Source organism: Cyanistes caeruleus, chromosome 4, assembly GCF_971803275.1.
Source record: "Cyanistes caeruleus chromosome 4, bCyaCae1.hap1.1, whole genome shotgun sequence".
NCBI lineage: Eukaryota > Metazoa > Chordata > Aves > Passeriformes > Paridae > Cyanistes > Cyanistes caeruleus.
This window is the reverse complement of record NC_141704.1, coordinates 56970359-57114537: the sequence shown is the minus strand read 5'-3', so window position 1 is coordinate 57114537 and position 144179 is coordinate 56970359. Positions and strand designations below refer to the sequence as shown.

Below are 144179 nucleotides of genomic sequence, written 5' to 3'. Positions count from 1 at the left end.
TCTTCACTGCAAGGAAGGATTGCACAGCTTAGCACCACACTGTGGGATGAGAAGAGGAAAAATGAGTGGATAGATACCATGTGCGGGGAAAGTTAATATCAGTGCATTCCTGGTGCCAAAAGAGGATTTCTCAGCTTCTCCTTGACTCAGAATTTCAAGGAAAAAAAGTATTTTTTCTAAATAAAAAAAAACCCCAAAACCCAAATTATTTTCCCAGCAAATTGTTGTCAGGTGATTTATAACACTAGTATGTGTGAGCCTAAATAAGCTTGATTAACAATAGAGATTGAACTGTTTTTCTGCATGCATCAGATTATTTGAATAGAGAAACAATCTCAAGGACTGTAGCTATTCCATTTCTGTGGATTAACTGTTTAATTAATTAGTGCAAGGAGGGCTGATTATGCCATTGCTCTGTCCATGCAAGTGCAGAGTGGACATTGATGGACCCAGGAAAACATCTGGTATTGGGTCACCAGAGGAGCAGACAGTCCTTCTCAGTGGTCCTGCAGGGTCACAGGCTAACATGTAGTGTGAGGAAAACTGATTTTTCAGGTCATAAGGGTTGTTAAAGGATGCATGGGAGGCTCTTGGTAAAGTCATCTAAATGTGTCTTCTGATGGACTTTGGCACTGAAGAAGCTTGTTCTAGTCAGGATCAACATGTTCTTTGAAAAATAAAAAATCCTGGTCACTCACCAAGTTCTCATTCAGGCTTGAGGGACCTGGTTTTTAAAATTTAATACCTTTTTTCAGGAGAAAAAAGTATGAGTTTGAGAAAGCATGTATGAGTTTTTTTCTGGAGGCATGTAAGTTTGCAGTTCTATCAAAAGGAACTCTTGTGGCTCTCAAATATTCCTTTTCCTTGCCATGACCAAACTGCAACAAAGACATGATGTGACTCTGCCCACTGAAGCTTTCTTGTCCTTAGGGAAAAATGTATGAAAGGTAGGGTCAAACGAAATGGAGATATCTTCTAGTCTATTGCAATCCCCTGTGCTAAGTGAAAATAGCCTGCTTGATACCTTTTCTAGAGGAGAAAAGAAGAATGAATCAGGAAAACTCCAAGAAATGCTCAGGAAATCAGGAAATGCTCTAAGAAAACATCAAGCTGTGCACAGCACAAGAGGTTGTTTGTTTTCTTTTTCATCTGAGGGCAGACTGAGTCTGGTCCCTGAAAATTTACATTTTCTCCAGTAGGACCTCATCAGCTGTCACTCACCTGCGTTCTCCTGGTAGTGAAAAACTGATTCCTTACTTGTATGTAGAAACCTACGCCTAAAATAGTAGATGCTGTAAAGTTTTGTTTTCAGTTTATATTTCTGAAGTACCAAAAGGTACATTGTGCATTGGGGAGGATCAATAAAATTGATATAGGCAAATGAAAATGGCAAATACTGTCCACTCTGCTGGTTCTCATCCACATTTTATTAGCCAGTTTAGTGTTTTGCTGTCACTAATTCTTTTTGAGCACATCTTTTTCTGTCTGCATTTTGCACTCATCCTGAGTACATGTGCTGCAACAAGCAAGAACTCTTCAGCAGATGTTTCTGCTTTGGGGACTCTGGCATTCCATACTTGGATGTTTGTTGAGAACTAGAAATCCTGACTGGGATGTTTCATTTTTCTCACATGAGCTATGGGAGTGCCGCAGAATTACATCTAATCACTACTTATTCCTGTAGCTTGTATTAACATTTATTTCTCAACTTTGGGGACAGAACATACCCTTAGCAAATTTGCAGATGATGCTAAGCTGGGGGAATGCTTAACATGCTGAACAGCAAAGTTCCAATCCAAATAAACTTGCCTGAGACAAACTCTTCTCAAGGGTGGCAAGTGGTATAAACAGGGAGAAAAGTCACGTGTTACAGCTTGGCAGGTTCAGGTTGAACACTGGGAAAAACTCCTTCACTGTGGGGCTGGTGCAGCACTGGAACAGGCTACCCAGAGTGGTCAGGGACTCTCTGTCCTTGGAAGTTCCTGGGACTCAGCCAGGCAAAGCAACAGGTGATCTGATCTAGTGCTGGCAGCAGCCCTGCATCCTGTGTGGGACAGGACCAGAGGCATCCAGAGATCTCCTCCAGCCAGAACTCCAATGCTTGTATGACTTTGAGGGATGCAGTGAGCCAATCTAAAAGAATCCTCTTGCAGTCAAGCTTTAATTGAACAGCCTACAGTTATGAAGTGTTACTGAGAAGTGAGCCGTGTCTTCATGTACAATGGGAAATCTATTTTCCCAACTCGTGCTACACGTGCTACAAAGCTTCACCAGAGCAAGTGAGTCCCTAGTGAGGGCAACTTTTCTTATTTGGCTTTTTCCCCAGTTCTGGAAGACTTGCAGAACATGCCAACATGTAAGTATAGGTTTTGTTTTAAACCACTGGATCTATTTGTTGCTTGGTTAAACTCCAGAAGTATGTGCATAATTCTATAATGAATCAGAGGATTTGCAAGTCCTTAGCTGGCTCCTGGTGTGGTGGTTGTTCTGCTCCTGAGGTACCTCAGCTGTGGCTGACTCTGAAGAATTAGGTCAGACAAACTGAATGTACGTTTTACATTGAGCACATCTGTGTCCCTTATTCAGGTTACCGCTTCACAAAATAGCATATCTGCATTCCAAATGAAACTTCCATGAAAATACAAGCTGCTCCTACCTTATGAGTCCAGTTCCTCCCAGAAGGAAAATCCCCCAACATCTGCACAAGTGAAAACTATTTCAGCTGGGAGTGTTTGCTGTTCCTTGCAAAAAACACCCAAAACAGCTGAGGAGCGTTTTAAAAAGTAAAGAGAGCTTGCAAGTAGTCCATGAAATGCTTTAACTCTTCACCAGATTCCTGTCTTGTTCCTCTAAAGCCAAGAATGTTATCACTCTGGTTGATGCATTATTCATAGGACTCATTAATTTGCTGTCACACGGCCAAAGTTATTTTTTCACGGTATCTTGTTTCAGTATGAGTGAGAAGTGTAGAACCTAAATTCAAAGCATGTCCCAGGCCTGTGGAAACCTTTCCTAAGGATCTTTTTTGAGTAACCCTGTACAAAACTTGAGGGAGCGGCATTATATATTGAGATATTCTCATTTGACTGCAGTATTTGGATCATATGCGTATTTGTAAGAATGCGTGCTATGAGAGTTTAAACATCCTGAAACACAGATGCCCAGTTCAATGTGCTTTTCCAGAATTGTTCCATGTTTCTCTACTTGTTCTCATAATTTTTATTTTCATGTAGTTTTATGATACTCTAATTCCCCAGAGAGAATGATTATACCCAATGTAGAACAAGCCCTTGCTATATTCAAACCTTGTTATCTGACCACTACTTTCTGATAAGTTGGTTGCAGGGTGTCATTTGCAACTAAGAGCAGGTAGGTTAGTGAATCTTCTACTTGGCATAGGCTTCTTATCAGCAGAGAGATAAGAGTTATAGTGAATATTACAATGCATGTAATCAAAAGGGAACTTAGGGGGTGCTGCTAATAGCTTGCATATTTGCTTCTTTTCAAAAATATCATTACTTTGAGGCTTTCTGATTTGAACTTTGTCTTTTAAATATGGATATTTAGAAGAATATCAATGTCTTATTAACAGAAAAATGTCTGGCAAATCCTTTAGCCAGCATCTTGTCCAATATTGTGTCTTTAGTTTTCACTAGTGACATTTGTTTAGGGTAACTGAGTTGGCATTATTTAATACAAATTACTTCATCCAGGAAAATAACAGCATTCAAGTACTGTGACTTTTTGTTTGATCTTCACTCATGCTTTAATTTCCATATCATTTATATATTATAGGAAGTCAGAGACAGAATTAGTGTCAAGAAAAGCCAGAAAGAAAAAATTGCTCCAACATGCAAGATTCTCCTTGAGTCAGCTCATTCAGCTCATTATACTAAATACATTTGTACAAGGTTCTTTTGGTCACATCATTTTATCCTGAAGCTGTGATTTAGTCAAATGAAAGAATGGAAAATACGATGTTCTCTGATGGACTTGTGCACCAAACACTTACCGGTGTCTTTTCTGAAGCTGTTATATTGTCCTATTTTCAGCCCCCTGGACAATGTAGAGGGTCTCACAGGCTGCTCTATACCTCTGCCAGCTGTCCTCTGTGTGGTGATAGCACTCATTCATGCCTCCTCTGCTCCCAAAACACGAGGGGCCCATTGGCACACACAGGAGTGGTGGGTGTGTTTCATCAGCTCCCCCTCTGAATGACTCCTGGCTGGACCCTTCAGAAAGGCTGAGGTCAACATTTGTAGTGGATGCAGTTACCCACTTCTTTATGGTAACCCACTTCTTTATGAACAGCCCATGGGCTCTGAAAAGAAATTGTGCTTTAAACAGCAGGTAAGGATTTTTTTTTAAAAAAAAAAGTTTGGGCAGGGGTTTCCATTGAGTATTGCTGTTAATCTCTCTGCTCCTGGTCTTTTTACACAGGTATCATTGAATTAGTATAAAGCCATGTTCATATAAAATTAGGAGACTACTGTGTGGAATACATTTTCTCTTTAAACAATGACTTATTATTGCCAGGAATACTTGATGCTGGAGACACCATTTGGTGTGTGTGGCCAAGGATAAAGACCCATAAGGATTATGCATGGTTTAAAAAGAGAGGCTAGAAGTGAGGATGGTATTCAGCTCCAGATTGCAGACACTTGCACCAGGAACGTGAAAGAGAGATTTTTGTGTGAGCTGGGCGCATGAGTACCCATCCTAATCAGGGCAGAATCAGTGTTTCATTTAACTTTTTTATAAATATCTAACCAGCAGAAATGCTCATCAGGCACCTAAAGTCTTTGCACTGGCAGGTATGACACAAGACACAAAGGAGCCCTGCGCTCTCTAGCACATAAATGAAAGTCGGGAAGGATACCATAGGATAACGGAAGCAGCGGTGTGTGGACAAATGATTAATGATTAGATAAATTAATGAATAACCTAAGTGACTGAAGAATAGTCTTCACTGTAGCTGAGGAGGGTACAAAGCCACCATTTTATCTATATGCCTAATGAGCCATTAAAAAAATGGCTCCAAATTGTTGGACTTGTTATAGGTGAGGCTTTAATTGATAGTTACAGTGATCCAAAATCTGAGCTCATTAGCTAACAGCTGTGTAAGAGTAACCCTTCTGGGCAATGGCAGAGCTCAGAGGGTCCCTTCATAAAAGTCCTTAGCTTTTGTTCAGTGATGCCTTGATGGACATCTTGACTTGCTAGGCTGTTCTGGCTTGTGTAGGAATAAGCCTATGTAGTTGTAAGGTTTCTTTGGGCTCAGTAAGCTACAGAGTTGTCTTTGGTGCCTTTTGTAAATGCCCTGGGTGTAGACTTCCTTCAGAGAAGCAAGCTCCAGGGATGTAATTACATCCTCCATGTCCATGGACACACAAGAGACCCTTCCCAGAGCACAATACCTGAAGGCACTCTGTTGCAAAGTTGGTTTTCTCCGAAACTCTGAGTACTAGAGGAATCTTTTGTACTGGCAAGGTTTTCATTTCCAGCTGTGCAAGAAACTCATGGATCTAGGTAAAACAGCAAAACATCTGAATTTTAACCCTTGCGCTGTGTTCTTTGGACTTAGGCCAGATGCTTCAAGATGTCTGTAATTCCTTTTACACATCTTCTATACATCCCATTTTCCTCTTCCCTGAGTATTGCCCTGTATATAAAATTAAATTCCTTGTCAGCTGAAACTGGTGAATTGGCTTCTGTGAGATTTTGTTCAGACACCTCTAACTTTTTAAAGAGGCATCTGAAAGGCTTCTTACCTGTTGGATCCCAAAGTATATTACTACCTAATTTTTCAGAGGTCTAAGCCTCCGTGCCATTATCTCCTGAACTGCTCATTGCCTATCTTGCTTAGTGTGACAGTGACATTCTGGTATTTGCATTGCTTAGTCCCAGGTTCAGAGAGTAAATGAAAAAGCCAGCAGACTCACAAGGAGAAGGCACAGAGAAGGCACCAGGTACAATTCAGCCTTTTCCCTGGTCCTAATCTATATATGCCCTTTGAAGAATACTCTGTTTTATCTCCAGTTTAAAGAAGCTTCCAGTATTACACTCATTTCATCAAAGCAATAGTGATTTGCAGTAGATGACTGGCCTAGTTATGTTCAGATTTTTAGAAACAGCCCAGCAGACAAGTGCAGTGAATATAAAGGATTATCAAATAAGCCCTGTATTTGGTTTATTCTATTACATATCTCACTGGTGTCAAAAATGCTTGTGTGGTTCTCTTTGAGGGAATAATTCTTCCATTTCAATTTTGGTTTCTTCATCCTACCTGCTGGGTTATTAATTTATTTTTTTTTTTTCCCATAGAATTACCTTGCAGTGAAAGACCATAACCTCTTGGGTGAATGGGTAGAAACTGCAATCTGGCCATTTTCAAGGGGAGATCAAATTACACAGTTTGCTGTATAAAGCACAAACAAATTTTAGTCTGGTTGGCGCTTATCTATTTTTGCAAGTACATCACTTTGGAAAGAGACTTGCTCAGCTAATCTATGGCTGTCATGGAAATGTAATTTTTCCTTCCTCTGAACCAATAACAGGCACCTGGCAAGCTTGCTTGTGCACCCATGCATTCAAGTCTAGCAGTTTCCATGGAAACCCATCAAACTGTCGCACCAGTTTTCTAACATGCTGCCACTTCGCAAACACGGGACAAGTTGTTTTGCACAAAATTCCTCTATAATGCTCTTCTGTTTTCTCTCTGGAGACAATTCAGCAAGGCTAAATGTTTATATGTTTAGATGGCAAGAATTGCTTTTTATTTTATTGCAATTTTGTTCATAAATAATAAATAAATAAATAATAAATATAATTTATATATAATTTATATATATATTATTTATATATTATTTATATGCATAAATAATTGCTATTGTATTGCAGGTAAACCAGCTCATTTATGTGAGAACACTCAGGCTAAGGCTTTCAGAAACTCACTTAAAAATATATTTTAGGCTATTTTAGGTGAGAAAAAGGAAAAGTTTCTTTTAAAATGTAAGTATATTTTTACTTATATTTCATTAATATGCCACCTATGTCTCTGGTGCCCTTCTGGGAAGATATTTGAATTCCTAACTCAATAAACCAGACACAGCTGCTTCTTTTGTGAGACTTTCACATGTTAGCCATGCTAACTTTCAAGTTAGTTTGATAAATTTGTTGAAGGAGTTTAAGAACACGAACTCTGTGACAACAGGAGATGGGAGGCAGAGTTATGAGAGGTCTTGTTCACTCTATGACTTAAGGCCCATCTAGTGACTAAAAAAATCCACAGCTTCTTTGGCTATGAATAATTCAGATTTCAAGCTGTATCCTAACATAGCCAACAAACAAGTTTTCCGAGGAGCTTCAGAATCTCAGAGGTACTGACTTGTCTGGTACTCTCTCATCTCTTTCCAAACATGTAGGTTTCAGATATGGTCCAACACACATATTCCTCACAGGTTTTCTGTTTGAGTAAAACTTGTGGCATGTGCCCTCCCACCATGCAACTCAACATCTATTTATTATTCAGCCGGTAAAAAGCAAATAAATATTCTGGCATGGCCATTTTTTGACTCATGAACTACTCATTTAAAAAAATTATTCCTGAATCTTAGAAGTTACCAGCGCCTATAACGAGGAATATGTTCTGAGAATTTTTTAAAATATCAAATATTTTTCTGCATTTGTTTCTTCCCTATGCAGTCCTGTTTCACTCACATCAGCAGTTGGCCCTCTGTCTAAACTGGAGAAGCATCAAACATGATGATTTCATCCTGTGGTACAGCAAAAAATAGTTAATGGTACGTGTGAGCTGAAGCTCAAAGAAGGAGTTCAAAACCAGGACAATTAGTGGCAGGAACCATAGAACTAATGCACAGCAAAATTTGCAAGAAGGCCTTATCCACTGAAATTTTATGATAGAGATCAGATGAAGTTGGTTGCTGAAAGGGCATAAACTGGATAAATGCCTATTTATCAAGAAATATCTTTCATCTGAGGAAATGGAATAGTGGATACCGTAAAAGATTGAATACACTTAATATTGGCTTGCTTAATGGAAAACTGCCTACACTATTAGCTTTAATTTAATGCTAATTTGCCCATTTAATAACAATTGATATTAAACAGTTTCCTATTTAATGTTAATTGAAAATCACTGGTCTCTTGTTCCAGACAATATTTAATGTCGCTTTTTTCCACTAGTGAAAAAAAATGCATTTTTATTGTGGCCTGAAAACTTTCCAGGAAATATAAAGTACAGAAGAAGCATAGATCAGTCAGTAGAACTGTACACTTTAATTTAATTGTACTATTATTTTTAAAATGACCATCAAAGCCCTAGAAACATAATTAAATGTCGCAAACAATGAAGGATACACTGAGATGAAACTGCAATTGCTGCAAACTGAGTCATATTGTGTTTACTTCCTTTACTTTTTCCCTCATTTTTTCTTTCTGGTTGAGCATGGGCATAAAATGGTTGTGGTAAGGAAAGGAATTCTGGTTTGACTGACACCTTTTCTGGATTAAATCATGTACTCACCTTCTGACTTTCCAGGGCAGCTGCCACTGGCCTGCCAACAAAAACTGGTGGAATAACACCTCAAATTCACATTCACTATTTTGCTATCTCTATGAATATACACTGAAAAGATGCATTATGGATTCCAGACTGTCTGTGAACTCTAAAAAGATTCTCAGCAGCCTACAGCCTATCCCTATAGGTATCTACGAGCTTTTTTTTAGATGGAGAATGTAACTCTTTTTGAAAATTATATTCTATTTCTGCTGCAGGTGTGTTTGTGTCACATGGACCACATGTGTAGACTGTTTATAAAATATCTGTGTCGATTCCCTCATGCATGCACATGCCCAGAGTAAAAGGAATATGTAACACCTGAGGCTGGGATCAAAAGATGAAGTATTTTCACATGCTATGTTAAGTACATTTGCATTATAATTTATAAGTGGTCTGTCAGTCTAGCTGTCTAATCTGCTACTGATGTCAGGGTCTTTGTACCTACCTCAGTCCTGCTGTATTTCTTTGCTATCATTTTCTTTTCCAGGATCTGACTCTAGTTTGACACAAGTAATCAGAGTTATGTTTTCTGTGCGTTATCTTACTGGTTTATTTCAGAAAGTACAATGAGCCAATTATAGTATTGCCTGTTTCCTACATGCTGGGGAAAAGCTCTAATTGCTTTCTGTCAGTTGACCCAGGCATGGCTATTTCCTATGTAATTTCTTTTCTCCAGCAGAATAATCTCCCACTGAGAATTCTCCCTCCTTACTTTAGAAATATGTATTTTGGTGGGTTATAATTAATAACAGTGATGTTATTAATCTCCACAGCATTTTCTAACCTTACAAACAAACAAACAAACAAAAAATAAAAAGGGAAAAAACCCCTGTAATTTAACATGTTAACGAATGAAATTATGGCCCACTCTTTCCCTGAGGGGAAATAGGTTTCCTGTATGATTCTCAATTCTTTCCCACAAGGAATAGAGCCTGTAAGAGCCTTTTAAAAGCAAAGCTTATTGCAGAGGAGTGGGAAGCAATACAGATTACTTTACTGTGTGCCTCATTGCTCTTGCATGTAGAAAGTGAAGAATGAATTCAGAGAAATGCTAATAGTAATAGGTCCATTTTGGACAGAAGCTGGCAGCATCACTGGCAGATCCCCCTGTTTTCTGATTCTGATTTGGGCTGACGTGCAAACATCCCTTCATCTGGATCAGCGCGAGGCATTGAGCACATCGAGCTGTTGCTCTCCCACTGCTTGCATTGATGATTCATCTTCTGCAGTAAAATTTGACAAGCAGAAAATTTTGAAAAGGTCAAGTCTGGGGTCTCCTGAGATTATTTTTGACCTTAGTTTTGACAGCAAATGAAGGAAATCAGTAGCTGTGTGCATTTTGCAAGTCCATTAAGCAAGTGAGGCCTGGCAAGTTGCTGTTATTAGTAGGATTAGTGATAGCAACCTTTCCATAGCTAATGGAAGCCAGAGCTGACATTAGAGTCTGGCAAATACAGAAGGGCTTGTGCCACTGCAGGGACAAAAGAAACACACACAGCAATTGATTGTGGACACAAAGGGGCTTTCCAAACTTTAAATGCCACTGCTTTGAAACCATGAGACCATATCCTGGTAGGATCTTTGATCTCTGAGATATCAGCATTTCAGAAGGAGGCACTAAGGCTTTAAAGAGGTTTGTTGTATGTTCCTCTTCATGGTGACCTGAAATGTCTGAATTGTTGGTCTGACAACTGTGGTGTCTTATCCTGCTGGAAGAGGAAAGTAATCCTTACTTCAAACATGACTTTGCAGGGTCAGATTGGAAGGTTTAAGGGAATATCCCATACCAATCTTTGCCATCTCCAAAGGCAACAGTAGAGAAACAAATACTCCTCCAGGGAGTAAATCTGTGGGCTCACTCACTTGTACCAGCAATAAATTACAGCTGTGGTATTCCTACTAACACTAACAAGTGTGGTCTAAGAGGAGTCAGTCTCAGTGATGAAGTTACTTGTACAGTAAATATGTCAGAATCCATTTTCCACGTGCACCAGGAGAAGAGAGTCCAGTTAATTGAAGCTTAGGTAAAATGTAAAAACTGTGTGTTAGGGAATGATCATGCCTGGGAGACTAACCATAGCTTAATTAAATTTATAGATGTGTCTCCTTTAGCCTTTACAGGATAGTTACAGAAAGAAAAGGAGGGATGAATGTAGCAGGAATACTGTGAACTTGATGAAGGAGCCCTCCTTCTGAGGGCAAGGGGGAAGTTCAACAGAGAATTTATGAAGTGGCTTTTGACAACTTAGAAACACTAATGTAGACTTTGGCCAGATTAATATAAACAATATTTATTCATGTAACCATACAGATTTTTAATAGGGGCTTGATTTGCTTTTATAACTTTTTTTTGGTTTTACTAAATCTTGCTTTCAGGAAATAGAGGAGGGTCCACTTTAAGATCATTCCTCGCTTTCAGGGTTTGATTTAGCCCATTTAGAAAGGAAGATAGATCCTTTGCAATGAAAAAGAGAATGATGCAGGAAAAAACAGAGCTGGATCAAGAGCTTATACAGGCCCATAAGCTGGTCCACTTTTTTTTGCCAGAGACCTTCTAGCCACATTCCCTTGCTGTCAGCTGTTCTGCCTGTGTGTCCCAGCTCTACCCACTCACCTGATCAGTCAGCAGCTCTGGTTCCTCCTGTCTGCAAACCTGGCTCCAGCACAGCTCTCCCAGGACAGGGAAATACCTCATCTACCTCTTGGCTCTTCAGCCCAGTTCTGTGGCTATCTAGCATCAATGCATTTCCTTGCTGCTGCAATAGTAGCAAAAAGTAGTGAGGGAAGACAAGAAACTTCAGCCAAAGAGAACAGATTTCACTTCCAAAAGGAAAAAAAAAAAAGGTGTTTGAAAAAAGTAATCTCAAGGCAATTCAGAAAGTGTTGGAATTGCAGGCAATATGGTGCCATTTTGTTCCCTCCTCAATTTCTGTTTTGGCTGTACAGTATGTCAGTTTATTTTTTATTTATAATTATTTTAAAACTCACATCCAGCCAAGCTAAATGAGTTCATGCTTAGAAACAGGCTATCATTTATTATGAATTGTCTTTTGTGCAATGTAAGCTGCCCCAGCCTCAGGCATTTGTGCTTTTTAGCACCTTGTGGCCCACAGAGCATAGTGCTAAACCTTTTATATCTTCAAAGTCTTATCTTTGTTCTACACTACCATAAAATCCTCCAGACTGAGTCAATATCAAATGTGGCCATGATAGGAGGGAGGGAGGGAGGGAGGCAGGAAGGCAGGAAGGAAGGCAGGAAGGAAGGCAGGGAGGCAGGAAGGAAGGCAGGAAGGCAGGCAGGAAGGCAGGAAGGAAGGCAGGAAGGAAGGAAGGCAGGAAGGAAGGCAGGAAGGAAGGAAGGCAGGAAGGAAGGCAGGCAGGAAGGAAGGCAGGCAGGAAGGCAGGAAGGCAGGAAGGCAGGAAGGAAGGCAGGCAGGAAGGCAGGCAGGAAGGCAGGAAGGAAGGAAGGCAGGCAGGAAGGAAGGAAGGCAGGCAGGAAGGCAGGAAGGAAGGCAGGAAGGAAGGCAGGAAGGCAGGAAGGCAGGAAGGCAGGAAGGCAGGAAGGCAGGAAGGAAGGCAGGAAGGAAGGCAGGAAGGCAGGAAGGCAGGAAGGCAGGAAGGCAGGAAGGAAGGAAGGAAGGAAGGAAGGAAGGAAGGAAGGAAGGAAGGAAGGAAGGAAGGAAGGAAGGAAGGAAGGAAGGAAGGAAGGAAGGAAGGAAGGAAGGCAGGAAGGAAGGAAGGAAGGAACTTACTTTCATGGTAGCAAGAGATCTGATGGAAAGAAAAGAACTAATTTAGGGAAGAAAAATAAAAAAGAAAACAATAAAAGAATCAGTCTCTTAGGAAGTGAAGTAAAACTTGAGTCTTGATTTCTAGAGTGTCTGTTTTATCCTTTGGAGGATTTCTTTCTCTAAGGGTGATCTGCCTGTACAAGGAACTCTGACAGAATACCTAAGGACTATGGGAGTGTTTAAGAGGATGACTCAGAAAACAGGACATGATTTGAGCAGTGCTGGGTTTCAACACAGGTTGCATCTTGAGATGCTAATTAAGTCCACTTGGAAATATTGTCAAGAATATACAGTAATTTCTGTTAGAACCATGCCTTTAATGTGATCTTTGGTGAATCCTTCTAGTGCACAAATTTTGGAGTTAACTGGGGCTATTTGTAGTCACCTGTAGCCACCACTCTTCCATTTACTGGCATTTTCACTTGCTTTACATAAAGGACAGCAGTGGCCAAATAAACCTGTGAGATTTCTGTCTGACTTGTGGGCATGTGGATATGCACTGTGCCATGAAGAGCTATGAAAATTATGTCAGTGATGCTAAAATGTTGTAAGCACACGGCGTAGCATTGTAGCTCTAAGGGTTTAAAGCAATACAGCATCTGCTGGATGATTTCATTGTCACTAACAACTGTCAATGACAGTGGGAGGTGACAGAGGAAAACCATCAGTCTGATTTACACTGAATTCTACTTGCAAATGTTCCTATCTGTAAGGTTTCCAAACAATTATTAGTTATTTTCATTAGAGATAACGATATTTTCTCTTCTGTGAATAACAGCACAGCGACTGCATCTTGTCTGCAGCCCTTGCTCTGACAAAGTTTTAGAGAAGCCTCAGATGTCATTTTGCTTAAATTAATTGAATTGCTCTGGATTTTAAATGATGTTAGCTACCTGGTCTCCCCAGGCGAAAAAATTGCAGCACTCAGTTACTCTTGAGCTGGAGATACTTTCCCACAAGATTCTTTACTGAACCAAAGCTCAGCAACCATCAGCTCTATCTGTTTGAAATAATATGTTGTCAATACCCTTGGGTTGGAATCACTGTTATGGGTCAATTTTCTAATATAAGAAGCTATTGGGAGAGCTAAGCCTGTTTAGTGCAACTCTTTTGCAAAAGCTATTTAGTGCTGCCACAGAGGAGCTGTATTTTATTTATGTTAAATTTTTGCAAAAACTTCATTTTTCACACCTGTTTTTATGACATGCCTCCTTTAAAGAGGCTTTAGAAGACATAAGCATTAAATAGGAAGAAAAATAACTTGCAGTGGAAAAAAAATGGTTTTTTTTCCCTTGGTATGGAAAATAAGAGAAAAAAATTGTCTTTTGTAAAATCTGAAATAGATAAGTGCATGCAGTAGTTGCTGACTGCCATTTTCAGTCTACAAAATTATTGATATTGACTGCATTTAATGTACTTGTCCAGAGTATGTGGCAGGAGATATACAAATATGCTTATGAAATAGATGGCTAGGGCTGCTATTGTGTTGTTTCATTGACTTATCATAGACATAAGGAGTCCACAAATGTGTGTCTGACAGACAGCAGGATCAAGAGCCACACTGGAAATTGAAATCTTAGCTCTTTTTTAATCATAAGTCATAAACCAATTTATCTCATATTGACCTTATGGATATTACAATTAATTTGGATCTTTCCTTCTCTGAAGCCATCCTCTCTTTTGACTGCATCTGAGCTTCTAGTGAAGAAAAATTGCACTGAGCCTGTGTAATTGAGCATCCTTAGCAAGATGTTATCTTGACATCAAATGCAGTGTCAAACAAGTATAGGTGCCTTATTGCAAGAAGAAGAAGAAGAAGAAGACGACGAAGACGAAGACGAAGACGAAGACGAAGAAGAAGAAGAAGAAGAAGAAGAAGAAGAAGAAGAAACAAAAGAAAAGAATCAGAAGCAGAAGAAAAATAAGCAGAACAAGAAAATTAAGAAGCAGAAGAAACAGAAACAGAAGAAGCAGAAGCAGAAGAAGCAGAAGGAGAAGAAGGAGAAGGAGAAGAAGCAGAAGCAGAAGCAGAAGGAGAAGAGGAAGAAGTAGGAGAAGAAGAAGCAGAAGAAGCAGAAGAAGCAGAAGCAGAAGAAGAAGGAGAAGAAGAAGAAGGAGAACAAGAACAAGAACGAGAACGAGAACGAGAACGAGAACGAGAACGAGAACAAGAACAAGAACAAGAACAAGAACAAACCAAGAACAAGAACAAGAACAAGAACAAGGAGCGACTTTTACACAGGAAGCCTGTCTGGTGAGGTAAACATTCCCATCACTCCAGGTTCCTTCAGGGGAGTGCTAGCCAGCACACAATGTGTTAATATCAGTTCCAAGTGGTGCAAAGACGAAAGGAAAAGCAAAAGCCCTATGGGCCTCTATAATACACCTCAAACACACTGAAGGTCAGACAGATCTGCCAGTTTGAGAGTTGTATTATTGGAATATTGAAAAACACAAAATAGTAAAAAAATAAAGATTATTCCAGGGAAGCAATGTGTTCGATTCTGCAAAAAGAATATTTTTTTTTTCCTGAGCTTGAAGCCATCTAGAAACCTGAACCTTTCAAATGGCATTTCTGAAAGACAATTCCTAAAATGTGAAGCACATTTTAAACCATTAATGTAGTTAGGCATGGAAGAATTTCTACTGAATTGTGATGGATTCTCCATCCTTGAAAACTATGGCATTAAAAATTATCATTCTTCCACAGAGGACATGCTTGCCCAAACTGAGATAATTCAGTGCTGAAAATGCTGTGATCTGTGTTGTACAATTGGCCAGACTTGACTGTCGCTGTGGCATTCTGGGATTATTTTTGGAGGCATCTGTAAGGCACTGCCTACAGAAGAATCAGCTGCTCATTTTTGTTGAAAAATTTTTATTGATAACTGGCTTTAACTGTTTTTTTCTCAGTGTGCAGCAAACCCAAGTTATAATTACTATAATTGTGGGGGGGAAGCGTAGAAATGTTGGTCTTCATTCCTTCCTGCAGATGTTGAGATGCAAGTCAGAGGAGTGGATGAGAGAGACAGAAATGTGTAGGCAAGGGCTATCCCAGTCCGTTAGGTGTGATGTTGTGTGATGATGCTCTCTGTGCTGGAAGCCTTGGCAGCTCCATCTGTCAGTCACAGCCACAAACAACAGCAGCACACACATCTTGTTTTAAGAGAGATGAGAGAATACTTTTTGCTGCTGTTCCAACTTTTCAGGGTGTTTGTTTCTCTGTTGTCCAGATAAAGCAACTGTTGTAGGAAGCAGAACAAGGACAAGGAAAGGAAGTTCAGTGTTTAGCAGGTTGAATTTCTGTTCCTGATGTTGGCAACAAACTGAAATAGTGCAAAATCCTTGTTGTTGGTCCTGCTCCTCACAAGCTACAGTTTGGGGAGAAGAGTTATTATCCTGCAACCTTTTCTCTGCCCTGTCTGTGAGCAAAGACACACACAGCCCTTTTCATAGAATCAGTCTGAGTTGGAAGGGTCCCACAAGGACCATTGAGTCCAACCCTTGGCTCTTCACTGGGCAACCCCAGCTCCACACTTTTGCTGATATATGAATGTTTATGTAGACTGTAGAGAATTTTCTGCTTTTAAGTTACTGCAAAGTGTACCCAGGATGGTCTAAAACTTGGATTTTCATATTGGAGATGAAATAGGTCCATGAAGTTCCTTTGTCCTTCCCTGTGAAAGAACATCAATACCTCAAAATTTTCTATACCTCAAAATTTTGCCTGGGCTTCTTCTCTTGAATGCTTGTAGTATTTTTGTTAGAGGAACGTTTGCAATGAAGGCATAGCTTCTTTGTTAATGTTGATTTATTGTCTCTTACGACCAGAGCAATTAAACTGTTGCTGTTTAAGGTGAATATATATCTGGCAGGAATTTATTTATGCATATTCAGCAAGAGCTTGAGGATGAACCCAGTGGAAAAGTAAATACTGTTATGTTCTCAGTGTTCTCAAATCTCAAAGTGAAAAATGCTATGACTAAACTCATTGTTATGCTGGTTTATATAATGTCTCCTTTAGTGGAAAGAAAGCATGACTTATTCACATTCATTATTTTGCCCCCCTGCCCAGATATCCTTTCTTGGGAAATGGAAAATTTGCTTTTTCAATAAATAATTGCAGAATTTCTGTTTTGTTTGTTTTTCAAATTTTCAGTGTTGTGGATAAAAGCAAAAATTCCCCACCAGTATTTCCATCTCTGAGGTGCTGCACTGATAAATTAATGGCTACATATATTTATATGCAAAAAAAGCATAGATATAGATATGCTTTTTTTCCTCACACACCTACAACTCCTTTCTCCCCAACAATGGTGAATAATTTGAATTGCCAAGGAATTCAAAATAATATTTTTTAGAGTCTGTTGAACAAACATCTTTTTCAACTATTTGAACTAGACTTTATCTAAAGAACTGAAGAAATAATGCAAGAAACTGTGAGAGAGAGAAAAAAATCCAGCTATCCATCATCTATATCAGTCTAGCTTTTGTTGAAACTCTTCTAATTTGGATTAATCTCTGCAATGACTTCAAATTTCTGATTTCACAAATTCTCTTAATTACTGTGCTCCCTGATTGTGATCTCTTACAAGGTGTCAGGGCGTGTCATTTCACTGGGAGAGCACGTGACAGAGTTAGGGGGATATGTCACAACATCCTAAATGCTGTCTGTTCCTCTGTCTTTAGAAATCCCCTCCTGAAACAACTACACAGCAGCACTGGTGAGGAAAGGCTGTGACAAGTCAAAGATGCTCCTGAAATGTCATCCTTGTTGTATTCTGATGGAGTGGTACCCACTGATCCTTAGATTCTGCACTGAGAAAAAAATCTTATCTAAATTGATGGGAAATTGAGTTAATTTAGAGGTCATGCAAAGAGACCCTGAAGGTAAAGATGGATTTCAGCCACACTGTATCTTTTTACCTGATAATATTTAAATAATTAGACCTTGTTATTTCCTGCATATCTCAAAGAAGTTGAGCACAGCTCTAGTGCAAGGCAGGAGTGAACACAGTCCATTTGTCAAAGTGTCACTGACCTATTTTATAATGACCTGTATAGTAGCCACAAGTTCCAGATTTATTTCTCTGGTGGGACAGTGAAAACAGTTTTATTGCAGATAAATTAACACTGGAAACAAGCTCTGCCTTTCTCTTTGCAGCATTCCTATGGGCAGCAACCCAGACAGGGCCGTGGGAGTCTTTGAAGGGAAGTTTTAATGCACAATAAATAAACATTCATAAATTATCAGATGCCACCAGACAGCCTGCTGGAAATGTAAGCCACAAAAAAGAGACCCACACTCAAACCCTCACCCAGGGATCAGCCTGTGTCCACATATAGGCACACACACACACAGAATATATGCACGTGTGCTCCCACATTATGTAAGAGCAAGGAAAGGTTTTGCTTTTTCACTGTAACCATGAATGTATAAAATCTTATTATTTTCTCACCTTCAGAATTTAATATCCACACAGGGAGGAGCAATTAGGCAAGTGCTAGACTTTATCATGTCAGTGTTATTCAGGGCAACCTGTTAACATTTAGAGAGGATTTAAAAGGGGGTTGTAGCTTTGTATGGACTTGGAAATATCCTAAGGAGAGAGGGAAAGTCAGGAAGAGCTTAGAGAGCCCTTTCCCAGTAGGTTAGTGTAATTTATGATCCCCAGAAATACAGAAGAAAGGTGTGAATGAGCTGGGACGTTTGCAAGCCTTTCATTTCCCCTGTGGTATGTGCCATCCCCAAGACAAGTGTACCTGTAATTATCTCACTTGCTTTAGCATCAGGGTTGTTCATCAGGAAAACTCTGTTTCCCATCCTTCCTGCGTGTAGTGGAAATAAGATACTCCTACTGGCTTTGTGACATTTAGCACACTCAATTTAAAAGAGATGTTTTATTTTCTTTTCAAGTGCCTACTCTGTTAGCTTCATGCTTTTGAGACTATCCACAGAGTAACAGCATGATGATTGTTTTCTAAAATCCTCTTGAAGTTTCATTAGATTTTGTTGGATCTTGTAATAAGCTAGGAGAAGTCTTTGAGACCCATGAGTATAAGTGCATTTATTTTGCTGAACTTTATTTTCCTTTCCTCTGTTGCCTAGGGCTAATATTTATTTTGTGTGACACTTTGTAAATGCATTAAAAGCCTTTGGACATACATAGAGGGAGGTGACTGCATTTAATCAGTGACTGACTGCATGCAAAGAACAGTATTTGATTTCTCCCTCATACCACCAGTAAAGGAAAAAAAGAAAGGTAGGGAAGAAGGTGGTGGTGGTTTCAATCTTCCTCATTAAAACCTGGAAAGGAATTATTGTCTGCATCAAGCCTCAGTGTTGACACAGTGGATGTGCTGTAGCATGAGCAGCCCAGGCCCAGTCGAGCCTTTCTGTCAGTCTCTGTCTTGTTCTGGGGCAGAAAATGGAGAGGTCTGGATGGAGGGATTGTGCAGGGCAGCCTGAGCAGCTCACTGGTGTTTGGCCTCAGAAAGCCACCTGCTCACAGTGTTTTCCTATGACATACCTGTGTTTCCCACGGAAAGCTGTTCACATTTATAATCTCAGTTTATCAGTTTCCCTCTCGCAGGTGTGGAGAGAAAATGCAAGGCAGGGCAGAATCAGACACCATGACTGAGACCAACAACATAAAATTAAACCATTGAATCCAAGTTTGAATGCCTCTATATTCCATTGCAGCTAGTAAGCTTGAAAAAATATAGAAAAAATATAAATTTATTACAGTAGCTTCTATGTTTCTGTTTGGGTTTCATGATCAAAACAGAGTTGAGAACGTAGGGACAGAATCAAAGACCTTTTCTGCTTCTCACACTGCTGCCAATGAGGAGGCACAAGAAGGTGGGAAGGATCACACCTGATCATATTCCATGCCATATGATGTTGTGTTCAGAAATTAAAGCCAGGGAAAGAAATGGGGACGAGGTATTCAGGGTGCTTGTCTTCCCTAAGTACTTAGGTGTGAAGGAGCCCTGCTTCCCTAGACATGGTTAAACACCTGCCTGCACATGGGAATTAGTGGATAAAATCCTTAATTTGCTTTGCTTAGGTGTGGAACTTTTGCTTTACCAAGTGAACTGTCTTTACCTCAGCCAACATTTTTACTTCTCTAATTTTTTCCCTATCCCACTTGGGGTGTGGAGCTGAACTATGCACGAGGGTTAGCAGGCAGGAGTCCTTCATGGTGCCCTAGTGTAGGGCAGGACCCACAGTCCATGTACCCCTGCCAGGAAAATGTGTCTTTTTGGGCTTAATGTTTCTGTCTTGAAGCAGAATTTGTGTACAGCAGTTCAAAAAGGACAGAAAAAGTCCCTTTTAATACGTGGCATAATTACATTAGATAATATAGGCTTAGGTGCAAGTTCAGTCTAAAACAGAGCTAAGAAACTTCTGTTTTTCCAGAGAATGAGTCCTTGTTCAGTGTGCTGGAGGAAACTGAAAGCAGAAACCTTCTCTGCCCTTACACTGAATTAACTGGGGATCTCAGCCACGACAATGTAAATGCATGTTCTTTTCAGGGAGGTAACATGTGTGCCTTGGTGATTCACTATCAGTTCATTAATCAAGAAAGAGCTGACTTCTTGTGCAAAACTGAGCTGCTAAAATTTTCATGATTGCTCAATGGAAGGGACCAGAGAAAAGCCAGCCAAGGCCTGTGGGCTATTTGGAATTTGAATATGACTAATTTTTCATTCACAATTAATGCAGCGATGCACTCTGCATGAAGAGCAAAATCACATGTTGTCCCTGAAATAGTTTTTAGATGACTTGGGGGCACACAGTTTTGTTCTTTGATTGTGTAAACTTAGGACAATAAAAGCTCCAAGGGATCCTAGAGGGAATATGGCTTGGATACTTTGTGCTAACTAATTCCAAGTAAAATGTCATAGCTGCTGATTAGAAGCATTCACTAAGTTAGCAAGTTGTTTTAAAAAGTTTGTGCTATTTCTTTCTGTGTTTTTCTTTTGCTTAAAAATTCAAAGCCTCACTAAAGCAGATTAGAGAACATTATTTTAATGATTTGTAAATACATAGGAATAAGTCTCATTTGAGATAGATCTTCCAGAACAGAGTAATTTTCTTTTATGGGTTGTTTGTGTTTGTTTGGCTTTTTTCCTTGCAGGATACTGAAGATTTGCCAAGATGGTACATCAGACTGAATGGACTTCTGGTCAAAGAGAATGTTTTCATTAGTAAAGCTATCCATCAATACTAAGCCCTCTTGCAGGTCCAAGTGTAAGACCTTCTATAGGACAATGTAGGAAATAATATGTGGAAATCATTATGGATGGAAGATAAAAATGGTGATAGTAATTTTGCATGAATGGGAAAAAATAGTGGCCACTTATGCCAGAATAACTTACTATATTAGGAAGCTTGATAACTGGGACACTTTATGGACAAAGGTCAGAAGAGTTTAATCTGTTCAAAAAGCAGCTGATCAAAATTTTATATCTTGCTTCAATTAAGACAAAAAAGTACTCTGATATTTTGCCACCTTAAGTAAGGTGTTTATTGATCTAAGTTTATGCAAATAATAAAAATAAAATAAAGACCACCATGGAGAAGATGCTGCCCTTCTATTAATCCCATGCTTGTTCAGCAGAGGAACAGATTCTTCTCTTTTGATACCTAAAATATACCTCTGTGACTAGCTCAAAAATTTAAATTCCTTGGGTAAGGTTTCTGCCTTAGTAAATTTAATTCTTTAGAAATAATTCTTTAGAAATAATCTTTACATTTTCCTTGTTTAATCTTTCATATCACATGCACTTTTCAATGTAATTGTTGGCTGCATACCCTTTATATCTCTGTGAGACAGGATATGTATGAGATATTATTTACTTATTTAGTCATTGCATTGCAGTTTCAAATGAAAAAAATTCTTTTTATCTCTTACAGTTTCTTGGGGTGGGTTACTTGAACTCTCTCAGTTCTCAGCTAGTGTCAACATGGGGGAGAAACAGAACCTGTCTGGTTCATGTTCTTTTTTACTCAAAACTTAATTGCTGTGTGTGCAAGGAATGTGCAGCACTGCCAAATGGATAACCCCATGGAGACTGACATTATAGCCTGCTGTGGGGTGCTTGTGCCTGGGATAAAGCAAATTCCAGAGCAGCAGGGACCTGAACATCTTTGAGCACAATCTGTCTGATTTTACCAAGTATCTCACAGAGTTCTGGCCTTTAATCCAATGTAGAATGAGACAAAGGTATTTTCTAAAAATGTAATTCCTGTTTGATATTAATCTAGTCCCACATATTCTACGGATCAGGAGAGCATTGCTGGAGGAAATGAACTACCTCAAGGCTGGATTCCACCCCCTCCTTAGCTCAGTCTGCCCGATAATTTATGTAGTGCTTAGAAAGAGCAGCCAGGCATTACTTTAAATGGAGGGAGATCTGTACTTGTATTCCTACTTTAAATCCATCACATTTCTCCCTAAGCCACCTCCTGTTTTCTGTGAAAGCTTGGAACAAGCTGTCTGAAGTAAACAGGGGCTCAGTGCTTCAGCTCAGCTGCTCTCCACAGAAACCATAACCACTGCAGGCTGCTGAGCCAGAAGGTGCATGTGAGTGTTTCCCCTGCTCCACTGCCACCTCACCTTTCAAAATGTGGCCCCTATTTTACCCATGGTTTGTATTCAGCCTGACTCATGCACTGCTCACTTTCTGCAGCACCCCCAATACTAGTTGTGGGGCTTGTTTGTAAAGGAGTCTAAAAGCAGTACCTCAGTAAAAAAAATGGGAAAAAAATACTTCTCATTTTACATTTCTATCTGTTTAAGGAGTTGAAAAATGAGGAAAGAAAGGGATGTTAAACTTGAGTGGTACACAGTTTGCTTTTCCCCAGAACAGTCTTGATGCTGGCCTTTGAAGATTTGCTTCCTTTGGGGATTGTCTCTTCCCCCTTCCTCAATCAGAGCTGTTTGCCCTTGAAGGCTGCTTCTGGTTAAGAGGAGTTGTCCTCCCACGCTCTCCAGAACTGCTCCTGGTGAGGATGAGAGAATTAAAAAACCAAAAACACTGTGAAAGCCAGAAATACTATTTTCCTTGTGATATTTTAATGAGGTTACAGCTTATGGTAATCAAGAATTTCCCCACTCTGGGAAAGAAAAGGGGTTTATGCTAATCTGCTGTGACGCTGATTGTTTTCCAGAAATGATGTTGTGTTTGTGTAGCTGCAGCCTCAGCCTGTGGGGTACAGGGCTGGGGTTGTGAAATGGGTGATAGAGAGCCACTTCTGTTTGATGCAAGCTGTCTAGGTGTCTTTTACAGGCATATTATCAAAGTCCTTCCCTTTGACCACCACCCCAGGCAAGGTTCAGATCTCTGTGTTTTCTTTTTGAGTTTTTGCAGTGGGTGGTGAGACCAAGAACATATTACCCCTTTTAAAATAAGTGATTACATCTAATGAGAACCTTCCTGTTGGAATATAATGGTATGAGTATATTAGCTCTTCCCTTAAATATTGCTTTCATGAAAGCTGTCTGTTTTCCCTGGGAATTCTATTTGCATGTATTAAGAAACTTGTAAAACCAAGAGATTTGGGCTGTTACTTCAGTTAAAGGGTAAGAGTGTTGAGCAGGTTTGGATAGAAATATGTCAATTGTGTGATTTAAAGAAAAAAAATCCCAAACATCATCACTTTAAATTTTGAACTTTAACCAGGAACATATTTAAGTGAAAAGTATAAAAATTTTACCAGGAGAGATTGGGATAGCCTGGATTAACCTGTAATCACAACCCTTGTGTATATTGAAAACAGTGTCTTGTTTACTCACAGTATGCTTTTCCATGCAGGGATAACTCCTGCTCCTTCTGGCTGGGCTCTGTTGGCCCTGAAAGTCTATTGGCTTAGGGGAGGTGAACAAAAGGCAGAGGAGAAACCACAGCTTATTACTAGCTGGCAAAAATGAATTTGCAGAAGGCTGCATTTCCAAGAAAAACTTTTTGGGTGCCTACAAGCAAAAAAAAAAAAAAAACAAACAAAGAAAACCCCAAAACCCAACACTGAAAGTTATTGTTTTCTGAAATGGAGGGATAATTCAGGAGTCAGCAGCACAGTAAATGGCTCTGGGATTGCTTTCTTGAACGATGGAATTTTCCTCTTTGGAAAAAATGCGGTGTGAATAATTCCTTTGTGCATCCAGGGATAAATAGGAAAAGGAGACACTGATTAGAGGAGTCCTCCAAGATGACAAATTACAAGTGTTCTGCTGTACCACAGAGTCGCAGAATATTCTGTGTTGAAAGGGACCCACAAAGTTCAAGTCCAGCTCTGCAGGGAATGGCCCATCCAGGGATCAAACCCACAAACCTTGGTGTTGTTAGCACCATGCTTTGATCAACAGAGCCAGTAGGATTCTACATCAAAAAGCAAAACTCCACAGAAGCTTGCATGCATAAGGAGCAATCCTACAAGACTACTCATGCACATCCTTGAAAAGCTGCACTGTATAGAGAGGAAATTGTGAATAGAATTTCATAAAGTACATGCCAAACAGAAGAGATTCCTTTGCACACCCATGTTACCTGGGCTAGAGTCACTTCACTGCTTCCTAACATTCTTCTGGGGAAGTTGTTCTGTATTAGCAGGCTGGAACAAGTACTGAAATAAACAGCACAATTTGGATAGTCATTGAAAAAAATCCACACCAAACCTTAAATGCTACCCTGTGCTTGAGACAAATAAGAACCTGGCTCTCATGTGATTTGGGGCATGCAACAGCTGAAAATTGCCCTTACTTAGAGGAATTGTACAGGACCTAGTTAAGCTGTGCTGTGTGCCTATAGGCACACATTCTTTCTCTGACCCTCTCTCACTTTGCCTGAGGCACAGTAACTATATCTGTATTATGGGAAAACATAGGCAGACCCTCCTTCCAGTCATATAAAATCTGCTGTCTGGACTGCTTTTTTGCTTCTTGTCACAGAGAGAGGGAGAAGGCTGTGACTGCTTTCAAAACTGACTGCCTGTGTGAGGAATTGAAGCTGCAGGAGGGATGGATGGTGCTAATGCCAAGTTCCAGAGCAAGAGAGGACTTTAGATGATGTGGGATGCTCCACATTTCTCAGAGGCCTGGTTTTCCTGGATGGAAAAGATAGCTGGTAGGTAATTAAGAACTAGAAATCTTTTCATGGCAATTTTTGGATTGTAAGTAAGTAAGGGCAAATCTCCCTGGGTTTCCTGTTGGCATGCTCTTTGCCTGGATCCCTTTCCCTTTGCACAGTTCCCTCAGCCACATCAGCTGTGGAAACCTTGTCTCCAGCTGGAAGGATGAGGTGTGTGGGAACTCTCCAAAGCTGCATGTTGGTGACAGCATGGGGGGCTCAGCTGAACAATTACCACCTTTTATTTTTAATACAGCTAAATGTAAGGTTGTTCAACTAGGAATGAAAATTTTAGGCCTTACTTATATAAGATGAAGGCTGTGTTTAGAAATCATGATTGAGATAAAGGACTGAAGGATCAGGGTGAATAATCTTTGTAACATGAACCCTAAGGAGGGTGTATTAGCAAGACAAGAGCCTAAGCAGTCCTTGATTGTGTGAATAAAGGTCAGCCACAAGCAGGGCCACTGTTGCCACCACATGTAGCAAGACTGTATACAGCTTTTGTAAGTAAACCAAATCTGAAAAGTAGGAATTGTGCTTTTCGGGATGTTTCAAGACACATTGTTTTTAGCCCTGCAAACCAAAGTTGTTCGATACTGCTGTGTGAAAGCTGAAGAACTCCAAGGCACTCGAAGCAGCCTGTAGCAAGCAGTGCTTTCACTCCCCTGGGACATAAATTCAGTGGCTGGATTGAGTGTCCCAGACCCCAGGGGTGCCTTGGAGCTGGGGTACATCTTGGGACCTGGTGCATCTGAGCCTCCTGATGGTCCCCAGCCACTGCCACCTCTTTTCCCAGCCATGGCAGAGGTCCTGTCCTGTGGGAATGCTGCCACAGGGCCTGGACATTCTTGTCCTTTTGGAGAGTCCATCAGGACACCGAGATGGTGGCCATCCCACCAGGCCATGGGTCAAGGTTTGAGGGTGTCTATGTGAGGGTTTGGGTCAGGAGTTTGAACTCAAGACTTCCATGCCAGGAGCAGTGCCAGGAGAGCTCTTGAGCAGTGCATGGTGAACTACAATGAGCTCAGTTTAGGTCCACTGGGCTTCAGTGAGTTACAAAAGGTGCAATAACTCCAGCTGGAGACAATCAATGTAGAGCACAGCTGGTTTAATGACTAGGTCAATCCCTTGGATTACCAGAATTAAAGATTTGAGATCCCTGCTTTGAATCTGGATGATTTGTACACGTATCAGCCACATTCCTAGACAATATTTGCATTGTTGGTCTAATTCTGAGACAGTTTGACAACCTCCTGTAAACCCACAGGCTTCCATGGAAAGCTTTGTTTTACATTGAGAAAGGTGTTTCAAATAAAACAGTATTCACAATCAGCTCTGTTTCATATTTTTAAAAGCATATTGACAAACTGAGAAGTCTAGAAAAGAGCTACAAGGAATACTGGAGTCCTGGAAAATCTTTTTTTGCTGTAAAATGTCTTTTTCGTTTATCTTTAAAGGTAAATGGTGCCTGTTCACTGTAGATAAGTGCCTATGAGAGGAGCAGATTTACTAGAAGACAACATTTTAACCTTCTGAAAATATAAAAATCTGCAAATGGCTCTCATGGCTGGGAGCTGAAGCTACTCAAATTCAGAGCAGAAATCAATGGCAAATGTTTAAGATAAGAATAATCAATCATTGAAGCATCTTTAAGAGAAATGGATTAGACCTGCCAGCAAACACTGTCACTAAACCAGGATTATTTTTAAAATGTCTCAAGATTCAGCAAAAAGTTTTTCTATAAAATAAGTTTTAATTCAAGTGGAATTTCTGAACTTGCAGTAGGAGTCACTTGATGGTAACTCATGGTATCTCTTCTGCAGAAGGTCAGAATAGATGACTATTGAAGTTAAGGTTTTGCAACTATTTTCTCCTCATAAATTAATATAAAATTAATGATAATAAAAAATACTAGGTCAAACAAGTTTTCTCACTAGACATTCTGTTAAAATCTACTTAAATGGAACAAGGTTTGTTTTTCTATTCCTTTCCTTAATTTTTCCACTTACTAAACTATAATATAGGCAATTTTTCAGATATTTCTTTCTGTTTTCCTGAAAATATTTCAATTATTCATTTAAATTTTTGACTTTTGTTTTTCCCCATGTACACTTTTTGAGAAACATTTGACAAATAGCTCTGCTTGACTCAAATATGTATTTTATTTTTCCCACCACTAAAAGAATCTATGACTTATGATCTGAGCTCAAATCTTAGGATTTTGAGAAATGAATCTGACCTCACACTCTGGTACATTTCCCCATACTGAAGCCTGGCTGACATGTCACTTTTTCCCTTGAGGACTTGTTAAGTAGCAGTCTTAGTTCTAGAGAGGTGACAGAAAAATAATTTGTAGATTCTTGTTTATATGGATGTTCAGTAGTTATGCTTAATAAAGAGTAGCAAATTGCCATGGTAAAGGCAGATAAGTAGCTGATGAAGGCTAATTAGTATCAGACCACCTCATTGCTAAATAGGGTTATAACTGGCGAAAAGAGAACACAAATGATGAATTTCACTGGTATTAGGGATGATTTCAGCATGGGAAATAGATTGTCCTGCCCTGTTTCACTCTTTTTCTAGTGAGAAATGTATAATATTATTTTAAGGGACAGTTCCCTGTACCCATGAATGTTTCACAGAGATGAATGGCAAAGGCTATGAGAAGTTTTTAACCATAAATATTTGATGATTTGTTTTCAAAATATATTCTTTGTTTCCTACTGAGCATGCCAGAGATGAGGAAAGCTCCCAGGGACACGTAGAAGTTGTGCACCTAAAAACCCAGAGATATCATTCTGGAGTGGCATCCCTCGTGCTTTCTTGCTGTGTGGTGAATCCAACACACTGTTAAAAATACAGTACTCCTTCATTTCCTGTAAAATGAGAAGCTTGCAAAAGGGTTAAGCTTCAAAGAAGGTTCAGTATGTGCTTTTGATTGTGTGAATGTCAGTCTGGATCACTTTATTTCTAAAAGAAATAGTAACATCTTAAAAATATCTCAGCTGGATGACTGTAGTAATCACCTCATCTTATTACTTTCAAAAATTTGCATGTTGTGACTTTAGAAGAGGAAAAGGGTTCAGAATCCACCTTCATTTGTGTTGGCATCCCATTTCAGATAGTCCCAAAAATGAACAGAGTTCAAATAGCCCCTGAAGCTTAGTTTCCAGGAAGATTCCTGCCTATGTGGGCATGAGCTCATGTTCAAATGCAGCCTCTTTCACAGTGAGAGCATCACCACTGGGATCTCCAGGATTTTAGAAGCTTGTGGCCCTGAGCACAAGACAGTGTTGCCAATAGGTCTTTCCTGAAGGTGGAAGCTCAGAGGTTGAAGGAGAGGAAGGAGGAAGGGCAGGGCTGGGGAGGGTTGGGTGTGAGCAAGAGCTCAGTTTTTATTCAAGAAATACTGCTGAATGATGAAACCTGAGCTGATTCATCATCTCAGCTCCCAGGCCTATTTCTGCGTAATTCTGATTAGTCTACTTGGTGGTTTTGGTCAGCTGTTGGATCAGGTTATACAGAACTGCATGTGTGTCCTGGTTTCAGCCAGGGCAGAATTGATTTCTTCTCATTACAGTGCTGTGTTTTGGAATCTGAATGGCAATGGTGTTGATAACACACTGATGTTTTGAGGTTTTTGCTAAGTCATGTTTATCCTAAATCAAGGACTTTATTTTCCCTCATCTCATGCTCTGCCCTTGAGGACCTGCACAAAAGAAACTGGCAGGGAGCACAGCTGGGATGGGTGACCTGAAGTGACCAGAGGGATGTTCCATACCATGGAATGTCATGCCCAGTATATAAACTGGGGGGAGTTACCCAGAAGGGTGGCTCATCCAGGCTGGGGAAAGGGGGTCTTGCATCAGTCATCAAGTGGTGAGCTACTGCACTGAGCAATTCCAGAGCTGGAGAGAAAAAACCTGTTTGGATCCTGATTTGAAGAGCCTGGAGCACTGGACAAGTGGCAGAGCATCGTGGGTGACAGCCTGGGCTCCCCAGCTGCAAGAGCTGCCAGTGAAGAAGCTCCTCCATGGGAATGATTTATCTCTGCAGTGCATTTCCCTCTGACTAAGCAGCAGGCAACCATCATCTTCAGCAAATGCATTTGTAAGGATGAGTGTGCCATGGGGAATATGCTGTCTTCTCAAACACTGAAGGAAAGGGAAATTTTCTTCTCTAGCCTATAGCTGTAATTATTCTGTTATGTTTGAATTACTCCCAATATACGTCATGAATTGGAATGGACCTTATAGGATGTCTCCAGATGCAGAGCTTCCAAACATCCATCTAGCTCATGAATAAACTGAGTCACATAAGGAGCTGGGGACTCAATGCCAGACCTTTTGGTACACTTCCCTTTAATGACAGGGCACTGAAAAGCTCCCTTTGTAAGGAGCTGGGTGCCTTGAAGAGGAAGACCTGAGATCTAGCTGCTTGCTGAGAAGGAGCTGTTTTTTTGATTAACTGGAGGCAGTGGGGAATAAAAGAGGTCTTGAGAAGGCTGAACACTTTCTTCTAGTTTGTATTTCTAGGTAAAATTTTTTCCCATCTTGCTGCCAATTTGTCAGTCTTGAAGCAATACTTAGTGGCCCAGGAATGCTTACCTACCACTAGAAATCCTTGGTTCATATGTCTGTCTGTCATGTCATGAAGGCTGAAACATCCATTTCCATTTAAATCCATAAGAGCAACAGACTTATCTTTTTTATTATTATTTTATTTTTTCCTTTTTTTCAGTGCTCAGCAGAGTGACTACCCAACCTTCTGTCTAGTGCAGTGGAAATAAAAGGAAATAAACCCAAGAAAAGCTCAGTACAAGTGTTCCCTCCTGATGCCCAGCCTGTCCCTGGCCAGTTTCCCCCTAGTTTCTATACTGAGCATGATGTTCTATGGTATGGAATATCCCTTTGGTTATTTCGGGTCAGCTGTCCTGGGTATGCTCCCCCCCATCCTCTTGTGCACCTGCTTTCTGAAAAGTCCTTGAGTTTGGGTAAACACTACTTAGCAACAACTTAAACATCAGTGTGTTAGTAACAACCTTATTCCCATACTAAATCCAAAACACAGCCCTGTAACAGCTACTGAGAAGAATATTAACTCTCCTGGTTGAAACCAGAGCAGACAGGCAGAAAACTCATTTGTTTATGAGTTTTTGAATCCCAGCAGGTCTTGTGGATGAACAGAGACCCTCTATAGTCAGCACTCCACAGGCAGAGGCAGCTCTAGCAATGCAGCTGCAAGTTTTTAGGCACTGAGGATGTTTTACCAGTTCTCTACTTACTCCTCTACCTCTGCTCCTGTCACTGCACAAGGAGTCTTGAAAACTCAGAGTCCTTGCTCAGCTCCCATGTAAGTTGTTCTTAGCTCATTCAAGTGTTTTTCTCTGACATTTTGTATGGCTGTTTCTGTGTCCTTATGGCTAAGATCTCGGGCATGTGAGGAATGGTGTGTTGTCTTCCTGTGTTATAAATTTTGCTGAAGCTTTTGGACTATTTGTTTGTTATGTCAGAAGTGTAGGCACAGGAGAAATGAGACCTGTTAGGTATTGCTGACTTCTGCTGAAGATGTTACATCACTTTTTCTCCTTTCTGTGGTCTAGTGACCTGAAGTCAATCACCTTTCCCTTCTGCTTTGTTCACTGCAATCTCAGTATGAGAAATGTCCTGAAGTCGGGATGAAAGTTTCTTTTCACTACAGAACATAGCTAAGACTATGTAAAATAACTTGTATATTATTAGGAAAAACAACCAGGAAAAGAAATCTTGTCTTGCTTTTTTTCTGAACATAAATGTTATATCTGTCTAACTCTTCTATTTTTTTCCATACTTGCCTTAAAATCAGGTTTATTTGCTTCGTGTTTGCTACAGTTGCCTTTTTCACATATACCAACAGCAAGCTGTTAAATTAACAGAAGAAATGGGATACCTCACTCAAGTTTCCTCATATTTCCCTTGGAAAGCACCCAACATTTTGGGGCTTTTTGACCAGCAAACAGGATTTTCTCCTTCATGGGAGCCAGCCACAGATACTTTTTTCTGTGCTTTGTTCTCTGTGCTCCTTTAGCTGTTCTAATTTCCTCTCTTTCTCCTGAGGACTGCAGAGTAGTTAATCCAGGTAGCTGAACACAAAGGCTCCTGGGAAGCTGAGGGCTCTGTGCAGCACTGCCACTCTGCACCAGGCAGTGCCCACGAGGGGCCCCAACCCCACTGAAAACTCCTGATTAAGACACAGCAGCATCTGACACCTGATTGCTTTGTGTTGGAGTTCTCAGTGAAACATCCTGAGAGTGTAATGACTTCTGCAATTGATGGCACCTCTTGGAGCCCTTCTGGTTATTTAATTGATTGCAGGCTGGAGCTAAGGAAAACGCAGCTTGTGGGTGCTTGGGCTGTTTATTAGCCATGAATAACCACGTGGGTGGACAGCTGTGTTGTGCTGATCAATACACAGAGCTCTGAGACAGGGGCACGGGGAATTTGGCACCCAGGCTGTGCAGGGAGAGAAGAGTTTCCTTCTTGCCTACAAAGATATTTTTTGCCCTTGCTCAGCTGGCCTAAACTCTTACAAGGGTCGACCACTCCCAGGTGTCTGGAGGGACATGTTTGTACCAGGCATGAAAGACAGGCTGTGTGCTGATGCTTGAACCACCTCCTCCCAGCTGAGGAACTGAACAGGATTTTGAAAAAGTACTGCCCAGATTTTTTTGAAAAAGTACTGCTTTTCACTGTTTTCCTGAGGTTTAAAATAGCAGATTTCTCTTTTGCTCTGCTCAAACCTCACTCACTGCACAATTATAGTTGAATACAAATTTTAAATATTGAAAAATGTGTTTGTACTGATGAGACAGTAGTTATTTATACTTCAGCTTCTGTGCCTGCTTTTGTGATATCTAGTATGTCAACATCCTGGCCTTCAGGTTTTTTAGTTGTACATCTGTGTATATGCTCATGGAGCAGACACACAAATAGCAGGGACATTGAAATACAGTATTCCAAATCATGGAAAACTGGGAAATTATTATTTTGTTTGTTTAGGCTTGGAACAAAAGCTTGTTTCCACAACTTTCCATGAAATGAGAGATCCTGAAAACAGCTTTCAATATTTTATGTTATATGGTGCATGAATTTCATTGATTTATTTACAGCATCCTTTAGAAATGCATGCAATAATCAAAGAATAAGTGATGAAGTTGTGTTAAATGAAATTTTCATTTTGCTGAATTTTTCATTTCTAGTTTTGAATTGCTTTTCTGATGCTTACTTCACTTCAGGTGAGCATAAGCATAACACCCCTTCCTCCCCTTGCCACTTTCACTCTAGAATAATTTACTGGCAAATTTATGGGGGAGATGAATCCACAAATGGTCACTGAGCTTGTGTTTGCTCTGAGTTGAAGGTAAATTTTAAATTTCTTTTCAGATAAGCTACTGACCTGATGAAAACCAGCAGAAATTAAGGATAAAACTCATAACACTCCTTCCCTAAATTCAACATTTCATCTGTTTTTCCTTTAAGTTCTTTGCTTTGGGGCAGCAGTACCCACCACCATTAACATATTTTGTTATCAACAGATTGGGATCACTCCTAGCCTTGGAGAAACTAGAGGTGGTTTCAAGGCAGTGACCTAGAGATGAGGGGTGCTTTATCTCATTAGAAGGTAATCAGCACTCTCTGGGCCCCTGAGGAATTACTGCTTCATCATTAGGTCCATAACCTAATAGAAAGAAAGCCCCTTGGAGGAGGTTTCCTGGAACAATAGGCAAAAGGCAATAGAGCAGTAGATAGGGTGTGCAATGGAAATTACTTTAAACCAGAGTCTCGAGGCTTCTCCTGATAAATTAGCAGCCAAGGGTGTATTTTTATATTCAGTGTATTTATTGCTTAGCCATCACAGTCACAACCTGTGTCCAGCACAACAGGAAGAGCAGCAACTTGTATGGAACTGAATCCAAATCTGTTATTTTATTTTCCCCTTCTGTACAAAATGCAAACTTAGAGAGGGAGGGGTGGATGGAAATGGAAAAAGTGCATGTAAACTGCTGCCTGTCCTTTCCTTGCCCTTTGGGTGATTGTCACATTGGGCCTTTGCAATCAGGTTCTTGGTTCCCTTTGTAAGGCTCTTCTCATTTCAGGTTAGTATTCATGTGGGGTGATGTTATGGTGAAGCGGCTTTCCTGGCACCTTCTGTGGGGTGCATGCTAACAGGGTGTGATGGAGAGGAGAAAAGATGATGGGGATGTCAGAGCCTGTTAACAGAGCACCCTGCTCTGCCCTTGCCAGCTTGCACTGCAGCAGGCCAGGGCTCTCTGCCTTACTGCTTCGTTCACCTCTCATGAAGAGCCTTTGTGAGGGGTGAGAGGGGCAGGTCCATGCCAGCAGTGGCCACTGTACCCAGGGTAAGGGAAGAAGGCTCTTCTCCTGTGCCCTCAGGAAACTTCTAGCAAAGGTGGCTCTGCTGCGTTCAAGGACAGGCAAAACTGGACATAACACTTCTGCTGTAAGGACCAAAAGCTGTCCCAGAACAAAAGACACTCCTGAATACAGGGCAAGGGCACAAGAACTAATCAGCTTTATTGTCTCCCCACACCATTTGCAGCTTTGCATAATGGATTTCTCGTCCTTCCTTCCCTGTATACTTCTTGTCTCATATTTTCCCAGTGTAGTATCTGTTATTATAACCATTGTTACAGCTGCATCTACAAAACCTGTGAAACCCTGGGGCAGTGCACATGTGGACTGAGAAGCATCTCGTCCAACTGTAGCTGTTCAAAGCTCTCTAAGCCTGTCGCCCTGGCTGTTCCCATCATCACTATAGGCAGACAGAGCTGTATCCAGAGAGGCCCATTTAATAAGGTTCCTTAAATAAGGGAAACTGATGTTTCTAAATTGCCCCTAGGAAGGTGTCCTACTTCTGACAGATGAAGTGTGACGTGCCTCATCTTCATTTCTTGCTGTGGCTTCACAATTCTTTGCAAACACCACTGACTTTCACTTTTCAGCCCTCTCCACTCTGAACTGTGACTGCCAAGGGATTAACACATGTTTTAGCATGAATCTTTTAAAGTATATATTGCTCCCTTTCATTCCACTTTCCAAGCATTAGAGGAGTAACTCTACAAGTGTTGATTAAAGCATTATCATGCTGAATGTATGCTCTGGCTTATGACCCAAACACACCCAGAACAACAGTCATGGTCATTCGTGTTCTCTGTGAAATGCTATGGAAACCTGTTTATGCTTCTAGCCTGCTGCATGTCTCTGGTCAGCCACTGCTCAAGGCTGTGCATAAGCCATAAAACTTATCCCTCTTTTTTTTTTCTAGAGCATTTCAAAACCAGGAATTTGAAATCACAGAATAAGCTGTGTTGGAAGGGACCCTCAAGGATCTCAGGTCCAACTCCTGACCTTGCACAGCACCATCCCCTAGAGTCACCCTGTGTGCCCAAGAGTTCGAGTGCTGCTTGAACTCTGAGGCTGATGCTGTGACCACTTCCCTGGGGAGCCTGTTCCAGTGCCAGTCACACTCTGGAGGTGGAATATTTTCCTGATATACAACCTACACCTCCTCTGACAAAAATTCTGGCCATTCCCTTGGGTCTTGTCATTGGTCAGCACAGAGCAGAGGTCAGTGTCTGCCCCTCCTCTTCCCCTTATGAGGAAGTTGTAACAGCAATGAGGTCTCTCCTCAGTCTCCTTTTGCTTTACCCACGCCAACACCCACAAAAAAAAATAAAAATTAACAAATCAGCATTTTATAATAGGAAAAAAGTTTCACTAGAAAGTTCCCAACCAACTCCATTGTTTTGTAGTTGTCTAGTTATTGTCTTCCCTGCATGAACAGAAGGCTTCAACCCTCCCTTTTATTAAATTATCGTGACTTTTTTCCATACAAGGATATTACATTCCATGTAATGGAAAATACACCAATTAAACTACTTGGAAACTTTTGATTCAATTATTTTTCATTTTAAAAAGACAGCATAAAAAAATCTGGGATTTGATGTCCCTATTTGATATGTCTTGTTTATATTTTCTGTGGAACATCCACTGTTTTAATAACTAAGCCTGTATACACTGAAATCTGCTCTCATCCTTATCTCTTGGCTACTGGCAGGAAGGCTGAAGCCTAACCCTCTTTTGAAAGATAAAATGACAACCTGGCCAGACAACCCAAGAGTATCTCAATTTTTCCCAAAGAGCGTGACTTTTACTGAGTTCTTGCTCCTTTGGGCTTCTGGCACTGCTTGGTCTTCCCATCTGTAATGGGAGCTAAGGTAGATCTGTGCTGGAAAGATTTAACTTCCTTGTTCCCCATTCTTTTATTAGGTTGCATTTCAGAAGGATGAATTTTGCAAAACCACAGGTCTATTGTGTCTATTGTTCCAGAAAATGATTTGGTGCAGCTGCCATCAGCAATGCTTCCATTTAGGAATATTGCTCCTGCACCATATGAATTCAATAATCTCTGCTCAGCCCTGCTTATAAGTGTTTTTCAACTGAAGGCAAAATGATAGTAGTGATTATGGGGGCAGTCAGGGAAAACCTTTGGTCCCTAAACTAAATGAATTAACTCCAGAGTTTTTTGAGGCATTCCTTCTTATCCCTTTCCCTTTTACATTGCTTTGCATTTTTAATTTTTTAAAAGCAAAAGTTTTGATTTCAAAGTGATTTATTTAGCACCTTTAGCAAGTTGTTAATGAGAGAGAGAAACCTGGAGAGGTAGATGAGACTTGTCAGAGCAGAGACAGGTGAGGAAGAAAGGGACAGGTAGGGGGAAGAAGGAGCAAATTAAGGAGGGAGAGGGTGGCAAGACAGAACAAAGACCGAGAGCAGAAGGAAAGGGGTGTTTTTGTCTCTCCAATTCTTCAATATCATTCTTGCTGATTTTATTCTTTTCCCCCATTCTGTGTGTTGGCAGAAGTGAAGTTGGCAAGCTCCATGGAGAAGAAGGTGTCAAGCTTCTAGTGCTGCCAAGTAGGTTCCCACATCTAGATGGTGCATGCAATGCTTGGCAAAAGGCCAGAAACTTTGTTAATGGATTTACTAAATAGCAGCATTTCTCTGTATTGGTTTTGTTAGGGCACTCTCAGAACTCAGGGTGAACTAGGTAGCTACACTTTACCTATTTTTTTTTCTGCTAATAAATGGCCTTAAAGCAAAGCATTTAATAAAGACACTTCTGGCCTGGTGGCTATTGTCTCAAGATGTCTCTCCAGATGACATACATCATTAGATATTACATTAACTGCAAATATTACTGGCTCTATTTGATGATTGAGGCAGTAATTTTTATGGTGCTAAGTGTGATTCTCCTCTTTTAAATAAAAAGATAACTTTTCTCACAGCCTGGTGGTGAAACTGTGAGTCTGAGTGAATGGTTTAGGCAGGTAATCTGGCATATTTATGGATCTTTTCTACTGTGTAGAACCAGCACTGACAAAATCCTTTTCAAAATATATGTGAGAAGACAAACAACAGTTTAGCATCAGTGCTCTGAATTTACAGGTAGCCTTAACTGTATGTTTCACAATGTGGATCTTAAATACATGTATAAATAAGAAATGTGAATGCTGAAAATAGTTGTGCCTTGGGAAAATGGATTTCAGGTACCTGTTTGTGTCTCTATTGCGATTCTTACAAATGTCTTTTGACCCTAAGTGTCTGCCCCTTAAATTTTCCCACCTTACTGCCTATCAGCAGAGTCCCTGCTCTGTAGGGTGCAGGTTTAGATACAAGACAAGTAAATAAAACTATTCAAACACATCAATTTATCTGATTTCTCTGAGAGAAAGGCAAGTGGTAAATTAGACTTTCACCCTTTCATTGTGGAAAGGTGCAGGTGAAGAGGGGTGGTGAAATGGCTGAAGGTGAGCTTGGGCTGAAGAAACTGTAGAGCAAATGTCAGAGGCAGAAAGTCTTTGGCAGAGAGGTTGAGACAGGTGTAATGTCCTGTAACGGTGGAAAAAGTGAAGATCCTCAAATTTTAGAAAGAAAGAAATTAGGAAAAGGAAGCCAACATAGATCACTTTCTTAAAATGAGTTCTTCTCATTGTGGAGTGGCTGGATAAAAGTATCATGGCCCTGACAGAGCTGATGCACCCACCATGTCCAAGAGACCCCCCTTCAATCCCTTCTCAAGCTGAGAGACTGACTGTGCTCCAAAAGCGAGATTTTCCTGGCTAGGCATGGTCCCCAGTCACCACCACTGGCTTCCTTTGCTGTTTCTGAGCCCTGTCTGCTTCTGAAGTGGGGGTGAAACAGTGTCCTGAGGCCCTGAGAAGCTGAATATGAACTTTATTTCTTTAGCTCTACTCCTAGACACTTTCTGAGGATGCCATGCAGATAGGTTTGCATTTGTAAGGCAAAGGGAGCAAAAATATGTATTTGGTTGTTAGTGGTGCCATCTCCACTCAAAGTTAAAAAATTATTTCCTTGGATATAACAGGACAGCTACAAAAGAATCTTACCTATTCCCTTTCTATACTTGGATGACAGAAATATCTGGAGGTATGTTTTATTGGAGGCTCTTGTCAGAATGCTCAAGGGACATTGTGGTTAAAGATGACTTTTTCTGAAGGAGGAACAAAAATGTGGACAAAGCAAGGACAAGTGAAGTTGTACTTCAGACCTCTCTTGAATTTCACACTTGCCAAGGAAGTCAGAAAAAGTTAGAATTTTTTTTCTGGTTACTACAGACATTCTCAGAGCCTGTGGCTACTGTTGGAAAACCATTTTTCTCCATCTATCACCGTTACATCTCACAGAGTAGTTCAGTCAGTAGGAAGGTTAAATAAACAGAGATACCACATCCAAACACATTTTTACTATTATAATTCTCTGTTTAATGCAATGCTTTAACTAGGAATACAACTCAGCAGAAGTACATACACATATATTGCATGTAATTTTAGTTGTCTCTTGAAAATGTTTCAAACCCTCATCATCTTATTCCTTCATGGCTTGTTTTGATGAAATACCTTCTTTCTTCATCTTGTATAACAAATTAGAATGCTGCTGAATAACACAGACATTTTTCCTCCAAATGGAACACAACATTACATCCAAATTCCCAGTTAATATAACTTTATCAAACATTGCTTTCACTGTATGAATGTTGTGTATAATATATCTATACAGCATATATAAATATATATCTATAATGTATATATAATCAAGTGGGTCAGCTTTATACAGCTAACCATAAACTTGTGCTTATCTTATTTATATGAGATCAAATGTACGGCATCAAGAATTTGACCAATCCTCTACTTGTAAGATTCTCAGTTCCTGGTTTTACCACATGATTTTGGATATCACATACAAGTAATGCATTCCCTTCTTTCTTGCAGTAGTATTTTATTTTGAAGAAAAGAATGCAGGTTTCTTTTTTAAATATATATATATATATATATAAATGAATAACAAGTTTTTCAAACTGTTAAGTTAAAAAAGATCTTGAGAAGAGATGAGGTTCTCCCTCGTACATAGAGCTTGAAGCGTAATTTGACATTCATTGTAGATATATTTACATTATAAGCTTCTCTGGATAGTGTTACACATAATGTATTATTTTTTACACAGTCAAGATACAGTGTTGGTCATGTTAAAACACACTATCTAAAGGTATTTACAAATTGCTAGTCTCTAACTTACCAACCAGCTCAGCTAAGTGGCACCAGAAATAAGGGACAGGATAGAAGAATGTCTGTTGATTGGCAGTCATGGTGCTCCCAGCAGTGTTTTTATCATTTTTACTGCCACTGCTACCATGATGTGCTTCAGGGAAGGGCTGTCTTTGGAGCAGAGGTGGAGAGACAGGGTCTCCAGTGGGGGCAGAAATCCCTGCCTCTTCCCTGAAGACTACATGGGGAAAGCAGAAAAACAATCCAAAAGTGACTTGTTTGTCCCTTCACAAGTAAGAACACACCAACCTTGTCCCCCTGTGCTTTCTCCAGTGCTGTCAGGTGAGTCAGTCTGGGTATTAAACACTCAGTGAAATCCTTCCAAGGGCATTGTAACACGGGCTGGGATCACACTGCCTCATGTACCACACAGACCTGCTTCTGCAAGAGTCAGAGCACTTTGGGACATGTCTCAGAAAATGGTTTCTGTGTGCTTCTTGGCAAGTATGATCCAAAAAAACCCAAAAAACCCCCAAAAAACCAAACAAAAAAACCCCCCAAAAAACCCTAAAAAAACCCAACAAAAAAATAACCCAAAAGAAAGGAAAAAAAAGAAAAAAAAGAAGAAGAAAAGAAACTCACAGTGGAAAGATACAGAAGACAACTTACTGAATGGCACTTTGGAAGGCAAAAAGACACCAGAATTTATTTTCTTTTATTTGGTTATTACTGGAATGAAATGTGTTTAACAAATCTACCCAGTACCCTGAAATATGAGGCCTGGGAGGATTAATATGCTCATGTAACCCACTAACTCCACTATGTAGCAAAAGAGGCCCCTGCAAAAGGAGGGAAATAAAAATACAGGAGAAATAATTGTGTTGTGGTAAATGATTCATGTTCAACTCAGCCTTGCTGTAATTACGTTCTTAGGTTTGGACTCTCAGTGGATACTCTGCTAGTAAGCTCATGAATGAAAGGGGATTCGAGGGAAGGCAGGGCTGTCTTTCTGTTGCACAGGGCAGAAAATGAATTTGTGCATGTGGCAGCACAATATTCCTCTACAAGCACATTTACTCTTTAACATCATCCACCCTTGTGCCTTACACAAAGATAACAAAACTGGGCAACAGAAGAACTGAATCGGCTTTGTTTCATGTGAGGGTTTGTTTTACTTCCAATTTAAAAGCCATGCAGAATGGATTTATGGAACTTGCCACTCCACACAGTGGCTTGGGCTCCAGTGGAGGAGGATGTTGCATGCTAGGGAAGGCAGGTTTTGGGGGGGGTTAGAGAGGTTGAATGCCAGCATTCACAGTGCCTGAAAGGCAAGTGGAACTGCAAGCCTGTAGCTGTAACATGGGTGACACTTGTTAAGGTGAGGAAGAAGGAAAGCTTTTTAGTAAAACTGGGGCGAAAGAGGAAAAAACAGGCAGAGAAGAGAGGCCACAGCAAATTAAAGACCATCTTTGAGGTTCCTTCAAGGCAAGATTTTCTATACGTTTTAAAAAATAAATATTCCTCAAAAAGTCTAGAGCATTTCATGACATACAAGAACTGAAAAAGCAATATTTTATAGAAATCATACCCTTTTAAGTGTCTGTAGTGAAAGAAAAGCTAATTTTAATTCTCTCAATTTCAACCACTTGCACTGTCATCATCTGGGACTATTAAACTCCAAACTCACTGTCAGCAAACACCCCCCATGCACAGGGCCAGAGTTTGTTCTCCTGCCCTTTCTTTTATCAAACTTTCGATTCTCATCCCTAGAAACAACACAATTTGCCAAAATAATGGAGATTTTTTTATGAAGTATTCTAAGGGGAGGAAGAAAAACATCAGCATCACTCTTCTCCACTCCCTCCCCTGCCCCCAATGCATTCATGTCAGGTTTGCAGCAGGATGGCTGTCAGGATGCTTTACATATTCAGTCCTGCTAGGCCTCTGCCATGATTAATTTTGGGGCTCAGAAGTGGCAAGGAAAGATAATCAGCAGAGGTGAGAAATTCAGTGTGCCACCCCAGCACCACAGGAGAAGCTGGAGCTGTGTCATCTGTTAGGAATGTCTCATTCATAAGAATGAAGAACAGAGATCAAAATCAGTCAAAACTGGGGAAAGGAACAGTGAGTTTGCTAGCAAGTCCCACAGACAGATGGACACATTCAAATCCATAAGGAGACAAAATAACAAAAAAAAGTCTCTGCCCTCCTGCTCCTATCCCTGGATGGCCAGGAGCTGCTGGGCCACTTCAAGGGTTTCTTCAGCGGTGTGTGGGCTGTTCTCACCACAGCCACACTTCTTGAATGCACCTCTTCTTGTCAGTATGTTTTCCTCCACCAGAAGAGTATAAAACAGAGGGCTGATAGATTCAGCACTTGCTTTTGTCCTCTTCATGCTTTGTGAATGCCAAACAACTGATCTCTGGGGTCCACTTGAGCACTCCCATCCCTGTGAGCTTTTGTACAGCAAAAAAAAACAATGAAAGAAAGAAAAAAAGCAATCTGACCTATATAGATGTGTTTGCTGTCTTTGGACTGTCTTTCATCAGGCAACATTCAAATACTTTGCTATCTTTGAATAGATCAAATGACTCCGAATAAATCAAATAAAAATCTCAAACAGAAAGAAGGCTGACAAGTTTTTCTTAAATTTTGTTCTCACTGGAAAACAGATTTTAAGTATTCCTTCAGCTTTCTTCCTTTCTTCCTTTCTTTCTTTACTTCCTTTTTCCTTTTTCCTTTTTTCCTTTTTTCCTTTTTTCCTTTTTTCCTTTTTTCCTTTTTTCCTTTTTTCCTTTTTTCCTTTTTTCCTTTTTCCTTTCTTCCTTTTTTCCTTTTCTTTCTTTTCATTTTCTGTTTCCTTTTCCTTTCTTTTTCTTTCTTCTTTTCTTCCTTTCTCTTTGACCACAGACATTTTTAATACTCAGAAAAGTTGCCCCTGGACTGATGCATCTCCAAGTTGCTGTTCTCTTCCTGGAGCAGGAAGGTAGGACTGTCCCACGACAGCACAAACCACTCCCTGTGGGCTGCCTCTTTCTGGAAATAATGAAAGAGGAAGAAAAGGAGGCGGCAAGAAGTTCTAGCTGCAATTTTTTGTTGTTGGTTATAGCTTTTGGGATATTTTTTCTTTTTTGTTCTCATGAGTTACCTGCACAGTGTGCTTGATTTCTGTGTGAAACAGAAGTGGCCAGAGCAGCACATGGTGTGGACGTGCTGCTGGGATCCCCTGGCCAAGCCCAAGGTGAAGATGAGGCAGCTCCAGCAGCAGGGCCACCTGGGGCCTTGGGGACCACGGGGTGCAGGTGACAGCCAGGGAAGCCGAAGTTACCCAGGGAGAGCTGCTCTTCAAGACTGACATCTAGATCCTGCAGAACTATCACTCAGAAGGGAAGTGAAACCTGGTGAACGTAGTTTGGGACACAAAGGAAAGACGTGAATGCTCAAAGGATATTCAAGAACCAATTACTTTGCAGTTCTGCCCATAATAATTATCACATTTTTGTCTTACTGAGCCAAAACCAGCTGAAAACCCAAGAGGTTTCCAATATATGAGAGCACATTCTGCCTCTTCTCTGCCTTCAGGAGGGGCTAAACAGTGCAATAAGAGTTGGTTCTGTACCTCCCAGCAGCTGGCAATGCACACAAGGCAGACAAAATGCCATGCAATATCTTGAATATTAGCTGGCTGTTTTTCACGTATATAAACCATGTAGGGTTGTGTGTTTGCATGCCTGTGGATCCATACGTAGGTGCACTATGTCATCCATTTTTACACTGTTTAATAGTCTGCAAATGTAAATGTACCATGGAACTGTTGTGGGGTGGGAGCACAGAGGACTGTGTGTCCTGCAAGCCTTTTAGATATACTATAACACAAATCAAAGCACCTTGTCCCTTAAGATCAAAAGTGAGGATGGTGCTAGGGGAAAAACACTAGAAAACTTCAAACTCATAATTTTCCTTTGCTTGTTTTTTATTTTTTTTTGGTTGGTTTTTTTTGTTTTGTTTTGTTTGTTTTTTTTTTAAAGTGCTGGCTCCAAAATACTTTCTTTCCTGTGGTATTTTGAGTGTCATCATATCACATGACAAAGTATAAGTGCAATCTATCTGTCCCACTTTTTAACCTGTAGGAGCATCCTTAGCTGTTAGATCAATTCATTATGAGCAAGTGATAGCATCAAATGTGTGAATAAAATATTTGCACATCTGATAGAAAGCCAGAGTTAAAAGATTAAGTATGGCTGTACAAATCATTATTTCTCAGTTTGAGTACCTGTACTATTGATACCCACAACACTTGATGAAGGAAAGAAGCAGGTGTGTTTCTTTTATGCAACTTTTCTAAAGAAGTCAGATTTAGAAATCAAACATATTTGATTTTATTTTATCTTGGGATTTTATCTGGATTTTTTTACCACAAAAACGAATGAACAACCCAGGAGTGCATAAGTCCTTCTTTGACCTGTCAAGATAAACCTAGAGAATGAAGATTTAAAATGCAAGCAGTGCTCAGTTTGGCAAGCTTTGTCGTTGACTTATTCTTCCTTACAAGCAGGAAGATCAAAATAGTGATAGTGGATATAAGTCAATGCAAGTGAGGGTTGCAGAATTAGATCCTTGGCTGTATAGAGACAGTTATATTAGGATGAAATCACTAGGGGTATAAATTCAATGACTTCATATTAAGACACATTAATCCGGAGTTTTAACGTGGCCTTAATTTACTGCAGTTTAATCCTCCTCATTTTCACTTTCTGCTGGGAACTGGTACTACAAAACACGAAAATTGTCATGATACCAAAGTGCTTTGACACTGTGTTCCAATAAGCTTGTCAAATGTAAAACTTAATTCTGCAAGATTAATTTCTCTGTAATCTCAGAGGCTGCTATTTTGAGGTGAATTTTGCAATACTCTAAAACTGTAGCATGAAATAACAGAATGAATTTGTGTCCTGTTTGGTGGGTGGCTTTCACTCCAGAAAAGAGACCCTTAGGACACTGTGTATGCTCTTTTTGGTAACAAAATTTATAAATGTACCTTTGTTAGTGCTGGAAGTTAGAGGTACAAAGAAGAAGGTAAATAAAATATGCGTAACTCGTAGAAAATCTCTGTTTTCAGTAATCTGATATCCTTTGACCTGTCCACAAAATATTTAGTTTTGCTACAGTAAATATCAAATATTGGAATACTAAATGCTTTGTCAGGCAGAAATAATCAAAATTTCATGTGTATTTGCTACTCTAGTGTAGAGTAGCAAAAAAGTATTTGAACTTAATCCATGCCAGACTCCCATCCAGATTATTTCAGTACCTGGTTTTCTGTAATCACAATTTTCCTCTCTGCCGTTTTATTAGTGTTACCCCTTGGCTTACAGTCAAAATATGGCTCTCAGGTAGTACAAGGCAATGTGACCAGTATCTTTTCCAGAAAGCAAACATCTTGTCCAGGATTCACTCAGAAAGAACCCCAGTTTCACACTAAGGGCTTAGCAGAGCTCGATCCAGATGGGTATGTCAGTCTATCTTATTCTTTTCCTCAATCAATTAATCAAAAAATCACCTTTTGATGTGTCAAGAACATGGTCATCTAATATTAACTATTCATTCTGTGAAACCTCAACATACCTCTTCATCTGTACATCCAATTTTAAATGGATGTAGCCTTTCATTTTCCTAGTAATAATCTTGTTTCTATTCTTCAGCTGAGACCCTTTGTTTGGCCACCATAGTGGCGGACTGGATGAGACCTTTTAATTTACAGCTTCTTTTGGTATTCAGTCTTGCCCTGGACAAGTAAGGTACACAAAGGAAGAAAAGGCTGATGGAGGTAATAGACAAATCCACAGGTCGATGTTACATGACGAACAAAGCGACCAAAATCATCTCAAAAGCTTTGGTTTACATGGATGCTGAAGAAGTCTTGGCATGTAGCAATCTGGGTGAGACCATGTCTTTTCACTTTGATCTTGTCATGATGAAGCAGTCACAGAACAAAAACCCCTGGGAGGGGGCAAGCAGCAGACTTGGAACGATATACAATGATTACATGTTGCGCATAAGTACACTTTCAGAACTGATGTGGTTTTGGAAATGGTGGGGTCATAAACAACATAAAAAACTTCCATCATGATTTACCTAACATTGAGCTTCTTACATGACAACGGTAAAACAGTTTTAGACAATTTTGAGCTTTAGAAAATTTCTGCTATGGTTGATTTGGATTATGAAATGATCATCCAAATTCCTATGCCTCTTCCACACAGTTATTATTAAAACTCGTTTTTTTTTTTTACCTAGATGAAGATGTAATAAACACACACAGGAAAAAACAAGAAAAAGAGAATGAAAGAACAAGTATTTTACACAGAATGACCAAAAATCAGAGACTTTGAAGCCCTTCTGCAGAATACTCTCAGAAAATAAGGAACTGTGCCTCCAGTCCAGATACTTGATTAATTTCTCAAACATCCCCGTGTCCTAAAGATTTATTTTCATTTATTAAAAAAATGTTTTAAAGTGTAGTCCTCAGGGATCAGTCCTACAGCTGATGCCCCTTATCAGTATTTCCACCAACATCCTGGATTGCACATTCCATAGAAGATCATAAAGTGCTACAGCGTTGAGGGTTTTTTAAATTTAATTTGGAACTTCTTCACCCTTTCTATAATTATTTTTATTATTATTTTTACCTTGTAGCTCCTATATTCTTGTAATGACACATAAGAAGGTGCTTAAAGGTCTTCTTGAAAGTGGCATTGCAGAGCGCGTAGCAGGCGGGGTTGATGGTGCTGTTGATGTAACAGAGCCAGTAACCTATGGTCCATACGGTGTTAGGGATGCAGGATGTGCAGAAGCTGTTGATGAGCACCATCACATTGTATGGGGTCCAGGTGATGATGAAGGCCAGGAGGATGGCCAAAATCGTCCTTGTCACTTTTTTCTCTCTAGAAGGGGGCAGTTTCTTTTTGGCCGGCTGCTTTGTCATCTTGACGATTTTCCGAGCTACGCTGTTTTGCTTCTCCTCCCCGTTCGTGCCTACGATCTCCACAGTAGTGTTGGTAGGGGCACAGCAGTCACCCTTTTGGGACTTGGTGACTATCCTGATGCATGTCAGCTTGGAGTTCTCTGCTTTGACATGGGCTTGGGAGGCAGAAGCCTGTCTGGTATCTTTGGTAGCTTCATCTTCTTTCAAGTTGGAAGCGACCACACTGATGGAGGTGGAGTCGTTGGAGCTCTCCTTCTCCCCTTGAACAGAGTTATTGGTCACAGTCTCTTCGCTGGTTTTCCCATTCTGAATTTTGCTGTGCTCCAACCCATCTCCGCTGGTCGGGATATTGTTATTGTTTGGTTTCACTATTTTACCTTGGACAAGGCTGGGGGAAACTGTTTCTTGGTTTTGGGCAGCTTCCTTCTTTCCTTTCTTTATCCGACTCTTACTGGCCCGAGAGATTTGCCAGTAAAGGACAGTCATGATGATAACAGGCAGATAGAAGGCTGCAATGGCAGTGCCAAAAGTGACAGCAGGGTTGGAAAAAAACTGGATGTAGCAATCCCCATCTGGGACAGTCCTTCCTCCCACAATGAATTGCCAGAAGAGAATTGCAGGGGCCCAGAGGATGAAGGACAGCACCCAGGCGGCTGCGATCATCATGCCGGCCATCTTGGTGGTCCGCTTTACGGGATACGTCAGAGGCTTGGTGACACAGAAGTACCTGTCAAAGCTGATAATGAGCAGGTTCATTACAGAGGCGTTGCTGACCACGTAGTCAAGAGCCAGCCAGAGGTCACACACCACAGGCCCCAAGGGCCAGTAGCCTATCACAGTGTAGAGGGTGTACAGGTTCATGGAAAAGATGCCGATGATCAAGTCAGCACAGGCCAGGCTGAACAGGAAATAATTGTTGACAGTCTGGAGGTGCCTGTTGACTTTGATTGACACCATAACCAGGATGTTCCCAATTATGGTGACCAGGCTGAGAGAGCCTGCCACCAGGACAATGAACACCACCTCAACAGTTTTGTAGGGGCTCTCCAAGGCCATCACATTTTCAGTGGAAGAGTTTATGTACGTTGAGTTATTCATTTCGCTTCTGATAACAAGATACCCAGTTACACCTGCAGAGAAAAGAAAAGAAAACAGATACCATCAGGAAGTTAGTCCCTTTGCCTTTAAGGAATGGATCCCAATAAACTGACTTGGCAACAGTTTAAAGCTAGAAGATGCATTCAGGAAAAACCAGTTGGCTTTGGCTAAAGGAAACACCTTACAGCGTTTAGTGTACAGTACAGTTTAGGAGTAACAGAATTATTCTAATAAATTCTAGTTCTAAATATGTGAGAAAGGCACACATTTGGACCCAAAGCTACATTTTTAAGTTCTCGGATGCATTTCTCTCTTTGCTATTTTTTAAAACTAATATTGACTTGAATATTTTGGAACTGAACCGGCGTATTGTTTTCTTTCTTTCTAACTAAATAGTTCACTTGGCTTATTTCAAACCCTATTCCAAATAAAAAGTCCAGAATGGAGGGTGTAACACTCTTATAACCCAAAGTGAAGCTGTAATCTACTGAGAGACAGATCATGGGGAGGAGATCTCTGTTTCTGTCTTTCTTCCATTTTCCACCTGGGCTAGCCTCCGTGAGGTTTATGGAACGGGTTTTTATCATATCTCCCCAAAATTTTATCACCCTGCAGTTCCTTTTTTTTAGGTGATACATACAAAGATTTTGGCACTGCACCAAACTAATTAGTCTGTCAATGAACAAAAGAGGGTGGTTCTGTTGAAGTTAGTAAACCCACCTCAGTTGAGCATTTGGCTATCTATTTAGTTGCATAAATATACATATTTTGTCTCCATTTTTTTTCAATTTCAGTAAGATTGAAGTTGTTTTTTACTTACTTTTGAGTATTTATACTTGCATAAGGCATTGTTTTTCTTTCGGGATTTTTTTCTAAACATAATATTTATCTTTGGATGCCTGCTTGATTGCACTTTTCCCATTATTTTTCAAATCACAATATTTTTAATCTGTAACACATTAAGCTACAACAAAAGGTCTGAAATGGATAGCAGGGTGTTGCTAAATAAAGAAACAGATAAAAATCAGTTCTGTTTACACATAACAATTCTTTTTGTGCCCCGTATACCCTACTGGCAGTGCTCAATAAATAGTAATTAAATTGCTAGTGATACACATTTGATAGAAGACTAAGAAAACAGTGCATGCTTTTGCCTTCAGGATGTATTCTATCCTTTTGTGCATCCCCTGGAAGTCAATAAAATGCACTGGAATTGTGCAGCCCATCTCTGAGCGCTCATTATTTATGAGCTGCGCTCAAGGGACTATTGAAGCGTGAAGGCCAGATGTGACAGGGAAATTAGGGTTTTTTTCTAATTACACTATTCTGCTTATTTTTTTCAACCACACATAAGGCATCACTTCTTTAAGAGTCTCTAAACACGGTGGTACAATCAAAGGAAGACAAAAATTATCTATGTATAGCACCTCTATACACCAGGGATTAGAGAATTCTCCTCTGGACCCTCTGACTAACCTGCTGATGCACAGACACATGCAGTCCACGTCATTTCAAAGGAGAAATATGTTTCTACTGTCACTTCAGAACTGTGCCTTTTTTATTTTTCCCCCCCCACTTTCCTTTTTTTCCGGATGCAAAAGAAAGAAGATGATACAAAATGTCACGGCAGCGGCAAAACCCCTTCTGACCCTTCTGAAAAAATAAGCAAGTCTGTCTCCATGGAAAAGTCAAAATGCTAAGCCAGGGTAAAAGGTTTCCTGTCTGAGGCAACTTTGTCATCTTGCAATTTATACTGAAAGAAATACAAGTGGCAGAGGGTGGGGCTCCTGCACTTGCCTTTCCTGTGAAAAACAGCTAAAATTTGTTTGCCAATTCCATGTTGAAGTGAATACATGAATAAATAGAGGAACATAAGGCTCAAACAGACATTTTTTCTTGCTATCTATTTAGAGGTACATCACTAAAATCTTTGGGATCAGGTTCAAGAAAAGAAAATAAGGAAGAGGAATGTTTTAGTTCAGTGTGTGCTTCATACAGTAAGACTAGGCTGAATGTAGCAGAATTTTTATTTGGCGCAAAAACATTGACAGGACACCTGTCATTGATAGGACTCTCATTTCAGCAATTCCCAATCTATTTTTCTCCCAAAGCTTCACTGTTGAGCAGGTGGTTATCCAGTTAGACGTGTAAGACATCAGTTTTTTGGACAAGCTAAGGATTTCTCCCGAGCAGAGTTGTTTATGAACATTCTTAACAGAATGTATTTTTAATGGAGAGATAAAATCATGCATAGAGCTGTATTGATTAAAAAAACCCAAAAATAATCAGCTGAAGAGGGTTCATGGTCCAGGGCTCTGCAGCTACCTCTGGTGATAGAAAGTGAGTGGGGGAGCAAAATGGAAATGAGTGAGAGTGCATCAGAGATGAAACAATTGTGCTTCGTTATAAGGAAACAAGTGTTTCTTTACAATATATTTTTGAAAAACTGTTCAGAAGCTCTGTTTTGATTCCACTGAATAACAAAATTAATTTTAAAAACTTGAAACTTGTAAAACCAAATTACCATCTCTCAACTAAATTTATTCCTCAGTCTTTTCAGGTGAAATTTTTACCCACTTTCACTGGAAATATTGGTAATTCAGTAACAATTCTGATTTTATGGGAATCTTTGGGATGCAAAGAGATGGATGAAAGCTAAAAGCTAATCTTACTTGCTAGGAATAGGATTTCATTGTGTTAATATGAATGGGAGCAAAGCAAAGGAGTCCCCAGTGGTCTCTTTTTGCACAAAACTTTCCAGCCCTGAAGAGGTTTGGTAGCTCTGGAGTTACAGGGAGTTGCATCTTTCTGAGGTATGGGGAAACAGCTGCTGTCTCCAGCTCCAGTAAAAACTTCCCTTTGGCAGCATCAGTGTGATTGTAAGGTGAAGCATGTTTTGCTGTGGATGTTGATGGGAGGGTGTAGGGCTGGAGAGACACATCTGCCTTGCCCTGACAAATGCTGTCACTGCCCTGAGTACTAAAATTCCACACGCGGGGGCAGGGGTGTGCACGCTTCCTAACCCAAGAGCCCCCACAATCTTCTGGGCTCCTTCCTGTTGGCTTGGAATCAGGTGCACAGAGAGGGTTCTGTTTCTCCTCCTGGCCGCTTGCTGCCTCGCTACAGGGCTGCCTGTGGATCACTTTTGGTTTTGTCTTGCCACAGAGCCCATCTCTCCTGCTGGAGAGGCAGATGTTATGGGAGCAGATGTTATTCATCAGGCAGACCTACGGGGCAGAGGCGCTTTAAGGTAATATGACCTCCTGTGTGAGAAATACCAGATCTTATTCTTGAACAAACAGAGCTCTCCTCTGCAAGCCCATGGCTGTTTGTGTGAGCTGCACAATATGGCACTGGCTCCCATGGGCTGCCATAATTTATCCTTCTATACTAAGTGCATTCTTGCTAAGCAGAGAATACCCAGAAAAGGCAAGGAATGCCTCTCGTGACCTGAAAAACAACCGAGATAATTTTATGAAATATATTTCAAAATATGTATGATTTTTTGGAGTGGATACACCATAATCACTGCACAGAAAATGTCCAAAAGCCAAGAAATCCACATATAAAATAATTATTGTTTGATATTTGATATGTATTTGGGAAATGTTCACAGTGCAGTAGTTCTTCCCTCTAAAGAACTCAAAGAACTCATAGTACTGAAAGTCATTCCCTTCTATTGACTGGGCAACTGGGGCATACTTAAGCATTGCATCCTGCTGAGTTGTGCTTTCCACTTATCCTGGCAGGAACACATCCATTTGGTGCAGGCAAATCTTGTAGCAAACATTTTAATTTTAAATTTAAAATATATCTCCAACATCTGTCACAAAACAGACTACAGAAATGTTTGGTATATTGAAAAAAATGGCTGATACATCACGCCTGTCAAAGTTTGTTAGACAAGCCATTCTTCTGTATTGTGCATATTGACAAGTTAAATTTGGTAAGGATTTAATGTCTTCTTTGAATTCTCTGCAACCATATAAAGGTCAAGACATGAAAGAGGCAAAAAATGATCAGCACCTGAAAGTTATATTTGTGATTTAAACAGGATTACCCAAGAATGTATGTGCATTGCCATTCAGAGTGCACATCTAAGTCTCAAGCAGAAGGAAATATGCTTCTTTTACTTTCTTTTTTTGATCTAGTTCCTCCTCAGCCCAAACCTATGTAAGATGGATTTGGTGTTTGCTGTAGCAATAATGGGAGGTTTTTTCCCTGAGCTGATTTTTATCCTGGGCTGAATTGATTTGATTCTAAATTTCTTCCTGGTAACATTTTAAACTGGCAATGTAAAAATAAAAAGAGACAAACAAAATCCCTTCATCTGTGATAAATATCCTAGGTCTGTTAGCCAGAATTTATTGCAGACTTTCAGACAGAATATAGATATAGTCTGGAGTTTTGGTGAAAATACATTTCAGAAAATACCCAAACCTGAAGACCAAAATCTTCAACACATGGATTATCTTTTGCAAGCCTTTTGAAACTAGAAACATCTTTGCTAAGTGTTACTGTCTTGGTGTGGTCTGTTTTTGGTTTTTTGTTTGTTTTTTTACTTTCATGCACTTCTGTTTATCTCAATCAATACATGTCCTATAAAAAAGATATCCTGTGGGCCTGCGTGGATCTACTTTTCCCATCTAATTGTGAAGGATATCTGAGGGCAAAATTTAAAATTTCTGCACAGATCTTGAAACAACAAGTAGATCAGAGTCAAAATTTTAATATTTAAACAAGCAAACCAACAGTGTACCACAAGCAACAACTGAAACAAGGCAGAAATAAAAATATTCCCCCAAAAGCAGCAGGGGACTGTACACGAGTAGGTGTCAATGCTAGCACCAAAACTGCTGCTTCAGGGCAGGGTCTGAGGATTTGTAAAGCTGTTAGCTACATCTTGCACACTGCTGCTCTTGCAGCCTCAAACTGTAGAGAATGGAAATATAGAAAAAAACATATAGAAGTAAATATAGTGTCATGAGCCCAACTTGCTGGTATTAAATATCACACAAGTAGAAGTATAGACAGTATAGTAAAGAAAGCCCTCAAAACCCAAACAAAAAATAATCTCTCTAGTTTCAGGTTTCAGGAAATAAATAATAATAATAATAATAGAAAAGGCAATTTTCCTCAAAGATCTGGATAACAAAGTACTTCTAATATATATATTCTAATATAATCTATTACTATTGCTGTTGTTATGATAGTCACCCATAAGGCACACAAAATATTCCCTTTCTGTCAGTACAGGTTTGGCTGCAGATATGTTTTTGTTTTTCAGGACCTGTGTAATCAAGAGAGAATTTGCATTCTGTCTTTGGGCAGCTGATACCATTACAAGCTAAACTCTGCATCCTACTGAACTGGGAAAATCTGAAAAATATGCTTAATAGGCACGGTTCAGTCTAACTGGTTTTGATCCACAAAAGGGGATTTTCACCTCCTGGACGAGAGGAGATACTCACTCACATGCCTCTTTATTCTTGCTGGGATTATAATAAAAAACCTTTGTCCAAAACTAGTGAGAAAATAACCAATTCTCTTTGTGGAGTTATGGAAGGTTTTCCTCCCTGTTCTTGTGGAACCATGAGATTTATCCATATGATAAAAGTGGCTGAATGCAATGGTCCATATCATTCCTTCTGAGTCCCACCTGCAATCCTCTGCACCTCAGCTTGTCAGAGCTGCTTCCACAGTAGAGGGAATTTTCAGAACAGCAATTGTAAAGCAGAGGGTTTCAGCACTACATTTCAGGCAAAGTAAATAGCTGGGGCTGCTCTTGCTGTTGCAAGCTAGAAGAGAAGAGCATTTAAAATGTTTTTTGTTTTCTTGTTTGTTTTTGCTTTGTTTTGTTTTCAGGTAAGCTCTAAAATATGTCTATTTTCTGAGATCAAAATAAATTTATAATCCATAAATCAGAGAAAAATTTAAAATTTAGTCTTTGGAGTATGAAAGACAAAATTGAAGCATCCCACAGCTTTCTCTGGAGGGCTGAGTTAAATGGATAGGATCTCCATCTAGAGGCACAGATAAGCAGCTGCCACATAAAACAGTCATTTCCAGCAGTAAAATGGCTTAAATATATTTTTAAAACTTACTTACCTCTCAGGCAGAGGAGACCCACGTTTTATTGCAATTTAAATTTTATTGTAATAAATATCACAGATATAACTTGATGAAAACCTGAAACCATTACAGGTAAATATTTCTGGAGCAAGCAGTCTGGGTGAAGAGGTATATGACCTGGGAAAAGCTCAGTCAGTAAGAGCATGGTTCTAATAACGCCACAGTTGTGGTTTCCATCCCTGGATGCCCCTTTTCACTTAAGAGCTGGACTTGGTGATCCTTGTGGGTCCTTCCAAATCAGAATATTCTGTGATCTAGTTAGACTGGGGCAATCAGTGCACAGAAACTTCTGCTTAGGCCTGAGTTTATTCACTGCAGTCACCATCATTTAGACATCAATTTAGGCGTGATCCAACTCAAAGAGATTGAGTTGGCACATACATGCAGAAGGCCATAAAGGGGTTGGAAGAGTGGATGATGTCATCAAAAGGTAAAATCTAGGAATTTTATGTCATACCACATACACATTGCATCAGTGCACCTATACTGATTTCTACTGGCAGAGGTTAAAGGAGAGATAGAGAAGTGACATCAAAATGACAGACTGCATTCAGTCACGTCTCCTTTCCACCCTGTTGGAAAGGAGAGCTGTTTTTTTCCACCAGTGTTGTTGGAAGTTGACTGAAGCTCATCACACCCATCAGCCAAACAAGTTTTGTCTGACTATATCTTCTTCAAGCACTTTAGATAAAATAATCATGCTAGAACTCAGACTAAAATTATACCTATCCTCAGCCATGAGACAGCAGAAGAGTTAGTTTTCTGTTCAGACTGAAGATCATTAGGTTCAAGGATATATCTTCTGAAGGAAGAGTGTGGGGAGAGTTAAGTAGTCCCTCTACAGCCCAGCACAAATTGGGGCACAGTGCTTCATTATCCTCAGATCACCTATCACACCTGTGCTTTTACATGCAAAAACCTTATGAGAGCTACTCAAAGTCCCTGAGTGACAAGTGTGAAGCTGGTGAAAGAGGAAAGGGATCAGAAGAACCAACTCAGAATTCATTCTTTCCCGAAGCTAATGCATTAGAGGAATGTATTTATTTTTTTAAAAAAAACAAAACAAACAAAGAAACCTAAAAAAAAATCCCCTCAAATCAAACCAACAACCAACCTCCCTTTGACAAAACAAAATAATAAAAAACAAAACCCAAGCCTCAGTCTTTCTAGTCTTTCCTGGCTTATTTTTTTCTTTTTTTTTTTTTTTTTTTGTATTTTTGCAAGAGCCTGTGGGAGTATTGCTCATGAAAATACCCCAGAGAACTGCAATACAGCACAGGGAGGGTCTCTCAAGGAACCATGGATTAACCCCCTCAACCTGCCAGTGACTACAGAAATGATTCTGTGATATTTCAGTGAATATCTGCAAATCCCTCCAAGTCATAGAAGTCCTTTTGGGATCATGAATAAATCCATGGAGACTCTCACTCTGCTCCTCAGACAGTCAGAGAAGGGCTTCTGGTGGGAATATTAACATATGAGAGCCCAAAGAGACTCTTACTGAAGCTAAAGAAAATCTTTCCTTTTCCCTAGGTTGTAAATGGTGTAAGTACCTGGCTTTTGCATGGGATTTTCTTATTCTCTCACTAAGATCTACCAGATAATCCTCAAATCTGCTTTGGAAAGTGCCTTATTTCTTTATGCAGCAAATGCTTTTAGAATTCTTTTAAACACCATCATGGTCAGTCTTACACGAAATTCTCAAGAGCTTGAAAATGTAGTCTGTTCTTCTGTGTCCATAAATTCTGGGGATTTCTACACATCTTCCATTTTACTTAACAGCTTACCTGAGATGTAAATCAGAGGCACAGAGAAGAATGCTGACTCAGATAAAACAGGGAATGGCTCAAATTCTTTGCAAGTATTTAAGCATATATTGAAGTTCAAACTTGTTTCTGAGAGGGAAACTAAATCTTGTTTATGCCTGTATTACTGTAGACTGCATTTGAAGCAGTGATAGTGAAATACTGAAGGAAGTTAATTAGGTTCTTACCTTACCAGAAAGCAGTGATATCTAAATTTCCAAAGCAGAATCTGTATTTCCAAGCTCATTCTGCAGTCTGAGAAAAATTTGTGAAAGATGGAAAGAGAAGAAATGCCTAACAAAATACTTACATAAACATATAAGAATCTCAGATGAGGTGTTTTCCACAGCTAATTATAAATATGTTGATCACAACAATATGTTGATATGATGATTGTTTTCTGTGAGTCTGCACAAACATCACCCCTTTTGTGAACAGAGAGCCTCAAAGATTACATAGTCCTTGCCAAAGAAAGGAGAGATTTATTTAGCAGTTTTTCACGGCTCCTGCATTAGGATAAGTTCCCTAAGTCTCTGATTGTGCTATGTTTCACTATATGACTGCCCCCAACTTTAATTACATAGACTACAGCTACAGACTAATTGCATTTTGACTCCATTACAGATTTTAAAACACTGTGTCTAAATCTGGCTCTGATGCATGGGTCCAGATATTGGTCATAACATGCTGCAGCTACTGTTAGCAAGGTAAAATACCTTAGCTTTGCATTCATTCAACATGCCTTTAAGAGAAGGCTCTGTTAAAAAATAATGTAATGTTTAGCAAGCTTAACTTAGTAACAGGAAACTGAGGGACTTGTCTCTGTCCATATACCTTCTGTAAAAATTATATTCATCCTCACTGGGCCAGGTAGACTAAAATTCATAAGCAAATACTCCCAAGCTCTCTGCACCTTTTGGTTTTTAAAGAGACAATGTAAAGTCTGTTTGCATCAGATTTTGACCATGCTTGAATATTGACAAAAATAAAATAATGGAAACATTTGAAATGTAGGGTTTAAGAAGGGATAAAATGGATTATTTGAAGAAAAAAAAAAATAAATTAAGAACCTGAGGTGCATTAACTAGCACAGGATGAAGAAGAGCATTACTGTGTGCAAAAATCTCACCAAAACAAATTCACTGTGTTACTTTATCAATGAAGCAAGTCTGTGTGATACAAAATTTCCACAGAGTGATGGTGATGAATATATTTGATGTCCCTTGCATGTTCTATTCTATGTCAAAGATGAGTTTTTAATTAAAAGAGAGAAAGAGGTTGATTTTGAAATTTAGAAACCGTGCCATTGTATTTTACCACATGGGAACCTCTTTTACATTGTGGCAGAAGCACCATGTCAGCTTCAGCACAACTCTTGGTGTAAAGACATGACCCACTGATGAAGTCAGATCCTGCCCCAGTTGTGGTGTTGAGGATCTCAAACTCTTTTCATTAATGCCCTGAAATTCCACAGTTATGCTGTGCATTATTCTCTGCATTTCTTTGTCAGACTTATCTGTTACTGCCTGCAGGCTTCCTGTTTCTCAGGCCACCTTTCCACAGCAAACATGTCTAAGGACAAAAAGACTACTGGCTAATATATTTCATTTTCTAAGGTCTCACTTTACCCTATTCTTCTGCAGTGGTCCAGTTCTCTGAACCTAAATCCATCTTTACATAAGAACCCTTCAAATTGGGACTTTGTGGCAAAGTAAACTTTAGGGGAAGTAAAATTAAATCTAGATAGGAATAGTACCTAGCAGTGTACCTAGGGAACAATCTCCTCCATCAATCTGCTGTGTCCCTGAAGTGTCATGTTGGAGATTAAATCCCTCCCACTGTGCCATGCAACAGCAGCAGAACCACTCAGCAGTGATTGCTGCATTGCAACGTGACTCCACACAGCACAAACTTATTTGAAGAGCACAAGAACATACCTAGAGAAAGGCATACAAGGATGTGTGGGGCAAGAGAAAACAATAAATGGAGTGAATGTGAGAGAGAACAATAGGAACAAGACTGAGGTATGAATAAAAAAGAAAAGAAGTTGATTAGAAGAAAGCAAGAAATGGTGACTGCAAGAGAAAGAGTTCTGCAAGAGCATTCGCATGGGCTCTTCAAATTGTCACGTTTTCAGTCAAAATTCCTCACTGACCCTAGTTTTAGCACCTGTCTGTGTTATACTATGACAGCCCACAGAGAGATAGAGTAACATTTCTTCAAGCCTTGCACTTTGAAGAGTGTTATAGAAACACTGAAGTGACTTGAAGTTCTGAAATCTCACCTCCATTGTCATTCAAACATTTAAGTTTTTAATCCACTACCATTCACTGAGACTCGGCTTCCATAACCTCTTCAAAGAAGAAGACAGAAATTATTTTATCAGAAAGTTTTAATCCTCTTTCATAATCAGAAATTCCAGTGTATCTAACATTTGTATAGAGATGATTTTTTTCCCAGTATATTGCCTTTGTTGTTTTGTTGGTATTATGTAGGTTGGGAAGAGGAACTTATTTCCTCCTTTTCCTATCATTATTTTCTTGTTCATTTCTCCAGAAAAGCCATGACCTTGAGTATGGTATCATTAAGAATCATTTCCACAAAGGGTCTGCCTCTAAAAGGTATGGGATTCTGATGAACAAGTGGGATTCAGATTTTTACCTCCAGGTAAAGCTGGCAGCTATCAAAGGGTTCTGTATTTCTGCCTGTCATCTGTGGGGATGAGTAAAATTTTCAAAAACACAATGGGAATAAATTACATAAAGTGAACAGAAAAGGGGAACTGTGACTGAACTTGGGGAACCCCTGGGGTTGGGAATCCAGTGCATCACATCCCTTCTGTGCCAGCTGAACGTGCAGAGGCACAGCTCAGCGCTGTGGAACAGCCACAGCTCTCCATGAGGTGACATCTGGGGAATTCCAGTGGTTTTGGTGGTTTTTTCCCCCTGCTCCTGTGTTGTATTACTAATTGTTGCCTCAGCATCTCCTCTCCTCAACAGTGACACTTTCTCCTCAGATATTTGCAGCAGCTTTGCACTAGGACCTGATCTGCAGCTTGGGACAGACCTATATCACTAATTCATCCATTTCCCCTTTCATTTTCCCTCGCTGCCTGACGCAACACCTGCTCCCCTTCAGCCTCCCTGGTCCTTATCTTGTTCATCAGCCCTCTGCTGGTCACATCCATCTTCTGGCTATCATTTCTCCTTAGGCAACCACTGTGTTGCTTTTCTCATCCTCTGGTCTAACAGGTGTTGGTTTTGCTGGAAGTGCTCAGCTCCCATTTCTCTGATCACTTTAAACTGCAGAAAGACCAAAGAGATTCCTGCAGTCTCAAATCAAACTCCTAAGGGGTGTAGCAGGATGCAGTGATGGCACACTATGGTTCTGCCATCCCACTGAAAACAAATATTGGGTGAGGTTGATCACTGATTCTAGCAGACAACCTGCAGAAATTGTGCTAACCTTCAACAGCTTTGCCCTGAAGTTTGAAAGGAATTGGCACTTCATTAATGACTGTTCCAAAATTATGAGATGATTTTGCTCCCTCTTTAAGAATTATCATTGTGGCAGAGTATCTTTTTACAATATCCTTTGTGTAGGAGAAGTGATGTAAACTGTTTTGGATGAGAAATGCAGAAGACTTGTGACTGCAGAATCAGGAGACATAACTAATTGTGAATACTGGAGTATTCTGTCAGTCTGTCTGTTAGACCATGAAGGAAACCAGAACCCTCCGAGCAGGGGTTGTTTTTAGAAAGCATCAAGAGCAATCTGTGATGAGGGCAGTGTGAAGGGGTGACCTCACAATAGCATTTGAACAATGAGAAAGTGTCCAGTAGTAACAGAGCAGCAGCAAGCCTAAGGGGAATGGAAGATTGTAACATCACCTGATTTATGTATATATAATAAACAGTTATATTATAGACCGAATGTACAAGTATGCTCAATTATTTCCCCATAAGCTGGTCACACCAGCACAGTCACTGCCCAGAGTGGAGGTGAGATCACCCAGGTGGGAAGGTGGAATGAAGATGGGAGGTGATTTTCCCCTGCTGAAATTTGTGGCTCTCTGCAGCTCTCGGAGTCTGAGGCTGAACAAAGCCTCAGAAACACCACGCTGATTTGCAGATGTCGTGTTCCCCGGTCGTGCACGCCTTGTGCTACTCTTTGAGAAATCTGTGGCTCAAAGGCGCATTTCACAGCTCCTTGCTCTCAGTCACTCATGCTATAAGCCTGTGACTTCAAAGGGACAGCTGAAAAGAAATGTTTGCAGGGAAAAAAAGGGAAAGAAAAAAAAAAAAGAGAAAAAGATTGTCTGCTTGTCCTTTTTTTTCTGTTCATGATATAACAGGCTTAAGATGTTTTGGTATAACTGCTTCTCAGTGGGTTATTTTTCCCTTCTTATTTTACAAAAAAAACCAAGAAACAAACCTGGCAGTGAGGAAGAAAACAGCTGTGTGATCCCAATCCAGATGCTTTCATCTTAGAGTGGGCTTGTCAAAGAGCAGGCAAATGACTTTCCATTCTCTAAGCAGGCCCCTTGGGTGAAGCTGGACTGATGTCTAAGATAGTGACCCTCAGTTTTTCATTTTAGGCTTTTCAGCAGTAGCACATGCTAAAGCACTACTGCTCCCTGCTGCAGACCCAGTTGCAGAGTAAACAGAAAAATCTCTGAGGGCTGGTGCTGCCCTTTCAGGCTGTAGGCAAATCACTAACATGACATTTTCTCGTTTCTTAGTGGGAATGAGGCTCTGTTCTAAATTCAATGCTTTTTAAGGCTTTAAACATGTTATCTATGAAATCAATGTCCTCCACATATATAAAGTCCTGAATGTCTCTAATGAAATATCTAAAGTGATTTTTTGGTTTGGGTTTGGTTTTTGGTTTTTTTTTTTAGTATGTATAAAACTATATTAAAGTAGGATTAGATTTTTTTTAAAAAAAAAATTAATTAGTTTGGATCTGTTTGGTGACCTATTCTTGATCTGCTGTGATATGCAATGCAATACCATTGAAGGTTCAAGGCACTGAACAACACCAAATAATTAAAATGCAGACATTCTTATTTGTAGAAAGACATAGTGGATGGATTTACAGTCACGTTAATGTTTAACCTCTTAATCTTTCTAATGTTATGGTTGGAAAATGCCCTTTAAATTTAATTATCTGCTTCTGTACATTTTCTAGTTTGCAAATGAGCATTTAAAAATGTAATTTTTCTTTTCAGAGGTCTTTCATAGTTTTGTACCCACTCATAATGATTCTGGTCATCCTAAACAAGTGCTATCCAAACCACCATGCCACTGACATAGGCATTTATTCTCTTCCTGACTGTAAGGTTTGTAGATTTCAGACCTTGTAGTTTAAGGGATAATGTGCTTTCTCCTTAACCCCACCAAAAGCATTCCAATGATAGAACATTTGCATTGCATCACCTTTGCAGAGAGGATCCAAAAGATGGCATTCACAAATGTAGATTATATCTGGTAAGAATTAAAATGTCTTTTCTATCTACTCCTGCTGGATCTTGTGATTTACTAAATTCATACCCAAACCTCTGCACAGTCTGTTTATAATTGAACATAAGAACACAGTTCATAGCTATTTTCAAATACAGGTATGGCAGAGAGATTAAGAGAGCTGAACTCTTACACTTTGTCTGGAGGAATCTCTTCTTGCTGCCTTGGAATCTTCACAGGTGAAGGGAGGTTGTTGCTCTACATCAGGCAGTGAGAATCTGATGCAATTTGTCTTGTGCTAAGCAGAGTCAATATGACTTCAACTCCCATGTAAATACACATGGACTTCAAACACAAACAGAAATTTGTGTTTCAGGAATTCTAGCGAGTTTGTCATGACAATGCAACACACAACTTGTGATACTTCCTGTTCTTTCAATACTGAGAAACAGGGTAATGTTTGAGAGCAAGTAAATGGTGATGCAGCTTGTTCTGGTATCTGGCTGAGAATAAAAATAATGTAGTAAAAAGAGGAAAAAAATCATACATTTCCTAGCTTCTCTTTTTAAAACTTGTGATGCGCGTTGTTCTTCTGTGATCAGGAAGTGGTTCATTCTACCTTTGTTTGTTAGGGTCAGGATAAAAATAAAGCTTATGTGGTGAATTTGGATAAGTGAGCCAGAAGTTTTGGTTTTGCAAGGCTCTATGCAAGGAGTGACAAGAGACACTGAGATTTTTCTCTGTCTGAAAAGAAAGTTCATGGAGTTGTTTTGAGACTTATAAGCAAACTGACAAAGGTAGTACTATTAATGATGTTGAATGTCAAGAAGTTTAGTGCTTCACCTTAAGTAATATTTTTTTTTTCCTTTTGTCCTCCTATTTTAATTCTAGAAGGTGTTATATGGCCAAGAGTGACTCTTGCAAACACGGAAGTTTGTTAGAGCTAATCACAAGTCAAGTAATCATTTTTTGTGCTTCCTTAAAATGGGTCGGTTCTGCAACAGATAGAAAATCAAAAGCTCATAATGCCTTCAAAGCATAATCTCTCTTTCTCCTTGTGTGTATGTATAGAATACATATTTTACCTCTACTGTGGTTCTGTTATTTCCTATCTTTTTCATTCTTTACTAATATATTTCTCAAAATGGTTGATCTGCATTACGTTTTTTCCTCTTTATCTGTTTGTCATGTCATTGTGTACACAAGGGGTTTGGACAGAACTGTGAAGATAAGACAAAGAAAAATAAATCCAATATGATCAAAATTATATGTGCTAATCAACACTAACCAGTGTTTCTGTCAGAAAGTGCATACCCATTAAATGTACAGTGTGTTTATGTCTCTCCTCTATATTGTTTGGGTTTGAGATTCACAGAATTAATCTGAGCTCCCTCTGTAGCTAACAGAGCCATCTATTCGTGACAAAAATACACAGATAATATTTGCTTGTGCTAGATTCACTTCATCTGCTCTGCAAACAGGCTACTTTTGTGCAGGTTTAGAATTAATTAAATATCAGGCTGCTCATGAAAACAGCAATCACTGGGAGGATATTAGAGAATGCTGATGGATTGAGTTGTGAAATTCCACACATCAGCATTGGCCCTGGAAGCCTGACTTCAGAGAGTGCTGAGAGCAGGGCTCCACTGTACAAGCTACATTACTCATCCACACTCCAATTTCAGAGCCTGAAGTCTCATGGTAAATTGCTCTGAAAAGAGATCAATAGGTCAAAAACCCTGTGTATGCCAATGGCAAAATTTCTGTTGCTTTTGGTAGGCTCATGACTTTCCTATGAAATGGGAGAAAAGCAGGATTGGTGTCTGGGGACTAGTCCTAGTTCATTGTTTTATTAGGTCCAGAATCATATTCTGCTCTTCCCTGCTGTAAACTGTCCTGGGATCACCCCCTGCTATTCATCATTTAGGAGAAAACTCTGTCTTCAGTACCCACTTGTAACATTAAGAGTGCCCAGCCAAGCGTTTCCTCTTTGTGAAGGACAATATTTCTCTTTTCTCTCCTTAGCACACGGTCACGCAGCACTACCTGGGGCTGTGACTGTTGCCAGGTTATTGGCATACATACATTGAAAAATAAAACAGAATCTGTGAAGTGCAATGTTGGGTTCAGGTTTGGAACCTAATGAGCTTCTGATATTCTGGAGCTGTAGACACACTCTGCTTTGCAGGCTGGTTTTCCAGGTGTATTTACTGGGCAGTGCTCCCCTACTTTTAAGCACTTTTAAGAACCTGCTGCAGCTCACCCATCCTTGTTTATGTCCAAATGGATCTCCATGTATATGACTATTATAAGTTCATAAAGTAACACAGAACCTTAACTGATAAAAGGAATTTGTAAATGGCAGAGACTAGCAGAGTCATCATAAAAAGAGCATAGTAACTGTCCTATGAAGATTGTGATAATCAGCAGAACAACTGAGGAAGAAAATACCACCTTTTTCATTCACCTTTTCTATGGAGCAGATGTGGATAACAGTTTTCCTTTATAAACTGGAAATTAAAACTCTGGACAAAGCTGCAGGGAGAAGAGCTACTGGGATGCCAGGGGATGGGATGAGTTGGAGGAAGTCCTGACAAAGACAAGGTCATCATAGTAGAAAGAGGAGGTGAGGAAGGAAATTAGGACTGCCATGGGCAAGTGCTTGTCTGAAGAAAATAAAGTAGACATAAGTCATCACCATTTTTACTCAGGCCTCGTCCCTCAAGTGGGCAAGACAAAGAAGCAAACACATAACAGCAAAACAAGTTGAGCTCCCCATTTGCCCTCCCACATCCTAAAAGAAATGTTTCCTGTAGCAGAAACATTATTACAAAATTCAGACTTGGTTTTAGCTCCTGTATGCCACTCCTGTGCTGTAAGGTAATGGAAAAGTTTCCAGGCAACTGAGTATTTTCCCCCTGCTGTAAAATCTCTGGGTGGTTTAGACCCAACATTTAAAAACACTTACAAATGTGAATAACCTCAAGATACCACAGGTGGCCACATCTAATAGTTTAACTCAAAGGCCACTAATTAAAGCCCTCTCTGTGTAAAAGGAAAACAAAAAGCAAAGCTATATGTATGTCTCCCTCTCAAAAGAAAATCAATGGAGACTACAGGAAATTTCTTAGAGAACTGTTGGGTGGAGGATTGGTTCTTTCAGTCCAGTCACTGAAGGCACACGGGGTGGCTGAAGTGATGCACTATTCCCTAGGGCAGCTGGGCTCTGCTTGCAAGCCTGGGGATAAGAATCACCACTGGGGTAAACACTGTGTTTCCTCCTTCTACTGACAATGTTTTCTGCCCTGATTCTCCTAAGTTTTACCACTGTGGTGGCAGTGGCTCTCATCCACCAGGCAATTGCTTTGGATATCTCCTTATTTCCCACCAACCATGAAACAGAGGGTATGTCCAGGGACCACTGCGTCCAGCAGATCAGAAGTATCTCTAATACAGAGATTTCTAATTTTTAAAAAAACACTTTTGTCCAGTGACTGATGCATCTTGGAATGCATTTTGAGAGCAGAGCACGTGTCCAAGGTCAGTGACAAAGGATGCAGTCAGACAGAGTGAAGCACAGGAGCTGTGAGGGAAGGCTGAGGGCAGAGAGAGTGCTTAGCCTGAGAAAGAGATGGCTGTGGCAGCAGCCTGCCAATACCTACAGGGAATCTAGTGAGAAAATGGAGCCAGTTTTAATAGTGGTGTGTAGTGGGAGGATGAAGGAAAGAAGACAAAAGGTTTTGATGACATTGAAGGGGAAAAAATTCATTATGAGGTCAGCAAAGCAGTGGACACACATTTGTGTACAGGCTCCATCCTTAGAAGTTTATCAAGCTGCAACAGATAAAATCCTGAGCAACCTCAGCTAAACACTGACCATACTTTGAGTATTAAATTGCAGTGGAGACTTCCTGGGGCTGAATTATTCTATATTTCTGTGATTCTAGCATATGCCATGAAGTTTGCAGGTGCTCTGGATCAGGAAAGCAGGAACACAAATATCTCTGTTTAATATGGAGTCAGAGATGGCAAAAGCAGCCCACGTGATTGTGCAGAAAGCAGTCTGTGAGAAAAGCACATTGCAGAGAAGGAGGAACCAGCATCATGCAGGTCCTTGGCTTCTTATCCAGCGTAAGTCAGCATCTGATCTGCAGCAGAATCAACTGCCCCAAAGTTTCTCCAAGAGGAGTCACCTGCCTGCAGTTTGCAATCTGCTGCTTCCCAGGAACAGGGAATCTGGGAGAGCCCCTTTGATTCCCCAGCTGATTTCCACAGCTCTGACCTGTTGTTGACCACTAGGTAGCCTTTGCAGTCAGTCTGAAAGAGACCCTGAGGATGGATAGAAGGGCCCATAGAGAACAGCTTGACTCTTACAGTTCTGCCCTGATTACAGCATCTTCCTGGAGAAAGGTTTCATGTGAGCAAAGCTGTATGCTGGCAAAATCTCACCACAAGAGCAACTCCTCAGGTGCATACCTCAGCTCATTCCAAAGCAACCTGCCTTTAAGCACAAGCTCCATGTTTAACCCTTATTTCTGTTCTTGCCCTACCACAAGTTCACACAGCTGTAGTAATGAATCACATGAGAAGATCCCAAGCTCTGCACTGTCTGCCAAACAAGAGCTACTTTGCTCTCTTGTGCATAAGCAGGAGAAATGTCTGTTTTAGCAGGCCCTGGCAGAACTGTGCTATAGCAGTGAACAGGATCACACAGCAGTAAGCCTTTCCATCTCCATTACATGATATGTGTCTTTTCTGTCTTTTCCCTCCCCTCCAAATTGCTTTTACCAGTGGCAGTGACAGCTGTCCATCTCTGATCCCAAGCATGCAGGTCTTGAAGGAGCAGCTGCTTCCTCTCTGAGCATAATAGCCCTGACATGAATGGAGTCTGCAATGATGGTGCAGCTGAGATTCATTTTCCAGTGTAAAGGCTCAGCACAGAAGCATCAAAAGTGCCAACCACAAACAGTTCAAACACAAAGGCTTGCAGGGGTGTAGCCAGACTCTCTGGGTTACCATTTTTGCTGTTAACTTGGAGGTTCTGTTCATCCATTGCTGAAGAGGATGAGGGAATAAAGATTGAGTCCAATTAAAGAATAATCAGTTCACTGATGCTCCATGAAGAGTTACCTCTGTAATTAGTCTGGCTCTAATTACAACCCAGCCAGATCAGTGTTCTCAGTTTTTTTGACTGTCATTATAATGTAAGAAATATACTTTGCAAAATACTTGAGTATGAAAAAAAGAAAAAAAAAGTAGAAGGATGTGTTGTGGCAGAACTGTTACATTAGAAGTGATGATTGATATTGCACGTGATAACACAGAGCTTTTGAAAGGAAAAGGGTTTTGGCATAAAATCAATGACTTAGATTGAGCTTTTCTGGAATCAGTGTCTGTCCCTGAAAAATGTGGGCACAGCACTTCATCCCTGACCTCAAAGGCAGGTCTGGCACCCAGAAGTGCTAATGCTTATGGCAGTCTATTTATCCATTTCAGTCTCCTGCCTGTCCATTTTTTTTTCTCTTTTTCCTGCTCCAAGTTTATCTTGCAACTCGGAGCTCAAAGATCTACAGGTCATGGGTGATGTCTCCCTCACCTCACAGAGATACTGGGAACAAAAGGAAGGCCAAGACACCTGAGCTGGTCTGTGGCTTCATGGCTTGCCACAGCTCGAGGCATGCAACAAGGTTTGTTCACCTTTTCATTCTCTTGTCTGATGACAGGCAATGAAACAGGCATGCTCTGAGGGATTTCAGCACAGGCTCTGTGGGCAGCGGTGGATTTTGGGGAACATCACTGACAGCAGGCATTTCCATGTAAACACACAGAGCTTTTGCTAAGGGAGAGCTACAACAATGCTCAAAGAGAAGGGAGAAATCAGGGTCTAAGAAAGGAAAAAGGGAAGATAAGAGGATTCATTTAAATGCAGTGTAGCTGAGCTAAAACCTGGATCAAAGCCTTGAAATGATAGCATGAAGTTGGTGGAAGCCTGGTAGAGCTGGCCCAAATGAGACTACTAAATAATAAGTGACTCATGCTTATAATTCCCCCTCTCTTTCATCTTTTTGTGCTGAAGGTAAGTGAATCCTTATTCCATTCCTATATTCAGTGAAACCATAAATAAGGAAGTTATTAGTATTTTACAGCTCCAGCTTTAATGATAAAACCTGGAAAGGGCCTGAAAGATTTTCAGTAGTTTCACCAAAAATAGCAAGAACAAAACAAGTAGCCCATCACCTCCAACTCTCATCAAGTTCCTTTCACATTAAACTACTCTGGAAAGACATAATGCCAATTTTATATATTATTGCCTTGTGGATAGCAGATAGATTGTGTCATCATAACCACCTCTCTTTTGCTTTAAAAGTTCTGTCAGTGAATCCAGTATCAGAAAAAGTCCCTGGAATACCTCTACATTCTGATCCATTAATTCATTCCTTTCCCTAACTGGTTCTCTGATGCCATTTGAAATGAAAGTGCTGAAAATATTCCAAACATATTTTCTTCCCTAAAGATTGTTTGATGCATAGCACAGTGTTTTCCATCATTTGTATCCACTAACCTGTGGACTGCCTCTGTCTCTCTATTCTGTCATTTGCCATGCTCCCAGGAGATTAACAAAGATAAGTTATTTAAGTTTTGACGACTCTGCAGGGCTGCTTTCAAAGTGGCTTTTTTTTTTTTTCATGCTAATTTTTTTCTACTTGGAGAAAAGTGTCTTTCCTTGTGGAACAAACTTCTGAAAAACATTCTGCCTGGTATTTTCTTTTCCTGCTAATCTTTTATCTCCAGTGTTGTAGACATTCAGGAAATAAAAGTGCCAGTTCTGAGACCTGAATGGCTGTGATGCTTAGAAGGTGTTGAAGAAAGGTCTTGTCAGAGGGTTACCCTTCTTTGGATTCAGAGCAAGTCCCCTACGTTTGGTTGTTGCTTCTGAAAACACTCCTGCAAACTTTCTAAAGGTTGTCTGAATTCAGAAAAAAATCTTCTCTATGACACTTATAAGATTCCATCCCTTCACAATACGGATTGTTGAAATACCTCTTTAAATTATACTTTAAATGGAGAAGCTCACAGCTTTAAAGAAAGTCACAGTTATCACATGCCTTGCAAGAAATTGTGCGTTATGATAACTATTTTGAATCCTGTGAAGGAAGTCAAAGTATGGGTGTCCAGAGGAGTAAAATTTTTAATTATTATTGTTTGATTTCCTGGCATATCTTATCATATTCAATAGAAACCTGCAAAGAATATTTCAGTTACTATTAACACCACTGGGTAGGAATAGAAGCCATGAAGGTATCAAGAGCCATGTCATGTGTCAGCATGCAGTTCAACACCTGGCTTCTGGTTACAGATTTACTGATTAATTACTACAGAACAAATGGAGAGTGAAGGAGAGAGTTTTCATACCTACAGCAGCTGATGTTTAACAGTGGTACCTAAATTAGCAAACTCACCTTTAGCTCTTCAGTGAATGAGGATTGGGAGGTTTGACACAGACATTTGGCTTTTCAGTCCTCTGAATCAGGCACCCAAAATCTTCCACTCTGCTCCCTCTTAGGGTCCTAACCCAAGTATCTCAGCTGAGCCATTTAATCTCTTATCCAGTTTATTCTTAGGGAGTCTTTCAATATCTCATCTTTGTCTCATCTCTCCTCCACAAATTATTGTGCAACCTGACGTGGAGAAAACAACAGTCAAATAGGTATGTTATAAATACCTTGCAAAGAGTGGAGTAAACAGCATGGTAATAAAGCTGACCAGCCAGCCTCCCTCATGAGCTGCTTTTTATTGTGTTCTGCTGCTCTGTCATTCCCCTAATGCTGCCCATTCATCTTGTGCCGGGTTACAAGTCAAACCTGCCTACACTCATGTTCTCTTGGGGCTGGAGAGATCCAGCTGTGGCCTGCTCATGGCAAATAAACTGGATCATAAAAATACAAGGGTTCCCCCATAATTTTTTTTTGCCTGACTTTTTGTATTGTTGCTATGGAATAGATGATTGCAACCGGACAGCTCACAAATGCCTTCCTTGGCATATTTCAGACAGCTAGGCATCATTTATTTGAAATGCCAGGGCAATATCAGAGGGATTTGGGGTGCAGAATAAGAGATATGGATCTAAGCAGTGTGTAGTGACACTACAACTGAGGGGAGGCACAGGGAAATGGAGTTTACCTATGAGTAAAGCAAGCAGTGCAAACCAAGCAGTGTAAATTTTCTGGTACTCCTCTGGTGTAACACTCACTGGGGAGGGAAAAAGCTGCTTTGTGAGGTGAGGGGGGAGCAAAGAAAAGAGAAAAAATCAAGCACCCTGTTGTAGATTATAGTGGTAATTTATATGAAAGCGCTGCTCAGTTTCTCACCCTGAGTCAAACTGAGACAAAAGGTCAGTGAATGCAATGATGGCAGTTCAGTATCTACTTCAATAAGCAGCAAAGTGACTTTGACCTCTGCAATTTTTCAACATGAAGAAAGATTGCCTTGGTTTTTTTTGCACTTAAAGAAAGTAAATCATATCCAGCTCTAGAAAGTTCAATAAACCCTTCTGGTTAGCACATTTTAGAAACTCCATTCAAACCATGTAGTTAATCTGAAATCCTAAAGCAGATGCTTTGACAACTCTACAATATTTACATCTTCTAATCCTGTCACTACAGCAGGGAGAGTTTTTTTGTGCTTCGCTATAGAAATAGATTTCCTGCTTCTTGTTTTTCTGTTGAGTCATAAAAAATTCCCTGCTAAAAAAGAACCAAAACCAATTTACATTATGTCTTTTCATATCCTGGTTCAATCATGGTATTTATTACCTCAAAAGTTACTTTAAATGCTTCATATTGTCCAAGAAGTAGGTAATTAAATAAGTAAACAATTAATTTATAAGCTTCATTCTGATATTTACCACAAAGTCCTATAAGCAGCTGGTTCCAATCTGTATAATGACTACCCTGGGTTAAGATTCTTCCCTCTGAACATTTCAGATAGAAAGGTCTTTTATCTCTTCTGTCTCTACTAAGGTTAATTTAGCTGACCTGCTGAGACATCAGAGACTGACAGCGTCTAGCTTGAAGAGAAAAAGGAGAGGATGCAGTGATCACATGAAATGCACTCTGTGTCAGACAGAGATTGAACTCAATGCTTATTTTGCCCCATTCCTCTCAGCTAGGAGCTTTAGAGAAATTTGAAAGCCCACAGATGTGACTGGTACAGGGGCTGGGTTTTCACTGCTGCACATATGGCAGCAGAGCACACTGCACCCAGTGGTTTGTGGTCTCCCCATCATTTAAACATTACTGAACGTGTGGCCTCACAAAAAGTACATGCAAAATGTTCATAATACAGGTCTGCAAGACTATATGCACAGGGAGACGGTGTTCTGGTTCTTGCTCACCTGTGGCTGGATCCCCAGGACAATTTCTAACCACTACAACTTACAGAGTTTTTTTTCCCCCTTTTTTTTTGAGTTACAGCTATTCATCCTGTTGTTTGTTTAGGAGCTTCCTAAATAGCTGATAAGATTTGAAGCAATAATGGACACAGAGGGAGGATTAGAAACTCACTGGGCAAGTCCTGTGTTCTCATGGTCCAACACTATTTGGTTATCAAAAGGTGTGCTGAGATCAACCCTGACCATGCACATCTTTCAGCCTTTGTTAGACCTTTAGATCTCCCAAATATGGTGGTTTTTTGAAAAAAAAAAGTGTTCCCTCTCTGTGCTCTCGTGTGCTCCAGGGACCTGAGCTTAGTCCTGCTCTGAGGATGAGGAGAAAGGCTTGGAGAAGATAATGTATTGGCTTTTGTATCTGAAGGTACTTACACTGACATAATTGCAATTATTAATACTGCTGACAGGATGTGCCCAATCTATAATTTGAGGTAATGTTTGGCAACTTGAGCAATACGAATCATGAATCATTCATTAAGTGAGCAATGCATTTAATGAGTTAGAATTAATTTTTAGATGTCCTCTGTCGTTTTGTTGTGTAACTTAAGGTCACCAGCAGTATTTTTTGTACATCATCATTTCATCGAGGCTTATACTCAGTCTCTACACTGCAAATATATTATTTACTTTAGTTGAAACTTTTTTTTTTGCTTATGGAAAAGACCTTGGGAATGGTGCCTGCTCGATGTTTCACATCCTCTTTGGCTCTACATTAACGTTACCTACCACTCAAAAAATAACCAGAAGGTGACAATGTGGCTTGGAGCAGGGATCTGTTTCGTAGTCAACAGGTTTCCAGGCTGCCTACCATTCAGCCAGACAGCAATACATTCAAATTTATTACAGTCTTTTTGATTGCTTCACCAAAAATCCTCAAAGGTTTGTGATCTCAGGACGTGGTACCATTGCATTGTGTCAGCCCAAAATGGAGTGGCTTAGGCAGAGAAGTACATCTTTTCTGAGATATAAGTAAGGCATCTTTTTCTGCACAGACTTAGGCTCCATTTTTCTTCCAGTACATCCTAATAGATAACTGAGAAAATCCCCCTCCTTTCTGCACAGTTCTGTAGCTTACAGGACTGTGCAGAAAGGAACGTGTTCATTTTAGTTGTACATGTTCTGTCTCTGGAGACAGTCATCCCTACACTCCATCACCAGAGGAATGAAGACAAAACGCCAGCTTCCTGAGACATCTCTGAAATGTCTTTAGCTGCATAATAATTGATGTTTTTTATGGAGTTCCAGATCATTTACTGATATTGAACACTTCACTGGTTTAATCCTTCCTCACACAATGTGTAGACAAATAATAGCTTGATAGACTTCATCATTCATGAAAGGCAGACAGAGCAGGCAAGCCAGCATGAAAATATTTTAATTATACTTTGTCAGAAGTATATAACAGGAGATAAGAGTGCTCTTCTTTCACCATTTTCATTTGGAGAATTTTCCCAAGTCTGAATTGATTTGCTATTAATTGCACTTGGGTTCAGGTGCTGTGTCCAGAAGGCAAGAAGAAAGTGAGACAAGATAAGAACAAATAGTAACAGAATGCTACAGAACTTAGGAGAGCAATTTCTTGCTTGAGGCAAGGCTTGGAAAAAAAAAAAAAAATCTTCCTAGAAAACAGCACAGAATAGGACAAATCCTGTTTCAGTGACTCTTTGCTTAATGCAAGTGTAATATGGGACAATGCTACAGAGTAGCACTGGACACAAGTCAGCAGGGCTAACTCACTGCAGAAAATCTTCCCTTTGGTAGATGTTCTCCAGCATAGCATGTGCTCTCCAGGAATTTCTCCCTAGCTTCCCAAACTATATGTATAAAGCATAAGTATCTAGAAGCATAAATGAATGGCATCTGGGGCTGATGAGGAACATGGTAAACTGGATTTCTGATCAAATAAAAAACTTATGCCATAATTTTATTTATTTATTTTTTCTGGAGCTGGATCCAAGCTTACTAAGTGAGATGGAACTTTTTTTCACTATGTTTCAATAGTTTTGGGATTGAGCCCCCGTGAAGCCCTGCAAGACAAAACAGGGCTGTTGATCATTTTATTGCTCAGCTTCTGCTTATATGGATATTATTATTTTCATGTTGTATATAATAGTACTTGATAAAGGTTGTTGAAATTATTTTGTCTCCTGTGCAAATGTAGTATTGCTTTTACATGTGACTGCTGTTATGTTACTGGTGGTTTATCTTCTAATAATATGACACAGCAGGAAATACATGAGAGAATTCAAGATAACAAAATGGGGTAAAATCACATAAACAATTCTATTTTCTTTCTTGTCAGAGTTATCCTAGCATCACAGACATCTGAGTCCCCATAGTGCTGAGGCAGATTGTGTTGGAGGACTAAAGATAAGACGTAAGGTATTTACCTGGCCTTTGGTGAATGCAGAAAATGGTGAAAAACTTTTCTGTCACCTCGCTTGCCACTTGAATGTCTTAGAGCAAGAACTAAAGAAAGGATTTCCAAGAAGTAAGATTTCTAGAATTTTCTCTATTCTGCTACCATTTAAAGTGAATAACAAAGTGCTCTTGACAGTCATGGTGGTGAGGTCATAGCAGGACAGGGAACTGAAATTCTTCCCATCCTAAAGCTCTTCATCTACTCTCAAGGAAAAGGGATCAAGCCTGAGGTTTCCAGCCAAGCACCTTGTTCAACAGAAACTCCAAAACACAGGCATGTATCCAGCATGTAACTCATACAAACACCAACTGCTTTTTTAATCTTGCCAAGCTTTTAGTGTCAGTAAAATTTCCCTGCAGTGAGAAACAACAATTCAATTAAATGTTGCATGAAACGATTTCCCCTGCTGTTCATTTGCTGACTATTAATGCATCCTGTGCTATTCAACTCAAGGTAGGCAGGCATCTCTATTTAGCTCTATTTAGCTTTCTCAATGCAATTAATTTAATTTTTATGACTTTGTCGTGATTGATATTATTTTCTTTGCCAAAAAAATTCCCTAGCATCTTCAATTCCTTCTTACACTGAATGAAGTAAGATGTCTCCCTCAGTGGGAGGAGGGAAGATGTTCCCTCAGTGTCTTTAGACCTTCACATTTCTGTTTTTTTTATTTCTTAGAGAGAAGATAATTGAAACAAAAGACAAGAGGGCTCAAACCACTGTGGGTGAGACACTTAACTCTTCATTTTATTCACTTTCTTCCTCTTCAGTTTTATGTTTCTCATTAACAAGAGGCCCTTAATTGTTGTTTTTTATTTCTTTCCCTAAAAAGGTTGCTTTGATTTCAAAGCTGATGTTTGTACATGGATGCACCTGAGACTGCCCATTGCATTTCTCAACTTTGTACGTGATGTAATTATTTAGGAGTGCATTAGAGCCTTACATATTCTATCTTGGCTAACCTAACCACTTCCACCATCTAATTTTGCCAACTCTATATTTCCCTTTAGCCCATTGACTTCATTAGGGTGGCAATAATTGCAGCTAATTAAGAGTAACTATTGCAGACAGTAGTCCATTTATCTGCTTGACCTTATACTGAAGTTTGACAGTTATTATTTCAGTTGCCATACTATCTCTTTGGGAAAGCTTTTTCCTTAAAAGTGTGCACTCTGAGGAGAGCTGAAGGATGGAGGTGAAGAGTCTTAAAGAACATAAACCAAGTCTTAATAGGACTTGTGGGTATTCAGGTGCTTCAAAGCCCTCATGCTATAAAAACTCGCCTTGGTCTGAATAGCTTCTCGGCCAGAGAAATGTGGAAAATTGAATTGTCTCCCTGTAGGAAATATCACTAATTTGTTTTCAGCCCACACTGATGAAATTTTGACATCTCAACTATTTGCACGTAAAAGAAAGTGGAAAACAATCTTAGTGTGGAAATATTGGACTGCAAAATGTTTTCTCTCTTGACCAAAGAGAAGATCATTAATCTCAAAAGGCTGATGTATTTGGCATTCAAAAATTTGTACAATACTTCTGACAACTGGATATATTAGTGTTGGGATTGGTTTGGTTTTTTTTTTATTGAAACATTTTTTTAATGAAATGTTCTACTTGAAATATTTTATAACTAATATTACAGTGAAAACATCCTGTTTTGTTTCTTGGTGGTGTATTTTTTTAATTTTTTATATTCTAGATTTTTAAGAAAAAGATTCATTCAAAAGATTTTAGATAGCTTCTCTCCTAGTGTCTATTTTCCAGCAAAAAACAACAAAAGAAAGAAGTATCTTTGAGAGGACACTCTCTTGGTTGAATGAAGACATAGAGAGCATTCATGCAAGTGCATCCATAAAAATGGATATCCATGAACATGCCAGAGAAGGGGCTTTTTGAAGAGATGTCCATTTTAAAAAGGCACCACATGTTTCAGCATGAACTCAGAAATTCACTTGTTTTCATTTGATTATTTTGGGCCATGGATAATTTTTGACATGATGGTTAACATTTTCTTAATGGTTTCTAGTTTTCATTTTCATGGAAACATTTTTGATAAATTATGTGCTCTCTTCATTTGCTGTAATTGTTAACACAATATGGGAGGAAATAGAGGAGAAAAGTTTGTTTCAGTATGGAAAGGGAACATAAACCCAATAGAAGAAAAATCCTGGTTTTGATTTCAAGTAAACATGTGTACAACTAGAATATTTAATTTATTTATTTTTTTTTTTTAACAGCTGCCACCAAAAGAGAAATTTGATGTAGCTAAATGTTCAAGTTACCTTGTTTTATTTGAATTACCTTGGTTTATTTGGATGAGAGAGCTCATAGCAAAATGCATGCCACCTTTCAGATTTCAGGAGGGCTCCACCTCACCTCTGGCACCCCAGGCAGGGAGCCCGTGGTGTTCTCATCCTCGCTGCAGGCTGGGCTCACAGGAGCCATTAGGAGGAAAAATCAGCAGTGTTAGACATAAATGCTGCTTTTGGATTTTTGTGACAACATGAAATGGGAACCAGGGTTTTGAAAGACATTTTCATACGTATTTTATCTGCCAGCAAACAATAGGTTTATCCCCTACAAGTTGATGTCTGATGCCAGCAGAGGCTACGTATCTATGCATTTACAGATTCTCATTGAATCACACTGACCTTTTGCATATGATACAAATTGAATATTTTAATTAAACTTTTTCTACCTCCACCTCAATTTTTTTCCTCCACGAATCCCTGAATTGCTTCACACTGTCAGGCAACTCTCTACTGGAAGTGGCAAGTTTGTGCTGATAACAGTGGCACTGGCAGCAGGTGAAGTACAGGAATATGGGTACCACGGTGCTGCACTCCAACAGAGGCATCTGAGACAGGGGAAATGGATTTTGTGTTTTTAGTGATTAAATACGAGGATCAGGGAACCTACATCAGCAGTCATTGAAGAATGTGGCCAAAGAGTAAGCTATAATTAGTATTTTGTTTTTCATTTACTCCAGACTCAGGCTGGAGTTATTGCACTTTCAGGAGTCACCAAACTGCACAGAGAAATAACATCAAGAAGACATTTTATATTTTAAATTAACATCGACCTTCCATTCACCTTTAAATCCTCTTGGGTTACTCAACTTCATATTAGAAGTGTTCATCTGCCTTACTTCTACCCCCCTTCATTGGCTGTGTAATTGGAAAAAGTCAGTACAAGTGCACTTCTGTGGTTTGTTTTTAGTTGCTCATACTGACAACACTGTGGAATATTGCAATATTCAGTGTAGAAAATCACTTGTATACGATGGACTTTCCTAAATATCAATTTTGAAACCTCTTCTAAAACTGCCTGGGGTAGATGGGCTTAAATTGAGCTATTTTGCAGTCAAGCTAAGGGAGCTGGTGAAGGCAAGGGTAACCCATAATGGATTAGAAGAATTTCAACAACTGTAGTATAAACACTCCTCTGCTAAGCTCTATTCAAGCACCATGACTTTGTATTTCAAAACATATTGAATACTTGATTCCTACTCATTGTCTCTCATATTTTGTTTTGGGAAAATATGGAGCGTTTTTCAAGCAAATTAGACTTTTCAGTGAAAACTGGGTGAAATATAAGGCTGCAGTTTGATTTTCTGAGATATTTAACTGTTACATTTTAAATGAAAGCAATGAGAAATAGAAATGAAGAGATCTGCCATAGGTTACAAGCAAAAAACTCACACTTTCACAGTTCAAGTCCTGGTACCTCACTTCTTCCTGTCTCTATGTGAAAAGCAAAAATATGTCTGGATGCTTTGCCACTTGAGGAATGTAAGTTTTATCAGAATTAATTAAAATCTATAGATACTTAGGAGACCAGTAATGTCCCTCTTCCCTCAAAATCAGAAATAAATTCACAAATCTCTTTTTATTATGGTTCAAACTCAAGCTAAATTCTCTTCTGTGGAGATTTACTTGAAGAAAACACTGTAAATTGGCCATCTGTTTAGACAACCACAATCCCAGACACAGAGGCCCTCATTGTCTCCTTCTCTCTTGCCTTCCTCCTGTTCAGCACAGCACGTTTCAAAGGCTAAAAAAGCAGCTCTGAAGCCTTATCCCAATAATATGCCCTGAGGAGACAGATTCTCCTTCGAGGGAAAGTCCCTTTGATTCTAATTCCCATGCAGGCTTGTTTTCCTTCTCTTCTCCTATACTGGGGCCAGATATGGGCATCCCCTGTGTCTCTCCAGGGTATGTCATTGCTTCATTTTAAAACCTCTAGTGCTCTTCAGCAGTTGTGAGAGCTTTGGGCTCACTTGTTCTCTGAGCCACAGAGAAATCCTGAATACACAGAACAGATATTGTGTGTCAACAGCAGGCACTGTAGGGTGGAGGTGTGTGTTTAACAATCAGCTGCTAAACCTGTAAAGGCTTCTAATTGAATTGCCAAAACCACCTAAGGGAGGGTTGGCCTCTGCAACAAAGTTCCCACCAAAGCTGTTTTTCTGCTCCTAGGGCTTCTCTTTTGAAATGTTTTCATTTTCCTGGCAGCAATTCTATTCTCTATTACTGCAGTTTCTCTTCAGTGGTTACTCAGATTAAGCAGTTTGAAATTCTCTGCTGTTGAGCTCTGGAGTTGTCAGGTGTGTGCATGGTGGGGGATATTGAGAGAAGAGGAAAGTCTGGAGTCCCTGAAGAATTGTTTCCTTCCTCAACATCCTGATACAGAGACCAATTCAGATCCTTTTCTTCAAAGCAGCACACTTCAACTGTTGAACTGTCTTTTTTCAGAGACCATACTGGAAATAAATGTCTGCTGCTCCCATTTTCTACAGCCTGTGACTACAGTGATTGTGAGGCCCCAGCTCTCTGCTCTGGGCTCTGGGTACCTGCCAGTGCCAGCAGGGCTCTCGTGGCTCTCGTGGTGCCAATCACCTCTGTGCTTTTGACTCAGAACTCAGGTGTTCAGATACTCTTCCAGTCTGGATACTTGATCAGGTAAATTTAGGACAGTCTCATCACAAAGCACAAATATTTGTGATCTGTGCATCCACTTGTTTGAGCTAGGCCTTCCCCCCCACTTTCCTTCTGGCTTAGGATGAGAGGCATTTGGTTCATAAATGACAGTTTCAAGGAACTCTTAAAACAAGAGTGCAGTGGGAGCACTAAAAACTGTCAGTTACCAGAAAATCCACAGACAAAACTCCAGAAAATGTTTAACAGCAGAGTTCAGGTAGGTGTCATGTAAATTATCCTATGAAAGTCAGCGTTACTCTGCAAGCACATCGAAGGATGGCTTCTTATACACTTGCTGCTAATACTTTGACTGCTGAAATCTGATTTTTTGTCTTTGTTTTAATTAGGTGATGTTGTCAGCTGTCTAGAAGTGAAAAGTTGCACGATTATAACTGTTACAGCCGTACAGGGGAATTCAGACACCTCTGCATCCTCTCACTTGGGGCAGGGATGAGGGTGGAGTAGGACACACCATTTTAATTGGTATTGCAGAAGATCATCTAAAATCCAAATTCTGTCATCCATTTGCCTGTATCAGGATAGAGAAGGGCTTTATATTGCATTTATCAATAACATTCCCTGAGCCACTTTCATACCTGCTTTGACCCATCTGAGATATATTTTATCTGCTGAGCTCTGGCTGTTGAGATCTGCAGCACAAAATGCAGCTGAAGAGTCATGCAAATGACATGCAAATATGCCATCAGACATGGCATATTTGGAGCTGTACCAAGGGATAACACAAATTCTGTTCCTCAGCTGCTCACTGCTGCCATGACTTGGACATTTTACCAGCTCTACTGGTGAATAAAGCTGTGCTCAAACTCTATGAGCACACAGAGTAAGCGCGCACCAGCTTAACCTTCAAAATCATGGCACATAGTAATGCATCACCAGCAAAGGTGCCAGACAACTGAAAGACAGTCTCTTTGGTTTTCAGTGCTGATACTTGAAGTAAAAAATAAAAAAAAAGAGTAAATATTGCACCTTTTTTAAAGACCAAACTGAGATTACAGTAACAAATTTAAACAGTTAATCACAGAATCACTGAATGGTTGAGATTGGAAGGGACCTCTGGAGGTCATCTTGTCTACCCTCCCACTCAAGTGGGGTAACATAGAACAGGGGACCTTTATACACCTTTAATCAATTTTTTAAAAAGTTTTTTGGTTGCATTTTCAGTAAGTGACCCTCCAAGTGCTTAATTGAATTTAGATAAGCATCCAAGACCTCAAAATTCTCACTGAATATAAATTGAATTTTTCTGAAACTAGGTAAACAAACCCTACTGAAAAATCTAATGAAAATCACTTATTTTGTCACACTGAAATATAATGGAGTAGAAATTAATTTTCTGGGTAGATTTCCATTTGTTTACCAGAATTTGAGACATAGCTGGCTTCATTCTTTAAACTATTGATCACCTCTTTATTTGTTATTTCTAAGAACTCCTATTTCTTCTGGTTTTGAACTAACTTGATTACAATAGTCTTTATTTTGCGGCCTTGGCATTTTCAAGTTTGGATAAATAACAGCAGGAAAAAAAATGCCACGTGAACCCAATCTTTTCATAATTGCAAGTCAAGCTCGTGCTATTGAGAAGGTGTTGCAGTTCATTAGTGCTCTCCTGTATTCACAACCACAACTTTCTTCAAGTTTCAATTACTTTCAGGTACCAGAGTTCATGGCCAAACAGTGATTGCAATAGAGAGATTAATCTGAGTCTCCAATGTATGTAGACAGCACACCTGCTCCAAATGTGACATGGGGGGAGGAAAGGCCCAGAAACCCACCCTGCCTGATAAGTGCATGATTTAGTGTTATTAACACTTCAGAACCTAATGGGAACCAACAAGGTGAGGAGCACAGGGTGCCTCTAGAACATGATATTAAACATGTGAAAGACCAAAAGGGTGTAGAGTTTTCAACACTCTGTCTGAACTGATGGCAGCACTTTTTAAATCTGTTTCAGGACAGAACAAACACCTTTCTTGCTTTGGGATCAGAGACCCAGCAGTCCTGGAGTGTGTTCCTTTAAAATTTTCAGGGGAAAGTCACCAGCTCAGATAAAGCAGTATAACTGCATTGTGGCTTTAATTCAATTATGTCAGTCCCTGAGCATCTTGCCCTTGAATAGTTGAAGAAGGAAGCTCTTCCCTATCAATGACTTTATAAACTAGATAGATAGGCTGGAAGAAAGCAAATATTACTGTCTGAATTAAAACTTAACTTATTATAGGCAGGTAATTAAGGGATAAAATCATAGAGCGCTACATTTTCTTTCTCACCAAGAAATCTCTGCAGCAGAGTAAGGGAAGACATCAGAACCTTACTGATGGCTGCAGCATTTTAATTTCTATGGTCAGCCACAGACAAGTGGTGTCCTAGAATAGCTCTTGTGCTTGGTGTCCCCTCAGAGGACTTTCCATGGCTGGCAGGCTGGTATAAAAGAGATTTGTTGTTTGTGTTTCCTCCTTGAGGAGGAGAAGAAAGGTGACAGATGCAGGCTTCCATTACAGATAATTTGCATTGAGAAACTCCCTTTCAGTATAAACAGTGAGGACACCAATCTCTTTCACAAGTGGTGTGAATTAAAATAAAAATAAGGAAATTTTGTGCATTACTTTTTCCAAAGGAAAGCCTAGGAAATCTACAACAGAGTACAGTTTGGAACCCAGGTTTGAGCATATTTGTAGCTTTCCTGTTTGTGAAATTGCCCTCCATACATATTTCATTTATTCTATCTTTATTTCTGGTTAAGGGAATACTCTGTCAACCTCTTTAGGTAATAATATGTTTCCCATATTATTCCCAAAGAATAATCCCATGACACATTTAGAGATTTCTTAGCCACTGCTGTATTTGTGCCCTAATATTCTTCAATGCAGCTTCCCTTTGATTTAGACCACAGGAAAATAAATTCTGATTTCCACTCCATGATCTTTTGGTTTGTTTGTATCTGCTTATACTTTAACTCTTTTAAATTTCCTCTACACTTCTTTTTTACCTTCTACTTCCAGTCATTGGCTCTGTTACCAAGGTTACTTTGTGCACTGATAAAGGCATTCTTTACAGCTATCTGAAATGCCTCCCTAGAACCAAGTTATATTTTGCCTGTCTCACTTCTTGTACTTGGTCCTGCACTTAATCACATGCTTAAAGGATGGGAACCCACCTAAAGAGGATAAAACTTCCTGAACTTCAGTTCACCTGCATCCATTTTTTGTACACAGAGTCTTTATCTGGCATAATATATCCCACTTCTCAGAAGGAAACCATTCTGTCTGGGGGCACCTTTGATATTCTTTTTACTGACTTTTATTCTGTGCTAAAACTGAACTAGAACCCTTCAAATGTTTCTTCAGGAGTGAAACTCTGCCAAATGGGCCACGATGCCTTTGATTCAGGAACCCTGCTATGTATACTAACTATTTTCCCTCTCTGATTCTAGCTGCTGACATTATGGAGCTATTATGCGACTCTGTGGAGTCACAGAAAAGAAGCATGGTGAATCACAAGGAATTACTCCTTTTCAAATGTGATCTGGTATGAGAACCATCCTACCAGAACCCCTCACTGCAGTTTGCATGGAAAATGTTGGTAACAACATCCCTGTCAGCATTCCTGGTCCAAGAAGGTAGTTTGTCTTGCTATGAATTGCATGTAGTCTTTACCTAACAGTAAATTTCAAAATATTTTGAATCTGATCATTGCAAAAATGAATCAGGAGTGAAGTAACCCAAAGTCAGGTGTTAGTGGTTTGAGAGTGTCACAGCTGCTTGAACACCCCTGCTGTATAAGAAACTCACTTTTTAAATGACCACACCGTCTAATACAGTAAAGGAGAGGAGGATGGGAAGGAAAGCCTCTTTCCCACAGCAAAGCAATACCAGCTAAGCACAAGGATAAAATACCATGAGTCTGCCAGTGACCTAAGGTGTCAGGAACTGGGTCTGAATTGGAATGGAGTGAAGCAAGAGTAGTTTTGTGTTCCTCCTCATGTTGACAGCTCCTGCTGCAGGAAGGGGAGAAAATGCACTCATCAAAATGTGTAGGAATATTGTAAAAATTGAGGTTTGGACTCGTGGAATTCTCTGCCATCTGCTGTAAGGGATTTGGAAATTTTAAAACCAAAGCCCAGTGGGGCAGCCATGGATGGCTGATACTCCTGGATAAGCTCAGGCATCCCTCTGGTGCCTTCTGCCAGCTGTTGGGTGCTCTGGACTGTTGCTGCTGGACTCTCTGGAGGCTGGGTGGACACACCAGAGGAACCACAGAATGGGCCATAACACATGAAACTCTCTGTCCAGCCTTCTGTTTTGTATTTGCAGGGAAGGGACCAGCTTTATCAATCTTCCCAGGTGGTCTATGATGGAAGAAGAATTCTTCCTGAAACAAATATGACACCTGACTGCAGTGGCTCCCATGAGGAAGTAATCCTGTGGTCAGCAAGATAACTCATTGCCTCGTTTAACCACTTATGTCACTGGAAATGCCTGCTAAACTGCCCCCTTGGCCATTCCTTGGGGGAAAATGAATAGCTGAGAAGGAAAATGGCCAAGCTCAACAGCACAAATGATATAATTGCAGAGCATGTTAAAGAGGCATTATTAAGTGAAGTGGGCTGGATGATTTACTTCGAATCTGCTCAGTGAAAATTTTACACTGAGAGACATGGGACAGTGCCAAGGTTAATCATCTGCATGGCTTGTCCACAGGAAACACTCCCTGCACAGACATCTATCTGCTCTTCAGAACAGAGAAACCACAGAGTGTAATCCGAGGAGAAGAATGAAAGATCAAACCCTCTGTATCATATATTGAATACAAAAATATATTATTTTACATTGACACATGGTATTAATGAAACCAGGAAGATAACACAGCATAAGGAGCACAGCACACCATCTCCCACGTGGAGTTTGCATTTTAAAGCACCCTGGGGCATGTCTTTACATGTAAGAAAATTTGTAGAACATAACTAAGAGGAGTTTTATAAGTCAAAAGTGTTTCTGCATGATTACACTGCTTATTAAAGATGCAAAAGATTGAGCTGCTCTTCCAGACTGTTTGATTTCTTGAGACAATTTGGCATCACTCTTTATGGCTGGTTTCATGCTTGTCGGGGAAAATACAATCAATACTTGCAAAAGTTTCTTGAATAATAAAATTCAGTACAATGCCAGAGACTCCATCTGGTCAAGAAGACAAAATTTATTAGCTGGATTCTTGACAGTGTTTGGGAAACAGAAGAGTCATGCAGCCAATTTCACAGAGGCATACATGTTAATTCCACTGGTTATAGCAATTGTCAAATTTGGTTCTGCTTTATGAAGGCTTAAGCATTTATTAAGTGTCTGCAAGAGTTAAGGTGTATTTTTCAGGTTATCTTGTCTTCGGAAAAAATAATTGTATTAGTCACATTTCCACATAATTGATATTCATACTATAAGAAACGTTATCTTACAATAAATGGCTGCTTTTGAAATATTCATTGTTCATGAAGAACAGAAGAATGCAAGAAGAGACAAAGACCTTGGATATTTCTGTTACAGAATTATTGTGTATATTCAAAAAGTATTTTGAAGTAATTTTAAGTTAAGAGTCATTGGAGAGTTTATTTTAATGTTCTAGACATATATAAGAATTTTTTTTTTTTAATTAATGTAATTTTCTTGTTTACAAGGGCAAAAAATACACTTCTGTTTTAAAATATGTTTGAAAAACAAATGACCAGACGAAGCAAAGCTTTGGTGGAAATTAGCCCACTGAATTGGATTGAAAACACCTCTATTTCTGTTCCTTCTGAAATCTTCACCAAGATGCAGAATTTAGGATTTTGATAATGCAAGTTATGGAGTTTGCTTATCATGTTAGGCCTGCAGATTTGAAATTCCCTTCCAGACAATACAAGGGTGAAAGAGAACTGTGAAGAAGGAATGCCTTGCCTGTGGAAAACCATGTGGAAAACCCTGTGGAGCCTGTTTTTTCCAAAAGAAATGATTCTCAGCTATCAAAGCTTAAACACACCTGGGCTGGTCAGGCAGGGAGAAGCTACACACAAAAAGCAAGGAAACACTTGGGAATGATTTGTTCTTTCAGCCTTTTGCTACAGAGGAAGGTAAAGAATAGATGAATCTGGGGACATTTAATGGTTAGGGATCCTTGAGTATGTATGTATACACAGTTAGAGACACATCTGAACCCTGTTTAATACATTTCTAGCAGTGGAGAGCTTGTCCCAAACACTTTACCTTTGTGAAATCCTCTCAGTTGCCAGTTTTTCCCTAAAATCATGGTGGGTAGCAGGGTTGGCATACTTCAAACAGGTTTCTGCTTGCAATTTCTACCATAATTTTGTCTTTTTCCTTCCATATGAATTATACAGAGGGGCTTCCTCCAGAATGTGGAACCCTGCTGCCTTCACACATGACGAACACCTCTGGCCAAAGCCCTGCCCTGTGGTGCTCTGGTGAGACAACTGTATTTGAGCATCATACTTTATATAAAGCTGAGGAAATGATTTTGTAGGGATAGGCTTCATTATAAGCAAACTGTCGATTCTTTTGTCCCCTTATGTGTCTCCAAAAGTCATTAAAGAAAATGTGGCTGCAACCAACACCAGCTCCAAAGAGGAAAGCAATTTCCTTTCCAATAAGCAGTGATGCCTGGAAGAGGCACTCTTAAGCCATGCCCTAAGAGGATGTGTGGTGCCCAAACATAACTGAGCTTAGTGTTTCTGGTCACAGGCCCCTTCCTCTGGAAACCTGTGGGATTAAAGACCTAATTACATTGTTTTCCCTATCCTTAGTCTGTATGCCCTGACCTGACGTTAGAAGTCTCATTTGTTTAAGCAAATGAAACATGTCTGTCCCAGCTAATTAAGATTTGGCAACACTGCAGTAGAAATTTTTCAAAGAAAACATAGCTCTTGTCTTCTTGCCAGAGGCAGGTAAATGTGATGTGAGTGACAACCTGACTGCTGATTCTGGCTTAAGAATTAAGAGAGTGAGGCTGAGCCCCTAGTGTGGAAGCACAGGGGACAAAATAGCTTGGCAGTGACAAGCGTGTTGCAAACTCTCTGCACCAGCAATGCCAATGTTTCAAGGCTGCACAAAATTCAAGAAAAAAGGTCACTGAGGAACAGTTGATTACAGAATTGGAATGATGCTATTCTGGGAAACCGAATCTCATATAAAAGTTTATGTTTCTGTTTGAGAGATTGTGAGTGATATTATAGTTGGCCATTTTTCTTCTCTTCTCTTGTCTAATAATAAATACAATGAAATTCTGTTAAATTCCATTATGATTTCCCTACCAGTTGCGGCAACCTTGCTCTCTGCCAAGTCTGTTGGCAAAATTCCAGTATGCAACTGGGGAAATCCATCAGTTATAGGAGCAGAAATCTTGGTAGTGCCCAGTCATAAATAGATGCAGCTGCAATTGCTGAGGTTTGCTCAAGGTGAGGATGGTTATCAAAATGCAGCACTAGAAACAGTGTATTTATTTTAGATGGGAGTTTAATATCTTTTGTCCAGTCAAACCTAGTAGGAGCAGATAAATAAGTAGATTTTTGAAATTCAGGAGCAAAAAATAAGGGACAATCCTTCTGGTTTCATGAAGTTGCACAAGACAAGGAAATCTTTTGAAAGGGAGAGGAAAGGAAATGTTTATTATTAAGTAAACTGTGATTTTCTCCTCTTAAGAATAGAAAAGTGGCATGTCTGAGAAAGAAATCCTTTCAGAAGGTCCACACATGTTGAAGTATAGAATTTAGTTACAGGTTAATGTCCAGATATGTTTCAAAATTATACAGTATTAAGAATGAAATAAAAACATCACTGAAGAAGAATGAAAGGAAAATGATTCAATAAGCCATCAGACACTAAATTGTCCCTGTTATTTGCACTGGTAGAATAGTTCAGTAAAAGAGCATCTAGATTTGGAAAGGAAAAACCAACCAGACAAAGAAAAAAACCTGACTGAACAGTGAGGGTAAATCAGAATTTAGGTTTCTGAAACTAAAAAGGCTCATTAACTGGGAATGGGAGAAAGCTGCAAATGAGAAGGAAGAAGCAGAAGACAGGTGGGTGTCTGTACAGGCTCCATGCCACTGTTACCTGAACACTTCACAGCCTCACCATGAGATGAATTACACTCCTGAAAACTGAATAATGAAAACTTTCCTGGACAGTGGAAATGAAAAAAAACCAAACAAACCAAAACCATACACACAAACAACAAAAACAAAGCAAACAAACAAACAAGCAAAACACTAAAGCAAGGAAAGATAGTATAGTAAACTTTATTGTCTTATTAGTCTTTAAGTAATTAAATTTTGACATTGTAGTGAATGGCTCAAATAAGCAGTTGGAAGACTATTTACACTTGGTATTTTCTGCTGTGCTGTGTTCTACTGAGCTCAGTCTCCTGTGGAAGAATCAGTAAAGAATTTTTCTCCTCTGCTTTCTAGCCTTTTTTCCTAACTCTCTGCCTCTTAATAACACTCAGATTCCACATTTGATATTTGGTTCATATTTCTGAGGGCACAGCTTGTGAAGGCAGAGTGGAGGTGCTGCAGTCTCTAGCAAAAGCGTGTGAGTGCTGGCTGCCCTGGCCTTTCCTCCTGAGCCCCAGAGCGTGGGCACCCTCCTCCAGCACCAGCTTCCTGCCTGCTCCTGTATCTCAGTGAGTGGCATCCACAACATCCAGGCAGGAGACAAGAGGGTCCCTTCCTCTCTGGTGACAGGGGCACATGGTGCAGTGAAGAGGAGGCTCCCAGAAATAATTCAGCTGTCTCTCAGCTCACTCCACACCCAGTTCTGAAACCTCTTAGGAGTGAATCGCTGCTTATCTGCTGCAATGGTCATGCCCGGCCCAAAGGGCTGTAAGGAGGTTACAGACTGAAGGATATGCAGCTGAGGTAGGTATTGGTTCCTATCCCAGCTGGAATAGGAGAACTGGAAGTCACATTAACTCTGGCTCTGAGGACTGTCCCTGCATGCAGGTTTGAACCTTGCTGGTCATGTAGTGCTGCTAACTAGGTGATATTTTCCTGTACTGATAATGCCTGTGCTGTGAAGCACAGGACTTTGTTTCTCAGAGTCATCAGTCCAGTAACTTTCATCAGTCCTGACCAACCTTGAAGAAGTGTAATTTCTTTAACTTTTTTTTAAAAAAGACTGTCACCTTAAGGTTGTTAGAAGACAATCAGTGTCTGACTATTGTAATCATCTTTTACAGGAGAAATGACACGTCCCAATCAGACATCCTTTGGGGACAAGACCTCTTTTATCAGCACACTTATTAGAGTGGGCTGCTGCTCTTAGAGGCCACCTGATGAATACAAATCTCCTTGCAAAGTGAAAACATTCCTGCTGAAAGCGTCTGCAGTGCCTGGTGGGTTTGAACACAGGTTTGCCCTCCTGCAGCAAGTGGAACTTTAGTCTGCATTTACACCTCTGGAGGTTTCTGTTGGTTGATTACCAAAACCCCACATCAGCATCCTGGGGTCCCTGGCTTGTACCTTGCTGGGTGCCCATTAGGGAGAGAGACTGGAGGCTCTGGGAATCTCTGGGGTCTCAGAAATGAATTGCAATGAGCAGCTGCCCAGTCCTGGATGAGCACTGGCAGCTGAGAGAGTCTCCCATCCAGCATGCTGGGTGTTTCCAATCTGTGTGTAGAACTTTCTGTGTGAACATCTGCTCCAGCCAGTGCACAGGACTGAAACCTTGGCAGAAAAGATTGAGGGCAATGGGAAGTGTCTGAAAATAGAGGAGTAGAAAGAGGGACAGCAGAAAGAAGACCAAGGGAAAAGGGAGAAAAATGAATGGGGAGAAGGAAAGGCATAAAAAAAAGCAAATGAGATGTTCTAAAGCTTTCACAGAGAAATGTCACAGATTTTCCCTGCAGGATGTGTACAGGTGTTGTAGCTGGTGAAGAATGACCCCATGTTTGAAGCTTCAGAAGTTTCAATTGGTTTCTGGACACACAATAGTTGGAAGCAGCCTAAGACTATTGAATATCCGTGTTCTTTTCATATATAACAAGAAAAGTTTGAGCCTGTTGATAAAGACCACAGATTTTTTCTTCAGACTTTTTTCAAGCTAAAAAAAATTAAAGATAAAAAATTGATGTTGCAGACACATAATTAAATACCAAAGCTCTGTCATCTATCTGCTTTCTTCAGATCACCATAAATTCTACCTTGGGGGAGGTGTACAGCCAGCCTCGATAGGGGATGTTGAGGGAAGCATGAAATACCATTTAAAACCTGCTTTCTCACTGCACCTCAGGATGCTTCTGCCCATCCTAATGCTTTTAGGCAAAACTGAGTGTAGTAGTGTAAGAATATCAGGCAGCAGTTCGTAAGAGGAGACTGCACAGTGCCCCCAGAGCACTTAGCAGTGCTGTGCTGTGTGTGTGTAAGTGATCTGAGCCGTGGCATGGAAACACTGCGTTACTGCACCGTGTTACACCACCACCACCACGAGCTGCAGCCCCACGGGGCTATCACACTTGCTCCTGAAAATAAACTCTCTAAAGGTTGCAGTTATAAATAGACCTGGTACCCTGCCTTATCACCTCCACAGCCTGAGCTGAGGGGTGGTGGCTGGTGTTGGCAGTGAAATGGGGTTGACTGCACGTCCCCAGCGTGCCAGAGCCCATCACAGCAGAGCCACCGTGGGCCTGTGTTTTGCCACCTGTGTGCAAAGTTGGATGCTTCCTCTGCTGGAATCTGGGTGGTTCCCGGTCTACACGAAGGAGTGGCATTGTTTTAACCGGCTCAGTAGAGATCTAACAAGCCTTTGGTCACAGTAATCCTGGAGACAAGGCTTGGGACGGGCAGATCCCCCTGCTGTGGGCAGTGTCAGAGGAGCAGACACAGCTCAGGTGCTGCTGCCTTGCTTTTGCCAACCCCCCAGCTCTGGCAATGCCCCCTCTGCTCTCAGCAGGCACCTCAGAGCAGGCACTGCTGCAGGGGTGGCTCCTGACCAAACCAGCAGCTGCTTTCCCCAGGCTCTCACCCTCTGGCTCCCTCTCCTTATTCCTGTTTGCTCCACTTCTCCTGCCTCTGTGCTAGAGGCAGCAGGATTTGGTCACAACTGAGAAGCTTTCACCCAGCTCTGAATTATGTGCATCAACATCCTGTGGTTTCACTGGAAGGTCACTGGGTGTTTTTTGAGTACCAGAGCCCTCAGTTCTACAGGTACTAAAAATAAAAATGTGTAATAGACAGATTTTTTTTTAAATTTGCATCCCTATCATATGTTCTATCTACATATTAATTTTGGAGATAATGCTCTAGGAGACAGAATATCAAATAGTTTTCTAAAATGATATAATATTATATTAAAGTATGTAATGTAGATTTCCATGAAATGTTGCTTTCCCCAGAACCCCCATCTGACTTAAATAGGAACACTACTGTCTGTGAACTAAGAAAAAACAAGAGACTGCAAATAAAGATAACAGTTCTGTGATATGTCTGATCTGGAGGGTGATATCCTCTAATGTGGCTACTGGGAGAGCTGTTTGATTTAATTTTATTTAACATATTCATTAATTCAAGAACATAAACAGCTTAGAAATGAAACAATATGAATATATTATAAGAAATAATGGAGCAGATGGAAAATAATACAAATTAGCTTGAGCTCTGATTTGGGAAAGCACTTAAGCAGGCACTTACTCAGGAAAAATCTTAGGATGAAATATCAGATTTTAGGAATATTTCTGTATTATCGGTGGCCAGAATGTTGATGGAAGATATTGCACAGTGTCTCTTTCTGTCATATGTCCTCGTGAGTGCAGGAATGAGAGGAGGGGAAGGGATTTTTACTCTTAGCTGTGAAATATGATGCTGCAATTTTGAATTGAAACTCATGATTAGTCTTAAATGTATTTTTAAATTTTTTGTTCAAGAAGATATTTTTGTGAGTTGAGTGCTCAGGAGATTTGGAAGCAGAGCAGGAGTAAAGCTCTATCAATTGTGACATTTGAAGAAAAATTGTCAGAGTATAAATTTACAATGAAAATGAGAAAAAATAATATATTTAGAGAGGTTTCAGCAATAAGGAAAAATGACTAGGTAGTGTGTTACACCGCTAGATGGATATCAAGGAACAGTATTAATGAAAACTTTCTTTAGAAAGCTGATTTACCAACCCAAAAGCAGCAGCTGTGCTGATATCACACCATGGGTGAGCACATTTCCCTCAACGGGCCAGGTGCAGACAAACCACACAAGTTTGTGCAGTTCCACAAGACTGATAATCTAATTTAAAACAAATCCTGCTCACCCACAAACTTTGCCAATGTTAATGTGTGGGTATGAATGATAAGCAACTAGCATAAGAATGAGAAACTCAAGTGATCCGGTACACTGGGAAAAAAATTAAATCGGAAATTAAAATTTGGTAAAGGCAAGAACAAAATCCTGCATGGAGGAAGTGGAAATTAGGTAGGCAAACACAAAATAGAGACTATTCTTCTTGTGGAAAAGATCTTCATATCAGTAAGATCCAATATACAGTGTTGCTATGAAAAGATAAATATGATTATGGAATGTGCAAGTCTGCAAGTTGAGGAAAATAATTATTTTGGCACCTTACAATAATGAGTACTCAGCTGGAATCCTACATTCTATTTAGTACACCACTTTCAGAAATTCACAAATGTATTATCAGGGGTCCAGGGCAGTAGAATTAAACTGATCAGAGGTCAAGAACTCCTGCAATAGACTCAAAATTGGGAAACTGAATTTTTTTCATTCTAGAGAAGTTTGAATTTCAGAAGGCTGTTTCAAAGGACGAGAAACTGTTCTCCACCCTCATAAGCAATAGCACAAGGAATAACTACTTTGGCCTGCAGAAAAAAGAGATTTTGATTCCTAATTAGGTAAAGGTTCTAGCTAAAAATAGAGTTAAATGCTGGATAAAGTGTACCCACAGAATTTTACAGCATCTCCATCTGAGAGGGTCTTTAATATCAGGTTATACAGATACCTATCAAGGATAATCAAGATATCCTCCGTACTGCTTCCATGGACTAAGGATAAAAACATCACTGGCCCCCTTCTAGCACTTTCTGGTGTCAATTTTAAAATGTCTAATCATCACACCTTTACAAGGCATGCAGAAAAACCCTGAGGAGAGGGCATACACCAGTGGGTGGTTTGATAGCTCTTTTCCGTTTTTACTCTCTGCTATTTTCACCTTTACCTTATTGAGCTTGTTTGGCATTCTGAAGGGTGGCTGGCAGAGTGACACATGATTTTAGTGAAGGGAATGTCTATGAGTGCACAGAACAGCACTCTGTATCAGAGTGGGCTAAGTTATATAAAATAAATAGTAACTCTTCCATACGAGGAAGGGGATCCTGTCATTCAACACCTGAACCTGTGGGAAGAAGCAAAGAGATCTCTTTCATAATTTCAGTGTGGCTATGTAACACGATCTGCATGCACCTCTCTGTCTTGAAAATTCTGGAATGAGCTCAGAAAGAATAAATTGGAGCAATTAATGGTAAAAGACCCTCAGATGGTGTGGTGGTGGTTTTGGCTGTAAAAGTAAGGAGAGAGGGGGAAAAAAACCTATTCCTGCATGGGTACAATTGAATTTTTTTAATACATATTGGCACAATCTGAGGAAGTTACTTGCATGCACCTTCCAAAAGGTAAGCTAAATAACCTGCATTCAAATGGAAGAAGAATTCTCTGCACAGGGCAGAGAATTTCTGAGCTGCTGGAAATATTATGGCTATACCAAATTGTCCTTCTACTGACTGTAATGAAGCTGTGTCACGTAACACTTGCTGAGGCGCTGACATTAGAGCTTACTAAAGATAAAATGCCTTTTGACTTAATGTGATTTCTATTTACAGTCATTTGTCTTTACATACAATCTAAAAATGCAAGCATTTATCTATGTATGTTTTCTAAATCAAGTCACTTCATACTTCTATTGAGCTCCCTTAATAATTCTGCCAAGATCAAATGAAGAATTAAATGGGTCAAATAATAAAAAAAATAAAAAAAAAATAAGTGGGGTAAAACTTCCTGCACAGATCTTTGGAATCTGAAATCAGATTCCAGCTTCCAATATTTATAAAATGCTACAGGATAGGGTAACAGAGGTGAGTGACCTCAGAGCAAAACAAACCTGCTTAGTACTTTAATTTTTTAGGGTTCAGTTCTTTTCTGACAGAACATCTGAAAACATATTCAATTGGGCATTACTTTCAAATGTATGTCCATTTTGGAAAGGCTATCAGGAGAATTAGCAGTTCAAAGCAATCCTCCACAGCAGGACAGAAGCTGTTAGCCCCAGTAATTCTTAGGGTGTACATTAAGAAAGTGCATGGAACTTAACTACACTATAATTTAAAATCTGTCTGGCTTTGCCACATGCAGCTCCCCTGTTCTGGGCTATGCAGAAGAACTAATTTTGTAAAATTTAGTGATTCTGCAGTGTTTTATATTACAGCAATTTAATTTTGAGATAAGCTAAAACTACGAAGAGCAATCTGAAATCTTAATACTGATGCAAGTTGTGTCTGATTCAAGAAAATGCATAGATGGAAAGGAAACTACACAATGGTATTTTGAAAACTGTACACTGCAAAAGGGAGAGCATTATTCACTTCCTTGCTGTGTTGCCTGCCATCAGAAAAAATAAAAAAATCTAAAAATCAAAATTTCATTGCCTGAAATCTTGCTTGGATGGATTTTTTAAAACTGATATGCAACCAAAATAAAATATTCATATGGAATTCAGTAATTTGGAATTAAATTTCTCTGCTGGGAAAATCAGTTGTTTGATAAATCAGAGAGTTTTATACATTGGTAAATATAATAGTAATTGATAAAAAGTGCAGCATGTTGTAGTTTTAGAAAGTAATATGAGTTAGAAAAAAGAAAAAAACCCTCACAAAACAACAAGAACAACAAAAAAAAACCTCAAAATATTTTTCCCACTCCAGAAGCCAGGTTTTCACATTAAAAATTGCAGAGACACAAATAATATAATGTTGGAAAGAAGGACTAAGATCATTGATAGAAGTAACTTTGTGGAGCCATGGTTATCTACTTTTTTCTGAAAATAATTTATTTATGGAACTTCAAGAATCAAGCTGTCTGGAGCTAAGTCTGAACTCACTGTTTATTCAGTATCTAGTACAAGGGGAATTTTCATGGGAACTTTGAATCCTCCTCTCCTGGCACCATGAATTAAATAGGAATTAGGTATGGCAACTTTACCTTTATTTGTTAGAAAAAACCCTAATCTACAGAAGCAGCTTGCTCTGTACCTTACAACTAAAGCAGAGCATTACAAATATTGTGCTGGGGGTTAGGGTATGTTCAGGGCTCAGGGTCTCAGGTCACAGACACTTTCTTTTTCAAAAGCAGAGGCTACTGAAATGATTGGCACTGTGTAAATGCATAACAAGCTGATCACAGACACACCTACTGATAAAAATCCTGCTAAAATCAATGGATCTGCTCCCAGTAACCACAGAAAAAATCTGAAGTCTCTACAAAGTAGGTGGCAAGGGAGAAGAGCAAGCGAAATCTCTTCTTTCAAGTACCAAGGGGAAGGGACACCAGGTCTCTGTCACTGGGGTATTTCATCCTTTGTTCCTTGTTCTTCATATTTAATCAGAAGCTTTATATCAAAGGCTGTAGGAAGGTACCCCTTTCTGGTTGAAACAAAGGTTCATTGGGTTTTGAGGCTGGAAATAGGATACAACAAGCAAAACAGACTTCAGAAGTGATTTTCCTTCTCCTTCCATGGGATACTCTTTGCCTAATTTTAGTTTTCTGAAAGTTAGGTACCTTAACAAAGCTATCTAGGGTCCTTCTACAGCAAAGAACATCAGAGTGAAGGGAATCCAGAAGGGAACCTTCCCCCTCTTCCTTTTTCTCATGGTAGAACTTTACTGCACTAGTCAGACCTGGTAGACAAGAAGGCCAGCTTTTAACTGGGTTTTGAAACCTAATTGGGAGGAATCCCACCTCCAGTACTGAACTGGAGTAAATTTCACTTGTGAAGCATCCCACTGCAAGAAAAGCAACATCATCACAACTGTGCCATGGAATTCTCAGTGCTTACTAAGTAGTAAAGCTATTATTCATTTTCCTCGGCATTAGAAAGGGCTCTTAAAGCACATAGATCTCTTTGGCTATTGTTAGGTAAAATGTCAGTCCTCTAGCCTGTGATTAGAAAGCTTTCAAGCTAAAGGTATTATTTCCTTCTCCCCATTATGTGTGTGAGACAGAGCTCACAGTTGGTGGAAATGAGCTGGAAGGGAGTTCTGAAAACAAAAAAGGGTAATAATGGGATTTTTTACTCTCACTCAAAGATTGGGGGTAACCACAAAAGCCACACTGTGAAAGTACCAAGTAGGGTTCTAGTTCATGTTTGCTGCCTCCTGTAGATCTCTCTGTCACATTAGCTCAGTGCACAAATAAAGAGTCAGTCTGATGTCTACAAGGCCTGCAAACCCAGCCTTGTGCCTAGACCCTCCTATAATAAAAGTGCAGTGACTAAGGCAGAGCTGACAATTCTGCTGACGGTGCACACTTCAGATCAGAGCGCAGCTCATTCTTCCAGATTGTAATGGCTGTGCAATGCTAACAATAGAAAATCTTGGTCAGGAAACTAAGCAAAAATCTTCAAGGACACATACATAATGTGGATCAAGAAATCTTTTTCACACTTTAGGCTGAGGCTACATTAGCTGTGTAGATTTGTGCTCTGCTGTTCCTTTCATTAATGGCATTGTTCCACCACAGCCCATCAAAAGCACCTGCTGAGGGGTGCCTCATAATGAAGATCTTTGATGCAGAAAACAAGAAAGCTCATCCTGTTGCCTTCAAGAGGCAATGTTGACACAAGCAGCCTGATATTAGCTGGGAATTTGGTGCAGCATCTCTCCTGTCACTGAGCCCTCAAAGAAGGAATCTGTGCCACAGGCGTTGTAATTAGGGGTAGGAAGGTACAAGCAGGATGGCCACAGTTTCTGTTCTCTGAGCAGAAAACAAAGCAATGAAATGGCTACATCCTTCAAGCAACTATAAAAAGAAAAGGTGAGCAATAATCCAACTCGTGAACAGGTTCTATTCAGATTTAAAACTGGCTTTCATCTTACTGAAATCCTTCAGTTGTTAATTTCCTCGTCCAATAAAATAATATTGATTAACAAGATGAAATTCTGATCTGTAGTTTTTGGTGGCTGTGTTTTGCTTTGTGGGTTTGTTCTTTAATTTTCGTTGTTTTTTGGGTTTGGTTTTGTTTTTATAAAAATGACAATAATAATGTACCAGGAAGACCCCCCCAAAAATACCAAGAAACAGCCTAAAAGCCTTTATAAATCAGATGCAAAATCTAGTACTGACAGATCTTGTAATTTAAATACCTCATGTGTTTGGGGTCTTTTTCATTTTGTTTTTCTCCCTTAAAATCCCAGTTCTGTTAATCAGGTTATGATAGCATCTAATATTTTGAAAGCAAGTAAGCTTTGAGTCCTCAAAACGTTCCAGCATCTGGAAGGAATTGAGAACAACCCAGATGTTACGTTTTAAAAGACGCTTGTTGAGGAATGATCTTCGTAAGACTGATCTGCGGAGATTTACGGGGTTGAGGAGAAGATAATTCCATGTCTGTTGTTTGTAGAAAGGAATCACAAAGGAGCCAAATGAAACCTTAACACTAAAACAAAGGTTGTTGCTGTCTAGTGTCCTATATATGTCCTATATATGAAGTGGCTTGTGCTACTAGTGAGGGAAGACAGAAACCCTTGCTGTGCTGAAGGTGGCACAACTCAAAACCTACACTCTCTTAGCTTACGTGCTAGAAGATGAGAATTCCTTCACTTGTCCCTACTCCTTTTTCTTTCCATGTGTGAATGTCCAAAGAAGGGAAAGGAAAAGGCAAATTCCAACTCATACTGAGGTGCACTACGCTGAACAGAATTAGAAACCCTGCCCGGTGCAATATTAAACTGGATTAGTCTGATGGATTGTTTTTGCAGCCTGTGGTACCCAGATTCAAATAGCTGCTACATTGTTTATCCAGCCACACCAGAATGGGAAGGATGGATTTATAACTCTTATGAAATCAGCAGGTTGAAAAGGACAACTTGATTAGCCAGTTTGCAGTACACTTTACACTTTGCAAACTCAACACACCAGCTGGGATTAGTTACCCTGCTAGCAAACATCCATATGCCATGAAATTTCATAAACAAAGAAAACTGGGCTTGTTTTTTCACTTTGGTTCAAAATATAATCTACTTTTTTAAGCATGTTTGCATTTTTAAGAGATGTTGCAATGAGCCAGGGAGCAACTGAAGTCAAAGCTACAGCTACAAACATGTGAATAAACAGCTGTCATGGTGTATTGTAATTCAGCACCAGTCACAGCCTAAAAATAAGAGCCATAAACATGGGGACAAAAGCCCTAAACCCATAAAAAATGGTCCAGAGTTGCTTAAGGGAACCTGAGGGAAAAGGAACATATTTTGTTTTTCAGAAGACAAGGGAATAACAGTGACAATGACTACACCCTGCTCTCTGAGGGCACATCCAGACAGATCAGTATAGACAGTCCAGAGCCCCTCGGCCCCAGCAAGGTCCCACTCTACCCCAGGAGTTGTTTGAGGACAATGGAAGATGCATTACTGGGTGACCATTGTTTTCAAAAACATCAGTGATCTGCTTGAGTATAATCCACTCACACAGCCAAAATTTAACATGCTACATCACAGAACCCTTTTGAATAAGCGGCAGCATTCATTTCTTCCTGATTCAAACCGGTTTTGCTTAGTAACAACATCTGGTGACTCCTGGCCACTTTGGAGTCCAAAAACTTTCTTTGATGACATTAGATAAGCAGTACAGAAGTCACACCCCGTGTGCTCTCTTGCTCTCTGTCTGCTGGAGGCAAATGGCACTACTGCAGATTGCTGTGGAGGGGGCTGTGTCCCCCAAGCCAGCTCAGCAGTGTGATAATAGGGCACCGGGAAGTGAGTAATACACTGCCTCCACTCTCCCTGGTTATCTGTTCCCCCCTGTTCTCAGCCATTAGCAACAGCTCTAAGGGCTCAGGGGAAAGGGTGAAACAAGCAGCCCCTCAGCTGTGGGTCCTGTATCAATTTATACGGGTGAAACAGCCCTGGTGAAACAGAGAGCAAGGGAACTCGTAATTCCACGTAACTCACAGCCACACGGTCACAATCTATACCGTATAATACAGTGCATTGTTTGTTTCTGGAAGTCATTTTATCTCCCAAAGAACTCTTTCACTCTCTTAATCTCTTTTCCTTTCTTTTTCCCCAAGGAAAAGAGAAATGATTCACGGAAAGCAAAAGAGCTCTCTGAAAATCCCATCACTTCTAGATTGCTCATCAGTGGCAGACCAGATATATTTAAATCACATTTCAGTGAAGCATGCATAAGGATGATCCCCCATTACAGAGCTCTTGCTCATGTCCAACCTCCTATTCTACTCTCAATTAGAAATCCTGTAAAATAAACACAAAATGTAAGTCCAGTAAGAAGTGGAAGCTTCTTACTGGAAGAAGTTTTACCACTGACAATTCCTGAGAGCAAAAAATTCCTGGTTTGCAACAATTCATTGCCAATATCCTTGAAGAGCCTTGCAAAAAGTGAGTGTCCCAACAGCCACAAGGTCTTCAACCTGAGCAGCTGTCTTCTGCTCCAAGGTAATTTCCCTCTCCCAGAATGACACGGCTTGTCTTCACCCAAGTGAGCCCCAGAGGTGTCAATATTGAATTACATCAATGTACATAAACACATACTATCATGCAGAAGACATGATCCTCTACAGGTATGTCTACACTTCCAGGTGTAAAGTGGGCTCAAAAATAGATGTTCCTCATCGTTCAAAGCTTTCCATTCTCACTAGTATTAATAGCTCAAATTTCCAGGAAAAAGGAAAAAAAATGTCCCTATGTGCTGATGCAGTGGCAGAGCTACATGCTCTGCCTGGAATACTGCACAGCCTGCTCTGCCTGGAATATTTAAACAAGATTTGGGTTCGTGCAGAGGTTGGGAATGGGCTCAGGCTGTCCTCTCTCAGAAGAATCATAAATAAACTGAATTCAGAACTGCTACCACCACTGCAGGTTTTCACTGAGGGTGGAAGGCATCCATCCACACGTGTTGGAGAATGGTCTCATACCCATACATTTTTGACAGTGTAGTCATACCCCTTCAGAACATGCCTGATTTCTTTCCTTTAGATATTTACCCACTTACTATTTTAATGGTTTCACAGAGAACATCATCTGCTCATTCACCTCTCCCTGTGACAAAAAAAAAATTAAGTTTGCAGCATTTACAGCAAGATGGAAGAAAATCCACTTCAGACATGTGCACGCACATGCACTCGCTTGGTAACAGCCTGGAAACCTCTTTAGCTGTGTATCAGCATTGACTGTGCTTTAGTCCCCAACAGAGAGATGGTTTGCTCCGTCTCCTCAGTTGTGGAAGGTTTTGGATTTTCTCCATGGGTAATTTCCTCCAAAGTGAGCACAAACAATGCAGTCAGAAGAGCTCCAGAGGCAGACAGGGAAAATAACCTGGTTGTTGAGAGAAGTTTATTGGCTTCCGCTGCTTATGAACAGCTCAACAGCATGGAGTCCTCCAGGTTGGTGTATCTCTATAGTCTTGACCCACCTGGAGATCCATGGTGTCGAACCATGAACTCATGAAGACAGCGCTGCTTCCAGTGTTCCTCTTCATCCTCAGAGCGCCGAACAGCGGATTGCTGAATCCTTTACCATTTCCTTTACGACAGGAAAAGTCCTTTCCTCCTTTTTAGTACCCCTTTTCAGTACCCCTTTTCCACCACTGCACACTTTAATACACATGGGTAAGCGGTCACACACGCCTTTCCTTCCAGCATCTGGTAAATCAGTCACTCCACACCTTCCATACTCTGCACCTTCTGTATCAGAGTATCAAGGTGGAGACCTCCATCAGGAATTACAAAATCTGTGATTTTTTTCAAGTCCTAACAATCTTTTTTTGGTAGCTGCTTTGTTTTGCCATGATGATGAGGAAAGTGAGTAATGATGTGAGAAATGTATTCTGGTTGGCCAAGAAAGATTTCTGGAAGGAGATTCCTCAGTATTTCTCAAAGATGAGCAGAATCTGGATTGTCTTTCTGCCCTCAAATCACACGCTGGTGTCCAAGGAAGAGTGTATCTATGGTGATCATGGTGCTATTAGAAATTTTTCTAACATTTCCAAGCAGAGTGCAAATGTGCAAGCACAGTGTCATAAACTGTTCTTTCTTTCCTCGGTACTTCACTTTGGTGCCTCTAATGAGACCTCTCTTGCAACCTATTATTTTCAAGCTTTCTGGTCTGCCCATTATTCTCCTTCACTTTGGGTTTGATGTATAAATAATAAATGGTCAGCGTGATGGCTATAGGACCTTTAGGGAAAAGTATTAAGAAATCTTCTTTCTATGAAGGTTCAGATAAATTAATTTAGCTTAAAGAGCAAATTTCAGCTGACTGCTTGACACTAATTAGCCTAGCCTTACAAAACTCCTCCAAGGTATTATATGAATTTTACAGCATGCTATACATTTTACAGACAGGTTCACAGAAAAACTAAATGCCACATTATTATTTTATGCAAACAGCTGACCAGTGTGGTGATTAAAATGTGTGGTGACATATTCTTGACAAGAGTTTTAAGCTGGCTTCACTGGGGAGTGATAGCAGGACATTTTGAACAAATAGGCATCTCTTTTGGAACTCATCTCCCCTACTGATTTGTAACCTAGATTTCTTAATTTTTCAGTGCCTGTGCAAAGGTAATCTGTTTAAGCTGTGCTTGTACTTTTTTTTTTCCTTTATTTTTGACTGAATGATAATTACAAGGAAAAAAAAAAAAAAGGAAAAAAGTCACTGCAAGGGACAGGATAATTTCTGGAGACTTCATACCTGTAAATATCTCTGAGGTTATGGATATGTGAATGGAGAAGCAGACCTTGAGAGGCAGACTTAGGATAAATTGTACAGCTGTACATGGGAAAGTGAACTATACATGGAAAAGCAGGAGCTAGAAAACCTCAATATCTGTAAGCTGGCAGGTAGGTTTGCCATTCATTTTTCTGCCACCCCAATTTTATTTTTTCATTTTCAGGGGGAAGAAGCTGTAATTATTCACTACTGATATACAATGACAATACATGACAGCATTTCCTGGCTAGAGAAGACACAGGGACAAGATTCGTGCATGCCCCACCACTCTGTCACAGGGAAAAAGCACACACAGCCACCTCACTCTGTAAAAGCCTGAATAACCTGGGAACAGCAGAAGAAATCTTACACATATTTAGGCTCCTGTTCAAGAGAACAGTAAAAGTCACTCCCTAATCTTTTTCTCTAGAATTGTAGAAAAGGAACAAGAAAGCAGATCCAACATTTAATGTTGATATACACGAAACGTTCCTAAAAACATGTAAAGAGATGCCAATGACAATTCAGTTTTGAAAGCTACACTGTATTAAGGAAGTACTACTTAAGGCAAAGAAAGTATTGCTGAATCTTGCAGTTCATCCCTATAAAGATATCTCATATAACTGTTGTGAAAGTATGTGGATTAAAGAGGTTTTTGGTTTCTACAATGGACGTGTTTGGTGCTTATTTTCTTCTGCACTGTACTGGCATGATTTTTTGTTCAGAGTCAAAACACATGTGCTAGAGCTGGGGGGTTTTAGGGAATGTGGGGTTTAGGGATGTGCATCTGCTCTTGCTGCTTTATCTTTATTTGAAATTACAACGCTGTTTGTGCCATTAACTTCAGCTGCAGCAGAGATGCTGCTGATGTCACAGCAGGGACAAACAACGAGTATAAGCAGAAAGGACAAATGAAATCTTAGTCTTTGTTTTCATGCACTTGCCAGCAGTCGTTTCAAGTAAATATATGCAGAGTAATTCAAATTATGTTGATGACATATACTTGGTTTATGGTGAACAGTACATTACTCTCTGGTTTGCTGTGGGGAAATACATGGGATTCCTGCTTAGTAAGACATTATCCTTCAAATAGCCCAGTTGGAATACGTGAACTGCTGCTGAGTAAACCCACAGGAATGTGCAACACTGTTAGGAAAACTAGCTCTTCTCAGAATGAAATAATGTTTCAAGCTCTAGCTGAAAAAGTAAGTAAAAGACACAGAATCTGATCCATAGCTAAATCACAAGACTGTGTTTCAGCAAGTTTTCTACAACTGATCAGCAGCCCTTTGACCACTTTACTGTGTAATGGCACTGTAGATTTGTTGTTTCCTGTTTCATTTCCATCAAACATGAATCTGAATAAAATTTTATAAAATCAATTGTCATGAGAAAATCTTTAAAGGATAGGGGTAAAGAGCTGCCAAAAAGAAGGTACTAAGGAAGGTGAAAGACAAATTAAGTGTATAGTCTGACCTTCCAGTGCTCTTTTCACTTTCATTTACCTCTCCTGCCTCCTTCCTTGCTCAGGTAGGACTGTAAGCCCCTGCTTCAAATATGCTGCAGTGATAGCTGACAGCAATGATGCCAGTGTACTGTGGAAAGATAATTGATGTTGCATTCTGTCAGTCTCCCTTATGATATTATCACTGTAACAGCAAATTCCACTGCACCACCAGAGACAGTTTCTTAAGAACTTCCTGACTGTCAGCAGCAGAGCAGACTGATAAATGTGAAAAAAAAAAAAAAAGGAAAAAAAAAGTTGCAAATATTCCTGCTTCTACTTCTGTGAAAGTTCCTGGCTGGGTGTCTGCTCCAAGGTTTCTTTAACGTGCCCAGTGATCTGTAGTGCCTGCTGACTGACTGATCACTGTCCAGATCCCATATCAATCTCTTTTGCAGGTTTTTAAAGATGACCATCTCTGTGATTTCCTCTATCCTCAGAAAGCAAAGAGTTTAAAGAGAGTCAATTCCTCCCAAAAGCCATGAATACTGATAGAAGTTTTCAGTTTGGAGTTCAAATTTGTTGTTGCAATACTACAAAATAATATTAAAATATTATTAATGTAAAATATGTAAAATATTACATCTCAGCTGTGTGTTATTGCAAAGTCTTTCAGTGATTGATTTAAAGGCATGTGAAAGGCATTCCTCAAAGAAGATTTTCTTTTATTCCTCACTTTTTTCCTTTAAACAGTTCTGTTTTGGGGCCTTTCTCTTTCAACATTACAAGGGCTGGATAAAACTACCTCTAGAGACCATTGGTATCACCAGCAGCAAATTACCAGCAATTGTGCTATTCTCTGAAACGATAATGAGATGGATTGAAGCAGATAGAGAACTGCTATCCTAATACAACTTGGGTAATTAAATTCCAATATGTAAAATTCTATCTGGCGTTGCAATGGGATACCATACTCTATTTCCTACCCTTTGATAAGGCGTAATTCTGCTAAATACTCTGAAGCAGCTGGCATGCTGAATATGATGCAGTGGAGAGTTTTTAGTGTACTAGAGCTGAATCAGTTGGTAATATATTTTATTATTCCCTTAAGGTGATAGATAACAGGAAAATGCAAACCGTTTCCAGTAGCATTTGATTATGGAGAATCTAGCATGATTTTTGGTAGTGCTGAGCTCTAGCACCTCCAGCTGAAGGCTATGAAAGCAAAGAGATTCCCAAAATCTCAGTAAATCAGCCTCAAGGGCTTCCCTAAAATGCTACAGAAGAATTTCCTGTAATTACTGCCAGTAACATGAGGGAACGAAGCAGGGACAAGATGAAAGCTCTGGATGGTAATTTTTATAATCATCATAGAAGTGAAAGTTCCTGGGTAGAAGTTATAAGATGAAAGTTCTGCCAAGTCAAGGCTTTTCCTGCCTGTGTAAATTTACTAGTCCAAGGGAAGTGTCAAAGAAATTTATTATTAGTATTTGTATAAAATTTATTTCAGGATAAAATCTTTACAAAGTGAATTTCAGTCAAAAATTTCCACTTATTTCTGTGGAGGACTTGATCAAGACAGATAGCTGTTTTATAATGTTTCAGGCTTCTCACAAGATTAAAAATTTTCATATCTCTGAGAATCTCTGATGAAGAGATCATTCATTTTAATTTGGAGAAAGATGTTGTCTAATACTACCTGGTCACAAAGATGTAAGATGAAATTTTGTCACAACCAGGAGAGAAAGAAGATCTACTTTGACCACTGTGGAAACAAGATTTCTCCCAATCCAGCTTTTTGTGAGCTGAGATTTCTAGATTTCTACCTAATGGTCAGAATTAATTTGATGTGAACTCTGTGTTGTGTACTATTGAACTAATGAAGAGTTGCTGATGGATATGGTATCTGCAGGGCATTTCACTCTGTTGAGTCACACAGTTTTTGCAGGATGTCGAAAATGAAATGATTCTTCTAAGGGCCAGCATTTTTCTGAAGACAAATAAAGACCAACACGCAGCTGAAATCTTTTTAAGGGACAGCACAATCCATCATTTCAGACATGATTTTGACAGTATCCTATATCTTAGTACTGACCATGCAAACTGCCTGTCCCCAAATACTGCCACTTGCCCTCTTTCATCCAAGAGCTATAACCAATACTGAAATGATGAATGGTTTACTATAATTGTTTTAATTGTCTTATAAAACCCAGCAGCTCTCTGATAAGTACAGGAGGTGACTGTCCTGCTTTACTCCAAGCTGTGCAGCCTCACCTCCTGTCCTGTGTGCAGTTTTGCACGCTGCAGAAGAAATGAAGCTGTTAAAGAGCATCCAAAGGAGAGCAGCAAAGATGATGAAGGGCATTGAGGGGAAGCTGCACATGAGGAGGAACTGAGGTCTCTCGGTGTGCTCGGCCTGGAGGAGACTGAGGGGAGGCCTCAGTGCAGTTCCAGCTTCCTGTGAGGGGAAGAGGAGGGGCAGGCACTGATCTCTGCTCTGTGGTGACTGCATCCCCTCGAGGGAGGGACCTTAAGCTGGGTCAGTGGAGGCTTAAGTTGGATATTAGAAAAAGGTTCTTCACCCAGAGGGTGGTTGGGCACTGGAACAGGCTCCCCAGAGAAGTGGTCACAGCAAAAGTTCAAAAGGTGCTTGAACAATGCTCTCGGGCACATGGGGTGATCCTTGGGGTGCCCTGTGCAGGGCCAAGAGTTTGGGGATCCTTCTGGGTCCCTTCCAACTCACAGATATTTTAGGATTCTGTGATAACACTAAGGCAGAAGCTGAGAGAAAACACACAATTCTGAAAAAATTTCATCTACTCCAATTCAATAAAGAGATCATTTTGAAACACTTGCTCATGAGATGTGTCCATAAAAAAGGAGAAGAGAATTTGAGTTTTGAAGTGTTGCATAGGACAGTATGATAAACTATTACCAAAATTATCCACAGGAATATCAGAGGCTTCAGTCATTGGAGAAATTTGCTTGAAAACTAAGAGAGCACCACTTTTTTCACCTAAGAGACAATCTTACCCCAGTCCATGGGTGTCCATTCCCATCAGGGATTTAAATCAGACAACTCTTTGAAGAAGACTCCTACTAGCTGTACCATTATACATTGAAAACAAACACCCTGCTGAGCGTTGCCTACAAAACCTTGCCTCTTTGATGAGTTTAGCTTCTGCTGTGAGGAACATGGGATCTTTAATCTTGATCAAATGGGACAAGCAACACCTTGATGTCCCTGGCATTTTCAAAAGAGATTATCTTTCACATTCAGATTTTTAACTCCTTGCCAGCTCACTCCTCAGTGTGCTAGTCATTTGCTTAATGCCAAAGAACGAGCCATCTAAGCACTGAAAAATCTCAAGCACATCACCAGCCATTTCTTGCACTGAAAGGCTGAGCTTCAATTCAACATAGTCATGTGGTATTTAAACAAATTGCACTCTATCTCTTACCCTATTAAAAAAATTAGCCTGGCAAAAGTAGTCCTTTTCCATACTGCTGTTTTATAATTGGGCTTTAGGTAGGAAATCAACCCTCACCAGTAGAGGACAATTTTTCGCAGGAGTTTAATTCTGGTGTCAGAAAATCCAGTATTTTCACGAGGGTTCTGATCCATTAAGAACTGAGCACAAGATTTAATAGAAAGCTACATCTTGCCTGAGGAGTAAGTGGCTTTAACAAGGCTTTGGTGTTTTATTTCTAATGTTCCTTTTGGTGTTTGTTCATTTGTCTGCTTGTTTGTGTAACGGGTTTATGCGATTTGTGTGTATGTGCAAAACTCACGATGCCAGCAAGGAACTGAAGAGAGCGAGAGGCAAGAGAGCACTTCTCATTCCCTTGTGTCCCAGCCTTGTGTTCCTGCTGCAATGCCAAGCTCAGGAAATCAGGTTAATTTTCAGGGAGACACTCTGCTTTGCCAGCATCTGAAAGCTCCTAAATTCTGTAAGTCTGCTACACATCACTCATGACAGGTCACAAGGAGAAAGAAAAGAGCACTCACCTAAGAGAAGGAACAATCTTAGGAGCAGCAGTATTACCCAATAAAACTCAAATGCTGCTTACTACATAATGCATTACATGAAAAACGGATGTTCAGGGTAGGATGATCTCTTCTCCTGCCAATGACACTGACCAAACTAAACAAAAAACTAGACATTTATCTTAAAGGAAGGATTCTCTTCCAAAACAGAAATATCCCCAGCAGGATGTTCTCATTTTGAGATGGTCTTGTTTAGAGACTTAACTGGAAATCCAAGTTTTTGGTTTGGTCTGTTTTTCTTTTGGTTTTTCTACATTGTAATAATTTTGTCTAAAAGCTAAAGGGAAAAGGCAGGCAGGCAGAGAAATCTTGTAGTTAAAGGATAAACTGATTAAAATGGAGAAAACAAAATTACATTAAAGGGCTGTGATGTGTTGCAGGACAAAAAGAAAAAAAAAACACCACCAGCAGAACAAAACCCTGGAAGATGAGAGGCTTATTACTTTTTGCTTTCAGAAAATGATGATTGCTCTTTTGACCAGTTGAAACATTGTTTTAGAAGAACTGATTTTTTTCTCAGGTAAATGGAGTGAAATCTGATTTTCTCTTACTACTGAAGCTCACAAGAAATACGGTATTTTTGGAACAGGCTGCTGTGCATATCAGAGGTAACTGGATAGAACAGCCCAGTAAAATGCACAAAATCAGGAAAAAATTTTGAATTCAACTCAAGTCAGTGTGCACCAGCATAAAAACCAGAGCAGGTATCAATTGCTTCTGCTATTGCATGTTAATTATTTGAAGAACTTCACTGCACAGAATTAGTTAAGTAATACCAAGAAATACTTTGCATCTTGTCAGAAAGCAAAGGTAGTAATTGACAGTAAGCATCCTCATGGTAATACCCTGGAAAAAGAGACTCTTTAAAGACATTTTAATTTTCCCTGCTTTTTTGGGGCTTTTAGCTATCCCAGGCTTTAAGCAATTTTCCAGACTTCTTGCTTTAATAAAAGTAGAACAATGTGTCATATAGAAGTGATATTTACCAGCTGTCAGATAATTTCCCAGCATAACTCAAAGCTGTTCTCCTCGGCAGAAGGCTTCCTGTAATTCTACACGGTTTTTCATATCGCCCACAAACTCCAGTTATCTTGTGAAATATTTTCCTTCAACAATCAATAGACTGAACTACTTCCTAAACAGTTTCAGGGTAAAGTGTAAGACCTGCTCCCACTGCTCCTGGATAAAAGGATGCCAGCTGCAAGCAGACACAGATGACATAAAGATTTTTATTCAAACATTAGCATTAACAAGGAAAAGTCTCCTTCTGAAGAATGCTACTGAGTTGGAACAGCAAGCAGATTTCCAATTAAGTTTTTTACTTCTTCTAAGCCTTTCAGGAGCTTTATCAGTAACACTTCAAGAAAATCCACACAGACATGTAGAACGAAAGTAAGAAGAGAATAATAATATTAGTAATAAGGAGAAAGAAAAGATAATAAGATGGTTTATTTGTGCATTTTCTTCATTTATTTTGTTTATAAATCTGCATATAAATTATCTTCTAGTGTAGAAAAAAATGAAAATTACAATTGTTAAAATTATAAAGAACAGAACTGCCTTCTTTTTTTTATTTCCAGAGTAGCTTGGGCTTTGAGTATAATTTTTCTTCCATCTTTACAGCTGAAAGATGCTTCTTTTCATCTCAGGGGACTGTGACAAAAACCACCCTCCACCAGCTCTGCTGGGGCACATTCTGAGCAGCCAGGTCATTGACCTGAGCAGGTTCACACAGAGATGCTCCGAGAGGCAGCATCAGGTGTGTGTTTTACAGCCAGGCAGTCTGGAAACACCCTGGGCTCCAAGCTAAGGTAACCTGGCACGAATGAAGCAGCCACATGTATGCTCATTTCTGCTCCAGGCACAGGCTGCCCTTCAGGGCTCATTACTGAGTGCCTACTCTAGGAGGCCTTTGAAGTCTCTCTGGCCTGCAATTGCCAGTCTCTCTTAATTTAGTGTTCCTTACATTATTGCATTTGTGGGCTCTGCTGGCAGTTAACAGTGCAGGTGTGAGGGTGCTGGGAGCAGGCAGACAAAGGCTGCTCCTCTGCTCTTTATCTCATGCCTCTGAAATAATTGCTGTTACTGGCAGCTGGCAGCATGAAGGAGACACTGCTCTTACCCTCTTATCCAGCTCTTTTTACAAGGAATACACATGCAAGGGCTCTGACAGTAGCTGCCACAGCAGCACTGTGGAGGTGAGAAATACCTCAGGTTTGAGGCTGGACTCTCTCAGCCAGCATCTACCTGTGGATGTGATGGAAGGCCACAGTAAAATGCACTGAGCTGGTGCAGCTTTGCTGGCAAGCAAGTTTTAAATTATCCTGGCATAGTTTAATGTTGTCACACCACCCTGTGTGACAGGAGCTGGAGAACCAAACCCCTCCGCGCTGGTAGAAAAGAAGGAGAGGCAGAAAATGAAAATTGAGTTTGTACTGTACTTTCAAGAGAATGCATTAAAAGTAATGTAAAAATCGAGTTTCACATTTGTGAACCAAATTCCAGCTGCTTTACTTGGTTTTAGGGGTCCCTCTGTGACACTCAGAGCCCGCAAAGGATCGGAGGATAGGACTGTACCATCAAACTTACTCTGCAAAAATCTCTACAGGTGATCATATAAGGAATAAGATATCAGGTAGGGAGGTGGAAAAGAGAAAGCAGAGCCAGGAAAAAAGTGGGGAAATCCTTATGTATGAGTATAAAACAAGCTCCTGAAACATGGAAAGAAAGAATGGAAAAAGATCATACACCAGAAACATAACAGAAAATAACCCCAAAAAAACACCAAATCAAACCAAAACAAAAAACCGGACAAAACCCACCAGAAAATAAAAAAAAAAAAAACCCAAATGAGTGAATTAGGCAACAAAATCAAGCTCCTTCTGAACCCCAACCAGAAATGCAACCTAGTTTAAAAAAACCAAAGGGGTAAGGAGGAAGCCAGCTGGAGAAGAAATGACTGACAGCTGAACAGAGTTTAAGAGACAAACAGGAGTCTGGCTTAAAGCAGTGGGATGTATTCATCCCTAATCTATTTATCTAAAACAACTATCTTCATTTGCTAACGTTGTTCATTTCTCAGTCAACTGATCTGTCTGTGTCTTGCTGCAAAGGTACAGTGGTTATCTCAAGTTGTCTTCTAAACCCATTTCTTCATCTTTAAATTATGTTCTCCATGGGACAGATATTGGAAAGTATTGTGATGTTTTTGTTTATTTTCCTGTACATTTTCCATACAATAAAGATAAGACACACATTAGTGCTCACTTTAGCTCAGAACAGAGAGGCAAAATAAATAAGTTTGGAAACACGTTTAAAAAAATTGTGTAAGCTAGATAATTTCACTGAGGTAGATTTTTTTTTATATATCTAGACAAAAACAGTATTTCCTCAGAATTATTCCCTCCAGCTCTGTGGTCTCTCCTGTCCATGAATTGTCCATGCTCCTCCAAATCTTCCTGTGGTAAAAGAAATGAGCAATTTCGACAATTGAAGACAATTTGAAGAAATTGCCTGCTATTCAAAACCCTGCCACAGTCAAGCAGTGGCAAACAACTGTGATCATATTTCATCCTAAACAAGCATTGATGTTTTGTGGTGATTTTTGGTAGAAGACAGGAAAATATCAAACAAGGGTTACTTTCAATCTCATACCTGCCTACTTTGCCCAAACACATGAAGTGCCCACAGTACACAAAAAAAGTATTTCTGTTCAAAGTAGCAAATGAAGTCTGTTCTAAGAAATTCTCTTAGTGGCTCAGTCACAAAAAAGAAAAACAAAAACATACCAACCAACCAAAAAAAAAAAAAAATTTCCAAATTTAAATGCATCCAATCTGATCAAATACATATTTTACTCTCCTGTAGGAAAATAACAAATTTTTAGGTCACAAACTTATCATGGGCTATACCATTGTAGTAAAAAGTATATTTTTATAAAATTATCATTATCTCTTAAGGCTTACATCATCTCATTCTCCTTTTGTCCACTAAATAGAATTGTCATTGCATTTGGTTTCTTCACATACACCTTGCACACTGCTGAGCTGGTACTTTGATCCCTCAAAACAAAAAAGAAAAAGCAAAGAAGTTCAGCAAGGTTTTTAAAACTTTGTTTTAAAATGAAAGAAATTAAAGGCAAAGAGCTTCAACAAGCTGTTGGAACCTGAGAAAATGGATTTGCATTTGTTTTGCATTTCTAATGAAGCAATTAGTAGTTTTTGTTGTTTTGATTCTTTTTAATCTAGACAGATGTTTTCCACTAGAATTTTTAGCTAATATAAAATTAAATATTTTACTAAGGAAACTTCTTTAACAAATTTATTAAAGCAATAACTTTCTTGAGCTTCTGTAATTTTTGGCAGTTATTGCTTTTTAATACAAATAAATGACAGGGACTGGCAGTTGGAGCTGTTCTCTTTTTTTTTATCTTCCTTTCCTGATAGGGCTTTTCTTGTTCTTAAGCATAGGAAATTTCTGAATCTGAAAAGAAATAAACCCCCTCTGCTCTAAAATATTGTTTTTCATTAGAGAGAGCAATAATTCTATAATATATATACTAATAAGGAAGTTTAATACATAAATAGATACTATAAGGACTGAAAATGAAATAGTAAGACTGTTTAAAAAATAGAAAGACTCAGTCAGAAATGGCAAGCTCTTTGCAAATATGGTGTCAGCTCTGAATCTTAAAAATTAATTAAGGAGTGTAAAGAGAAAGGGTGAAAAAAATCACTAAAATAGTAATACTTCATTCCAAGTCTGGACATTCAGTAGAGATAAGCTGAAATCTTTCTCTTCAGTTCCACTGAAAATACATCTGTGGTGAGAAAGAGGTTCATGAAGCAAACCTGATGATTTTTTTTGTTCCCATTTTTGCAACAAGACTTCAACTTCACCTGGTCCATTCAGAGCAATTACCCAGCCAATGACATGTGAGCACTGGGACACTTCATTAAAGTACCAAAATCAGATCATTTTAGAGTCAAACAACTGATTGTAAAAAATGGAGAGAACATTTTGTCTTCCAAGTCCGGCTGCGTGTTACAAACCCGGCTGATGGGACTGGGGCACAAAACTTCAGCAGTAAAGTGCAGTGCCACTGCATAACCACAAACCCAAGCAGACTTCTCACTGCCAGCTCTCACAGTGAGCCAAGCCTGAATGCCAGCAGATTTCCTCCTGCTGGGAAGGTACACTTACAGCCTGCATGTTTCACAAGTCCTGTGCCATGTCAGTAGCAGCCCTCCCACGCAGATTTACAATACACAGGTGGGAAATCAGAGCTGGATCTCTCCCTCACTGCTTGGAGACAATGAGAGCTCCTCATTCCCAGTTCAGGACTCAGATCCTGCAGTTCTGGCTCAGACAAATGCCTGTTACTCAACCAAATCTCCTGACTTCTTCTGAGGGACCACTTGTGAGGGTGACAGCGTCCAAAGTGCCAGCAGGAGAAGAACACCCACTCAACCTCAGGCTAAGGACACAGAGGCTGCTTTAGGGATGGCAGCTACTCCAAAATTACAACCCCAAAGCACTTTGCTCTTTGCAGAGCAGGGAGAGGATAAGCCAGCCCACGAGTTTGTGATCAATACTGCAAAGCTTGCTCAAGTTCCCTCCAAACACAACTTCTGTAAAAGAAACCTGGGCATACTGTGCTGGCTGTGTAAATAGGAGGTCTAACAATTATAGGTGCTGCTAACAAAAAGCCAGTCATTGTTTTACATATAAATCTTAAAATAAAAAGAAATTCTTTATTCTAAAGAGACGATTTCCACCCACCCACCCCATCCTCCCCACCAGAAAAGCCAGTATGGAGATCTGCTCTCAACAAAAAAACACTTTGCAAAGAAAGATCCAGCATTCAGGCAGAAACCATCTTTACCTCTTTCTGCTCCAGGCATTTTTTCGCTGTTCTCTTGAAATCTGAAACTCCCAATGACATGCTGTTGAAACCCTTAGGTTTCAACCTGGTGTTATAGAATTGCTGGGAATAAGATTTTATTTTATTTTATTTTAGATGGTTCATTGGTTGTTTTTGTTTGTTTGTTTTTTTTAACTGGTAAGTAAATTAATGAAAGAAAGCTTTAAAAATTGAATATTACAGTATTTTGACCACTTGTATGATTAATGTCCAGACCTGCCTAAGGAAGCAGTTTATATTGAGTGCAGAGTGTGGAAGCCCCATCACAGTTTATCCTGAATTTTGATCTGCCTGAGTTTTTTCCCTCTCAGCCCCACTGCAGCATGGACCTGTAAGAGCCCCTCTGTAATTCTCAACCTCTCTGCTGCTGCTTTACAATAAAGATACAAAAGGTATAAAATCAGATTTTACTTGAAGAACGTGACAGCAAGTTAATATTAAATGTGAGCAGGGCAAGGAGATTTATAAAGTGGATAGCTGGCGTGTATTTCAGATCATGATCTTCACCAGTCAGGAGCTGGAAAATAAAAACAGTTTGTGACAGGCAATAAGCTGTAGTGCTGGTAGAATGGCCCTTGTAATGAAGCTGCAATCACTCTTCTGATCTCCTGCCGTCTTGTTTCACTCTTTTCCTTCTGGAGGAACCGGCACTTCCAATCTGCTATAATTCTCTTGATTCTAGGCTTTGGTTTATACTGCTCTGGCTATTGTACCTCCTGTCAGAGGAAGGAGGAGTTAAGCCTTCGAGGTGGAAAGAGAGGCAGCAGTGACAGGAGGGTGAGTAAGAGCAGAGAATAATACCAGCGATTAGACAATGCTGGTGGGTGACGTATGAGCCTGCCTAGCTCTGTAATTATGCATAATATTTTTTCTTCAGTCTTGGCTGATGTGAACAAATACAATGTACCACCCCCCAACACCCTGGGTTAAAAAATAAAAGAAAAAGAAAGTAAGCTCCATGTAAAATTATAGTCCAATAACAAGAGCATGTTGCTGAACTCAGGGTTAGGACATCTGGGTTCTGGCCCCTTGGCATCAGCATGAGACTAGACAGAACACATTTATTCTTCCTGCTGCCTTTGTTTACTCTGATGCATTGAAATAGATTTCTAGAAGCTCTGCTTTGCTAACAAAGTGCAACAAATGAAGAACAGACTCTTTAGAAGTGACGTCTCAAATAGAATTTATCTAACCCTGCCAGTTATCACACTTGTCTGTTTATTTACAGGTCCCTGGGGCCCTGTGAGGCTCCCATGCTCTCTTTGGTCATTCTTTTATGGCTCTGAGACATTCTTGAAACATTAGAATCTCCATGGAGGCAGACACCACTGATGCCCCTATTCAAGGGTACAGCAATCACAAGTTGACATATAAGAATATATATATATATATATATATATATATAAAAATTATGTATTAAATAAATAATATTATAATAAAATAATATAGTAATTATTTATATTTAATTCTTTGAAAATCATGTGCTGTCCTCAATAATCAGCAGCCTTTTATTAAGTGGAAGTATAATTCTCTGAACTAGGTAATCAATGTAAAACCAGGCACATAAGGTCTGATACCACTAGTAATTTTAATCATACTTGAGAGTGATGTCTATTTCCACATATTGACCAATACTTCTTAAAAATGCATTACATTTCTTAGTTCAGCAAATGTCTATATTCTGCTGCCTAACAGTAGGGAAATCACTGAGTAAAATATACCTTGCAAACACTTTCAAATGTGCTTTCAAATTGTATTTTCAGCATGTGTGAACAGGTTCTATGTGTAAAAGAGGAGATGCTAGCAAATGTGGGTGAAAAGCTAATGAAAGATTTTGCAGACTTTGCTCAGACTAGATACTATTTCATTCCTTTAGTATTTTGTGCCAGATCCAGGGGTTATCACTCACAGGATGGAGCAGCTGATGTGACAAACATTTCTGGGGTGTTTGTTCACTGGTGAAATACTACCCAAAGTGAATAAAGGAGCAGTTGCCTCAATCCTGAAGTGAGCTGAACTGACAGCAGGTAGTATAAAAAAAGGCAGTGCTAAAGCAGCAGAAATGTCATAAGACAGGAAGCCCTTTGCTTACAAGTTTTTGTGAAGTTTTCAAGAAAGTTTTCAAGATGGAGCAGCCAATGCTGAAGTGAAGGAGACCCTGAGACAGAAATGAACTCTGCAGGGAAGCCAAGTCTATCATAAGTTCACAGATTTTACCTTGGGACACAGAAAGCCAACCAGGATTACACTTTTGGAGTGGACTGAGCTCTGCCACTTCCAGGATGGAGGAGGTGCAGCACAGTTTTGCTGTGTGTGGCAGCAGTCCTGGTGTACTCAGGCAAAACGTGCCCAAAGGGAGATTCTCCTACTACCCACAGTATACACCTGCAGTTTAATACCTCTTGTCCTTAAACAGACAGGTGGATGATGCTAAATAATGCTAAACCATAACATATCAGTGCTATGTTCACAGGTATTGAACCAAAAGATCCTCCTGCAAGATGTGATCAAGTAGAGGCTGAGGTATGGAGTCAGCCACCGGTGATTTGCAATAATTATATGATGTGGGGAAAGGAGCAATAAAAACAGCCCCTGCTGAACAGCCCATGCCTTTGGTTTTGTCTTTTCTCCAAGATATTTCTGGTTTGCCATCTCTTCCTTCAGCTGTGCTGCTCTCGAGCCCTGCTTTGAGCAGAAGGGAACAGCTGTTGTCCAGCCTGCCTACAGCACCTTCAGCTTCTGCCTATAGAGACCAGGTCATTAATTTAGAGGTGGGAAGCTGGCTCACGTGTGTTGAGTGAACAGTCACACACAAAAAGTACCAAGTTCTCAATACTGAATGTGAAAAAGCTTAAAAGAATCTCTTGGCCTTGACATAATAACCAAAGCTATTAATCAGACTGTGAAGCTTAGCCAGCACACTTGCAGATGTACAATTTAAAATATAGGGGGGAAATATCCAGTGGACAAATTAATGACAATTAACAGATTGTTCAGCATAGGTCATTTTATTTTCAGTGATCTGAAAGCAAAAGGAAGTGTCAGCTGTCTGATGAGAGCAGTGACTGATGAGACCCAGGACTGAGGGAATGTTCTGAGAAAAGCCCATCTTCACACAACCCTCTTTGAGGCTATTTGGGAAGACCAAATTTTTCTCACAAGCCTAACAACGTTTTGTGTCCTGCCCTCTCTTCCTTAGGCTGAGGGCAGAGATAACAGCCAGACAACCCCACAGAAGGCACAGACTGCAAACTGCTCAGAACAGCGACGTGCTCCTGCAGTGAATGTGCAAAACCCAGAAAATCAGCAGCTCTGTGTGTGAATGGGGCTGGATAGGTGATCATAACTCATTGACTCAAAGATTCAAATAGCAGATGAAGTAATTTTGTGACTGACGAGGCTGTGTCTTTGAAAAGAGCGGTGAGAAGTGCATGGTGGAAGGAAGAGGAGTATGGAGGGTGGAGGAGTAAAAAGGAAACTGAACAGAAGAGATCTGTGTTTTCAATCTGCTGGATGTAGACCAAAGAGAGAAAGTTTCCTCTCTCTTTCCCTATCCAAAACAGAGCACTGCTTTCCACATAATAATAAATCTTTAACTTGTTTTTGTAAAAATGTTGCTATCTTCAGTTAGATGTTTAATTAGAGTAATAATAAATTATTAAAAAAATAAATAAATGTGGGACAGCTTTGGCAAAATCTATCCTTTTAAAAAACATCAAGGAAAGAACTATTTGATTTTCAGATTATTTCCCCAATTAATCCTTTCATTCCTCACTGTGTGAAAGATAGCATAATCATCTATGTATAAATAGATAAGAGCAACTGCCTGTACTCTGTTGTGTATGGAGGGCTTTTTTCAGAATTTTTTTTTCTTTTGCCCTTGAGGGACTGTAGGTAGTCATTTCAGCAAGCAGCAAGAGAAAAAAAAAATAAAATAAAATATAGGTATTGTACCAAATCCCAGGTATTCCTGAGCTGAGGGAGCTGCTTCAGCTTCTGCACCATTCAGTGCTCAGGACTGCACCTAGCTGGGATGATGTGTACATAATTTCCTATAGGAGCACAAATAGCTCTGTCATTGTTTGGTTAATTTGCTTGAGAATGCTTATCTAAGCAAAGATCAGCTCTCATTTTCCTCAGGGTGTGGTTCAATTCGGAGTTGAAGGAACGGTGGGAGATCAGACAACACGCAGCCCTTCTCCCCTCTCCCCAGTGGGACGTAGCCACCACTTGAAAGCACAGACAGTGATGCTCTCACTTTCCAGCTGATCGATTCCCCCCTAAAAAGGACTGACATCATAGCAGCAGCACTGAGGGGTAGCTGGAAACACACCTTGGCTCCTACCAGAGCAGAGAAGTGCATCTGACTTCCCCAAGGTGCCGTCTTCTTCTAGCACCTCTCCTCCTGCTTTCATGCCTGTCCCATAAACACCCATGGAGCCCCAGCTTGTCAAGCCCTGGTGTCAGAGAAAACATGCTGCCAGCTGACAGGCCTGGATTAGGCTCCTTCTGAGGCTGCACTGTAAGCACCCAGAGTGCTTGGCTGCAGAGCAGCAAGAGGTCTGGCACTCAGCACACATGCTAATCCTCTCCCATCATGGCAGGGAGCACAGGCTGTTAAACCCTTGTGTCTGTACTCACTCGGTGAGCCTGTGTGCCCTTTCAGCATCCAGGATGCTGTGAAATCAGGGTGGGCTGTGCACAGCCTGCATGCAGCCCCACATCCCACCTGTGGCTGAGCACTGCAGCAAGGAGGAGTGGGTTAAAGAAGACTGGGGGAGAGAGTTGGCATGGTGACCACAGAAGGCTTCTAGGTGGCCTGTATAATAACTATTCATTACAGAAGAAAGAGTGATAATTACTCCTTAACTCTGCACTGCAGGAACTGGCTTCATGGCAGAGAACAAGAGGTTGAAGAGACGAGGGTGTTTGTCAGCAAAAAAATGTTGCTGTGATCCCTAACAATGAGATCTAAGTACACCTTCAAAATGAAGAAATGATTCCTCTTTATTTAGTTATCATCTCTTCTCTGTCTGTGTTCAGCTGCAAAAAAACTTCCTCCTTTCTGGTTGTTGTGCTTTTAATTTAGTGAAGCAATACTGTGCAATGGCTAAAATGTTGATCTGGAGCTATTCCTGAGAAATAAACAAATTATGAAAGGAAAAAAAAAAAAAAAGTGAGAGCTCTCCTGAGCTTTTCTCCTTGTCCTTTTTGTTGTATTGCATTAACACCGTTGCAGAGGGTTAGGAAATACGTTTAACCAGAGCTTCCTCATGCCTTGAAGGAAAGGGCTGAAGACTTTTTTGTTTGCTCCATCTACTCAAACTGGAATAAAAGTTAAATTGAGAGCTCTTCACCTGCTAAGATGTGCAATCACAAGTCTCTGAGCCTCCCAGATGACTCAAACTGAACATAGCATCCAAAGAATATCAGAAAATGCAGAGGATGCATTTTTCCTTTGCTGTCGTGCTGTAGGCATTTGTTATGTTGTCATGCTCAGCACAAAATCAAGGCACCTTCAGCTGGTCCTGTCTACTGACCTGCACTGAGGAAACTTGATGTTTCAACTCTTAAACGTGGGGAAAAGAAAGGTGTAGGGAGGGCCAGGGCCTCATTCTCATTCAAGTCATAGCATCACAGAATTTGCTGATTGCCAGAAGATCCCCTTTGAGGGAGAATGACCAGCTTGCCTGTGTGCCAGGAAAAGGTAATTCAGTCAGTCTTCAGTGGGACTGAGTCTTTAGAAACTGCACCTTTTGTCCACAGCAGCCAGATCCAATGACTCTCCTGGAAGAGCAGCACATTTGATTTCTAGGCATCACCTTGTCACATCTCCCCAGACTGGGTAAATATGCTGTCACTGGTTTGTGGGGCTAAGTGCTTTCTCTCTGCAGCTTTGTACCTGCCTTTCCCTCAGGGCAACTACCCAAAATGTCTTACAGTAGCTTTAGTTTTAGTAAGAACCTAGCCAAGAAGGACAAAAAAAGTCTGCTGTGCAGAACAAGTAAAGCAGGCTGAGAATTGTCCAAAGAAGAGGGCTCACCTGGTGACTCTGAATGCAAAAGCAACTCTCCCTAAGGCAGCTTTCCCACTTTCCTCTCTCAGAAGTGTGTGAGCAGTGAGCAGGCAAAGGGAACAGGCACACGGTGCTAGCACCCCAGCATCAACTGGGGTACCATGTACAGCTGCCTGTGCCAGTGACACCAGGGGCCAGGGGAGAGGCTCCTACTCTCCAAAGGCCCATGTTATTAAGTAACTTGCACGTGGAATAAAATGTAGCTGAATATTGGGAAGATGATATATCCTTCATTTCTTTCTATGGATGCCCAAATTTAGGTAAGTTTAAGGGTAACTTAGTGCTGACTGCCCAAAAAATGCTGCCAAACAATTTAAAATCTAAACAGGAAGAGCAGACAAAGCTTGTGAGAATTAAAATGTTATTTTATACTATTTCCATGTTAGAAGCTGAGGAGGTAAATGAGTTTGTCCAAGGCCCTGTCAGCAACCTGTGGCGAAACCAGGAATTCAGCCTTTGTCACTGCTTTCTGAAAGTACTAACAAGATAATTACTCATCTTTTTAGCTATGTGTCATTTCCACACCCCACTTTGATTTTTAAGAGGAATTAAAGATAATAATGTGGAATATTAATTGTCAAATATGTCATTCAGAAAGGATGGCAGTGCTTGACTTATCTGGGCTTTTTAAAACCTGGTATTTTACGTTCCTCTGTGTTTCAAAGTAGGAGATAAACAGTGTCACTCTTGGCTAAAGAAAGGGAGAGAGATAGTTACAGGCTTTCTTCAGACAAAACGTAACAAATGCTTTTGTTCATCTTTCTTTTTTCTTTCCTTACTTTTTTTTTTTTTTTTTTCTAATTGTATATTTCTGGGGTTTTTTCCCCTTTACTGAAGCACATAGCAAAAGAATTAATAACAGTAGGACATTCCTTGCAGGAAACTGCTTCTGATGTCAAAACCTTTCAGAAAAAATCCCTACATTTACTCCCAGTGGATCAGATTCTGAAAATGACTAGCAGACATCAAACAGACATTTTAAATGAGAATTTAACAGTGATCTCTTCATGTATTCTTTCCTTCTAGTGGCAGTTAAGTGTGTGGGCTATCACAAATGTCAAAAGCAGGAGGGTAACTTATTTTACCTTCCTTCTTCCCTGCTTTTCCTCATATTTAGGAGCCTTCTGTGTCTGGCTGAAGGAAGAAATTTCACAACCAAGACTCCCTGTTTAAATTCTCACTGCTGGGGCTCAAGGTCATTCTGAGAAGGCATGACATTGCCAGGTTAAATATAGAGCTTTGGTGATGGCCTCTCCTGTCATGTCACTCGTGCTCCAACAGCTTCCATCAGCTGAATACACACTGCTGGAAAGGTGAAATTAGTGTGGGTTAAGGATGCCAGTAATGGATCAGGGGATCAGTTTAAGTTTAGCTTAATCATGGAAAAGGAACAGCAGAGGAATCATCTCTTCTCACCAAGATCCAGAGCAGTTGCAGCTTCAGTATTTTTTTGTCTGAGGGATACTAAACATTTTATCTTATCCTCCTTTTCTGAACAGAGACTTTCCCAGTAAGCATCTCCAAAATGCTCAATTTTCCAACACCCCAGTGTGAAGAAAAACCCTGTGGATGGAGACTGTCTGTTCTTTTTTTTCATTTGGCAGCACCACAGGTGAACCTCACTATCTGACAATCTGCAGGAAGCAAATCCCAACAGCACTGTCATGGGACCAGGAAGAATTATTGTCCCTGCCTCAGGATGCCAAGCCAAAGCCTACCCAAGGTAACAAGAGTTGGTCTCTGACCTCAGCAGACTTTGTGTCAGGCCATAAGAATGTGTCAAAAATCAGGCAGCAGGTTGATGGCATGGCCAGGAGCTTATCTGTGATCAGCTTGGTTTCAGTCCAGTGTGCTAAGTGAAAAAATATCCTCTCCAACTCAAGCCTGATGCTTGCACACAGCACCAGCACCCTTAGTCCAGGAAATGTCTGGGATATTCAGTGGGTTATTATGGAGAGAGATCAAAGAGGTATGAAAGTCTAATGTAATGGTAACTGTTGGTGGGCTCACCCACCTGTGTGTTGGAAAGTCAGCTGCTACAAGCAGGTTAAAAAACCCCATCAATTCCTAAGTAATTTCTAGAATAAGTGGAGAACATGAGAGTAGGTGCTCTTAACTAAATAGCTGAAGATGTGATGCAGACAAAACACTGAAAAATAATAAACTTATTACTATGTTAAGAACTTGAGACAAACTGATTATAATTAGTGAACTGCTTAAAAAGTACTGAAGGCAGAAATAAAATAAAATAAATTAAAAAACAAAACAAAACAAATGCCAAAGAACAAAAGAGAAAGAAAGAAAAATCCATGGATTCAAAACAACAGGTGTTTCAACAGACAGTTTCTGATTCAGTGAAGTCATTGGAAAGCAAACTGGAAGGCAAGACAGGAAAAAAGTTGTGAAATGTTAAAGTCCAAGAAGTTGTTTGAGCCAAGCCACCAGGTTTGAGGAAATGACACTTTGTCTCTGGTGAAGCCCATGGCTAAGGGAAGGAGTTAAAATAAAACACAGACAAAATGTCATTGGTAAGTGAAGAGGGCCAAGGATGCCCAAACTGACAGGAGCTTGTGTGGGGGTGTACAGAGCGGGGAACTGCAGGACATTTCTCAAAGGTCTTAAAATCACTCAGCTTAGGAGGAAACCAGCGGGATCTGCTGCACATCAAGGGGCTATTAGGAATAATTAATGAGGAAAAGGACTTTGCAGGTGTTCTGAATTATATTTTTGGTTAAATCTTCTCTGCAAAGGATGCTGTACCAATATCCATGTTAGACCTGTTTTTTTCGAGACAAGAAAGCACGTGAGCTGTCAGAATGTGGAACACTGAAAGGGGAAACATTGGAACAAACTGATAAACTAACCAGCAGCATATCAAAAGGACTCATGGTTATATATGCAAGGGTTTGGAAAGCATTTGAAATTGAAGTGGCTGTGCTGATAGCAAAAATAGGCAGGTTGTCGCTGAAGTCAGATACTCTGCAGAGGGACAGGAAGGTAGCAACAAGCATACCTATCTTTAGGACAAGCACAGGATTAATCTCAGATATTATACACTGAAAAGCCTTGTTTCTCTTCCACCTTAATTGATTGAAACTAACAAAAACTAGATTTACATATAGGAGGGGATAAAAAAGAATCATAGCTTTCTTAAAAAAAAATGTTGTCTGACATGCATTCTTTGAAGCATCAAGCTAAAAGACCAGGAAAAACAACCTGACAGGTCTACATATATAGGTATTTATACATTGTATTAAATTCTTTGACAAATTTAAGTTGTGATAGAATAGGTAGATTATTATTACAAGATGGAACATGGTTAAGAAAGAGAAAACAGAAGCTAAACATAAATGATCCTTTTTCACAGTAAAAGATTATCAGCTGAGTTGTCCAAGAACTTAGAACTTCTTTGCTGAAATTATTGCTCTTAGAAAAAGAGAATAAGGATTGAAGTACCTCTGTGTACTCATAGTATGTTAATTAAGTTGGGAGAACCTAACATTTGGATCCCCAATGGAAATTAACGTTGGCTGAGGCAGAACAATCAGAGGTGGAGTGAAATATTTGGTAGCCTTTCTCTATTCTAAGCCACCTGTGGCCACTCATTATGACATTACAGTGAACAACTCTATTTTTCTCTATTACAGCAGTGGTCAGAAATAAGAAAAAAAGCCCAAACCAAACAGAAAAACCAAAACTTTCATTAGCATGGGAAGAGTAAGAGGTGCTAAAATATAAATTATTTTATTGTCCTTTTCTTCTGTCATGCTGGAGTAAATGAATGGCACTTTTACATTGAACTGGCTGTTCCAGTTGGTCTTTTCCTGTCACATAACAGAGAGGTATCAATAATGCTGAAAGACAACTAATTTAAATAGATCAAAGGTTGTCTGAAATATGATTTTCCAAAGAAAATATTTAATTAACCTGCTGAATTCCTTGCTACATGCAATCACTAAGGTACTGAACTTACTGGGAGGAAGAACAGCATGAATTTCTTCTCTGGCCAGTGAGTACATCTGCAGCTTGTCTGAAATCACTAGAGGTTTCCATCTGGGGGGGGAAGTGAGTAGATCTTTTTGTCATTTGGAAAAGATCTCTGGGTGGTGAGCAAACCCAAGATGAAAACCTTTTACCTAAGGGCAGTGCAGATATCTAGGGCAGTACTCAATACACCTGTCTTTTTGGTAACCAACATTGATAGAAACACTCTACAGGACGAGACAAAACACCTGTCTGATCCAATGCTGTAATCATTATGTTCTAATGCTCTGTAAGTGGATGACTGATGCCTTTTTGAATAGGAAAATAATGAGCAATGAGAACAAATAACAAAAATTCTGTTAATAATTCATGCTAACATTCATGAAACTTTTGAAATGTGTGAATATTTTCATGAATAAATCATTGGTCACTGGCTCGCTTTAAAGGATTTCAGAAATAATAGAGGAATAAGCTTGTTGCCATTACTCATGAACAAAGTTATGAATAATTTTCAACATATGACTGCTCTGCTTTCTAATTGACTGAACATGAGATAGATGAGTTTAAAATAGACATCAGTTATTCATTGCAAAGCTGAGAGAAAATTTCTCAGGAATCTATGAAAATGCTATGATCTATATCAGAAACCAGATTTTTCCCCTATATATAGTTTTTACTGATTTTTGTTTCTCTCATGGTGGAATGGATTACAGAAGAGAAGGATCTAATCTTCATGCCTGAAGATCATCCTATCTGCACAGAAATAAAGAGATCTTTATATATTCAGGCTACCTGAAAATCCTGAGCCAGAGAAATCACTAAGCAAGAAAATTCTATTAAATTACTAGGTTTATTTTATCACCTTGGTTTCCAACACTAATTTTGACAATGATTCAGAAGACAGACCTATGGAGATATTTTTGTCTCATTACACCTCTCTCAAAAAAAGCCAAAAAGCCCCAAAGGAAACCAAACACCGAACCAAAAAACACAAGCAACCAACAAAACTAAGAAAACCCACACATGCCCACAGTTTACTCAGAGCTTTTCTAAGAGCTTGAGGGAAACCCCGGGAAATGCTGATTTACAGAATTTCTCGCCTATTTATGTTGTGGCTGCTCACAGAGATCTTTATTGCCATCGCTGTGAGAGGTGCCCGTGCTATTCCCAATGCCCATCATCACACTGCATTTCCCTTTCAGCAGAGTCTGATGAAACAGAGCTGTTCCATGAACAGTTGTCAAAACACTGGCGTATTCTAATTACAACACTTACTATGTTTCTGTGAAAGTCAGATTCTGAGCTCAATTGCACCAGAATAAACCAGACACAATTAAAATCACTGGAGGCACCCCTGATTTGAAAGAAGGTAATTAAGATCAGAATCTAGCCCATGGAGTCTCAAGAAATACTGGAATGACGGGAATCAGAGAATCACCTTATCAAATAGAAAACATGCAGAAGACTTTGAGCAAAGTAGCTGGCCCTAAATGTGATCTCTTTCATTTAAACTGCATCATAGCCTTAAAAACGAATACACGGAGCACGTGCACTGCTGAAACCTCATTGCACTTCTTAGTGGCATTGGCAAGCATTCTTTAGGAATGAGATCACTCACTTCACCCTATCCTGTCCTCTTGGGACTTCAGATTGTGTTAGATGAGAGATATTCTTTGTAGGACCTGCTGATATATAACCCTGTCTGTGGGGAATAGACGGTGTTAGACACAGGTAACAATACAGCTTATAAGGTAGGACTGGCAGTCCAAAAGGACAGGCAGCCCCACAGCCTGAAGCATTTTTACACAGCAGAAAGCTCAGGGTGCATGGGAAAAGGAGGCAGCCCTTTAATGCAACTTCAGGAGTGGTCTCAACTTTTAATGCTGCCCACTTCAATCAGGGAAGTGTAGGAAGGCGGTGGGATAAGTCAGCAAGGGATCCCTCCTCGATTTAATATGGAGAGCTAGGGAATGCAATCTGCTAGGCACAGGTGTTTGGCAGTCAGCTGGTGGGATGTGGACAAGCAAGTAGGGAATACAAAATACAAAACTGTATTTTTTGGGCAGTTCTGACACAGGAAAAGCCATGGAGACCCTGGCAAAACTGGAAGCTGCCTTTGCCAAAATATGGAAACTGGAAAAGATGGGTAGGTGGTGTGCGTGGAGTCTCGCTTAGCTGCAGGAGTTCTCAGTGCTTGGTTCTTTGTACAGCCTGGTTCTTAGAGATGGGAATCTCTAAGATGGGTTTAACAGGGCTTGAAATGCTACCACACAATTTAATGCTACCATACGTTAAATACCAGCATACAATTTAAGCTTTTTAAGATTTAAGGCTACAAGCATTTGTGAAAAAGTTATCCCTGTCATTCATATGAGATGGATCTAAGCCCCTTCAGCTTTTCTTAGCCTGATTACTGTTGCCTATCCCATCCACCCACCTAAACAGCCAGTAGAAGGTCAGGGCAGCAGTTTCACAAGTGAGTAATCCTCTTCTCTGCCATCAAATCTCTCAGAATTAGCTGCGAGTTGCTTCAAGCTGCGAAGCTCAAAGCCAGAGACATCCACAATTCCCAAAAAAAACCGGTCAGACACAGTCTGGGCTTCCCAGCTCCAATTTCTTCCCACTTTTTATTCCACAGCTTAACCCACCCAAGCCATAATCTCCGAGTGACCAAACCAGGATCAGTTGAATCAGCTGATTCAAGCTTTCAGCTTGGAAGAGGGAAGATCTGATTGGCAACAGACACTGGGAAGGATGGAAGAATGCCCTTTTCTCATACCACTTGCTTCTCCCCCTCTGCAGTAGTTGGCTGTGAAGCCTCCCATTCCTTGTGCCCGGGGATGCTCTTCCTCGCCTGCCTCTGGCACCAGAGGGCGCGGAGATCTGGGCTTCGGGCTGGGAATCCAGCTCCCCGCGGCCCCCTACTTCGCCTTAAACTGAACTCAACTTTCAAAGAGGTCTTGATTTCACAGAAAGGGAGTTGGCTTCATTATTACTGGCTTGTCTGAGTTCCCCATGCTGCATTGCTATGGAAACAGGACCAGAAACTACGTCTTTTGCATGTAGGTCATGATATTAGCGGAAAAGGGAAAGCTGGGTGAACGGGTGAGTGGGTTACAGAAGTGAAGTGGGACAGAGAAACCTCCTGGGATTATATTTACAACATTGAGGGATTTCATAGTAGGTGTCCTCAAAAGGCTTTTGAATGAGACACCAAACAGGATGAAAGAGCCAAGCATTTTGAGTAGCTGAGAACTGTCACGCACACACACAGGGATTCAGCCCAGACGTGACAACCAAAGTGACAGTGGGCACCGGGCTGAACATCTAGGAGGAAAAAAAGTAGTTTTGTTTATAGATTCAGTTTTTAACTGATGGCCTCAGTTTCCCCCTTTCAGTGTCTGGGTCTCCATCCTGTACAGTGACAGAGCACAGCCAGACTGCTGTCCCTTCCATCTCCTCAGGACATTTGTGGTCACACATGGTCCAGGTCTCCTGAGCTCTGCCCAGATGCAGGGTTACAACCATTCGGGTAGAGGATACTACTCAAAATCCTGGGTTTGGATGGGAGAAAAGCAGGACTTCTCCTTTTTATAATTTTGACCTCCATCCAAAGCAAGCTGGGGACATCCTAAACCCCCCCTTCCCATATCCTGTGCCTTGTTCCCAAGGGGACTGCAATGCAGAAATCAGAGTGCTGAGGGAAGGAGCAGGGTTAATAATAAATAATGCTGCTGAGAGGGCAGCTCAGTGGGGCACACGCTCAACAAACCAGCGAGATTACTGCGCTTCTCACTCCCCTGGTGCAAAAGCAAACAGTCTGGGGGTCCTGCAGGGGGGAAGTTCAACCAAACTTATACTCAAAAGATCCCAAAGGAGGGAGGAAGTGTATTCTGTGTAGCTTAGAGAGCTTTATAGATGAGTCACCAAGAGCGGCTGGTGTCATAAACCACACAATCAAAGCTGGTGTGTATTCAGACAGGGGCTGTGATTGCAAGTGATGCAATACCATAAAAGACAGCATGCATACCTCTGCTCTCCTGTATTCACCTTCCTTATTGTTTTCTATAGTTTATGGATTTGGTATATCCCCCAAACAACTGCAAGGACTGTCTGTCTGTCAGTTGGGCTGTCAGGCAGAGATTAGACCTTCTTTTTTTGTCCTTGCCTTTTTCCTTCTGCAAAGAGAATATCTTCCTTAAGGGACAAGGACAAGCCAGTGTGTGCCAACACACTAGTTGATACATCAAAATGGGAATAGATGTCACTCTGGCTAGATTTGCAGCAAGAATTTCCAGTTGGAAATAAAGCCATCTCCTTGCCCTGGAAGGAACTTTAACAAATGAAAATAGTAGGAATAAACAACCTTGCAGGGGTGGGAAGAAGCATCCCTTGTTCTTTACCCAGCAAAGGGGTAAGGACTCCCCCGTGGGCTAGCGGGGATGAGTGGTGAGCCCCGAGAGCCTCCCCTCGGACCTGGCAGCGGGCACAGCCATCCTCATCCTCCAGGAGCTGGCACCAGGGCCCTCCGGCTGGGCTGATCCAGCAGAGGAGCCCCCAGCCTGCCTCCCCCAAGCACGGCACGGGGCACACCGCTGGGAAGGCGCAAAGCCAGGAGAAGTGCCCTGGCTGGAGGGATGGCCAGAATCGCCTTTTGCCTGAGAAGGAGCAGAAAGCATTTTGTCCCTTCAGAGCCGCCGATACAGCCTCGCTGTGGAGCTGCACCAGGACCTCAGTGCCCCAGGGTTGTTTCTGGGAGACAATTTTTCATCCACAGATTGATCGGAGCTCCCTCTCAAAGTCTCAGCTCGCTCCTTCTGGCCCTGAGCACTCCTCGGTGGCGGCACAGGCGAGAGGAAAGGGAGCCCGAGGCACGGCCGGGACCGACACAGCCCTGCCGGGGTCTCGGCCGGAGCGGGGCAGAGAGGCCAGCCGGAGCCCGAGCATCCCTTCCCGCAGCACCCTGCTTCCTGCTCCTGGGAGCGAGCCCAGGCAGGGATGCGGCCGAGGGGAGCCGGGAATGAGCCGGGGGAAGCCCAGACCCTTCCCACCCCCGGCGGCTCCCCCAGCCCGAGCTCCCCTCCCCTCCCCGGGGCGGGACGGGAGAGAGCGGGCAGCGGGAGCCGCTCCCGGGCACAGCAGCGATTGGGGGGGCTCGGGACGGCCCCGGCACGGCGGCAGCCCCGTCCCCGACACCCCACACGGCTCCTGTCCCGCAGGGCAGGGATCCCCCCCGCCCCGTCCCCTCCTGGCCGCCCGACAGCGAGCGCGCACCGCGGGCGGGCAGGCTCCGCTCCCCGCTCCCGGGGACATCTTGCAGGAGTGCTGGACAAACATGTCACAGAGGCATTTGGGAAGGGTAGCCCGGCAGATGAACCTGTGTCGGAATGTAGCATTTGTAATAAAACCCCCTGTGTATAGCTCTTGAAAAATGCGGAGGTTTCTCTGTATCAGGCTATGTGTCGCTCCCGCTCCACCGTGCTAGGCTGGGTTCTGGGATTAATATCGCACCTGAAACTGGACAGAGAAACGCTCTGTGCTGGGAACGATCGCTTTGCCTAATCTCCCCTCGCTGCTGTTCACCGGCGGCCCGCTCAGCCGTGACCCATTCAGCAAAAGTTTCCCTATGGTCTGTTCTGCTTCTTCTGCCAGGAAACAAAAGCTCGTTTCTTAGACATTATTTCCTTGGCGGGAGCTTTCCTGTGGCAGCAGGGGATGAAATCCTAGGCGCGGCGAAGAAGGGGCGGAGGGTAGAGGACGCGAAAGAAAAGCCAAGAGAAAAAAAAAAAAAAAAAAAGAAAAAGAAAAAAAAAATGGAAAGAAAAATAAAAAAAGAAGAGCGAGCGAGCGAGAGAGGAAACGTCAGTAAAAACCAAAGCTTTCCTACCTGTGATCCAATTAGCAGAAGTTGCATCTCATCCCGCTGCAGGCGGCTGGCTGGAGCGGCGTGCGGGCTGAGCGCCGTCAGCGCCCGCAGCCAGCGCCTTTATCCTCCTCTTCCATATCTTCCACCAGCAGGGAGGGGGGCTGAGCCGGGGGAAACACAGAGCACTCGGCACCGTGATAGTGGGGCAAGGAATAACAGGCTGGAAGCTTTAAACGAGGGGTGGCATTGTCCGGGCTGATGGAGTTTTTGTCTCCCGCTCCCCTCTCGCCCTCCCACACCCACAGGCACACACTTTACACACACACAGCCCCTCGGTGGCTCTAACCCTCGGGAGTCGCTGCTGCAGTTCAGCCAAGCTGAGCTCTTTTGAAAAAAAAAATAAAAAATAAAAAATCATAAAAAAAAAAAAAAATAGAGAGCAATAATGCTAAATAATGCTATCAAACCTGGCTTAAAGGTTTAGACAAAACTGGAGTAATTAAACAGGTGAAGCCGGGACTCGTGAGTGAGCCGGTAATAATTCCTGCTTCCCCCAGAGCTGGTGGGGAAGTGAGGGTGAGCTGGCGAGCGAGGGGAGCGGGGTGCCTAGCTGAGCATCTCGCTGGGTGAGTGTCCTTGCTGACCGCCCGGAGCGTGTGCGGGGCTGTGGGATGTGTGTGAGTGCGAAGTGGGCTCGATTAGCTGCAATGGCAAGGCAATTTCTGCAGAGAACATTTACAATTTTCTTTCAATATGACAGGATTAGTTGCTGTTGAAGGCTCTCCTCCAATAAGATCGCGCTGCTCTCTGATTTGGTGGCTTTGCTGAATAGAAATTACTGGTTCTTGTTATCTCTCAACACACTCTCCAGTCTTCCTCATCAGGCACTCCCCTCTTTCTCATCACAAGTCTTTATCTACAATTTGCACATCAGAACCACTTTTTTTTTGTTTTGTTTTTTTATTTTTTTTTTTGTTTTTTTTTCAATTACCTCCTCCCCATCTTTCCCTGTAATACTGTCCTCTTCATTTCCAGTTTTTCATTTTAATTTTATTTTATGCTTTTTTTTACAACTCCTTGATAGCTGTAAGTCTAAAGCAATGTATGGGAGAAGAAAGAGAGAAAGAGATCTTGTTTTTAGATTATTGCAGTCATCGGAGGCTCTGCACATTGTGGAAAAATGTTGTTACACTAAATCCTGTTTCTTAAACTGATTATTGTCCTGAAATTTTCATGGGGAGAGGCTTCCTTCGCACTATGACAAATAAATTAGGGAAAACAGATACATTCTGAGGACAAGAGTCAGTTCTCATCGGGTGTAAAGAATTCCTCTTTAACTAATAGTCTTTAACTAGCCTAAGAAGTATTCACCTTGCTTAAGGAAACTTGCCAGTTCTATGGACATAATCTAGATATAAAAATCTTTAGGTTTTCTTTGTTTTATTTGCCTCTCTCCTGGACCAGAACTGATTTGTGGTCTGAAGTTTGTTTTTTCCCTTGGGATAGGGCCTGCTGGAGTGGGAAGCAGGAGAGCAGAACCCATCTCATCTATTGCCCAAAGACTAGTAGGGGGGATGTGCTCAGTGCAGAAAAGAGAAATGGACTTTGTGAAGGCAGTCCAGGCTTTTGGCTGCTGCCTCCCCTGCCCCATCTCTTGTCTTGAAAGGCCGAAGGAGCCACAGCCCTCCTCTCCACTCTAACCACTACTTCTCCAAATATTCCAAATATTCCTAATATTGGCCTGAGATTGCTCCTGGAAGAGAGTTGTCTGCATGACTCACATACATGTAGCTGTGGCTCCCGGAAGGTTCTTAGGGGTGGATTTTCCCCAAAGAGGGTGATGTGCCTTCCCAGTAGGGCTGTTGCCTGGAAGGGCTCAAGGCCAGGCTGGACGGGGCTTGCAGCAACCAGATCTAGTGGAAGATGTCCCTGCCCACGGCAGTGGGGTTGGAATTAAATGATCTTTTATGTTCCTCACTACCAGCTAATTTGGAGATGGGGAGCTCTGAATTTTGGAGGTGCTTGTCCTTCAGTGTTACCCAAGGCTGTGTTTCTCTACCTGAAGGCACTTTCTCATGATTTAAAGGCTGGATTACTTGCAGCTCTTCAGGTGCATTAAAGCACCTGGGACCTGACTTCTGCCCCTGGGTTTCTCAGCTTTCACAGAAGATTTTGCCTGGACTTCACAGCAGGTTGGAAGACAGCTATCCAGGCAACTCAGATGGTATTTGTTATCGGGAGGTTGGAAGGATTCCATAAGCACACTTCAGCTCCACGGGATTGCTCCAGTGCCAGGGCAGGGGACAGGCACTTCCACAGGCTGGGTGCCCTTTCCTTTGGCAGACAGAGCCTCAGCCCCGGCCGGCTCCTGCACCTCCCACGGGCTGTCTCTCAGACCTTGGCACTTCACACACTTTAACATTCACTAATCAGGATGATCAGCAGCCTCAAAAGTCACAACGCCTGCTTCTTCTTCCCCTTGTTATTATCATTATCGTCATTTTTTTTTTTTTCCCCTCCCAGCGAGTGTTTGATTGTGCGCGCTGATTTCTGGAGATTTAATTAGAGTTCAGTCCCTGCGAGCACGACTCAGCCCTTCCCACCGGGGCGGGCAGGGAGCGGGCGGCGGCCCTGCCCCGGGATGACCCCGGCAGCACACGGCAGCCTTGGGGACTCCCCCGGCTCCCCTGCAGGCAAGGACAGAGGCAGGGGATGGTTTCCAGCAGCACGGCTGGACCGAAGGCAGGATGTAGCCCGGAGCTGGCGCTGCACAGCTGCAGGGGGCTCCCCAGCGCCGCGCTGCTCGGCGCTGGAGGGACATCCTCTGCCTCGGCCGAGCGGGGAGCGCCGTCATCTCCCAGGGAAATAAAAGTCCTGAAAACCCCTGGAGTGTGACCCTCACCTCCTCCGTGCCTTGTCTGCAGCCCGCCCGGGGAGAGCGGAGATTCCCCGCACCGCCAGGCGTGTGAGCGGCGCTGCCCTCCCGAGCCCGGCTCTCTCTCCATCAGCCTCAGCAGATACAGCCTGATGGCAGCGGGGACTCCGCACTGACCGGCACCTTTCACGTCTGACAGAGCATCCGTCATTACCGGCTCTCCTCTTTATAGATCTATAGATAGGCCTCCTGAGGGAAACAATGCCGCTTCTGAGCTTAAAACGCTTAAAACACATCCCCCGACCCCCCCACTCCCCAGCCGCTGCAAAGTCCCCTCGTCCCCGGCTCATGTAAGGAGAGGGAGGGCGAGGGAGCCGAGTCCTTTACAGAGCGCTAACTGCAGAGCTAAATTCCTCGTAGAACCACAGAACAAAGCACTCGGTGCTTCGCTGGGAGGGGAAATAAAAAGGTTCGTAAAAAAAGAGAGTATTTGCTCATGCTGAACTTCCTCTCCCGCAGAGGGACCGGGAGTCGCTCCCGGGGAGCGCAAGCAAAGACATCAACTTTTAGCGAGGCTATTTCCAAAGGAAACCGCATCCCTACCCAGAGATGCCGAGTGATCTCTAGTGAGACTATGCTGGGGGCTCTCCTTGTTTTTGGCTACACGTCCCCCAAATGGCTCTTTCTCCCGGCGTGGAGCTGCCTCGTTGGGGTGTGCTCCGGCAGGATGAGTCCCCTGTCCCCATGGATTTATAGCTTGGGGGGAGGGAGGAGCGGTGTCCCCGGGAACCACTTCCAAAGGGAGCTTTCTATTCTGTTTGTAGGGATGAGCTCCTTCTCTGATTCAGCTCTCATCTACACCTGGGGATCACAGAGCTATCTGCAGAAACTCGAAATTCTCTCAAGGCTACCAAGGGGCTGGGTGAGTGATCCCCATACTCCCACGGCTCTGATTTGCTCTTATTTGCTCTTATTTGCTCTTATTTCCTCTTATTTCCTCTTATTTCCTCTTATTTCCTCTTTCCCAGCCTCCCTCCACGCCTGTTTCATCCCATTGCCGCAGGATTAGTGCTAGAAAGGGGAATGGGAAAAGGGCAGGCTGTGACTTCCCTCTCACATTCACCTGGAGTCAGGGCAGATGAAAGCTTCCCTCCTGGTAGCCTCTTCCTATCCCCAGATGGATGAGGATGGACCAGGAGAAGCCCAGCTCCTGTGGATTGCTGTTTCCTGCTTGCCAAGTTTCCTAGGAGGAGGGAAACAGGGAGGGTGCACGCTTAGATGTGCAAATGGGGCGGATGGGGATCAGATCGCTCAGCTCCCTCCCAAAGTGCTCTCCATGGCTTAGGTGACTGGCTTCCCAGCCAGCACACAGCTTTCTTGGGAGACTGAGAGAGAAAGCCCAAGAACAGCCAGCTCTGCTAACCAAAAAGCTTGGTTTTCCTTCAGAGGTGTGCTCCTCTCCCCGGTGCCTGCTGGAAGTGGACATGCCACCTCCCAGGGGAAAGAAGTGGGTCTGAGAGCTGTGTTTATTGAGAGCACCTCTTCCCTGTGAGGTTTTACCAGGAGTTTTAGGCAAATGGGACTGGGAAGAGCAGGACAAAGCCCTAATTTTTCTGTGGAAGAAAACACCAGGAAAATAGGTTCTTAGTGCAAATAATGAAATAATAATGTACCTTGGAATGTACATTTATTTACCCCCAGCCGTGCTGGGGGTAATAGATAGCTGAGTTTACCTTGGGGAGGCAGGTGCCTGAGAGATGATGGGAAAATGCTGGTGAGAGTGGGACAATGAAACTGCAAATCATCCTGACAGTGTGGAACACAGAAAGCAAGAAGAAAGAAAGGAACAAATCCAAACTGAGACAAAGGCAGGCCAGAATCTGCGCAAATAAATTCCTAACAGATGCAAATATGAGGGAATTAAATGAGTTCAATAAACTGATGGTCAAACCTTTAACAGAAAATTATGTGTAATCCCTCAGCTCTGTCCAGGGTAGTGCATTTCTAGGAGTGTTTCAAACCACAGTTAGGTCTGCCAGGGTAGGCAGTGCAATGTTGACACGTGGTAGCTTGGATCTCACTAGTGCCAGGGGACTAAGAACATCTTGTGTTTTTCTTCTCAGTTCAAGCTTTAAAGTCCTCCAGAACAGCTGGCAAGGAGGGGCGTTGCTTTCACCCACCAGCTACATTAAACTGCTTTGTTAATACAAAATCATCAAGTTTTCTTTTCCGTTTCCCCTGAATGATGATGCACTTTTCATGTCCCCTTTGAGTCTCAAAGCCCAACATACCCGGAATTATTCAAATCAGATGAAAATGGATGCAGTGGAAATTCCCAGCAGGCTTAGATGGGGCTCAGGGTCTAATTTTAAGAGCCAAACTGATCCTCTCTCTCGTGGAGCAGCTAGGTGGCGAACTGGAAAATCAAATCTACTGTTTTATTAAGGATAAGCACAGTATCTGGAGAGCATTCTGTTATGCACAGCAAAGCTGATGGAGCACTTTTTAATACAAGCATGCACGTAGTTATCATCCTAGCAATAAACCCCTATCAACTGCAGATCTTCACTGCAGTTTTTGTTGGGGTTTGTTTGTTTTGTGTTGGAATAGTTATGCCTTGCAAATGCTGCAGTGTCCCAGGTGGGCAGATCTGAAACGAGTTGCAGAACAATCTGAAAAATATATCTGCTGAGAATCAGTGTCAACTTTGTTCAGATTTGGGAAGACAGTGACTGATAATCACAATATAGCATACGTTCAAGGTTGTGAGATACTTCAGAGTACAGACAGGAGAGTGTGTTTCAGAAAAAAAGAAAGCAAGGAAGAAGTATCAATTAATACTCAATTTATGTGATATAAGAGTTAAAAAAAAACATTAACGAGGGGATCAGCAGAGATATGGTTTTGTTTTTTACATGGTAAGTTTTATAGCTGTTGACACAAAGCTCTTAAAAGGCAAAGAGTTAAATAAAATTCTCACTAATTGTGTACAGGTGTGTGGAGTGGCTTATCTGCCTCATAAAACTTTACTTGTCGTTGACCATGGAAAAACAGGTCCTCCTTGACTTGAATCTCAGGGGTTCATATCCCGAAGTGTCTCTAATGGGGGGAAAATGGGGAAACCCTGAAATGGATGGAACCGCCGGAGGAGTTTAGAGCCTCCTTCTCCAGCACCCTGGAGAGCGGCCTGCCCGCAGCCGGCGTGCCCGATTCCTTGTGTCCGTGTGTCCGTGTGTCCCTGTGTCTGTGTGTCTGTGTGTCCCTGTGTCTGTGTGTCTGTCTGTGTGTCCGTGTGTCCCTGTGTCCCTGTGTCTGTGTGTCTGTGTGTCCCTGTGTCTGTGTGTCTGTGGGTCCCTGTGTCCGTGTGTCCCTGTGTCCCTGTGTCCCTGTGTCCGTGTGTCTGTGTGTCTGTGTGTCCCTGTGTCCCTGTATCCCTGTGTCCGTGTGTCTGTGTCCCTGTGTCTGTGTGTCCCTGTGTCCGTGTGTCTGTGTGTCCCTGTGTCTGTGTGTCCCTGTGTCCGTGTGTCCCTGTGTCCCTGTGTCCGTGTGTCCCTGTGTCTGTGTGTCCGTGTGTCCCTGTGTCCCTGTGCCTGTGTGCCCCTGTGTCTGTGTGTCTGTGTGTCTGTGTGTCTGTGTGTCCGTGAGTCCCTGTGTCCCTGTGTCCCTGTGTCCGTGTGTCTGTGTGTCTGTGTGTCCCTGTGTCCCTGTGTCCGTGTGTCCATGCGTGTCTGTGTGTCTGTGTGTCTGTGTGTCCCTTTGTCCGTGTGTCCCTGTGTCCGTGTGTCCGTGTGCCCCTGTGTCCGTGTGTCCCTGTGTCTGTGTGTCCGTGTGTCCGTGTGTCCGTGTGCCCCTGTGTCCCTGTGTCCGTGTGTCTGTGTGTCCCTGTGTCCGTGTGTCCCTGTGTCCGTGTGTCCCTGTGTCCGTGTGTCCGTGTGCCCCTGTGTCCCTGTGTCCGTGTGTCCGTGTGTCTGTGTGTCCGTGTGTCCGTGTGTCTGTGTGTCCGTGTGTCCCTGTGCCCCTGTGTCTGTGTGTCCGTGTGTCTGTGTGTCCGTGTGTCCATGTGTCCGTGTGTCCCTGTGTCCGTGTGTCCGTGCACACACACACGCACACACACACAGACACAGACTCATCCTCCTCTGCATGCCCCTTGCTCGTAGTTGCGCTTGCAGCTGCTCAGGCAAACACAAGCCAATGATCGGCCGCGTGTCCCTTGAGGTCACACCTCTAGTTATGAATGCCACATCACTTGGAAGATGAGTCCCTGCAGAAAGCTGGAGAAGGCTGTTTCTGTGTCTTTCACCTGAGCTGCAGTCAGTGGATAGAAATGAGGAAGAGCTCGTCGTGCCTTTGGGAGCGCCACAGAACCCCAGAACCCCAGAATGGGAAGGGTTGGAAGGAACTACCAGAGGATACCTGGCCCAAGCTCCCAGTGTCCCCTGGAGTATGTTAGTCAGGACTGCAATCAGATGGCTTCTGAATATTTCAAGAGAAGTTCAAACACACAGAAGAACATGGTAACCTGAAGCTCAGCACCAGGAAAACTCCTTTCAGTATGGGTTTAAGCAAATAGTTCCTCTTATTGCAAAAGAGGAATTTTTCTGCAGAAAGCCTCAGTTACTGGAAACCTGCCCACATCACTCATGTTGTACACAAGGACGATGTGTGGACACCGGAAAGCAGGTGTTAGACAGGCCGTGCCCTTCTTCTAATTTTAATTAGCTGGGAAGAAGACCAAGAGGTATTTCAAACCCAATGTTTTCTCAGAGCAGCCAGACTGTTGGCAGCTTTATGTGCGCCCCAGTGACTCCAAAGAGGCACCAAGGACTGCTTGTTTGATGAAGAGATTTAAAGAGGGTCACAGTTCAGGGGGAAATTTTTCCCCCAAATATTACTTTACGAACAGACTCAATAGTTCATCTTCCCTGGGCATGAAGTCAAGGGTTCTGCCTGCTCTTTAAACACTCGAGCCCACATAGGAAGCTCTCCAGCAGTGTAACTCTGTAGCTACTTCTTCTTTGAACTTTTGATTCTGCCACCGGGTTTATGCAAAATCTGATACTGATACTGCTCACCCAAGCACACAGAAGGAATGAATGGCCTGGGTGAAACACATAAATCCAGAAACAGATTCCCTAAAATAGGAGATCCTGAAAAGTTTTTTAATAAACTACTTCAGCAAGCAGCTTAAATCCATCCTAAAAAAAATACAAAGTGGAAAATTAATTCAGTTTCTTTTGGGGAGAGGGCGTTGGAAACTATACCTTTTATTTTTTTTACTCCCAAAAATGCTGTGTTTTGTGCCTTTTGTCACTTATTGGAGCACTGATGCCTGCAGAAGAAAGGCACTGCCTGATTAAATGGCTTAACTTCATGTTGGTCACAAATACACTCAGCTGGGATGAGAATTCAAGCAATAATAGCAAAACTGACAACCATTTCATTTTAAACCCAGTATTAACAACAACATTCCATGAGCAGTGCTGGATAGCACCTTCTCCTTAGTGTCCAGTGAGCTGCTGATTTGAATCAGAGTGAAAGTAGTTCTATTTGTCCTGTGTTCTGGGGCAGACATCACTCATCATGCTCAGGAATAATATGACATTATTGTAGCCCTTTCCTCTCTCCCACTGGTAGTGATGGGAGTGGCACACTCACCAAGGGGTTTGCACCACGCACAGCCAGGAGTCCTGAGATGCCAGAGGCTGTTTTCAGCACCTGAACCATCACCCTCCAGAGTCTTCTGTAGATGGCCTTAAAAACACATCTTTCATTTGTTTACCTTACTCTTTAACCTGAGTTTCAGGTTCATTTTTTTTCTACATTTTTCAGTTCTTCTCCTTCACAGCTTGAATTTCTCTTGAAGTTTTTTATCTTTGTTTCAGGCTCACAGCATGAGGAAAGGAAAGAATTTCCAATCTGTAGGCTAGCAAATTTAACAGCTTGGCCAGATTCAGGTATTTCTGTAGAAAGAGCCAAGCAGTTTAACCCTTAGACATAATTAAATTCTGTTTAATATCATTCATATATCATTCAATATCATCATATTAATATCATATCATAAAAAATCTGTTTCCTCCTAGAAGACTGCTCTGAATCATGGAGAATTATAGTTGCATAAATTCTTCTGTGTGTTTTTTGTTCTCTCTTCTCCTGTTTATCTCAGTATTATGTTCTGCAACTTAGGATATTGGTGGTATGTCTAGAAACACCCCATTCTTTGAACCTTGGGAAGTTTTCACACCCAAGGTCATCCTTGGCTTTGAGAACTACGCTATAAATACATGTTATACGCTTCAAAAGTCTGTGAAAAATAGTATTTTCTTATATGAGTTTTGAATTTGATACCTAGTACCTCAATTGTTGGCCCCACAATGTTTTGGTTTTCTGTCTGAAGTGGCAAAACCAGTGATTTCCTGTCTTGTAAAAGCAAATTCCCAGACTGGAATTATTAATTTTATATTTATTTTTTCTATTTTCTTTCCTATGTCCCTACTCTCTAAGGGTAAGAATTCCAGGTTTTTTTTCTTCACCCTCTGTTCAGCCAAGCGTCTCTGTTTTTTCTTTCTTCATGGGAATTATTTTTCCCCATTTCTGCTCCCCTTTTACAGCATCTTTCCTGAGATAAGTTAATTTTATTGCAGATACTATTCTGGATGAAACCACACCACTTAGATAGATGGTCTGTATAATGTCTGTATAATGTTCTAATATGATTGCCCAATATTATTTCATAAATCAGCATAAACCTTGTTGCTTAACATCCTTCTGCCTTATTTACTTAGCTAATCTCTGAACACATCTATGCTAATCTGTTTTGATTTATACTTTTGTCACTGGTATGTTTAACTGAAAAATTTCAGTAAAATACAACATATTTTTTATTCTTCTTCAATATCTACTGCTCTGTATTTTCCAGCACTGACATTTGTAAACTGTGCTGTTGTTCAGTCAGTGTATTTTTTAAATGCATTCAACTGTTCACTTTCTCTGTTGCTTCCAGCCCAGCACAAAACCCATTCTCAATTCACTGCACTCTTCTGAACTGCTACTGGTGTCCCTTTGTCACAACCAATTCTCAAACTCATGTATTACTAATGTCTGAGTGCTAAATTCCTGCTCTTCCTGCCTTTATTACATCATTCCTATCTTACCTGCTTATTCTTTGAAAGAGAATAAAACCACACCAAATGGAGTTGCTTGGACTTCCCGTCCTTTCTGCTTCTAGCAGCTGCACTCAAGTTGTACTGACTCACTTCATCTGTGTACCTACAGCTTCTCCACCTCCAGCTTGCAAATCAAGACAAGGTTAGTAACAGTTACCATCACATATCCCATTACTCAATTTTTTTACTCTTAAATACTTCTTCTTTTTCTTGTGCAGCTTTGAACTCTAGCCAGTGTTCTCTTTCCATAGAAGTTAAAAATCCTACCACGTTTTTTTTATCTCCTCACCTTCATTATCAACACAGAAAGAACTTCACAATATTCCTAAGCATCCTGGAGAATTTACTTGTGTATTTTGCTGAAAGGTACTGCCACCTAGAAAGGGTGAAATGTGCCTATGAAACATGATAATAAGCAGCCATTCTTTTCCTCTTCTATGATTTTAGGTTATTTCTTGTCAACAGGATATATTTAATTGTGACAATACTAATAAAAACAGTAACAAAATTTTCTGATTCAGTTTGACTCAACAAACATAACATTTATAGACCCTCTGTCAGGATTTTCATATTGTACAGCTTAAAATTACCCGTTTTCACATTCCTCTGTATTAAGTTTTTGGTTGAATTGATTTACACTGGAAGGAACAGACTCTCATGAGGAAAGACATGACAATAGTTTTGTAGCTCAAGCTGGTATTAAATCAAATATAAGCAGCCTTTCTAATAAGCTTTTAAATTAGAAGGAGAAAGCTCTCAGATGAAGTTCTACATTGCTGTGGTGATTATTAAGAGCAATGAATCATGTGGGGTCAAGTTCAGCCAGCAAACTAAATTAGTTTTGGAGCACTTTTAGAATGTGTCTTGCAGTCTTACTTTTAATACTCTTTGGTGATCCAGCAAGACTGTAGATCACAGCATGTGGCAATCTTACACAGGAACAGAGATTTGTATCCAGGTCTGTCTGATTCTCTTGTGAATCCTTAGAATGAAAACTAGCTAAAAATCTCCTTCCTTTCAGATATTTTTTTCATATTCCAAGTTATCAGTGGGGACTTCTGCTAGGTCATACACTATTTAATGAAACAGTACCTTCATCAAACCATCTTTTCTATCAGAAATACCAAATTTGAATTTTTACTCTTCCTCACTGTACCACACATTTCAACAACTGAATAGCATTTATTAATTAATTAACAAGTTCCTTCTTGTATCACTAGCAGAGACAACAGATGATGCAGTAAAACTCTGTATATGTCTTCTAAGAAGAAGAAAGTATGTGTTTACTTCCAGAGTAAGTATATAGACCCTTTTTGACATTAATGAAAAACATGGTGAGTGAAGTTAATTGCATGCAATTATGAGCCACTTGGAATATTAACACGTCAATGTATTTTAGAACCTTTAGAAGAAGTCACTCTCTGGTGCAAACTTAATAAGCTGCTGAGACTGTTAATATTCTGTTCTTGATTTGTCTCTTCAAGGAAAGATATTCCTGAGTACCTGAACTGCCAAGCCCAGTTCAGTGTATTTTTAAAGATTATACTTAGCATTACAGCTGAATTTGTGCACAGAAACAGGCCCAAGTAAAAAGAGTTCTGTAAGCCATAGAGAGACTTTTCATGCCTATTTCCACATGCAAGATAAACCCAGATATTGATATCTTTTGTAAAATGGTGTCATCAGAATTATTATTCTGACATTTCATGAAAACAGTTGATGAGAATGCCTATGTGAGTGCTCAGTGTTCAGCACAAAAGTGTTGGTTTAAAGGACCTGAATGTGGATGTTATGCTCTCACACGGACCTCAGGGAGTATAGAATAAGCTCAGGAGTCAGAGTTATTGCTTTAATACTCACTTGAGTACCAGTTCTCAAAACAGTTCTTTCAAGTGCAGGTTATGCAGAACTTGTGCTCCAAACACAAGGCTGCTCTGACAGAACTGCTGAATATCTACTGTGTGTGTGGCTGTTGAGCAGAGCAGCTGCTACTGAGAACCAGGGCTTTTCTTGGTCAAGTTAGGTGTTTAAAACCTGAAGAACTTAGTGAAAATATAGGCTACAACCTGTCTTGGCTTCCTTTTCTCATTTCTCATTCTCAAAGGAGTTTTGTGAGGCACTGCTAACTGAAGTCTTTCACATGGGGAAAGGTACACGTGGCAAAGATGCTATTGCACAAATTAAGAGAGGAGCAGAGAAGCACATACCTGTTTCATGTAATGGGTGGGTTATTCTTTCCTCCTTCTCATGACTCTGGTTCAACAAGGTTAAAATTTACACACCCAAATACTCATAAAATAACATTATATTCATGTTCACCATTAATATTACATCTCTGTACAGCTGTTTCCTTGATTTAGGATCCATTCACTGTATCAGTAAGCAGAAATAGATCACGTTGTTTATACAGTTCTTTAAAACAAAAGAAAAATGCTTCAGAAAATGATATTTTTTTATCTGTTAGCTAAGGTACTTTGGGATTTTGTTTATTCCTTTTTTATTTCAGCACATTTTACAGAATTGCTATTGTTATCTAATGGTCCTTTCTGTCAGAGACTTCCAACTCTGATCTACACTGAGCTTGATTTTTTAGTACATAAATTGCAATTCCAGAAAAAAATTCCTTGCATCAATTCCAGGTATTTTGTACAAGTTGTTACCTGAGCTGAGCCCAAACAAAGCACTCTGGAGGAAAAGGACCAAAATCTTTTCAGTTCCAGGCAATAATAATATACGGGGAAACAGAAACAGAACAAAAACTTTCTTTCATCATCCCAAGCCATTCTCTGGGTCTCTGGAGGATAAGCAACCAGATCTAGCCCTGCAAAATGAACTCAGTACAACATTAACTTGCAGACTCCAGAGCTTGGACCTAGGCCCTTGAGTCTTCCTGTAGAGGTTTAAGGCTTTGGATTCATAAAAGATAGTTCAGTCAGCAGGCAAGTGCAGCCACTGACTAATAAGAGTCCAGGCAAAGAATGACTCTTGGTGCTCAATTTTTCTGGTTCTTTATATACAACTAGATTAAGTTTCACCCTCTGTGTGTGTCTGTGGGCAAGGTGATTTGGGACTTCTTGCTGACCAGTTTCTGCACACATAATAATAATAATATTGGTAGCCAGTTGTATTGTCTTTGTCTGTGATAAAGCTGGTTTTCCTTATAGTAGTTTGTATAGTGCTGTGCTCTGGATTTGTGATGGCAGCAGCATTGATAACACATGGGTGTTTTAGTTACTGCTGAGCAGTGCTGACACAGCACCCAGGCCTTTTCTACTTCTTATTCTGGGCAACAATCTGGGAGAGAACACTGCCTGGACAGTTGACACCAATTAATCAAAGGAATTTTCCGTATGATGGGGTGTTGGGCTCAGTAATAAATACAGTGGCAGAGGAAGTTTGCCAGGATTGACATTGCTTGGGGACAGACTGAGCATCTGTTGGCTGGTGGTGAGCAATTGGATTTTTTTTGCACCACTTGCTTTTATATTGTTAGGTTTTGGCTTTTTGGCTGGTTGTTTTGCTTCTATTTATTTATCTAATTAATTAATTTAGTTGGTTTTGGTTTTGCTTTTGTTTTTGTTTTTGTTGGTGGGAAGTGAGATAGTGTGTCTGTGCTGCTAAACCGACTGCCAGGATAAAACCACAATACTGGCCAGCCACAGTTTTCACAATTTGTTGCAGAAGTCCCAAGCTCTAGATATTTGCTAATGCATTTTAGACCACTGGGCTCAGGTTGTCCAGACTTTGCGTAAGACATCTGAATTATTTTGTTTCTTTTTCAGTGGAAGGGACAATGGAAAGGAAATTTGCTGCATTCACAAATTCCCACTTTTTTACCCTTTCCTTTCCTTTCCTTTCCTTTCCTTTCCTTTCCTTTCCTTTCCTTTCCTTTCCTTTCCTTTCCTTTCCTTTCCTTTCCTTTCCTTTCCTTTCCTTTCCTTTCCTTTCCTTTCCTTTCCTTTCCTTTCCTTTCCTTTCCTTTCCTTTCCTTTCCTTTCCTTTCCTTTCCTTTCCTTTCCTTTCCTTTCCTTTCCATTCCATTCCATTCCATTCCATTCCATTCCATTCCATTCCATTCCATTCCATTCCCTTTTTTTTCTAATATTCAAAATCTGGCAAAACTAAGTTTATTATAAGACACGGTGCTTGTCCAGTATTTCTGATTAAAAAACTGTTGTGGACTACAGTTATCATTTCCTTTGAGAAAATGTTTGAATGGAAACACAGCAGATGCTACTTGAGCTTGTCCTAACTGTGTGTGGCAGCTCATGGAATAATGGCTGCATGGGGAGTCTCGGGCAGAAGAATTCACACAGGACTAAGGAAGATGTGTGTGCTCTTACTGTGGAAATAACAACTGGCTGGAAAAGGCCAATTTAATTTTGTGGTACACATCAGTGTTTCCCAATTTCTTGTTGTTCTTCCCTGTGAAGAGAACACTGCAAAAGTTTTTATTCTGAGAGAAGTGTCAGACATCAACTTGTGATTCTATGAATCTGGCCTTAGAGGAGGAAGGAAGAGGAAAGGTTTTTCTCTATAACCAACAGACACCAGGGAGATTTCTATTGCCAAAACAATCCACCTTAAAAACACCAACAAATAAAATTCAATAAAATGCTTTAATAAAATAGATTAAAAAAAATATTCTTCCTACAACATTTCCATTAGTTCTAAATGGTAGACTCTGGCAATTGAATAAGAAGATTGAAAATAAGGGTCGAAGAACTGAAGAGCTTTAATAATTCCTATCATTAACTATCCTCAGACAGATATATAAAAAATAATTGGAGGTATTAGTACTTCAGAATCTGACAGTATAACTCAGAGTTGGCACTCTAAACCTGGCAGACAATAAATCGAGATGGTGTTCCCAGATGTGACTTTTGTAATTATGATCTGCTTAGCCACAACACCCCTATGGAAGATAAATATTTGTCTCCTCTAAATCATACAAATACTACCCATTATATGTTCCCTTGAATGGTATAATCAGACTCACTACCACAAAATGAAAATTTTGATTGTTAATGACTCCTAGGATCTAGAAAATGAATGCACAAAACACAGATACACACACAAAGGAGAAGGAAAAAACACAACAAAAAGCTAAATGACAGTTTCTAATTTTGATAGTATTTGTTTCCTGAAGAAAATACCCACTACCCAAACTAAATGTGAAGTGCATTTTCCTTCTTTATTTTACAGTGATCAGCTCATTAGCATCTTTTAACTTTGGTTCTGACATCACAGAGCTGGTTCAACCCCTCTTATACTGTGTGGTGAGCAAGGATCTGGGATGCCCCCAACATCAGAAGGATGTGGACCTGCTGGGGTCCAGAGAAGAGCCATGAAGATGGTCATAAAGCTGGAGCACCTCTCCTATGCTGGCAGGCTGGGAGAGTTGGGATTGTTCAGCCTGGAGAAGGGAGGGCTCCAGAGAGACCTTAGAGCACCTTACAGCACCTAAAGGGGCCCTACAGGAAGGCTGGAGAGGGACATTTCACAAGATCCTGTAGTGATAGGACAGGGGGTGACAGCTTCACACTGACAGATAGACAGATATCTATCCAATAGATATCTATTGGATATCAGAAAGAAATCCTTCCCTGTGAGCTCTGTGACACTCTGGTACAGGTTTCCCAGAGAAGCTGCAGATGCTTCATCTCTGTTAATGTCCCAGGCCAGGCCGGATGGGGCTTTGAGCTACTTGGCCTAGTGGAAGGTATCCCTGCCCATGACAGGGGAATTGGATTTAGATGATCTTCCAGATCTCTTCCAACACAGACTTTCTGTGATTCCATATGATTCCTACAGACATGACACACAGAAACTGATTATTCTGGGATTAACCCACAGTACAGAGCAACAGGCACTTGCAGTGATTAAGCAGTCTGTTCTTTCCTTTAAGTATTTAGGGGGAAGAGGCAGAACTTGCCACTGCTTTCCAACAGAGACAACCAATTTGAGGACATGTCAAACCTACCCTTCTGTTCTTCCTGTGGTATAATTACTGTTTGCCTCACTGAGTTACAGCCTCGCTAATAGGCAGTCCCATTACCGTGGCTTCCTCGCATCCACAGTGAAAGCAGCAAGAAACAATCACCTGTTGTTTTCATCAGGTTCAACCCAGCCCTGAGAAAGCAGCTGCAGAGCTATTGTTGTGGTCTCTACCAGATCTATTTATACACAGGCATATGGAACATTTTCCCTGCACTGGTACTTTTCTGCTCAAGTGTTATGGCTTGCTTTTTAGGTTATTAATAACAAGAGCAATAATAACAATGAAACAACAACAACAATAATAATATTATTATTAATAATAATAAATCTACCCCATCAGCATCTGCATTCTCAGTACTTTTTTGCTGCATCCTTTTTTCCCCAGTTTCCTTGTTACTTTTCTTTCTTCCATATATTTCCAGGTGCTTAATGTTTAGACTGTAAGATCCTAGAGTAAAAGTTTTCAAACTTTTGTGTTTATATACCCTGAAAAAAAACAAAACTAATGGAGCTGCAAGTATAAGACTAGTGAGTACAGATTTATTTTTGTTAGCTATATTTCCTGCCTTCCCTAGAAATAGCCAAAGCACCTCCAGGGGGTCGTAGACAAATCACTGGAAAACAAAGATATAAAAGGTGAGTTTCCTGTGCCTTGAGGTTAGAGTCAAGCAAACTTTCAGGTACTGTCTGCAGAGTTTTAGGGTTTGGGAAAGCCTCTCTGCAGCATGGATGAAGGGATGTGGCAGCAAGATGTATCTTGTGGGAGGGAGTTGTTGCAGTCTGACATGCAACAAAAAGAGAAACAATATTTTTAGGCTAAGGACTATTAAAAGTCTTCTTAAATCCGTCAGGAGTAGATCTCAGCGTCTCAAGGTAGACAATGCACAATAACAATATACAGAAGATATAAAAATATCTTCTTTATTTAGAGAGCAAAGGGTACCTTTGGGACTCAGTTCTTTTAACAAAATTATATTGTCCTTTATTATTATTTGTTCAGAAAATGCAGTGGAAGTTGCACAAATAAGTGCACAGTGTTTTAAATGGTTTTAAGATCAACACTGGTTGATCAATATAGCATATAATAATTTTTTCATATATATATATATATATATTTCAAATTTACAATAATCAATAGAATATCAGTGACAATAGTAGCTGAGGAATAATTCAATGATTATGTTACCCTCAGAAAATGTTTTTTTGCCATGGTGGAACAGATTTATGGAAAAGACAGTGTTTATTGTTTCTGTTTCAGCATATGTCTGAATATTAAAAGTATGACTTTTTTTTCAGAGAGAGTTCAGACTTTAAAATTTAATATATCTACAACTCAGTGGAAATTAAAAATTAGATTTTTGACAGACTCAATTTTGTTTGTACCTGTAATAAACTCTAGATAAATAATCTCAAGCTTTTTAAAGAATGTCTTTAGAGAGGCAAATGTATGCATTAAGGGATCTTTGGATGAAATCCTTGTGGGATCTCTGTATATGAACATACATATTTATGTAATAGAAAGGATATGTTTGTTTTGAGTTGTGATAATAAGTTAATTTTATGACCTAAGGTTTTCTATAGTTTTTTTTTCTGGCTCATATAAACCAATCGCTATCCCTGCCTGCAACTGTCACTCCAGGTGGGCTGATTTATTTCCTTTGTGTTATATTCAAATATATGCTAAAAACCTACTGCTTTACACTTCAGTTAACCCTGAGACCTGTGCTGTCAAACCCTTCTTTGGGAGTACCTGAGAAATTGTACCAGGAGCTGCAATCTGAGTGTTTGACCCTCACCCTGCACCTCACACTAGACCAGCAGCCTTTGCCTTCTCACACACAGACCAGAGGCTTTTAGGAGCTTTCCAGGACTCAGGAATTGCCATCATCACCAGGTGTAGAAAAACTTTTTGTAGTCTCTTCCCTTGGAAGAATGTGTTTTAATTTCATGGAGCTAGAGGGGTCTTAACTAATCTCTGCTTTATTTAATTAGATGTGCTAGCAGAAATTTCCATGCCACCTCTCGAGGAAACAACAGGAGGGAATTTGAAAAGAGGTTGCTGGTTAAAATGAGTAAAGATGTTACACACACCTCTTCTGCCTGCCTAATTACTCATGACATGAACACACACAGCTGTGACTAGGATGCACCAGAACAAACTGTTCTATATATTCACAGCAGCTTCCTGTGTATTCCAGCAAATACATAAGGACCTGCAGAAAATGCAGTGTCAGTGGTCTCTTGGCAACTCTGTTGAGTAAACTCATATGAGGACTGTAATAGAAAATAAAAGCATTCACTTACAAAAGGTTTTCAGTCCTTCTAAGATGTTATAA

The 144179-nt window shown here is 40.7% G+C and overlaps 1 protein-coding gene and 2 long non-coding RNA genes across 4 annotated transcripts; 1 reads left to right on the top strand and 2 right to left on the bottom strand.

The window, feature by feature from the left end:
* Positions 1–29571: 29571 nt before the first annotated feature.
* On the top strand, positions 29572–84931 carry LOC111936680 (uncharacterized). The gene is made up of 3 exons (XR_002868306.2): positions 29572–29862; positions 72165–72211; positions 79917–84931. It is a non-coding gene; the product is annotated as an uncharacterized LOC111936680 (long non-coding RNA).
* CHRM2 (cholinergic receptor muscarinic 2) lies at positions 40897–126531 on the bottom strand. 2 transcript variants are annotated; one of them, XM_023937752.2, is made up of 3 exons: positions 125827–126501; positions 44824–46249; positions 40897–41532 (listed from the first exon to the last, which is right to left on the bottom strand). In XM_023937752.2, exons 2-3 carry the CDS (start codon positions 46215–46217, stop codon positions 41511–41513), a joined length of 1416 nt encoding a protein of 471 aa, XP_023793520.1. In that variant the 5' UTR covers positions 46218–46249; positions 125827–126501; the 3' UTR covers positions 40897–41510. The 2 variants fall into 2 exon arrangements, 1 of the variants encoding a protein (XP_023793520.1); XR_002868303.2 differs by having other exon boundaries at positions 40913–41532; positions 43760–46249; positions 125827–126531.
* Positions 50931–52009, bottom strand: LOC147653664 (uncharacterized). The gene is made up of 2 exons (XR_015285698.1): positions 51877–52009; positions 50931–51149 (listed from the first exon to the last, which is right to left on the bottom strand). It is a non-coding gene; the product is annotated as an uncharacterized LOC147653664 (long non-coding RNA).
* Positions 126532–144179: the final 17648 nt, after the last annotated feature.

Excerpts from the sequence above, each read along its gene's own strand:
- CHRM2 (XM_023937752.2), bottom strand. The coding sequence starts at position 46,217 with ATGAATAACTCAACGTACATAAACTCTTCCACTGAAAATGTGATGGCC. Across the intron at positions 41,533-44,823 it reads AAGAATATAGGAGCTACAAG|GTTTCACTTCCCTTCTGAGT; the intron begins GTAAAAATAATA and ends TACGTTCACCAG.